Below are 135,434 nucleotides of genomic sequence, written 5' to 3' on the forward strand. Positions count from 1 at the left end.
CATAAATGAGAATATCAGTTTTTCAAAAAAAAAAAAAAAAAAAAAGAAAAAGAGAACATCAAGAGGATGACCTTCTTTATCAGCTATTCTAAGTCGTAAAAAGATGCTGCCATCTTCCCTTCTCTTTCCTTTAATGGTGATGTCGACATCTGCAGAATGGTCATCCTCATGGTGTTCAAATAAGTCAATACCAGAACTTTCAATCTCACTTGGATGATACCCCCACTCATAGAATTCCAAATCAATGCCATTGGAGTACCCATTAAGGTAGGAGCTGTCACTGTTGTAATGTTCAAGGAAAGAAGGCTGTCTCATTAAAGAACCGAGATCATCAAATTCACTTTGGCACTCAGTTGGCCTTGAATCATCATCATAATCATCAATTTGGAGAAATGGGTCATTCAAAAGTTCTCTTGCCGAGAGCCTTGATGAGACAGTTGCCAGACATTTATCAATGAATTGCCGCACCTCTGGATCTTTCACTTTGTACAAAGCATTAGGCTTCTTACCCTAAAAATTAGTAGTGTACGAAATATGGGTAAGAATATGGTAGTGTCCTTCCAAAAGAAATAAATGAAAGTACAGATAAAAAGTGACATGTACTCAAGAAATTCCATGGTGGGTTTTTGTTGGAGGAACAGATTTCTTACAGAGATAACTTTTTTGTAGATTTGAGCCGGATTAGAGCATTCACTATATGGATACTCAAAAGTGACCATTTCCAGTATGCACATCCCAAATGAATAAATATCAACCAATTCATTGTATTCTTCTTCATAGACTTCCGGGGCCATAAATTCTGGTGTTCCTGAAGATTAAAAAAAATTCCGCACATTCATCGTAAAGCTTCTAAACCCATTTGCCAACAATGCCAGTAAATCTTCTACTCCCTATAGTCCTAATCACACCAATAACTTCTAAACTCCATAAACCTTGTAAGTTTATAATGACCTAATCAGCTCACATTCAGCTAAATGTCACAGCTTAATGACAGGACATCGAAACCTCATTTAAAATAGTAAAGTTTACAAGAACTGCATCAAAAACCACACCAAATATAGAGCAAGCCAAATGACAACAATTAGGGATGTTAATGAGCTTGAATACTCCAATTCAAAGTAGCCAAAGCACAATCAAAAGTGAGATCTTTGAAGCTGAGCACTCTAAGCAATGGCTCGAAAGCTCAGAAGTAGTTTAGCTTTTTCTAGCATGTTTATTATACCTTGAGTCCTTGACATAACCTAGCAAAGATTGTAAATTGAAATAAAGTCGCAACAGAATTATTGCAACTTTTAAAGCTAAAGTTGCCTCATTGCAACTTATTGCTCAAGCACAGAACAAGATTAACCTAGGCAAGTAGAGCCAAAGAATAGATTCTCGAAGCTCGACTAACCCAAGTTTGAACTATATCAAGCAGAGCCCAAAAAAAAAACGCACGCTCGAGCTCAGCTCATTATTGCCCCTTATTACCAACACCTAAGTCGTCGGTGGGGTCTAGGCAGTCCATATACATAACCAAATCAGACATCATACATGCATAATTACATTATTAGAACAATGACAACTTAGTGTCACGGTATGCCTATTGGGGCATTGAAGATGTCACAGGTCTGCAACTTTACACCATACAAATGTCAACCTTCCAAGAGCAGACACAAAACCCATAAATAAAGCTAAGTTAAGGAGATGATTGAAGAAGCATACCGACACAATGAGCAGCATGAGATTTCCTGAGTATTGCTGCCAAACCAAGGTCACCAATCTTAACTTCTCCTTGATTACCATTAACAAATATATTATCACACTTAAGATCTCTGTGAATCACTGGTGGGTCATGGCTATGAAGATAAAGTAACCCTTTTAAGATCTGCCTACACCAGTGCTTCACTGCCCTGATGTTTACTCTCCTATGCTTTAGCCTATACCTAACCAAATTAAAGATTAACAAATAATAAGTAAAAAAGTATCAATAACATTATAAAATAAATCCAATTGGCCAAAGAAAAAGAAAAGTTGGCAGATGTTAATATCCGAGATTGATCAATGTCACACACACGAGGAACAATATATATATATACAGCTAATAGAAAATCACTCACTAATCCAGGAAGCGGATTTACAGTTAATTCATGTGCGTAAGATTGATCAATCTCAAATATTAACACAGACTTCCTAGAGAAATGTTGACTTACTGTCTTAAAGTGCCAGAAGTGAACATTTCAGTAACAAAGTTGATATTCCTCTTAGCTGTATCAACCCAGGAAGTGTAGAACTTCATAATATTCTTGTGTTTCAATGTTTTTAGTAGGTGAATCTCACAGTATAGCCTTTCCAGATCTTCTGGACTTTGAAGAAAATCATAAAGTTTTACTTGATTCCAAGCAACTTCAATCCCTTCATATTCATCAAATGCTCTATATCTGTCAACACAAATCACCCAAAAAAAAAATCAATTATTTTACAAATCTAGCAAATACCCATCTCATAAAATTACCCCCAAAATATTTCCCATTAACAAAATAATTTATCTTATTGAGATAAATCAATGAAATCAGTTCTACTCATATTCACCAAAAAAAAAATAAAAAAAAAAAGAAAAAAAAAAAAAAGACTGATTAAATCATGAATTAAAGAGTAGAAGTTCAGATTTCATACACTATCTTGGAAGCTCCTTTCCCAAGAATTTCATTATACTGCAACCAAAAAAAATCAATTTTTTTTTTGAAAAAATTAGCAATAAAACCCAGAAAAATCAAACTAAAAGTGGTAATCATAAATCAAAAAAATTAAGAAAAAATAATTAATTTCTACTTACTCTGCCATATCTACCAGTTGGATCAACTTCAACGAACTCAGAGCACTCATCTTCAAGATTTGAAAAACCATTCATTTCCTTCACCAATCACTAATTTCAGTAAACCCCTTTATTAATTTATTTTTCCCCCAATTTTTTTCTTCAATAAATATATATATCTATAATGTAACAGCTAATTTTATATATAATTGATTTAATCTTTAAGCTCTGACACCACAAAAAAAAAAATACCCACTTCTTTTTGATAAAAAGTTTGATCAATTATTCATGTGATGAGAAAAAAGGAAGGAAAAAAAATGTTATGCAAGACATTTACAGAGCTACCCACTTCTAAGCAGGGAACATGACAAACAAGAGAGAGAAAGAAAGAAGAGTTGTTTCGATTTTTATTTGTGTGTTTGGTTATAATAATAGTGATTATCCCTTTTTTTTCTCTCTCTAAATTCCGTGAAAGTTTTATGTATACTTTCTGTACCTTTTGTTGCAAATTATGAATTGAAATGAAATGAAATTTTTGAGGGGATTATATATTTTTATATGGTGAGGAGATTGTGGCACATTGGATCCAAGCTATAGTCTTTGAGAGAGTGAGGTATAGTTATTCTCTCTCGTTTTGTTAGATCTTGGGATTAATTTTATCACCCGTTTTTATAGAGTTATAGCTTTCTAAACACCAAAAAACTTGTAATACTCTTTTCATGTCTTATTCTCTTCGCCTTATTTTTGCTGAATTAAAATTATTTTTCTTATTGAACTAAAATTAATTAAATTAAACTTAAATTATTTTGTACAGTCTTAGGGATGCATATAGCATTATCTTTTTTTTAGGAAAAAGATATATGCAACCCTTAAACATTAATTACACCGATTTACTCGTGAATTTATCCCAACTTAATACTAAAAAGGAAGTATATTAAATGCTTGCATATAGCATTACCCTTTTTTTTTAGGAAAAAGATATATAAGAAGCTAAAAATGAAAAGAATAGACCATAAATAAACATTAATTACACTAATTTACTCGTGAATTGTCGATAATTTCCCAGCTTAATACTAAAAAATGAAGTATATTAAATGCTTATTTGCAGCCCTTAAGGCTGCATTGCATATAAATTACCCTTTTTTTAAAGTTATTGTCTTTACTGATTTCAAACAGAAATTATTTTTACTGAATTGAAATTATTTCAACTTAACTAAACTATTTTTACTGAACTGAAATTAATTTTATTGAAAATTAGTTTTTTAATGTGAAGAGAACAAGGCCTTATTTGGCTTTCTACACAACAATTTTTATATTTGAAAAAACAACAAGGCTTCAAGTTAAGTTATACTGATTCGACCGTATATGAATTTACGTGAAATTTTTTAATACTCACTTTGTTCCTTATAAGCACGCTTTTAAATGTAATATTGTAATTAAAAGATCTTAAACTACGTATTGTATAAAATTATATATTTGGAAATTAAAAATTGAGACAAATCTAAAAAAATCTCATATGAATATATTTTTTAATATATATATCTTATTCTTTAATATTAGATTCAATTTTTATTTGAGTCTCCTAAGATTTTAAATAGGACAAATAATACATTAATATTGGGTTGATTTTGAATATATAACACTATATAATGGGGGTTTATATAAGGGAATAAAAATGAAAATAGTAGGGTTTGGTTATGTTAATATTGAATGAAAATAGATCAATTTGAGATGCGTATAATATTTTGGATGGATTTTTTTTTTTTTTTTGTGGGGGGGACACGGGATAGTAATATGTTAGACTTCGTTTAGTTTAACTTTTTTACTTATTTTAGAAATATACTAGTTTTAAACCCGTGCAATGCACGACTGTATAATGTAATATAATAATTATTTTTGTATTTGTATTTTTGCTTAGTATTTTAATTTCATATAAGAATAGTAATCTGTAAAAAATATTTTAATAGTAGTGTTAAATAAGAACTCCGTATTTTAAAAGCACTAATAAAAAAAAAGTATTTTAAAAGTAAAACATAGTTAAAAGTCTATCAAAATTTTTACAAAAAAATAAAAATAAAAATAAAATAAAAGTAAAAAAAATAAACGTATGTCATAAATAGGCTCACTTAAACATAATTTGCATCCCGCTTTAATTTTCACTTTCACTGTTAACCCGCAATCACCTTTATGCAAATTAAAAATAACAATTTTATTAGATTTGAAAAACAAATTGATCATACATAATAACATAAATGAAACTTAAAATATGAATACTTATATAGTGGAATGAAAAGTAGAACGGAACTTACTATTTTCAATAGGGTGATGGTCTATGAACAATTAACTTCCCTTTATAAAAACACTAACCTTTCATAAAAAAATAAAAAAATAAAAAATATATTAAAAAAAAAAACACTAATTTTGGGTTTAGCATCCTGTATTTACATTTTTAAAACATGTTGAAGTGAGTCCTTTGTAAGTTAGAGAACACTTTTTTCACAATTTTTTTTTAAATAATAGTTATTATTATTATTATTACTATTATTACTATTATTATTATTATTGTCGCATTATTATTATTATTATTATTATTATTATTTTATTATTAATTATTATTATTACTATTATTATTATTACTATTGTTATTATTATTATCGCATTATTTTATTATTATTATTATCGCATTATTTTATTATTATTATTATTATTGTTGTTATTATTTTATTATTATTATTTTCATTATCATTAATATTATTAATATTATTATTAGTATTATTACTATTAATATCGCATTATTATCATTAATTATTATTTTTAATTTTATTATTATTATTATTATCACATTATTATTATTATTATTATTATTTTTATTATTTTTATTATTAATAATATAATAATTATTATTATTTTATTATTATTATTATTATTATTATTTGATTTTAAAAGATTTTTTCACTCTTTTTATAACATTAGAAAATGTGTTAAAAATATTATCAAATATTAATTATTATCATTAAATATTAGTTATTATCATCAATTAATATTATATATTAATTATTATTATTATTATTATTAAATATTAATAATAATTATTTTTTTTATCAAATATTAATTATTATTTTTAAGTAGAGCAGAGTAGAACAGCTCAAAAGAACAGGGCTTTAGTTTGAAAAAGGTTAGTTTTTTTTTTTTTTTTTTTTTTTTTGTAAGGGCATGATCAATTTTCATGTATAAAGTTAGTTTCAAAATTAAGGTATTTGTAAAGGCATGATCAATTTTTATGTATAAAATTAGTTCGAATTTTAAGGTGTAAATGCATGATTTTTTTGTTTTTTTTTTGTTGTTGTATAGTTTTTAATCAGAAAAAACAGGAAGTGGACACGTGTCCTTCCAACTTCCTATTTTTAAATTATAATATAGATTAGATAAAATATGTTTTAAATAAGTTTCGATATCGTATTGCAATTTAGTTTTGACACACTCATAAATAATTTTCTATGGGTGGCATTCGAGGTAGCAGTTGGCCAGGTCAATGCATTAGTTAATTGGATAAATTGTACTTTCTCTGTTCCACAAATATTGCAACAAGGATGTAATTACGCATCCAAAAGCACATTTTATATGTTAAATATCTATAATTATATAAGAAAAAAATTTAAAAAAAAGTTGATATGTGAAAGTATTTTACGAGACGAATCTAACAAGATCGGGCCCTCATGACTATATTTTATTTTACGTACAAATCATAATTTGTGGTCAAACAAGCATGATGAATAGTACAAAAGTCCTGCAATATTAATAAAACGAAGGAAGTAAGTGTTTGACAAGGTAGTGGTTCATGTAATAATTAATGGTAAAGATAACAATTATTATCAAACTTTAAATATTACCACTTCAAATATAGCAGGTAGCATTTGATCAAATTATAGTTAAGTTAAACAATATATATGACCTTTCTTTAATTTACAATTCCAAAAACTATTTTTATGGAACAGACATATTGTCAACAATCACTATAATTTTAAGCCTTTATTAATATAAGTTGTAAATTATTTGTTGCTTCGTTGACTACCTGTTTTTGCCAATTAAATAAACAAACTGGTGATCAAATAGTGAAAGTAATTTAAGATATACATCAACTTACTCTCTTTGTCCCTTTTTAATTTACCATGCATTTTTCTTCTAAGATTATCTAAATAATTTACTTGCTTTGATTCATTTTAGGTTTATATACGTTTTAATTTCCCTTTCTATTTTGAATTAGGTCTCACAATCACTCATTTATCTATTGGATCTCTCTCTACCATTTGAATTACATATGAGTAGAATATTGCACTACGCTAATCACTGGAGTATAAAACTAATACTATTAGGCTAGTTTTCAATTTTTAGACGGATATACCTAAAGAGATTGGTTATTTTGTGCTCATTTACTCATCTTATACTCATTCCGTCAATTGTAGACTTTCAAATTAGGGACATTGAACGATCGCTTATTAAAAAAACCTTGTATATACACCTAACTTTAAATATATCCGATTATAAGAAGGGTGTTGGGCCACAAATTTGTTTGTAACATTATTTATGTAATTTTTATGCTAAAAATATTGCTTGTATAATGTTATTGCTCCTAGATCCGTGAGGTTTTGGGACCACAATGTATACAATTTCTTGATATTTTTTAATATTTCACTGTATACACTAGTTCTTGATATTTTTCCTTCTAATTTTTATTTTTTTGTTTGGATTTGGAATTTTGGATTAACATGAAAACAACTTCGTATAAGTTAATTTTTTGCTGTTGAATTTTGGCTATTTGATGCAATTCAGTGGATTCAGCTAACTTATTCAAGATTATACCACGGGCGCCGACGGATGTATACGAGGAAGCCAGGAAAAATGTAAGTTATTATTTGTGTCATTTTAAGTAGTTGACATTATATATATTCACTTATTTATGTTATTATTCTGCATATTGATTTTAGTCAATAATTTATCGTACGGAGTAAAGAAAATTTTAATGAATTTGTCATCTACTTAAATATATTTTCAAATAAAATATCAAATTTTTGTAATAGGTTAATGGTCAACACCATGCATTAAACAAATGTATCAATTCAAAATAAAATAGTTACTGTATGTAGTAAAAATATTAGAGGAAGGAAAACAGAATAACATAAATTTGGATGATGAAAAAAGAATTGAGAGATCGAAAATAATAACTCACTTTGACAATCACCCAATTAAACGTACAATGACGAAAAAGAAAACGTAGAATGCCTAATAAAAAAACTAACGACATTGTAAATCAAGCAAAATCCCCTTCTTTATTTTTCGTACATGCTAGGATATTGAAGGGGAAGATATATTCGATTTGAACATGTTTGTCAAGAAGCTAACAAAGTTGTGGACTTTTAAATAGTTTTTACACATCCATTGCACACCAAAGTCAAGATTATAAGCACACAGTTAATTGACTATACTATAATATAAATCTTATTAGTAATTGAATTAAACTAGAAAGTTGCCTTGAGAGAAGACAAAATTAGGGGGTAAGTTTATTAAATTAATTTCTTCTTTTGAATAAGGCTGCTCAAGCGTTTCTTGCATTGTGTGAGATATTAGCGGTGGTAATGAGTTTGTTTAGATAAAGGGCACAAAGAATAACACCTTCAAATTGTGGTTGCATGTTAGGATACATTTTTGTTGGGAAATCTAAGACTCAACTTGCATGATTATTATATTTTGGCATTATCACTTAAGAAACCAATATAATCGATCATTGAACTTAGCCATGCTTAGTCGTGGAAGAATTATGGTACTTGATGCTCTTATTGCTCTACATTTTTGCATTATAGTGTCAATTATGTGTTTTGAACTCTAATTTTTGAGCTTTAAAATAAAATAAGTTATAATTTACGAGTAATAATTGTTATTATTAGAAAAGTAAACGGTCTTTAGAATTATGAAACAAAATAAGTGAAAGCTACGGTTTTGTCGTTGCATCAACAAATGTGTATTGCAGTGGAGTATGACTATATGGTTTTAAATTACAATAACTTGAAGTATTATTTTACCACACAAATAAAACATTGCCAATGTTCAAACTACCACGACCTAAATGATATTTTACAGAGAAATAACTTCTCAGCCTCATACTCTCTCGTGTCTTTTTAACAATGTGGGACACTCACATATGTTGTTAGAAATCGTTATGCTTCATCACAGGAGCAAGAAATATTTATCAAATAAATTACTCATCGTTAACTGACCTCACATCACTAGCGTATATTAGAAGAGAAGGTCTTGCATGAACTCATGATTAAATACATGAAAGCTAAAAAGCACGAGTTATGCAAAGAATAACTACCTTTTATCTAATACTAGTATCGTTTTGTATTCATTTTTCTTCAAATAAAGTCATTGAATAGCTAGCTAAATTAGAGTTACGGTAACATTTGGTGATCAAGTTTTCACCAATTTCACCTTTTGGTGATCAAGTTTTTTTTGTTGGCAATTTGGTGATTGAGTCAAATTTTCAGGCAACTTAACTCACCTGAATTTTATTTAACTCACCTTAATTTTATTTAACTCACCTTTAACCACACCAAAACTTAATCACCCCCAACATAAACTTAATCACCTGTTATAAATAATTTTGGACAAAATTATTTGTCAAATCTATTTTTCTTTTTTTTTTCCTTCCAAAAACTAGTCGTTTGGAATTAATTTACAAAATAAGTTTTTTAACTTCCTAACCGAAACAAAAGTTCATCAAAAAAACAACTCGTTTAAACACACAGCAGCACCTGCTACACACCCCTTAATTACCCACACCAAGTCACAGCAGCCCATCCACCCAAATGCAACTAGCAGCTTGCCGCCACTCACCAACTCTGCTCACCATCGCTGCCCAATTCCGCCATCTCCAGCGTCCCTCAACCACCAATTCATACAACCGCATCCACCAACAGCCTCTGCGGCGACCTGCACCTTTCCAAACGCCAGCAACGGCCAACGATCAAAGTAGCAGCACCACAAGTCACCCGCAGCAATATGAGAACCCCCAATTCGCCAATTTGGCTCACAATCAGTGGCAATTAGCTATTAATGCTCCAATTGAGGCCAAATAAGTTAGAACCTTTAGAGCGGTCGCTCTGTATTTTGAAGTGGACACTCTCAAGTTGTTCAATTTTAGAATCGAGGCATGAAGCTCAGAGCGGACGCTTCAATGGGTTGCGCGACCGCTCCATCGTGGGCTTGTCTTTCTTAATTCTCACGTGATTTGCGCGTGAATGGAGGTGCTCATTAATATCGGGCGGTCAAGATTGTTTGCTAATGATTGTTGATGACGATTAACGATGATTGATGATGCTGATGAATGGTGATAAAGATGGATGATTGTGATGATGAAAAGCAGAGCAACCACGAACGAGAAAGCAGGGGAATTGGGCGTCATTGACTCATTTCAATAACCGACATTATTTGATTAAAGCAAAAAATTTAATTAAATCAGCTAATTTCCTATTGGTTAACCTTAGGTGATTATGTTTTTAACCCTCAGTGACTAAGTTTTTGTCCCCCATTTAATTTTCCTCACCGGAAAAGTGTCTTCAATCACCAAATTGCAAGCAAAAAAAACTTGATCACCAAAAGGTGAAATTGGTGAAAACTTGATCACCAAATGTTACCTTAACTCAGCTAAATTATATAGTTTGTAATGCGTATTACTATTCAAATAATTGACTTGCTGATCAAAGTGCTTGTGAAACTATTTGTATTTTTAAAGTGGCTCTACGTGAAAGATTTTTATTTATAAATGTCAATATATTTTCTACGCTTAAATCCTTAGGTAGATACAAAACAATGGCTACTTTCTTTAATCAATAAAGTGATAAATTCTTCATGTACTTCAATTTTTTTTTAAAAGTATTGTGATTATATATGCCAAGATTTAATGTGAGGTTTCACTCTAAAACTAATTGATTAAAAACTTATGAAAATACATTTTGCATCAAATTCAATCAATTATTAAGTACTCTCTAATTCTCTATATGTTAATTATCTCCAATCATTTTTATTTTTTTTAATAATGTGGGACAACTCACAATATACAAGTAAAATTTATCTCTTAACACGGAAATTTCAATTTCAATAAAAATCAAAGAAACACCAAAAAATTTATCAAGATAACTAACTACGAGTACAAGATTTTTTAATTTAAGCAAGTGGATTAGAACAAACATACATGTACATATTTGTCACCTAAAAAAAAGAAGGAAAAAAAAAAGGAAAGGTACAAATAATAATCAATAAGTACTAGTACGGGTAAAACTGTAGGTGGGACCCACACAGAAATAGCTAAGATTGGCAGCCGCATTGAAGTAAAGGCAGATTTTGATAACTTTTCGGATGATCGGATCATTGCCAACTCATCACTTCACCCTTCACACTTTCAAAGAGAATATTATTCTTCAATCTTCATATCAATCTTATTAAATTTTCAATTCTATATTTGAACTAGCATATCATTTCTTAAGGCATCTGAATCTATTTTACATGTCTAAAAAAATTATTATGACAAGAATAAGTCCAAGATTTTGTAAATTTGTGTGTGATGAAGTGTATAGGTTATATCAACTTCTCTGTCTTATAAAAATATGTGGTTTCCTACCTTCCAAGTTCTTTATTTTCATTAATGCTTGTAGGTAAGTTGGAGTTAGAGTTCCCAGGCGAGTGATGAGCTATAGCTCTTGGAGGACGTATGTGCTAGTGGGCCGAGCGAGAGCTTGCCGACAACCAAGAGCTCTATTGCGTGCAACATGGAGTTGAGCTCGCCAGGCAGTGCAACTTTCAGAGTTGTGCTCGTCATTATGTTTCTCTCTTTGCCAACGGACCCGCGCAATCAGTCTTGTTTATTATGGAGTATTATATATACTTGTCTAGGGTTTTATGTAGTACGATTCAAGCATTCAAAAATCAGAAATATGAAAAGTTTTATGTGTATTTCTCATTTGTTTTTTGCAAATCAAAAAAAGAAAATCAATTTGTTTTATGTGATTGGTGACGCGGGAGCATTTCATTCATATGGGTTTACTTGAAGTTTCTTGGAATATTCAATTGCTTGTGAAGAATTTTGCATTTTTCTTGCAAATCTTGAAGATTCATGTAGCTTCTTATGAACCTACACTATCCTTTAGCTATTATTAATTATTAAGATTTTTGCCTATGGGTTATTATTACCTTTCACATAGGGTTATTCCTATTTTAAGGTGTCAAGGGTTTCGGTTCTTAGGATAATTATTTGTTTGATTCAATTATGTTAGAATATACTTAGTTGTTAATTACAAATATGATTGAGAAATAAATTAGGATTAGGATAAGGATTCATAGTTTTGTATCTTCTCTTAGGATTATGATTATTAGTTTCCTATCATCTTTGTACGGTTCTTCAACCTATAAAAAAGGGTACAAACCAATAAGGTTTTTAAAAGTGTGATTTGTTTAGGGAATTAATCTTCTTCTTCTTATTCTTTTTTTTTAATGACTGGGAATAATTAATCCTTTGATTGTTGCTTGTTTGATTGCTAATAAAAAACACCACTTGTTGCGACTTGTGAAAATTAGAGTACTATATCCCTTTAATTTTGTGTAAATTCTTTAATTCTTGCCAAAATTTAAAGATCCAATACTATTATAATTTGTGAGCCTTGTGAGTCCTAGCTTATGGAATCCACACCATAATGGTAATAGATTTTCAGATCTTGTTAGTAATTTTGGCACTTACATGTACGATCTTGGCGTGTTGGTTTCTTTCTTCATGTCAAGATTTGAATGGAAAGAATTTTCATCATTCGAAAAGCATCATCTTTGTAATTTTTATAATAAAGTAAATAATAATTTGATTATTTGAATGGTCGAGAAACATATAAAATAATGCTTGGGTGTTTAATGAATATTACAATATACTGTATTTCATATCTACTTGTTCCATATAATTATTTGAAATCTATACTTATTTCAAACCAAAATTTGACATAACCACTTATATACATTGCTTAGCTCTACATAATAAACAATTTAACACTTTGTTTAATAAGTTATGTTGATTTAAGGTTAATTATTGTCGTCAAATCATTTTCATTTTACAAGTCTCCAAATCAACCCACTTTGAAATTGAAATAGCCGTTTTATCTTTGATGTCATTATAAATTATAACAAGTTTATACAATGGTGTATCTAGAAATTTGAATTTGGAATCGTTAAAATTAAAATAAAATATACTTCTATAATGCACATTTTAAAACATAAATATCTTAAATTATATTTTTGTAAAAATTATAAAAATTTGATAATATGAAAGTATTTTCAGCACGAATCTAACAAGATCTCACAAGATTGAAGTTCATGTAAACACCAAAGTAACCACTGAGCTTTTTTTCCCGCACGCTAATTGTATTTAAGCTTGATTTTTCGGTTATTTTAATAAAAAAAATTCAAAAATCACTAGTAAGTTCAATAAACCCAGTCGAACACGCCGTAAATTACCCTACCTGGGTTTAAATACATGAATTGGTGATTTTTGTAAATGACATGATTGGTACAGTGTTTAATTTGACTCATATTTGGAATGATTAAGATTCGAACTATGAGGAGTATTTAACTAAATATAATCAGTATTTTGACCAACTAAATATTTAAGGAATAATTTAGTTAATATAACACTTCTACCTTAATAATACATACGTATATATTATATACAGGTTGTGTTGAATGAAAGTCAAATGATAACTAGATCTGGCCTCCTCTTTAACAATAAGAGATTTGAATATCTTGGATAAATAAAATATTTTTAGATAACATTCCCCACTATAGTTCATTGCATAAGGAAACTATTGGGACGATGGCAAATCAATTGTCACAACTATGCTAATTTAACAATTTTGTCACATGATGATAGTTTAATATATATCATTAAGCAAAGTTATACCTAAGACGCTATTGAACAGGTCTCGCCATTGGTGCTAGCTAGAGTGCGATGCTCTACAAGCTTCTAAATTACGTCTTTTTGTTATTGTACAAATAAATATAAATAAATGTTCCATAGTGCATATTTATAAGCCACCTTACCCCTAATTTAGAAGTTTTCTATTATGGACTATTCCCACCATCTAATAGTAATTAGTTTCTACACATGTAGAATTTTTATTCAACATTCCCTATCTAGAACATTCAACTAATAAAACAAAAGCATTTACTAGACCTCTCTAGAACCTTCTACATCTTTTATCGAGTAACTAATCTATCTTTTCTTAGAGGTTTCTCAGCTCTCTAGAATTCTTTCTATAGGTTTCTATCGTGCATCATGAATTCATGATCTTTCATGCCTAAGGCTATCTAAGCCCATTTTATTTAAATTGAGGTTACCTTTTGTGTTAGTGCAATTTGGGTGTTTCATTGAGAACATATTCCTATTCCTTTTTTCTAAATTAAGTTCTTAGGGGGAGTGCATGCTACTCTTGACAACCTATAGGCACCCCGTAGGTAACGATGTTACCTTCTTGCATGTCCAACAACTCGGCCATTTGTCGCATGTACGTAATTGATGATCTATGGGCTATGGCATATTGTTCCTAGTAAGGGCTTTTGTATACAAGATGTACTAAATAATGATGTCATCTAATAAAAAAATTATACAGTAATAAATAATATGACGTTATATAATTTTTATTTATTTATTTTTTTTTTTTTTTTTTTGTGGAATATGTATCCAAAAAATCATTACCTTTAAAAAACTTTAATAATTTATGATTTATTCAAGTACAAAATGAAGTACCCACCCACTTAAATGTATGTAATGGTGGAGAGAAGATACAGATAATGAGAAGCATCTTTAAATAGACCAATCAGACCATATAAAATATATTAAACATACATAAAAAATCATGGTGATTTAGACATAAGTAGTATACAACATCACTAAGGATTAAAATTATTTGTAGGTTTTTTTTTTTTTTTTTTTTTAACTTCTTTCACTTCATTACATACAAAATTATTTTAGTGGCAAAGATAATATTAACCATATTAGTGCCATAAACTTTTAGTATTATTCTAATTTTTCATATAATGATGGCCTTAATCATCATCATCCACTTACTTCAATTGAAGACCAATGTAATATTGCTTAGGAAACTTTGATGGCTTTTCAAAATGTAATGATATAAATATAGATTATGCATGCAATATTATGTATGCATGGTGGTCAAAAAATCTTGGCAAAGAATTATTTTTGAATTACGTATAGTATTGCATCATTTGCATGGTACACTTAATTATAATCTGTAAAGTTGCATTTTTCTCGCCTTTTTCAGAGGCTGATTTTTTTTTTTTTTATTAACCTAGGCATCATGCACCTAATATATGTCGCAGGTCTATTGCACATTTGCACGTACATGCTTCAACATTAAAATAATATTATTGGTCTCTTTAATTCTTTGCATATCATGCATGTTTATGATATTATATTATACTGTATTATTTGCAATTTTATACACGATGAATAATGGACAATTTTGACTTTAGATGCCTAGGTTAGAAAAGAAACTTAGAATATTGGATTTGTTCCTAGTTTTCTTTTGCAAACTGATTATTATTTTTGAATTGGCTTAGCTAGATATTCTATGTTATTGGTTTTATTCGATAACAAGTAAAATATCTTTGTTGCTGCTAAGACCACCATATACTTTAATAAAAGATTTTATTGATCCATAAAATAATGAAGCGTGTAATATGCAAAAAAATCAAAACAATTACCAACTCCTAGCCAAGAAATAAAACTAGAAAAATAAGACACCTATTTTTATAAAACATCTATAATTTGAGTGGAAGGGAGCAGTAGAAAAAAGTGAATACGATCTCACGGTCACATCAAATTAGACATAAATTTGGTGTGCTTGTGTGACTAGCTAGCGAAGTCACTAGCTAGATTAAAGATACTAAACGTTCAACGACTTTGCATGAGCTTGAAATTATGAATTTTCTTTTCGAAATTATGATTAAAAAAAAAAGAATCTTGAAATGATAACCTAGTAAAGCTATATTTGAATATAATAACAAGCTATGGTATGTGACAAATAAAGAATAAAATTGTAAGGTGCCCAACAAATTTGGCCCCTTTGTGTCTGGTGGTCTATTTGGTAAGCCACAGAATTTTTAGGCAGAAAATTGGTTACGATGTTGATGAGAGCTTTTTATTCGATTGATTAGGGCTTTCTTGGTGGGACAAAACTATAAATCATATTTTTTCGTAATTAATAATGATTTTGTAGCTAGTTAGCTAGGTATACGATACCTATTATTTGTAAGATTCCAAAATTATGGTCTCGTGGATTAAGGCCCTGTTCTACGTAGTAGTAGTAGTAATAATAATAATAATAATAATGCTGAAAGCTGTCTGCTCTGCCTTGCCAAAAAGCTTAAAAAAATAGGGCCTAAATTAAATGTACCATATTATCCATACAAAATAGTACAATACTATTACTCCGTAAAAGAGGTTGTTTAGGATTTTTTTTTTTTTTTTTTTTTTTTTTTTTTTTTTTTTTTTTTGGAATAGCCACATTTCCCTACTATTTTCTCCTTTTTTTTTATAATTTTTTTTTTTTATATTATTATAAATCAACTTTTTCATGATCAAGTTTGTTTTTAATTAGGATCAATGAGTGAGGTAGGAGCAAATCAGTAAAACTGGTTTGTAGGATAATACTATATAACTAAAAAAAAAAATCCCTACAATTCAATATAAACCACATATAATGTTATCGTTGCTTTTCGGGTCGGAGCATTATTGGATTGTAAGATTGTTTAGATCGTACCAGGATCTTATCACTCTTAATTTGTACTTAGATTAGATCATACAACCTTTAGAAACTTAAAAGCGTTTTTTGACTTCGCATGATTTTCATTCTTATTGTATGTAGAATTGTAGGATTGTAGATCTAGATCGCAATTAAACATCCATGGTTATAACTTATAACATATATGTTTATGAATAAAATTTATATTTTTTCCTCCTAATTCGTCTGGAATTATTGACATAGGGCAGGGTTATTTTTTTATTTTTTTTTTAACAATAGCGGGCAGGGTTATTATAACTAAAAATTATTATCCTTATTACATGAATTAAATCATTATTGATGATTAAATAAGTTATCAAATTGTATTATAGATTTAGAAGTGGCTTGTTGATTTGGCTTCTTCATCTATGCCCTCAATAGTCAAGCTAACAATGCAAAGTCATGCACTTACATTTTAGTTTTGAATATCATGCAAGCAAATTTAGTTTAAAGATTCTAATTAAGCTAGTTCAAGCACACTGCGCAAACTCTCAAGATATTGATCGACATGCCATCATCTACAATTGTACGATCATGTTAGATTAGTTTATTATATAATATAGTACTTCAATTTTTAGCAATTTTGGAAAATTTAAAAATTGCACAACTACCCATTATATACGATTGTCGGTTGCAATACATTATTTACCTTAAGTGCTATTTAAGGCATAATGCAATGTACTCTCTTCGTGTCATTTTACATATCCAACTGCCTGACTAGTTGTGCAGCTAATTTATAATTACTAGTTTTCCCACTGTTTTTAAGTGATGATACTCTAAATTTCGTGTGAAGTTTTAAGGGAATTATAATGGATGATTAACATATGGTAGTGTAATTAGTTGGAAAATAAAATAGTGTGAGAAAATGATGATGGGTTTACTATATTGTATTAAACATTAAATAATAGAACGGAAAAATAAATAATTTAAAATGTAATACTTCGCATTATTATGGTAATGTAAATATTGTGAGAAAGTGATAAGTATTAGATTTAATAGTTTATATTACATGCATTAAACGTGTAAAGAACTGAGAGAAAATAAATACTACTCGTAGTAATTGTAGAAGTAAGGATCATGCACAAAAAAGAAATAATTAAATTTGTAATACTCGTAGTGATGAAGAGAGATATAATTAAAAATAATTGAAAGTTTCTAAATCTAGAAAGTGTATTATAAAAAAAAAAAAAAAAAAGGTTCTCTTCAGGATCCGTCTGGAATTATTGTGGTGTTCTGTTTTTTGATTTTTTGTTTTTCAAAATAATTTGATATATGTCACATAATGAATCAAAAACTGGTCAAACTTAATAAATCATGATAATTTTAAAAATTGACAATAGAAAAGTGGATACACCCTTTTTAATCTGAAAACTGAAAACAAACAATAATGTCAACAAGCCCTAAAAAAGTCTATTAGTTTTTTTAAAAAAAATAAATAAATCAAAGGGAGTATATGTTATCGATATATGATCAATGTTTTAGTCTAATCAACGACTATAATCAAGTAATTTGGCAACCTGTATCTCGCTATTTGTTATTTGCTAATTGCCAAACGATACAAAGTGATGTTAGCTCGTTAAAGATACATACGAAATTTAAAATAATTGTCCAAAGAAGGGTTAGCTATTGCTCATCTTTGGAATAGTATCTTAATTAGTTGATGTGGAAATGCAATTACCTAAATTTTGCTAACTAACATAATATAAAAATTTTAATCTTTTACAGGCTGTTAATCAATATTTCTGGCTCCTTTTCTCTAATTTGTCCATTAGTTGTGATACCAATTGCACTAGTTGCATGGTCCAGGTTGGCAGATTAAATATAAATATTATTTATTTAGTGATAGCTTATAGAGAATGAGCATGAACCCACTTATATTAATTTTGATAAGTCATGCTAAGCTAATTTGTCATGATCTTTGTTAATGCACTATATAGATTTATATACAAGTGATATATAGCATGCTAATACGTACGTTAGTAGTTTGAGATGAGTTTAATGTTTCAACGTTATTGATAGGTACATATATAACATCATATTAACGCAATTATGATAAACTGTATACAAAATTTCAATCGTATTATCCCTTAAATATTGTCTCATTAATTTATTTCGGGTCAAACTTTAAGAAATTATATATTCATGTAGACTTTTGATAGATTCATTTCATTATATGTTATTAGTATATCATATCATTTTTTTTTTAATAAACTTTATGCATATACGTAGTAATTGGTGATGTTTATGTTTCAAAACATATCTGCCTGTCTTTGAAACTGTGAAAAATTGATTGGAGGACTTATTAAGGATTGAAGTGAAATATATGTAGATTGTAGAATACTAGTACTAAATATTATTATATGCATAATTCCCACAAGTTGTGGGAAAGTGAAATATCAAGAATGTGGATATCCGTATAAATACATATAGTACAGGATTTTCTGATCTTATTGAAAGCAATGGAATCGTAGTTTATACACATGCTGTTATGCAAATTCCACGGCTTCACGCACCTATTAAAAATTTCCACCTATTTAATAAATTATAACTTTGAATTATATATTATAGGGTAAGACCATTCCAATACTATTTGAGTTAGTTCCATGCATATCTAGGAGGATGACTTTTGAGTGGGTACAATAAATTGTAGTCATTATATTAGATTAAATCTCAATCGTTCATTAATTTTGACTAATCTAGGCCGTTAAATAGGATGACTTTGTAGTTAAAAAAACTATTTTGACAAAAAAAGAAAAAGGATTAAAAATAACCCACGTTCTATTATTTTCTTCTCCTTCGTTCAATCAAATACTCTGGCTTTCTATGTAGCTTTCTTCTCCGATCCTTTGCAATCCCTCCTGTTGAATCTATGGTTCTTGTTTTCATAAAAAAAAAAAAAAAAAAAAAAAAAACAAAAAAAAAAAACTAGGGCTACGATTTTGGTGGATTCATCAATTCCGATTACTTGCATCGCCTCTTGGAATTAATTCGGTAGCTTTTCTTTTCTATGAGCCCTAATTTTTTTAGGAACAAGAACCCTAGATTCAATAGATTGGCTTGCAAAGGATAATAAAAGGTACATGAGAAAGCAAAATATAGAGTATTAGATGAAGAAACTGAAAGGTTATTTTTTTTCTATCTTTTTCTTTTTTTTTTATCAATTTAATTAATTTTAAAGTACAAAGTCATCCCATTTAACGACCTAAGTTAGTCAAAATTAATGAACGATTAAGATTTAATCTAGTATAATGACTACAATTTTATTGTAGCCATTTGAAAACTATCCTATAAAGGAGGTGGTGCCAAACTGGCAAACTGCCAACTGCCAAAGGGCAAAGGGGTGATGCTAGGTTCGAATCCTCATGGCATCATGCATTGCAACAAAGAGTTGGATCATATATACAGTATAAGAGAGGGCGTCTCATTAATCTAAGGTTGGTTTAATGGGAAAGATTGCACCTTCCAACCTTGAGGTTGGAATCTCTTACCCTTCCCCCCCACTTTCAAAATGGACAAAAAAATTGTGAGGGTTGAGGTTTGATTAGGGTACTTTTCCTTACCTAAAAAAAGTTTGTATATAAATCTGGCAAATTTAAATTTCATTAAAAATTTATTGAAACAACCAAATTAAATTGCAAAGAATTAATCCAAAACGTATATTGAAATCAATCTAAGGGAAATTATCACTTATCATAGAGTACTACGTATGAAATGTATTGAGAATCAATAATATTAATATAAATTTTCATCCCCCAATAAAGAGTTAAGGTTCTTTTCAAACCCTGGCCTAATTAATTACTTCATGCATACTCAGTTAATTTTTGCAGTACTTTCCTTCGAGATAGTTATTTGTGTGTTATTTGGTGGCTATTAATTAAGGTTCTTTCCAAACCCTAACTTCATGCATACTAAGTTAATTTATAGTAATTTCCTTCTAGATAGTTATTTGTGTGTTATTTGGTGGCTAGGTTGGTATATATCCTATCTTTCTCCTTACTACCTTGTCGTTGTGTTCTTTAGACCATCTCCAATGGTGAGACTTTAAGGAGTTTTTTTAGGAGAGAAAGGGTATTTTTTGCAAAGAATACCAATAAGTTGGTATCTAAACTTAGCAACTCTAAAAGAAAGTTGCTAAGTTTAGATACTCAACTTTGAGTCTCATTTGACAAAAAGTGTGGGCCCTTTATTAATATTATAATATATTTGTAATTTATTTATTTATTTATTTATTTATTTTTTTTGAAAAACTTATAATATGATTTGGTGGGCCATAAATTGAAAGTGACATTAGTATACTTTAGAGAGTCTCACTATTGGGAAATTAGACTTCACATGAGTTGCTAATTTGAGAAGTGGATTGAGTATCACCATTGGAGGTAAAAACAACTCATTTTGTATTTCAATACTCAAAATTGAGTCTCACCAAAGGAGATGGTCTAATGCCTAAGCTTGTAAAAAAAGGAAGTATCGAAAAAATTGTATTGATTTTCTTCTAGTCCAAAGTTTCCATATCAAAAGCTATGTTGAAATTTGTGTTGTTGGATCTGTAAAATTGTCAAGTTTGTTTAAATTTCTTGAAACGACGACAGTTCCGTCGCAATGAATTTTCTTAAAATTAATGTCATTGTAAATTTTCCAATTAATTTAAGAATAATACCAATATCGTTAGCAACATATTAGAGTAAGCAAAAAGGCTTTATTCAATGTGTCCTTACAAAGATTAAAATTGAACTATACTATTTTAAGAAGCTAAATTTTTTAATTCGAAAAATTTTCAAATTAAATTAGCTAGATTCAATAATAGATTTCAAACAATCCAAATCAGAACAAATTTTTTTATTTTAATTTTCTCACTCTTTACTTTTTTAGGGGTGACAAAAAACATCCTATTATTCATTCTAGAAGCCAAAAAGAATTTTAAATAAGGAGGAATATAGTAAAAGACTCTCACCGATTATTTCAGGAAAAAAAAAAGTAAAAGACTCACTAGTCAAAATAAGTGTGTCATTTTACATTCTAAGCTGTTTTTCTGTCCATCTTCATATTTTAGGTAGCATATTCTTTTGATAATTGGAGTAATAAAATAAAATACAAGTAGTAATGTTTAGTCATTAGTCAAACATTTAAACATCACTTTAAGACTGAAAATTATATTCTTGCACACGTATGTCTCTTTAATATTGGTTTGGAGGAAAAAGTCAATTTCATTTTTGCCCAAGTCCTTTAACATCAAATTATTTTTGGCTATGAATAATATACCTCCACATATATGATGTTGATGTAAAACCATAATATTATTAGATTTTCTCTACTTTTTTTTTTTTTTGAAAGAAAGACTTTCTCTACTTTTTAATTCTATGTAATTGAATGATTTTTCTAATATTATAAAATAATTGTCCTTTTACTCAATATCTTTGGTCATTGCGACAAGGAGATCTAACTCGATACGATGAAGTTTGAAATCATACATCTTTGTTATAATTTGTTGTAAAAAAAAGAAGTTAAATTCCAATGTTTGTTAATGGATCAAGACTACGAGGTTTTTTTTTTTTTTTTTTATAATTTACATTATACTGAAATATAATCGCATGTCGATAATCATTTAAATTAGAACTAATTTTATGAATTAAAGATAATATTTAGAATAACATAATTTTAAGAAGTTGAAAAGAACATCACCTAGTAATTAGATTTAAATAGTTTTTTTCTCAAAAAAAAATAATAAAAAAAATCAATAAATAAAATTAAAATAGTTATTTATTTATTTATTTTATTTAAAAATATGTATAATTAGTGTTGTGAGCTAGCTGGAAAATAGGCTTTTCCACACATCACAATCATGGTGCTTGCGTGCGGGTTGTACATTAGAGGACCTGATCATAATTAATTATGTACTTAAAGATGTTATTAGTAATATTCAATGCTTGCGTACGGCCCCGTACATTACACAATATCTCACCAAATTCATGAAATTTCTTTTCTAACTAAACTTTCACGATTTTATTTATTTAACCAACCATCTTTTTTCTTTTTTTTCCTTTTCTTTTGACAAGTTTAAGCAACATTATATGGTAGTCATTTAATTGGAAATATCATGGAACATGTATATTGTCTTCTTATATTCTTTTTTCAATTTACTAACTACACGTAACATGCCAACATTTTAAGGTTCTTTTCATGGAAGGGAAAAAGAAAAGTAACTAATTAAGGTTTTTGCTAATGCTTTGGATAGTTTAAAGTCACGTAAAATGTTTGGAGCCCAAAAAGACGCCTTTATTATCTACTAATCTCATCAAATTTTCGACTTTATCACTTATTTTTTTCGCCTTGAGTAATGGTTGTCTTTGTGAAATTCAGCTCATATTTTGAAATTTTAAGTGCAACTTGTTACTTTCTTTCTTTGGGGGATAACTTCTATTTCCTTATACTAATAATAATCATTAATTTTTCATACTCGGCTATATATATTTACTTGGTAAGTTTGAATCTTTGAGATTCTATTTCTGTTAAACTCTTTTGTTGGCATTTTGCCAACTATAACCAAAAATTAATCCCAAAAGATTAAATACGTGGAAGTGTAAATGAATAAGCCTTCATAATCTAAAATTTTGCATTTAAATTAAATCCAATTTGCATTTACAAATTTGCAGTTCAAAAATCATATGTACTTAAAATGAGAAAATGAGAAAAGAAAAGTATAGGTAAATGAAGACTAATCCTTCTTTCAAAAAAAAAATAAAAAAATAAATAAAATGAAGACTAATCCAAATTCCAAACCCAAACACCAAACATGTCTCGTTTGGTACGGTCTACATAAGAATTCAATATTCCGTACTTCAGTCCAACTTTGGAACAACAAAGAACCTAACTTGGACTATTAAATTTGATAATTACTCCTGAAGATTTTAAGAAATTTTCTAATTTAGCCAACAATTTTGTCAAAAATCTATGTCTATACCTATACGAATTTTTTCTCCTAAACTCACATTTTTATTATTAATTTTAATTCATCATAAAAATATACATCTATTTTATATTTCAAAAAAAATATATATATTTATGACAACATTATAGTCTCCGTCAATTTAAAGTAATTATTTCCTCTGTTTCAAATTAGATGACACGGTTTGACTTTGTGCATTATTCACATAATTTGCTTTGACTTCGTTTTGTGATTTGGTAATGAGAAAAAATATAGTCATATGGGGTCTTGTTAGATTTTTCTCAACACCTATTTTTTAAATATCAAATTTTATAATTTTTGCCAATATATAATCAAGAATATTTGAATTATAAAGTATTAATTGGTAAACGTGTCATCTAATATGAAACAGAGTAAGTATATCTTAAAAAGGCTTTTTTTTTATTTTTTTATTTTTTATTTAACAAATTGATAACTAATCAATGTTAGACTTATTTACAAATATAATATAATTAAGTAATAATTTAAAAATTTAAGCATTGATCGGACACTAACAAAAACTCCATAAATATATACAAGTATCTCGGACTACAAAGTAGCTGCTTTTTGTATGTGGGCTAGACTAATAAACATTGTTTGATGTTGGGCTATTTATCATATTGGGCAATAAAAGGATTTTGTACGGGCTCGACTAAATATAACACCACATTTTGGGCCTAAGATGGATTTTGTTAAAAACGAGTAATATTTGTGTCGGTTTAGTTTAGAAAATCTTATCATATGTTAAAACTATACATCATTCTCCCTCCGTTTCTGAAAGTTCGATTCAGCTATTTATAAGTGAAAATTATAAAAAGTTGATATTTGAAAAATTTATAATAAGAGGAGTCTAAAATGATCCCTCATGTTAATTTATTTCTATTGTATAAATCATAACATGTGGTCAAAGTTATTTTATTTAGGAATGGAGGTAGTATTTTTTTCCCTTCCTTTGGCATCAAGAAATCCAATATTTGTTTCTTGCAAATAAGAATTATAATTAGATACAAAATCTTATGTCTTAATTATAAAATTAGGAAACTATCTAATTAACAAAAGCCTATATATACACACCTAATACTCTAAGGGGCCGTTTGGTTCGCGCGGGGGAATCGGAATGGAATGAACAAAGGGAATGTAGGAGAATGGAATGAAACCCTTTCCAAGTACTGTGTTGTTTGGTTTTCAATAAACAAAGGGAATCACCATCACCACCACACATCCCCTTTCTTCACTTTTCCAGCCACCAGGAGCCACCCCATCGCCCAGCCACAACGTCGACGGAAATCGGCAGCCCTGGGCGCACCTCCCCCACCCCTCGCAGCCCCTAACCTCCCCGGAAAAAACTTCCACCACCACGCAAAAACCCTAGAAAACACCATCCCTCCCCTTAAAAACGCCGGCCGACCTTCCCTCCACCCTCGAAACCCTAGCGGCTAAGGTTTCGAGGGTGGGGGGAAGGTCGACCGGCGTTTTTAAGGGGAGGGATGGTGTTTTCTAGGGTTTTTGCTTGGTGGTGGAAGTTTTTCCGGGGAGGGGAGGTGTTTTCGAGGGGAGAGGTGGGGGAGGTGCGCGGGCTCCGGCGAGTTGTGGGGGAAGTGCGGCGAGTCCGGCGGTGGGGACTAGGTCCGTGGCGAGGTGGTTGGGCTAGTTCCGGCAAGTACAATGGTGGTGGGTATGGTGGCTAGGGAAAGGGAATGGGAAAGTCTGGGGGGTGGGGAATCAATGTAGACTAAAAATGGGTGAACTCAAAAATAAAAATGGGTAAAGGGAATCAAAAAAGTGTCAAACAAACAACAACAAAGGGAATGATATCAGTTCATTCCGATTCCCTTTGATTATTAACCCCAACCAAACGGCCCCTAATAGTGCTCGTATGTTTCATTGTTTCAATACACATCTACTCTTTCAAAAATCAGCTAATTTAATTCTCTTGCTCATCTCTTGACTGCGATAATTTTGTTTTAGAGGTAATCGATTCGACAATATTTTGCTACATATATTTTCTTATTCAAATAATTCTTACATTATACTATGGTGTACATGAAATTGCTAAATATTGTCTTATGAATTTATGCGTAAAATCTTGTACTTCTTATATGATCATTGATTCTTATGAAGTATTTTTCAAAAACAATTCGTTCATATTTATTTGAGCTTGTTTTCTTTCTTTTCAATAAACCAATGCCGGGTCCTTTAATTAAATATTGTGCTGTTTCTAATTTATTTTTTGTTTTCATATATGGAGTATGCAATCATTGGCGGATGTATGTTAGAGCATGGTGGGTCACATGACCCAGGCCACCATTATTTAAAAAAAAATAATAATAATTAAAGTTATAATTTATTTATGAAAAAACATGATGAAAATCTAAGATTAAGTATTATCAATAAACATATAGTTTAATTATAAACTAGATTATTTAATTATGAATTAATAATTAGTTTGACAAAATTAGATAATTTAATCAATTTTTTTGCACTATGTTTTCCTCAATTCCTTATTATTTTTTCGTTGTGTACTGTGTATTATTAGGCGTTACCCTTTATTTATTTATTTTCTTTTTTTATAAAAAACCGTATATAATAATTCCAACTTCAAATCTAATTTTTCATAATATCACATTGAAAAGTTTGATTCTTATATACATCTGAATGCAAAGTACACTCAAATGGTCCAAAAATATCTTTCATAAAAAAAAAGGTACATAATAATTCCAACTTTATCTCCAAGTTTAGAGCCGGATTCGAAGTGCACCCAATAATTTTATTTTATTTTGCTCATTTTTGATAAATTGTTTAATTAAAAAGGAATGAAAGTGGTAATATTTATTACTTTTAGAGAATGAGACTTTGTGAAGTATTGGATTTTATTTTTGTAAACAATGCATTTTTATTGATTGATACTTCGTATGTCATTGATGGACGATGCTTGGTGAACTGGTGACCTACTATCTATAAAATCCTGAATCCGCCACTGTATGCAATGTTCGCAAGATAGAGAGCTTTTAATTCTTTCAAAATTACTCTATTTTTAATCATTACGAATCAATATCTTCTTGTCTCAATAGCATTGCAATGACCTTGAATGACATGAATGTACTAATGTGTAAGCAATTTGCAGTTAATAATATGAAGTTGTATTAATTGCTTTAAACTACTTTTTTATCTTTATGATTATATAAGAACAATTTCTTTATTTTCGGTTTATTGATTTTTGAAGGGTGTTCTTTATTAAACCAAATTTTGTTATCTTTGGTTCTTTATTTATTAATAAAATTCTAAAGATAATGTATTGAAGGTAATAATAGGCAAAAGTTTCTTTTTAAAAAAAAAATTATTATTATTGTTGTTTAATTATTGTTCCTTGGTTCATATGATTTTATTTATACTCCATAAAAAATTAAAATGTCAAGGCTTTACAAATTTAATATAGTCCCTATTTTCCCTATATGCTTATCAACAATTTGATTGACTAGTACTTATTTAATAGTTTATTTGGTGCAACGAAATAGTAGATCTAGTATTTAAACCTTGTTTTACTTTTTTCAGGTATATTATTCGACAATTTGGTACAAAGATGATGATGATTATAGATGGTTCAATGATCAACAAATTTGTCGAAGACACTGAGGCTTTTTACAAATGCACCGATGAAAAATTCAAGGAACTCGATGTCGATAGTGATGGACTTATTTCCCGCAATGATCTTCCCAAGGGAGGGCTTGGACAATGGGTTTTAGCAATAGATGACGAAGCTTATTCGGACGAAGACATTAAAGAAGCTTACGATTTGATCTTCGATGGAAGTACTTCGATTGGTCTCGAGACCTTTCGTTTGATGGCAAAAGAAATCATGCTAGCATTGGTTCGAGGTATTGGTGACATGCCTATTGGTATGCTCCTTAATGAAGATAGCTTGATCTTCAAGGCTTGTCTTCATAGTAATTAGAATAGAAATAGCTTTTTTTTTTTTTTTTTGAAAAGAATAGAAATAGTTTTTACAAACAATTAGAGATGATTATGTAATTTCTAAATACTTTCATTTGTTAATTCATGTTTTATTATTATTATTATTATTATTATTATTATTATAATTATTATTATTATTATTATTATTATTATTATTATTATTATTATTATTATTATTATTATTATTATTATTATTATTATTATTATTATTATTAGATGGAAGCCCGTGCGATGCACGATTTTTTCATCTATTTTTTAATTATTTGATTTATTGTATTTAATAATTTCAGAAAACAAAAGTTTAATATTTTTTTTTACTATAATTTATAATGAATTTATTAAATATAAATAAATTGTAAATATGATATTTTTTCCATTATATAAAATCTTTAATGTGAAATGATAAATTTTTAATAATTTAAATTTTAAATCATTATTCATTGTTTTACCATATCTTTTATTTCGATAGAATCACCAACCTCGTCCACAACCAACCTACTACATCAATGGATAAAAATGTTAGCCAAACTGAAATTGATATAAAATAAATCAATATATTTACCAATAAATGAAAAATTGTTGTGATATAAAATCAAATCTATGCATTAGAATTTTTTCATCATCTCTAAAAATAACCAAAGCCATCCATTTATTAAGTATATAACATCTAATCGTATGTCATTACATAAACAAATAATTGTTAAGTATCCTAAATAAATACAATGTAACTAATAATAACAAATATAAATTTAAACATAAATTTTAAAAATTACCCGGACATTGGTGACCTAAAACTAACACAAAATTCGCTTGATGGGGTATTGTATTGATATGAAACTTTATTTGTGTCGTATGATGTGTTAGATCTGCATGTAAAAAAACATTTAATAAATAAAACATAAACATATAATCGTTGAGTATCCCAAATTAATATAATGTAAGTAATAATTAGAAATACTAATTTAAACATAGGATATTAAAAATTAAGCTAAAAATTACCCGACCATTAATGACCAAAAATTAACACAAAATTACTAACCCAAAATTCGGTTGATGGGGTTTTTTTTATTGATACAAAATTTTGTTTGTGTCGTATGATCTGTCAATTTATAATGGTAAGTATCACAAATTTTAATTTAATTATAATTAACGAAAAATTTGTATTTCTTATCATAAATACTATCAAAATTTATCTTATATGATAGGTTTCAAACTTTATTATAAGCGTTTATCATTTAAATATTTTTTAGTATATATTTTTTGGAATTCTTATACTCGTAGTATTGCATTAATAAATTTATCTTTTCCTATATTTTTACTTTATTTTTTTTCATTAAAATAATTTAATTCGTGGATTATAATCTTCGTGACATTAAAATTTCAGATATATCAAATCTAATTCGTTACTTTTATCTAGGTGGAAATGCACGGTTTTTTTTCATACATAAATCTCAACAAAAGATATCTTCCTATAGACTCTAAATTTATATATATATATATAATTATTTGATTTATTTTACTATGTAATAATTTTAGACGAAAAAACACATAATAATTTAATTAAAGTTTTATTGCCTATTACAAAAGTATAATTTTTTTTAATGTAATTTATTATGCGACTTTATTTATTGTTGTTTTGTATTTTATTCGTTGTTGTTAGTTATATGACAACTGAATTTAATAATATGAATAAATTGTAAATATAATATCTAAAAAAAAAATTGTAAATATGATATTTTATCGATTACATATTAGGTTAAAATCTTTAATGTGAAAAGATAATTTTTTTTTCATTTTTTGAATAATTTAAATCCTAAATCATTATTAGTTGTTTTTTAAAAAATAGAAATAATAAAAAAATAATAAAAACATGTATACTATTTATCTTCTATTTCAATAGAATCACCTACTTCTTTCACACCCATATCTCTTCCATCTAATAAAAGTGGATAAATAAAACATGTTAGCAAAAAAAAATTTATATAAAATTAACCGTTATAGTCTTATAAAATAAATCAATATATTTACCGCGAAGTGAAAAATTGTTGTGAAATTGATCTAAAAATTGTAATTGTACAAAATCAAATCTATGCATTGGAATTTTTTCATCGTCCCTAATCGCCCGAACAATAGTATTTTGGAAAATTGAATCATTATTTTGTTGTCACTGACAATGCGTGCAATATTGCTTCTTATTTGTAATGAATGAAAAGTATTTAATTGAGTAAACTTTTCTTTCAATTAATTTTGGACGAATTGTACAAAGTTGGCTAATTGAGGTATGAACTTAATCAAAATTAAGTTAATTTGATGACTTGATTAAGCTACCTAAATCACAAAAATTTGTTCTAATCATAAAATTAATTAATATAAACTACAAAGGTTTATAACAAAATTTAATAAATGTAAACAATTTATAAAGATATAATACCTTCTCATCCAATAGGACCATCAGGCGAGAAACTTGTACTTCGATTTTCCAATCATTTTTGCTCCAATCTAATTCTCTGATTAAATCAGATGTGCGTGTAAAAACAAAATTTAGTAAACAAAACATAAACATATAATCGTTAAGTATTCCAATTAAACACAATGTAAGCAATAATCACAAATATACATGTAAACATGGATTTTAAAAATTAAGCTAAAAATTACTCAGCCATTGATGACTAAAACTGACACAAAATTCGCTTGATTTGGTTTTGTATTGATACGAAATTTTGTCGGTGTTGTAGGATGCGTCAATTTATAGTGGTATGCATCACAAATTTTAATTTATTTTTTTATTAAGGAATAACACTATCAAGATTTATCTTAGATATATAAATCCTATATCTAAAGATGATTTTTTAAAAATAATTTTTAGTTTTTTAAATAAATTAAATCCTAATAAATCACTATTCGTTGTTTTAACTACGTGGCAAAATTCTTAAATCTCATTCGTCACTTTTTCTTAGGTGGCGAGTGAATTTATTATTTCTAAAATAAAATACAAATCTAACTTTTGATTGGTCGAAATAATACCTTTGCTTATGTGGCTAGCTGAATGCTCTCGAAAAATTACGTGGCAAAATTCTTAAATTTCATTTGTCACTTTTTCTTAGGTGGCGAGTGAATTTATTAATTCTAAAATAAAATACAAATCTAACTTTTGATTGGTCAAAATAATACCTTTGCTTATGTGGCGCGACAAATGCTCTCGAAAAATGCCTACTTTATTTATATATATTAGATTATTATTATTATTATTATAACAAAAACCTACAAAGTCAATCGATTTACAAGAAATTAGTGGGGAGACGAGATACAATCTGGGACCCCACCCCTCTAGCTATAGCGAACTCGATCCTGTTGAAGATGTGAACAATTGCACGAGCACCAATATCTTGAGTCCTAGCGAACGCCTAAACCCGCTTCAGCAACACAACAACATCCTTCTCTAATTCCCCCAATGAAGAAAAGGAGAAAGGAAGAAAACCATAGCTAATAGCCCTGCAACGCGCCCCATACTTGTCTCGCTTCCGCTGAGCCGCAGTCGACACAACACGACCAGTAACGAAGTCAGACAACCCAGATTGTGTCAAAGGAGAAGACCCCGTCAAGTCAACACATACATCAAGGCTTCTATCCCAGGAATAAAGCAACACATCTGCTGGTCGAAGAGCCCCGTCGTTCCCTCCGGTTAACCTAACCTCCTTTCTTGCAGAAATCCCAGATCGAAAACAAATATCAACAAGGGTATCACGAACAACGTTGTGCCGATGTTTAATACCCACCATCCCAACACAAGACACAACATGATCCCCATAAATATCCCTATCAAAAACCCTTGAGCAAGTAGAACACAGTGTCGAAACGGAGAACAAGGGAACATCCAACCGGTAGCAAAGAACACAACGGTAAGTCTTACCATTCATAGTCTGACCCAAACCTGATATTGGGACTGCTCGCAACCAGGTAGAAGTGTGATCCCCCTGCTTGGACTTCCATAAGGCAACCTGATGCGGAGATAAGGAGAAAGTGCATTCTACAAATGCAGTGACCTTCATGAAATATATATCTGCCAATTTGTTCATGAGTTTGGGGGCAGTGATCTCACTAGGGTTACGCATAAGGTCAGTCTCCACTGTCCTATTAAAAAGACTAAGAGCACCATCGAAGGTCGGTCCTGGATCAACAATACCAGAATTGCGAAGAAGAGTAGCCTGAAGACCAGAAGACTGCAAACGCGACGTAAGGAAAGAATAGTGCCGAACATCACCCGCTGAATAAACACCCAATCCACCATACGAAAAAGGTAAGTTGGCAAGTAACCATTGCAATCACCAAAACCTGGCCCCGAAGCAGTTACAATGCGCTCCAAAGAAGCTCGAAGGGCCACATCAAAAGAAATCTGGGCCGCTTCAAAAAGATGAGGAGGACAAGTGCGTATAGAAAAGTAGAGTTTTGAAATCCCATTACACGCACGAAGTAGTAACAACTCATATTGGGGATTATAATTATTATTATTATTATTATTATTATTATTATTATTAGGAAATTTGAATAAATATTCTTTCCGTCATTTATATATTATTTGTAACATTGTGATGAAAATGATATTCAATTAAAATTGAAATACCTTTATATTGTAAGACGATAAAAGAGGCTACTGTTTTGTTTTTTGTTTTTCCGAAAACAAATTGGCAAAAGTTGATAGTACTATTGTAGTATTTATCTTGTAGCTTTGACTTACTTTGATTGACGAGTAATTAATAATTGCTCAAATTTATTAAATTGGTGAGATTTTTATCATAATTAGGTAATTTGCTTGTCAATTACTAATTCACTATGGAATACGTACGTAACAAACAAAGTGACTTGAAGTTTTATTATTTATTTATTTATTTATTTTAGTCAATAAAACCTTTTATGCGGCAAATGTAGACCAACAAATATAAGGCAAAAAATATTTTAGTTAAATTCTCATGTCTACACATATTGTTTCTTAATCTTCTGGTAAGAAAGTGTAGACACCTGATTGTGCCTCCCCAAAAACCAAATCTAGTGATGAGTACTTTTTCATGTATTTGATTATCGAGTTAGGTAAAGGGTTGAAGAGTCTCGTGAATTTCCTTTAGCCTTAATCATTTCTAACCTTTCTTTAAATGTTTTTAAACCAAATCATCCATTGCGTGCCTTTTAAAATTATTCATTTTGTGTCAACTTTATAAAAACGTCCAAACCAATCTATTTTGGTCCATGATCTCGGTCCAATTATTGTATATTTAGAAGGGGCTTGAAAAGGGCTTAGCAACGATATATTATAAGCCCAAATTTGACTTATAACGAAGAAGTTATGGTCAAAATACTAAACCAAGCCCGAACCGAGTCTTGCCTGCGACCCAATGATCATGAGGAGGGTCCATTTACCTTAATCCCATTCCTAAACCAAGGATTTATTACAAGCTTCTAGAATCCTCTAGAAGGTTCTGATTTATCTCGTTTTCGAAAAGATAAAGGTTTAAGAATTTTACATCGGATAAAACATCTAATTTTCAATGATCCTAATCCCGATCAAAATAGAATACATACGGATATTTGGTTGACCCAATCCGATTGGGAATCAAACTCCGTACGGATTCTATCTTTTCAAAACCATCGCTGAGCGACAGCACCATCGCGCCGCGATAAAGCTGTCGCGCCGTAATGAGACCTGTTTTACTTTAATTTGAATTATGACTCTTTTATGATCCTTCGACTCTCTTTTTTCCCTATAAATAGAGGTTGTATTACCCCGTTTTCATTCACCAACAATCATCATCAACCCTTTCTAATATTCCCTCTCTCTCCCTCTCTCTTAATTCTAAATGTTCTTAGCCTAGCCTAAACAAATCCCAAACATACATCCTTGGTACTCTCTTCGATCAAACACCATACTTCCTTCACGAGATTTGAATACACTAACCATCATCGATGTTGCCTTCGACCTCGACGTGAAAGATTAATAGTTCTGAGGGTTTGGTCTCAAATCTATGTTTCATTCATTATTTGATTTATTTACTTTGTTGATTTAATCTTTCTTGAAGTTACTTATGTGTTTATTGTTTTAATAGCAAGAAGGGAGGAACATCAACGTAAGTAATTCAAATACTTAATCCTTGATTTTGGAGTAGAAATCATGTTTAGAATATTATTTTAATTCCTAGTATCATATTAGGATGCCTTTATGATTTTTAATGTCATGTTAGGATGTTGATTTCGATTGATAGTATCATATTTAGGTTAAAGCTTTGATTTTGATTATTAGTGACATGCTAGGATTTGTTATTAATCCGTTTAGTATCATGCTTAGGATCTTACTAATGATGTTTTGATGGTATTATTATGATGATGATGATTGTTGTGTCAATTAATTATATGTTGCTTAATTATTCATGATTGATTGTTATTGCTTGATCATGCCCTTTCTTGCAGGTTTAAAGGGAATTTGTACTTAAAATCACGCCTAATAACATAATTCATAATTTGATATAGGTTAATATGATTTTAATTCAAGTGATCACCAATAATAAATTTGATTGTGCATTAATAATTAACCAACGTAGATTAAACAAGTTTATGGCTAACTTGATGTATGTATGTCGATCGAAAAGCGCACATGAATATTATAAGAATTAAGTAAAGGTCGATTTAGGGCGGGTTCAATCTCTTTGAGGTTGGATTCATACCATCATCCCCGAATATCCAGTCACGGTTCCAGACTACTATGGAGTTAGCGATCTTCGTGATCGTTAATAGGGTGTAACCTTCGCACCTGTGAACGGTTTACAAGTTCCTAAAACTTGTTGGCAACTCTGCTATTTCTAGCTTTCTTCCCTTGGAGCGCCGCCATGCCTAAAAGCATGAATACAGTGGGGCTCAAAAGGTTGAGTTTGAAAAATTCCCTATAGTTTTTGGCGACTCCACTGGGAAGGATTTCTAATCTTGATTCCTAAAATTTATTTTGGTATTCGATTTAGAATGCGTGGATGAAACTTGAAAGGTTCTATATATTCATTGTGCGTAATTTTGATTAACATTGTGGCATAAGCATAAAAATCTTTGCATTGGAAAGACCATCCGTAATGCGTCAAAAACCTAGGATATTACATGTAGGAAAAGCCAGAAATATCTTTCACAACTAAAATCGAATAAGCACTACGAAAAATTGGAAAAAACTTTGAAAAGCAGAATTGCCGCGACGCGTTGGAACTGTCGCGAGACGACAGAGACCTTCGCCAAACGACAACTCTATCATGGCGCGATAGAGCTGTCGTTGCGCGATAGACTCTGTTTTCTCGCGTCGAGTTCTCGCGACATTGCGCCAATTTTCTGCTTTCGTGTTTTAACTGATTCTAGTACTGTTTTGCCGATTTTACTTCTTGAATGAGTTTTTTCGACTTTTCTGAAGCCATATGTGTCATACATATGGTCTTAGCCCTTGGGAATTCACGCTCCATCCACCCTGATAAACGCTCCGTGCAAACAATGGGTGCATCCGATATTGTGAATTCACCAAACCATGGAAGCGAGTTTAACCTGTGGGGTCCCATCCATCGTGCCAACCCTACTAAGGTAAGGCTTTTGCGCAATGCATCCAGACTCATAACTATGGACCCTTTTGACACCATAATCCTTGACCTTAGAGAACTAGACTCATGGTTAGGTTGCAAACTCATTGCATTATGTTGTGACTACTTGATTACTTGTGCATCTCTTATTTGTGCATATCCTTACCTATGATTAAACTAACCCTTTGTGTTGACTTGTTTATAGTAAATAAAGTCTAACAAACTAACCAAGGACTAAAAAGGACTTTGCTTAATTTAATTGGTTAATTAATTTGAACCTATAAAGTCTAAACATACCCGACCTAGAAGTCTATAGGTTTACACCTTCGAAAGAACCACCAAAACAGATTAGATTAACGTTCCATTAGTGGCGCGAAAATCTGGTATGTGCCGCGAAACGCCAGTTTCATCGCGCCGCGATGGAACCAGCGTTCCGCGACAGTTCCATCGCCACGCGATGGTTCAGTTTGTTCTTTCCAAGTCTTCGTGTCGAGTCTAATTTCCATAATTAACTAGTTTAATGAATACACGAGGTCTTAACTTGGTCTTTGTTTGAGTTTAATCATATGTTTAGTCCCATGGTCATCACACGAGTCTTGAACATATCACTTTCATTCACGAGTCATTGCACACACTTTGTACATGTATTTTCACCATGACCATGTCTAGAGTCTTGTGTGCGTTTTCCGTCATTTTTTTAGGGGGGTAAGTCGGATATTATCCCCCCAACATTAACCATGTCGCTTGAAAACCTGATTTGATCCCCATACTTGATTCCCAAATATGCACCCATTTTTTGTTTTTTCAACCCAATGAAAGTACGAGTCAACTCGAGTCAAGTCATTAAAAGAGTCAATAGTTTAATTTTACAGCGTTTGGTCAAGGAGAGAAGGACGTTTAATCAAAGATAAAACCTTTATACAAGTACTCCTTTTTGGTAGTCCAGTTCGAAAAAGAAGAAAGATAAGAATGGCAGCTAGTCAAGAAGATTTTGATAAACTCCAAAAAACCGTGAATGGTTTGGCTGAAATGCTCGAAGGATTTATCACTCGAATGGAAAAGGCTGAGGATCCTAACAAGCAAGTATCAACAGAGACGATCAAGCGTATTAAAGATAGTCTAAGTCAAATCTCCAATGACTATAAGTACCTTGGTATAAGCTCTAAAGGGGTTTCAGTGGACAAAGATCTTCTTCCGCAGAAGTTCTCTGCCAATGACATCCCTAAGTTCAAAGCTACTAACAACCCTTACTTTCATTTGAGGGCTTTTGAGACGATAATGGAGATCAAGGGGATTGATAAGAAGGTTTTCCCCTCGCTCTTCGCCCTCTCCCTGGAACCAGTATGCCAACAGTGGTTCTTCTCTATAGGTGCTGAGAAAATTGCTACTTGGGATACTATTACGCATGTTTTCATTGATAGATACAAATGTAATATTCAAGTAGAAACCGATCATAGGGAGCTTGACCAGTTAAAAATTTTCGTTGTTTGATGCTTGTTGTGTTTTATCATATTGGGCCATAAGAGGACTTTGTACTTGAGCTCGACTAAATAAAACACCACATTTTGGGCCTAAGATGGATTTTGTCAAAAACGAGTCATATTTCTGTCGGTTTAGTTTAGAAAATCTTATCACATGTTAAAACTATCCATCATTTTTTTTCCTTTCTTTGGCATCAAGAAATCCAATACTTCGTATTTGTTTATTGCAAATAAGAATTATAATTTGATACAAACTTTTATTTCTTCATTATTAAATAAGGAAACTATCTAATTAACAAAAGCCTATATATACAAAACCTAATAGTGCTCGTATGTTTCATTGTTTCAATACACATCTACTCTTTCAAACATTAGCTACTTCAATTCTCTTGCTCATCTCTTGACTGCGATAATTTTGATTTAGAGGTAATTGACTCGAAAAACATTTTGCAGCATTCTTACATAATAAACATTATATTATGGAGTATATGAGATCGCTAAATATTTTCAATAATTTTCTTTTGAATTTATGCGTAGAATTTTATACTTCTTTATATATATGATCTTTGATTCTTATGAAGTATTTTTCAAAAACAATTCGTTCATGTTTATTTGAGCTCTATAGCTATTTTGTAAAATAGTTATTTGTTTTTTAGTTTTCAATAAACCAATGTTAGGTATATACTTTAATTAAATATTGTGTTGTTTCTAAAAATTTTGTTATTTTCATATGGACTATGCAATATTCCTAAGGAAAATATAGAGCTTTTAATTCTTTCAAGATAACTCTATTTTCTATCATTATGAATCGATATATATCTTCTTGTCTCAATAATAGCATTGCAATGATCTTGATGAATGACGACATGAATGTACTAATCTGTAAGCAATTTGCCACCAATATGAAGTAGCATTAATTTTTTAACTTTGATAACAAAGTTAAACAATCTCTTTATTTCCGGTTTATTGACTTATTGAAGGGTGTTTAGATTATTAAACCAAATTTTGTTATTTTTGATTCTTTATTTATTATTATAATTAGAAAGTTAATGGATTGAAGGTAATAACTCAAAAAAATAATATGACTGTTGTTCAATTGTTCGTTGGTTCATATGATTAATTTTATAAAAATTAAGATATCAAGGCTTTACAAATTTATTAAAGTTCTTCTTTCCTCCAAGGTGTAATTTTTTAAATATTTGTTATTAATGGGTAACACTTGTATTTATTTATTTGTTTGTTTTATTAAAACACATGATAAATGGATTTAATTGGGTTGATTTGAATTTTGTTCATCGACCAAGTGTTTGTAGACTAGCTTAGTACTCCATATAGTCCCTATTTTCCCTATATGCTTATCAACAATTTGATTGACTAGTACTTATTTAATAGTTTATTTGGTGCAACGAAATAGTAGATCTAGTATTTAAACCTTGTTTTACTTTTTTCAGGTATATTATTCGACAATTTGGTACAAAGATGATGATGATTATAGATGGTTCAATGATCAACAAATTTGTCGAAGACACTGAGGCTTTTTACAAATGCACCGATGAAAAATTCAAGGAACTCGATGTCGATAGTGATGGACTTATTTCCCGCAATGATCTTCCCAAGGGAGGGCTTGGACAATGGGTTTTAGCAATAGATGACGAAGCTTATTCGGACGAAGACATTAAAGAAGCTTACGATTTGATCTTCGATGGAAGTACTTCGATTGGTCTCGAGACCTTTCGTTTGATGGCAAAAGAAATCATGCTAGCATTGGTTCGAGGTATTGGTGACATGCCTATTGGTATGCTCCTTAATGAAGATAGCTTGATCTTCAAGGCTTGTCTTCATAATACTCCGTAATTAGAATTGGAAATGGTTTTACAAATCAAACAATTAGAGAATAGTATGTAATATCTAAATACTTTGTTGATTACTTAGTTGATTCATGTTTCATATTTTGATTAATAAGAAATTTTGAAACAAATTTCTTTTCATGGTTATTATTATATTTGTAGTGATGAAAATGATATTCATCGTCATTAGAATCTTCGGACTTCTAATATTACAACTTTTGTTGGCATTTTACTAACTATGCAAGAAATCAAAAATTAATTCCCATAATCCTTCACGCAGTACAAACTTATATCTAAGATCCAATTTGCATACTCGATCGATTTTATTGTTCAATCTCCAAAATTGAACAAAAAAAATGTATGGTAGATGATGACCAGTCCAAACTATAAACATGTTTCGCCCGGTACAGTTAGATAAATTATAACAAGTTCAATGTACATGTCTTAAAATTCAGTATTCTATACTCTAGTCCAATTTTGGAACGATAAACAACCATAACTTGGACTACTAAATTTGATAATTACTCTTGAAGACTGAGTATATTTGTCTAATTTTTTGCATAGCTATCAAACACATCAATATATGACTTTACTGCAAAGTGGCTGCTTTTAGTCTTTGGGCTTTAGAAGGATTTTATTTGTGGGCTGGACTAAGTATAGCACCACGTTTTGGGCCTATGAAGGTTCAACATTTTGCAATTGAGAAGCAAATATTTATTTGGCAATTGAGAAGCAAAGCCCAAAAACAACTCAAACTTAAGCAGTAGAGATTTTTACAAAGAACAAGCCCAGCCCAATTAAATTTACTGACTTTATCAAACCCTAAACTTAGATTAACTCCTCACCTACTTATAAAGCCATACACGTCCATACTTCATACCTAACATTTTAACCCTAACTAAACCATTTATTTAAACACCATTTTTATAATACACTTTTAAAAATAACATTCTCTGTTTTTATAGTCAAACAGGTTCAAAAATAAACCAAAAATTCCTCTGTTTATATATTTCAAAAGGTCAATAAAAATGTTGTTGATGATAGATGGACCGATGATAAATAAATTCATCGAAAACTTGGAAGAGTTCGATAAATTTGCAAGTGAAAGTTTTATATTGATCAATGAGAAAAAAGAGGGAAAAGCCACTGAATCAATTGCATTTGATGGAGAGGATGGTCAAGAAAACCGATACGGAGTTGTCAAAGATTTGGCGGGATATAAAGCGGAGTTGAAGGAGGCAATGAAGGCGGTGGCTCGTGGTATTGGGACTACGCCGGTGAGTGTATTGGTCGAAGAAGGTAGCTTTTTGATGAAGGTATTCGAACACGAGGTTGCTTGGATTAAGAAGCAAAAAGAAGATGAAGAAAAGGCTAAAGAAAAAGAAAGAGAAATTAGTTTTGCTAAGAAAGTTGAAGTTATGGTTCCTAATAAGAAGATTAAGAAGAAGAATAGTTTTGGTTTTTTGAATTTTTGTGCTTGTTCTGGTAAACAATTTGTTGAAAATAATTAATTAGGATTGAATATATTTTTTATGCAAATCAAATGTTTATTTATTTTTCTTTCATTGTTTTATTTTATGAATTATGATTTACTATCTTTTCTCTGATATTCGTGTTTATTTAATTAGATATAGGAAGTAGGGTTAATTGTTTTTACTTATTTTGCATATAAGCTCGATTCGAATATGTTAAAGTAGAAATTCTATTATTATAATTGAATTGTGAAGAACATGATTTGAATTTTAAATTTAGTGTGAATAGTGGTGACGTATAGGGTTTAATTGCAATTTTGACGCCAAAAATATAGGGCCAAAAAATATATTTGAGCCGCATTAAACTTGATAGAAAAGAAGTAGAGGACTTGGTCAATGGACTAGCCATGGTACTTCAATATTCATATAAAATATTGTGAGAGAAAGTCATCTTCTATTTTATTTTAAGGATGAGAATATGTAAAATATCTTAAGTGTTGATTAATTTTTATGTTAAGTTTCAAAAGATAAATATGGAGTATATTATCTCTCATTCTGGTAATATATATCTTTTTTCACTAAGAATTTACAAAAACATTGTTCCTATGCCCTATAAAATAATGCCAACGAATATTTTTTGGTGTTCTGTCCTACCCGATTCACCTTTTAGGCATTGCTTGTGTACACATTACGAGTAAAAGAAGTGTAGTGAAAAAGGAATTGGAAAGGAATTTCTTTTATGGTGGTATTATCAATTTTTTTGTCCTCATTGTGCATTGGAGACTGGACTAGCCTATAAAAAATGCAAGCTTATAAGATGAGGGTTTGTCATTGTTTTCCCTTAAATAAGGCACCTTTAATCTAATCTTGAACTACCCGATATCTTTCATGGAAGGTATATGATAGCTAAGTATAGTCCATGTATTTTTCTGATGACGATAATGACTCTTTGTATTTTTCTGATGACAATAATGACTCTTTATAATCACCAAGTTATAATGAATTGAGATTTATTAGTGTATACGTCAATTAGCTCAATTGAATAAAGTATTGGAATTGGTATCTAAAGCTTGAAATCAAATTTTGATTATATAATTTATTACTTGTATAAGTTGTATGTGGCTCTCTTTACACCAAAATAAAAATAATAGTAAGTTTTAAAATGTTACAATAAATGATGAATACTATGTACTAATTAGTCGTTAACTTGTTACTAATGAGAACATGGTATTCAACCTTAACAATGGTTGTGGAAAGGTCCTTGCTTGTAATTTTTTAATAGTTAAAGCTAGTAGCTCACCATTGTCGAACTACAAGGGTTGTAGTTTTGGTGAAATTACAGAGCTCTACAAAGCTAATCTGTACGACTTTATACATCTATAACTAATACTAAAGTAATTACCGCTGACATCACCACTGTCTATGTGTCAACTTGTTAGAGAAATGAGATGTCGGAAAATATATGTGTGATATATTTTCCGTAGATATCATTAAGAGAATAATATATTTAGGTTTATTTATATTAAAGATTTTAGTTAGAGAATATATCTGTAGGTTTATGGTTATGTTAATATATCTTTTAGGAAGATTGTTTCCTATTTTATGAGCGTAGGTTTTGTATAAATACTCTAGCTATGAATAATAAACTTGTCATTCTATTATCTCTTTCACCCTAAATTTGTTATGATATCAGAGCGGGTTAGATCTTGGGAGTATTTACAAAAATTTTCCCCCTACCAATGGGTTAGAAAACTAAACCCACTGGTGGGATGAACCTTCAATCAAAAATTTTCCGCACTTTTTTTTAAAAGATCTTTGATATTGTTTACTGTTGATAAATTGATGAACGTGAGTGGGTATTGAATGGTAGCTAGTGGTTTATGGTGTCTTGAGGCAAAGATGAAAACAAAGGCATTGATTTGAGTTTTTTTATTAATAAATAAAAAAAAAAGATATTTTGGCTCTCTTGTGTTGTGAGACAGATATATCGGCTCTCCTTGTGTCGTGAGACAGGAAATATATTGGTTCTCCTTGTACCGTGAGACAAGGTCAATAAGATGGTTCTCTTTGTGTCGTGAGACAGGATTTAATTCTCCTTGTACCTTGATACGACAGGGCAAGCATATGAAGATAAGAATGGACGTCGTTGCAGAAAACCACGGACAGTAGCGAAGGCTATGCGGAAGACCACGGGCACCAGCAAGGGACGTGGAGGAAGACCAGCAAAGGGACGTGGCGGAAGACCAAGGACACAAGCTAAGGGATGTGGCGGAAGACCACGGACACCGGCAAAGGGACGTGGTAGAAGACCACGGACACCAGCAAAGGGACGTGGCTGCAAAAGTTTTTTTTTTTAAAATAAAAATTGAAGGCGACATCAAAAGAGTAGTGCATATCGATCGACTTTAACAAAGTGAAGGATTTCCAATCGCAATGTTCGTGTTACTACCGTTACGATTGCGGGAGGGTGTTAGAGATATGAAATATCGGAAAATATATGTGTGATATATTTTTCGTAGATATCATTAAGAGAATAATATATTTAGGTTTATTTATATATAAGATATTAGTTAGAGAATATATCTTTAGGTTTATGGTTATGTTAATATATCTTTTAGGAAGATTGTTTCCTATCTTATAAGCATAGATTTTGTATAAATACTCTACCTATTGATGAATAATAAACAGTTCATTCATATTTTCTAATATCTCATACCTCTAACACAACTTCTTATTAAAAAAATTCCCGCCAAAATTATAAGTGACATCATCTTTTTTTTTCAACATAAAGCTAATGTTTGGAAAATAAAGGTAAATTAATTGCACATTTTCATAAAAACTTAATTTTTTTTTACTACATTGACTAACAACACAATTTCATATAGAGGTAAAAAAAAATAAAAAAAAAATGATATACATAGCCCTTAGGGCAACATATAAGCATTAAATACACACTATAAAATCGTATAAATTTAAGAAATCAGAAAAATATTAACACTAATTACACTGATTCACGCGTATTTTTATCATGAATTCCTAATTTTATACAATTTTCAAGAGTGTATTTAATGCTTATATATAACCCTTAGGGCCACATATAGCATTATAAAAAATAAAATAAAAAATTAGTGGTAGGCTCTTTCATTTTTCTTTCTTTCCTCCTATATTCTAACATTTTATTAGTGATGGTATGAGTTTGAATTTTCTACTCCTTATTGTTTCTTCATTTTTTTTATAATGATTTGAAGCAAAAACCATTAAACACTAATGCTAGCATTTTTTAAATTTTTTTTATTATAATTATGAATTTCATTAGAATGTTTAACATCATCTCTTTTAATATATATGATCAAATATTTTATTGCTAAAACCGTGCATCGCACGGAACTAACCTAGTTAGTATAATAAGAACATCCACTATGGATAGCTACATCCATTGTAGCTTTGGGTTGCCACATCAACCTACATCATTTAAGCTACAATCTCCACAAAGGCAAGCTATTACTTTTTGCATGCAAAATAAAAAATAAAGAAATAAAAAGCAAAAATAAATGCAAAAAAAAAAAAATTACAAACAATTTATTCATTCAAAGTGGACAACACATGTTTTGAGTGAAAGCCATGTAGTTTCATCAAAGCTACAACCCTTGTAAGAGCAACTCCAACGGTTGCTTTTAGGAATAATTTTTAAGCTAATAGCCAAACCATTGGAGGATAATCCAATAGTTAACTTGGCCAAGCAAATTAGCTAGGCTAAGCTAATAACTCCACAATGATGAGCTACTAGCTCCAACTATATAAAAATTACAAGCAAGGACCTATTTACATCCATTGTGGATCCTCAAATAACTTCTAATGTGTTGACATGCTGGAGTATTTTTGTAACAGCTTCCTTGAGCTCTTCTCTTGAATAATCCCCTTTATCAAGGCAAGACATGATAATATCATCATCATCATGCAATTTGATTTTAGCATCATCACCACCTTTGTCATAGTAGTAAAACCAAAGCCAAGCATCTTTGATGGTAACACCAGAGCTCAACTCCAAATCACTATACAAATAACATAACTTGCATCGATATTCAAACTGTTATATAATTCATCATCTTCTACATATTGATCAGTTCTATATAAAGTTAGCCTCCCATCATTTATGTAATTCGTGTCGTTGTCTTTGGTAACAATCGTTGTCAACATTGGGTGGCGATAACATGCCTTTCCAGTAGGATTGATTTTCATGGATGGAAATCGTGTAAGGACCGTATTAGCATGGAGCTTTAAATGCCTCCATGTCACGTACGCTCTTTGTCTTGTCTCCTTATACCTCACTAGCCATATAGTTCGAGCATTTTGATTAGGGAAATTACCTGTTTCTCTTAGTGAGAAACGAAATTTGTTTCTCATGGGGCAATTTTCGTGAATAAATCAACAACATTATTGTGGGCTCCATAATTGAATAAAGTTGTTGGTTTATTTACTAAAATGATACGTGAGAAACAAAATCTATGAAAAACTGGGGCTCCCTCGTTATTATTGACAATGATAGCATCAACCGAAACAAAGTAATAACTCGAATGATGCGAGGTAACATTGATCTGAGAATCCCACCTAAACCAGGATTTAGCTGCACGTGCAGCCAAGGGTACGGGTGGAGGCGGGAGTTGAGCAACCACAGACTCAATAAGCGAAAACCTTGAAAAAAATCACATGATTTCTTCGTCTGATTCACCGATAATATCCAACGATCAACCTGATGCTCCATCAATCCTGGAGGGAACGGCAAGTTGGAGATAAAGAATGATGGCGGTGGCGATTTATTTGGGTTTGGGCACACAATTACCGACGTTGGCATGGTGAAGTTGAGCACGCTCATTCTTGTAACAATGTCATACAATTCCCGAGAGACAATCGAGGCTTACAATGTCATCGACTTTGCTTAAGATCAATCCATCAACTCCCGAGGGATACCATTCATGTAATTAATTCTTGGCTGAACCTGCAAAACATCATCCTCTTCTCGATCGGGTTGTGTCAATGACAATAATGGCTTCTTATTACTAGTAAACCAACATTTTGTTACTTTCATGTACGCTGCTATTGATACCGCGCTCATACATACTACCCTCATTATATTAATAATTCCCATCTCTTCTTTAGTTTGTTAAATTCAATAATTTCTGATATTGATTTCAGCATTATAAATGACTCGTAGTTTTATTGTATGATATATTTAGAAGGTAATATTTTATGAAAGATATGTTTTACGGAATTAGTTGGGCTTATATGATAGTAATATTTAGAAGATAATATTTTATGAAAGATATTAAAAGTTGGGCTAATGAGTTGGGCTAGGCTCATGATCCATTGCTACGAATTGTCATTCTCCATCCATGTTACTCTTTCAACTGTTCGAATGTTTTCTTTCAAATCAAATGAAAGTATGAAACAAAGGAAATTATAGAGAACAATAAAACGTCCTCTCATGTACGAACATGTTAAAATAATGTTAAGCCCTAGGATACATGGACACTTCATCCAATTGTCGTATTCATGTCGGACATCGTGTCAGACACCGACGCTCATGGGACACATGAGAATACGTCTCAGACCGTATCCTACTATGATATAGGCTGTTCAACTTTATTTTAATGAGAAAATTTAAGTAAAGTAAGATAAATAAGGTAATTCTTAAATTATATGGGTGCCTTCATATATAGCTCATTGTTAATATGATACATTATGATCTAATGAGAGGACGGATGACAAATATATGGTCAAATTCTTTTTTAAAAATATATTATATGATTTTAACATCTTGTATCCGTGTCCCTTATTTTGATATAGCCGTTTTCTCGTATTCGTTTCATACCCGTATCCGTGTCAGTATCCGTTCTTGTGCAACCTAGGTTAAGCCTAATATTGTATAGCTAATGGGCCAATGTTACCAACCCTAATATCTTGTCAGGTTGTGTATATATTCTTGTTTATACAGTAATACAACTAAGGAAAATCAATTCCTGACATGGTATCAGAACCTCTAAATTTCTAAATCCTAAAAAAAAAAAATTGATTTTTTCTAGTGGTTGAACTGGCTTATTGACATTTTTTATTATTATTATTATTCTTTTTTTTTTATTGAGAAAGAGTTGGCTTTTTGATAATAGTTATTCTCTTATTATATATTTTTTCAAAATAAATAACTTGTCTTAACTTACACGTAAGATTTATTTAAATTATACGTACATGGTATATGAGTTTTTAGACATGGAACCCAAAAGGATTAGATTATTTCGAGCACATTAATATCATTTGTGATGCATATAGGGCATTATAGCATAGATGATAATCAATTAATCGTATGCTTACTACTCCGTAGCATACTAGTGCAACTCCATAGGGAATCAACTTAATACAATTGCGATTATTAGAATTGCAAGATGATCTATGTTTCACCTTATATATATGATCTTAAAAGTTTTGTATTTATATGTGATAAATCCTTCTAGTAATTTTAGAATTTTACTACTACTAAACCAACTTACATTTTAAAACTCACTTTATGGTTCCACCCCCATTCCTTCCCTCAACCACCACGACAATCTAGCCTCAACAACTCTATAAGCATCTCAAGCCAATAAATCTAACTTCGTCCCAATGACTCATTAACATCTATTCAGCATTACCCGACCAAGACCAACGAACCATAACAAGTAACAACAAATAAACTCATAAGATCTATTTTGTTCACCTTATTTTCACTTATGTCATTTAATGAACTTAGATAATTTTAGTAAGCTTAGATAAGTTTAAAACTATGAAGTTTTGATAAGAATTATCGAAGTTCAAATTACAACTAATATAAGTTTTAATAAGGTTTAATAAATTCAGATAAGTTCAAATAAATGAAAATCAGGTGAATAGAATACAAATACTCCCTCCGTTTTTAAATACTTGTTTCATTTCTACTTTTTGCACTATTCATTTGTCCTACTTTGTTTAATGTTGTGATTTATACATACGAAAAAAAAATAGTTTTGTGGGTACTTGTTGGAATCGTCTCAATGAATAAATTATTAATTTTCAATTGTTAGAATGTATACTTATTGATAATTAAAGATATTATTGATCAAAATTAACATCGGCATACGTGCCCAGGAGAAATAGAACAAGTATATAAAAACAAAGGGAGTATTTCGTAATTCTTATGAACATACACCTATCGAATAATTATAAAAGTATTAGGTCAAGCTCAAATCTTGGTCAATGTATCAAGACTAGCTACGTGCCTATTACTGCTAAAAGCTCTCTTTCCTTTCTTCCTAAAACTTTATGATTTCAATCCACACTTATAACTAGCTATGTAGTGTTGCTCTCACTTAGGCCTCATTTAGTTCAACTTATTTTTACTTATTCAGATCAGATCAGAAAAAATAAGTTCAGATCAGAACATCGTTTTATATGCGGTTTTTTATCGCTAAATATTCTTAATTTCGTAATGAAAAAAATTGTGAAAATTACATATTAATAAACTACACATTACTACGAATCTAACAAGATCCCACTTGATATATTTTTTCCTTATAAATTATCGTACACTTAAGGTCAAAGTTTGGTCAAATCAGACAATCAGATCAGATCAGACTAGACCAGATCAGATCAGACCAGACCAGTTCAGTAAAAATAAGGTGAACCAAACAAGGCCTTATACAGTTATATTAATATGGAGTAAGTAATATATTATTAATATTTGATACTTGTATAGTTCTATTGAACAACAAGGTTACTAGAAGTTCACGAGATTTGCTCAACTCATAATGAAGCATACAGTTATGGTTGAATAAATGTACATAAAACGACAACTAATTGTATGTGCAAGCTTATTTTAATTTATATACTAATCCCTGCTTAACTATAAGGGCGCCGAAAGGTGGGACCTTTACACCGTTTTTCTCTTGTTATTTATGTATGGTAGTCTGTTAGACCCCTCAAATAAAAAATCTGTTGACTTATTACTTGTATTCATGTTGGTTTTTTATTTTTACTTGTATTCACCGTTTTTTTTTTTTTTTTAAATATACTTGTATTCATGTAATTAAAAAATATTATAAATTATACATGCAAAATAGATGCTAGATTATTGATGCTATGTATGATAATAGTACATAATACATTGTCAAATACTCAAATCGTATTTAAATTTTCAATAATATATATACCTCCATTTCTGAAAGTTCGACTCACTTACTATTTATGTGGTAAAACTAAAATAACTTTGACCGTATTTTATGTGTGAGATCTTGTTAGATTCCCCTTATTATAAATTTTCTAAATATTATAAATAACAGGAGATATTCATGATCAAAGATGTTCATTGAAGACCGCGCAAATGCCAAGTGAGTCGAAGAAACGAAGGGAGTATTAACTAACAATATAACTCTTCAGCCTAATTCAATTAACAATTTACATATTACAGTCACAAACACGACAATACAAGTGGGGATCAATTGGTAACTAAATACTTCATATATAGTAAGGAAATTTTTTTATTATCTTAATTAAAGGTAGGTGTTGGATCAAAATGTGAAAATGTATTATAGTAATATTTGTTGGAAGAACTTATCCCATCTAAATTTAGGTGTGACTTGAATCTGGGCTAATCAAAGTCTAATAGTAGGACTGTAGGATGGTAAAATAAAAAAGGTTACCTTCATACGGTAGAGTGTCGTTTAGTTAAGGCTCAGGAGTCGGTCTACATTCTGTAGCATGAACTAACCTCAAACAAACAACACATAATTTAAACTAGACGATAAAACTTTAGCTTCTTTAATAACAATTTTAATAACAATTAACCAATAGTTTTCTCTACCTAATGTAGGGAAAGATGAAGAAAAACAAAGACAAAATTAACTTTGATTTGCCAGAATACAAATCATTAATAAAAAATAACAGAGGAAAACATGGACATAAACACATGCACTGAATTTGAAACCAACTAACTCAAGCAAATAGGAAAAAGAATACAAATTAAACCAAACCATGCTTTCTTAAGATATTAAAACTATATAATAGTATAAAATACAAAAGGAAGTGATTTTTATATTAATATTCATACAGAAAGTAAGTAAAAAATATAGAGGTGATAAAAGTATGTACTAAATTGTACAAAAAGAGGACATACGTTGTACAAAGACAACAGCTGGGAGACAGAATCAAAGATGGGGTTAATAATTGTACAACGTGCATCATAGGCCTCCATTTGGATTTGTTGGTAGTAATTACTAATTAAACCACACTTAGCTTCTCTTTTCATAATTTAAACTCCCATGTTTTGTATACTAGTCATCAAACAAGATATCTGTGAAGCACTTCTAAGTTCTAATTATAGTTTTAGTACACAAATTATTGTTAGTAGTAGTATACTCGTATTATTTATTACTAACTTTGATTATTTGTCTAAAAATACCTTATTTATTTAAATTTTTTGTTAAAAAACGCCTTGTATATGTACAATTGTGTTAAAAAATACGTTAAAGAACTATATGTTTTAACTTATGCTTGTATCCTCTTTGGTATTATAAATTAGCTTAATTAGCATCTACTAAACATTGGAAAATCTCGAAAATGTAGCAAAAAGGACTCATACCCTTGGCCTTACACTATGTTGCTTAAATAATAGTAAAGTTCATGTGTTACGACATACTGATTGAAAATAGCTCCATTCTTTTATTGATTTGTATAATGATACTTCGTATTATATTACTTGTTCCATTTGATTTAAAAAAAACTCTCATATAAAATAATCAAGTGTGACAAATGAATTAAGACGGAGTAAACAACAAGATTTTGTTATTTTGTACTCGTACATGGGGTGATATTATATAGAGTAGTTGTAGATTCGTATTTGTACTAAAACACAAAAGGACAAACTAGTGAAACAGCTTTCATGAATCTTGTTACAAAATGATGAACGTAAACACTACGGAGTAAGGAGATGAGACTAGACTAGCTAGTGTACTATGCAATAAACTTGTCATTCATGCATGCATGCATGTTAAATTTGTTATGCATCTTAACAACACAACAAGAAAACATGGTCATTTTCCAGAATTTCAGAATATTGGTACCCCACTTCTATTCTATTCTTTGAGTGCTCTACTTTAACGTTATAACTTCAAACCACTCAACATTGTTTGTTAGTCACTCCCTTTCCCAAGGTTCTGCTTTCAAAACAGTAGCTCAGTGTCATAGTTGGTGATGTAGAGCAATTCAAACAAACGTTACAACTAAGTTGAGTATTTTGTCTAGAGGAAATGAACAGTATCATAGTTTGGTTGGCTACTAGTCTCGTAGAATCTTTGTATGTGTAATATTCTTGCTATGTTGTATGTACAACGGAATCGGATTCACAATCTTTGTAGGGATATGACGGTGGTCATTGTCTAGCGAACACGATGAGACTAACAATGTTTTCGGATAACAATAATGGCCAAAGGGATGAAATGGGAGGGCGAAACAGGAGTTAATCGAATTAGCACATTTGTTTTTAAGTGTTTCTAAATACTATCCTTTCTCGCTCTTACCCTTCAAGTCCTCTTTTCCAAAAATAATATATCCATCGCTTACCTGAAAGCCTATATTAGTAATGATCATTTATCTCAAGTCCGAAGATTATTAATATCTCTAGCTCATGTATGAGATAAGAGTGTATCTTATTTTTCTTTAAAATGGAAGTGAGGACAAGAGATAGTCTACTTGAATTCTCACACTTTCACTATGTGATAAACAAGTTCCTACATGCTCTTAATTAAGCCACCTCTTTTGAGTTAATTTGTTTAAAATTTATTATTTGATTTGACAGAATAATAAATAGAATCATCAAAATGAAAGTCCCTGCCTAGGGTAAAAGTTCCTCTCGTCCCTGCCTAGGGTTTTTGCGTTCGTTCGTTTGGTTCATCCCTGATTTTCCATCGATTCACAACTTGTTGACCGGATTTTCCTCCTCTTTCAATCCCACGATGGCTGATAACCTGATTGAGGAGTGGGAGAAGCTCCGTTTGACAGAAGAAGAAAACTCTGTTCTTGGTGCCCTGGTTGCCGAAGAAGATGATGATACCACCAGGACTCGAATTTCTCTCACTCTCGTGGGGAAATTGTTAACAGTAAGGCCTTTTAATATAGAAGCAATGAAAAGAACTCTTTTGAATGTGTGGAATTGTAAGAACAATGTTGCTATTCGAATGGTTGAAACAAATTTATTTGTTTTTCAATTTTTCGATGGGGAAGACAAAACTAGGGTTATGGAGGGTGCACCTTGGTTTTTTGATAAAAAATTATTATTGTTGAATGAAATTGCTAGTGATGAACAACCCTCTAAAGTCAGATTTTCCCACACACCCTTTTGGATTCGCATCAAAGATGTCCCCTTTAACAGGAGAAATGCTGAATTTTCCTTCGACATTGGTGAACATTTGGGTGGATTTATTGAATATGATGATTTTGACCCTCTTGGTTGGAATGAATACCTGCATGTCAAGATTGAAATTGACATCAATAAACCCCTGCATAGAGGAGTTAAGATTGCTATAGGTTCAAGCTTGAAATGGTGTGGCATACAGTATGAGCGTCTGACAGAATTTTGCTATTATTGTGGGAAGATGGACCACACTGATAATGAATGTCAATTCTTTGAAGCTTCAGATCTGGGTAAGGAAGTGATTTATGAGTACGGACCTTGTCTTGGAGCATCACCGAAGAAACAAAACCATCTCACCGTTCTTGACTGTGAAAAAGAGAGAACTTGGCTTGCCAAACTTCAGCAACCTGGTGCCCCTAAGCTACCTGGTTATCACAGCCCTAGTGTGATAAGGAAAGGCCCTCCTGGAGTGGCCAGAAAATTGTCTTTTGTTGGTATGGAAAGGGAGAATAAGACTCAAGACAATCGTACCACTTTTGCGAAAGTTATTGAGTCTCAATCAGGAAAGCAGTGTTCTGATGGTTCTTCACTCAAAGTATCATCAAAATCAGACTCCCCTTCACTTAATCTTCTGCCTCTTAATCCTATTTCTGAATCAATCCCCAAGAAAATGACAACTTGCAGCCACACTCATGACCAGCTACAACATACATCCTCTACTACTCCCATATTGACGCATGAAAGAAAAGGTCATGCTATGAAAACCTGGAAGAGATATGACAGGGATGTTGACACTTCTATGGAAGAATTTCCTATTGCTACTGGTAAAAGAAAGACTCTTGACTCTCTTATAGTGGAAACCGAGAGGGACTCATCTAGGAAGAGGTACAAATCCCACCCTGGTTTCACTCTTGACTCTACTAGTCCGGCGGAGGTTGGTGAGACCCAACCTCGCCCTTCCCAATGAGTACTCTATGCTGGAACTGTCGAGGGGTTGGAAGCCCTCGAGCAGTTAGAACACTTCGAAAGTGGTGTTCGTCTCTTGCCCCTGATTTATTGTTTTTGTCTAAAACTAAAGTCAATAAATCCATTGTTGAGAATAATAAATTTCTTTTTAGTTACTCGAATGCTTTTGGTGTTAGTAGTATTGGTAGATCAGGTGGACTTTGTTTGTTTTGGAAAAATGAAATTGATTTTAATTTGATTTCCTTTTCTCAAAACCATATTTGTGGTGATGTTTCACTAACTTCTGGAATTTCTTGGAGATTTGTGGGAATTTATGGGTGGCCCGAAATTGGAAATAAATGCAAAACTTGGTCTTTAATTCGTAATCATTGTGAGGATATGAATGGCCCTATTCTCATTGGTGGAGACTTTAATGAAATTCTTAGCTATGATGAGAAGCTTGGAGGGGTGGATTCGGAGAGACATGTTATGCCCGAGTTTCGAGAGACTCTGCAAGATCGCAATCTTCGTGACTTGGGTTTTATTGGGCAGTGGTTACTTGGGAAAAAGGGTTGACTGTACAAACTCACATTCGAGAAAGGCTTAATCGATTTGTTGCGAATGACCAGTGGCATAATCTTGACTTGCATCCGGTAGTTGAGAATCTTGTGAGATACAAATCGGACCATTCTCTTATCTTCCTCAAATTTGGTGAGCATCGCAAGAAAAAAAAAAAGAAAAAAGAAAAAAAGAGTTCTGTTTCGAAACATGCTAGCTTTTAGATGAAGATTGTGAAAAGGTAGTTCGTGGTGCTTGGGACGAACTTGGTGGAGGGGTTGTTGATTGAATTAAGAGAGTGGCGGGCAATCTAAAAATTTGGAGTAACCTCAAATTTCATAAATTAGGGAAGCAGGTCGATGATGCTGAAAAGGCTATTAAAAGTGCACAAGAAGAAGATGTTTCGGCTGTTTCTTTAGCTAAGTGTGCAGAGTTAGAAAAGCGACTTGACGGCCTCCTTGACAAGCAAGAAGCGTACTGGTATCTCCATTCTCGTGTGTCAGAAATCAAAGATGGAGATAGAAACACAAAATATTTCCATCATAAGGCTTCACAACGCAAGAAGAAAAATGATAGTGGGGCTCTTGGACAATGATGGGGTTTGGCGTGAAGAGGTGGCGGATCTAGAGAACATTGTTCAAAACTTCTATAAATATCTCTTTACTGCAGGTGCTCTATCCGAAGAGGCTATTGATTCGGTTCTTGATACAATTGACAGAGTTGTTACTCCAGAAATCAATTCTGAGCTCCTCCGCCCGTACTCAAAGGAAGAGCCTATGCCGCTCTTAAGAAAATGCACCCTTGCAAAGCCCCGGGACCTAATGGTATGCATGCAATATTTTACCAAAAATTTTGGCATATTGTCGGGAATGATTTTTTGTGCTTGTTAGTAATATTCTGCAGGGTAATGAGTCTTTTGCCTCTGTTAACAACTAACGTCGCTCTTATTTCGAAAGTGAAGACACCATCTCATATGTCTGAATTTAGACTGATTGCCCTCTGTAATGTTTTATATAAAATAGCTTCCAAAGATTTTATGATGAGATTGAAGTCTATTTAGCCGGGGATTGTTTCGGAGAACTTTCGTGCCGGGGCGTCTGATTACAGACAATGCTCTCATTGCTCTTGAATTGTTCCACTCTATGAAATCTAGAAGCAAGGGGAGAAAGGGGATGGTGTCTATGAAACTGGATATAAGCAAAGCATACGACAGAGTAGAGTGGAATTTTCTAGAGAAACTTCTCTTGAAAATGGGATTTGCAGATAGATGGGTTGAGATCATTATGGACTGTGTCTCTTTAGTCAAATACTCATTTATTGTTAACGGGAATGTCTGTGGTTCGGTTACCCCCTCTAGGGGTCTCCAACAAGGGGATCCTCTTTCCCCTTATTTGTTTATCCTTGTTGATGCTTTTTCTGGTCTTATGTGGAAAGCTATGGAAAATGGTGCTATTCATGGGGCCAAAGCTTGTTGTAGGGGGCTGAAAATCTCTCATCTTCTCTTTGCGGATGACAGTTTACTCTTTGCAAGAGCCAACCGAAGCGAATGCTAAAAAATAGTTAAAATTCTCAACATATATTAGGCAGCTTCCGGACAGAAAATTAATTATGATAAATCGGAGGTTTCTTTTAGCAAAGGGGTTCTTGACACAATGCAAGAGGAATTGTTGAGTGTTCTTGCTATGCGGAGGGTTGACAGACATTCTAAATATTTGGGTATTCCTACAATTGTGGGACGGTTTAAAAAGATGATTTTCGCGGCTCTCAAAGATCGTATTTGGAAGAAGCTAATGGGGTGGAAAAAAAAACTCCTTTCTCGTGCAGGAAAAGAAATTCTTCTCAAGTCTGTGATCCAAGCTATCCCAACTTACCTTATGGGAGTTTATAAGATTTCAAAGGGGGTTATTGATGACATCCATGATGGCCCAGTTTTGGTGGGGCCAATGTGATGATAAAAAAAACTAGTTCATTGGAAGAATTGGCGAGATCTTTGTTCCCCTAAATGCTTAGGGGGGATGGGGTTTAGGGACCTAAGTGTCTTCTATGATGCTTTATTAAGTCTCCAAGCATGGAGACTCGTTTCCAAGCCGGACTCCCTCTTAAATAAGGTGCTTTTGGCTAAGTATTATGCGCAAAAAAGCTTCCTAAACTCTAATTTGGGTGTAGGCGGCGGCTATTCATGGCGTAGTATTTGTTCATCCAAGGCGCTTTTTAAAGAGGGTCTTCTTTGGATGATTGGTAATGGATGCTCGGTGAATGTGTGGGATGATCCAAGGGTGGATAATGGCGACAGTCGATTCATCATTACACCTAGAGATGATTCGGTGACATATGTTAGTGAACTCATTGATCATGAAAGCGGAGAGTAGGATGTGGATCGCATCAACAACCTTTTCAACGACAGAGATGCAAGGAGTATTCTGGCTATTCCTCTTAGCTTGAGGGACGTATCGGATAGTATTTCATGGGCATTCTCAATGGACGGCAACTACTCTTGTAAAACGTCATATATGTTGCGAAAATCATGTGATCTTGACAAATTTCACAAGACTTGGGTTGACATTTGGAGCCTTAAGGTAACTCCGAAAGGTACGACACTTTCTATGGCGCATATGCACAGGTACCCTCCCTGTTAAAGCTTATCTCAAGTTCCGCCACATGACCGAGATTGATGACTGGCCGTGGTGTCCAGGCTCCCCCGAGACTGCTAGATATGCCCTCTTTGATTGTCATATGGTACGCAATTTATGGATTGATTGTGATTATTGTGAAATGTCTCTTTGGCCCTAAGATATAAACTTCTTGGAATTATTTGACTCTTGGCGCAATCTGGAAAACAAGAAGAAATGTAGGGGAGCTATTTGTTGTGGAATATTTGGGGAAGGAGGAATGAAATGATTTTTATAAATAATGACACGCACCACCCAATTATCATTGAGCGAGTATTTCGTCTTGCGGATGACTGCATTATTTGTGCTAAGAAGATCTATGGTGTGGCAAAGAGCTCGGTCAGAAAAAGTCCAAAGAAGTGGCTTCCCCCTCCTTCAGGTATCGTTAAATTGAATTGCGATGCCTCGTTGCGAGAAGAAGGCTGGGTGGGACTTGGTGTATTTGCTCATGATTGCAAGGGAGATGTCTTATTTGCAGCTACAAAGAAGACTCCGAGCATACTGGCCTACTGTCGTGGCTGAAGGGAAGGCAGTCTTTATGGTTGTTCGACTTGCTCGCAAATATGGGCTACTTAATGTTATTATTGAGTCGGACTCCCAGGTGCTTGTCAACAGATTATGCAAGGCTTCCATCTTCCTCACTGGTCTTGATACAATCTTGGATGACATTCTCTTCTCTAGCTCTGTCTTTAATTCGATTGTTTGGAGTCATGTAAAACAGGATGGTAACATTGTAGCTCACAATCTAGCCCATTTAGTGCCTTTTGGTTTTGAACAAATTTGGGAGAATCATAATCCTTGTGAGGTTTCTCCTTATATAACGATGGACAAATTATCAATATAAGAGACCTATAACTTTTCCAAAAAAAAAATAAAAAATAAAAAATAGTACGGTGCTTACCTGACATGTTGACAAAAGACAATTAACGTCCTAAAGTACTAAATTACCAATTTGTCAATGATTTTGCTCTAAGGATAAATATTGGAGTAAAAATAATACTCGAACTCTTTAAATTCAAAACTTCCCTCTCGTTTCAAATACTTGTCTTTTTTAATTTTCCTTCATTTCTTAATTTTGTCATGAAAGGTATCAACTGTTTTTCACATTTACCATCAAATCTAGATTTATCACTAGTCTCACTAGGGAATACCTTTATAAAACTTCTTTCAATTTTACCGCCTTTTGTTTTGTAAATACGTAAGTTACACAACCAGATAACAACATTCGTTCAAGTGGGACCCACTATTAGGTTTCTTTTGTTTTCCTTACTCCCTCAATTCAATTTTGATAAACGGGTCTGGGCCACATCCGTCACAAGTGTCCACTTTATACGACCAAAGAGGTTTCATCCCAAAACCATATGACAATGAGAAGAGTAGTTTCTTAGCGTTATAAAGTGAACACAACTTTCTCTTTTCTTCAATGTGGGATACACATTCCAATATTTCTCTTTACTTTTATACTTTTTCAATGTGGGACAACACTTTCACTCACATGTGGGTTTGCTCATGGGCTCAACACTCCCCCTCACATGTGAGTTGTTTATAATACTTGCCCAAATCACACCACAACCCAACCTGGGCTCTGATACCATGTCAAATACGGGTTAAGGTCCATTACAAGTGTCCATTATACAAGTCCAAGAAGGTTTCACCTTAAAACCATATGGCAATAGGAGGTTTGGCCCTTTAGCCATATAAAGTGTTTGACTCTCTCAACTTTAATCAATATGGGACACTTACATGTGTTATTTGGTAGGATATACTTCCACAAATTTTATAAAAATGCGACTAATAATTGTTCAAATAAGTTGAAGAATTAAAAAAAGTAAAGCAAAGTAAAATTTAAATAAATCAAGGATTCAAGGTCATATTTTTTCTAATTAATTTGGATAAGATACGTTCAAGCGAGATTGTCGAATAAAACATACCCTTATTACTCTAATTAAGTCCATCAAGTTATAAGTCTAGCTATTTAATATTGCAGGGAAAGATGGATGAGTAAAAAGACCTAAGCCATTTTGCAATTTTAACCTAGATAAAACGATATTTTCTTCGTTTCAAAGATGATACATTTCTTTTATCATGTTTGCCAATGTAAAAGTTCAATCGAAAATAACGAAGATTATTTTATCATAAAAAGTACTAAAAATTGAATTTTAATTAAGTACACGTTGAAATTAATTTAATAAGAATCCACATGACTATATGTTTTTTTATACCTATAAATCACAAATGTTAATCAAAGCAAAGTTAATGAATAGTGTCAAAAGTCAAAATGGGTCATCTAATTTGGAACGGAGAAAGTACTTCGTATATAAAGTATAGGTTGGTGTTAGTGACGTATACAGGATGAGTTCAAATGGGTTCGTTGAACCCACTGATTTTCTGAAAAAAAAGTTAAAAGTAATATTTATGTATTATTCGACAAGTAGTAGAAGCGCAGCTCATTTGTATTTTTTACTAACTATTAGTCTTGGAGATCAAAGGTTCGATCCCTAACGTCAACCTTAATTTTTTTGGGACAACAATCTACTACTCTAACTTTCTACTTTCTCATTTTTTCCCCCCAAATTCCCAAATTCTACAGCACTGCTCACGAGACCGGTGACCAGATTGTAGTCCGCCTCCCGACTTCCCGAGTCCGAGCCCAACAGCACACACCGCTAATTTGATTTTCATATACTTCGTATAGTTGATTATGGAGTTGGAATCTTACCTGTTTGAGTTTTTAATTGATAATTAACACATAATTGATAGTTTTTAATTCATGTGTCAAATTTGTGTATATTGGGATTTTTGTTTTAAAATCCCTTCCAATCCTTGTTAGAATTAAAGCCTATCATAATCCCTTATGCTTGGATCTCATAGCACATTGGCTAATAAATGGAGATTGTTATTCAGTATTTGTTTGTGTATATTAATAGCTTTTGTTGAAAAGTCCTATTGATCTGGAAACTTGGGTAACCTGATATGTCTTTTTTTTTTTTTTTTTTTTTTTTTTTTTTTTTTTTTTTTTTGTCATTTTGGAGATAGAACTTAGAATCGAGAATATTAGATTATTTAGAGATTTTAATAAATACTTTATTGATTTTTGTGTACTAGTATTATCGATTTACAATTTTTCATTTACTCTATAAAAAAACTAGAATGTTACAATGAATTTTACTTGATGTTAACATAGATTGTGAGGTTTTTACCATGAGTTTAGAGTCTTTTTGGAAATGTGTCCTAAAGTCTCAAAAGTCCTCCACTTGTTTTTTTTTTTTACCTAGTCCAAGGGATCCTCTAATAGAAGAATATATAATCCATTTGTAATCCTAAATTTGAACTTTCATGCTCGTATTGAATTCTTATTTAAAATTTTCATTTTTTTTTTACAATTTCGAATCCACTCTTCGAAATTCCTGGATACGCTACTAGTTGGTGTATGTATGCGACCGTGTGATACATAAGCAATTCAAGAAAATCCAAATTATTGAGTATAGTACAACAATTAAAAACACATAATTGAAGGAACATGCATGTAAATTTTTTTTTTTTTCTAAATAAACATGCATGCATATAACTTAGGTCCTATCATGATCAACCTTATATATATCTACTTATTTCATGAAAAATGAGTTCAATTACGAGTTAATTCAAGAAAAACATTCAAATACAGAGTACATAATAGGGTGACTATAAATATGTTTTGAATTGCTATTTAAATTTATTTTACAACTAAAATAATTCATATAAATTCAAATATGTGAAAAGCAAATGAATAAAAACGCATACATATAGAGTGACTATGGATTTTTTTCCTGACTTAATATGCCTTAATTTAGAACTTATATAAACATATTAGGATATATTTTTTAAAGTTAATTTTCACTTATTTGAAGTTTTGAACAATAATATCGCCTGAACGTATCTTGTACTTATTTTAGGTATAATCTGAAGATAATTAAACTTATTTTTCACCAAACTTATTCTTCATAAAACAAGTGAAAATAAGATGAATTAAACATGGACTAAAACTTACTGCGTATTAAAATAAGTTGAATATAACACACCGAATGCAAAAACGTAATGTATAAACTATAAATACACTCTTTGGATGTAAAACCATTTGAAACGCAAAGCAAGGGTCCTACATAAAATAATGTAGACAAATCACAAAGGTTTGGCAATTTGGCAATTAAGGTAGCAAGCTAGAAATTCAAAAGTCTAACAGTATTAGTTATTTATATATTTAGATATTGTCCCTAAAGTGCACCCCAGCTCACCTCGTAGAGTATAAGGGACTGTGAGCCCTCAATTTGCCGCTAATCAAGCCCAACTTGGAACCCAACTCATCACACCTCACCCCTTTTTCTTTCCTTTTTCCAACTGCTTCTTATCCATCATTATATTTACACCCTTTCAATCATTTTTATTGTTGCACTACATTTGCTCTACTAAATATTGCCCATTTCTTCCTTAGATATAAAACCCAACACTCCCACATACATTTTAAATTGGGTAGTCGGAACTCGGAAATATCAGTCGCTAAAAACCCAAGTTTTTTAAAAAATGATACAAGGGTGTTTTAGTAACCCCGGGAGTCCGGTGTCAAACAGAAGCAAAAATGTACAGGCAGCAACAACGTCATCGTCATCAAAAGAGTCTCTTATTACTTGTATATATCAAACTCGGTTGATTGACTCACCGATTTATCTTACACTCACTTGGTCAAGAACGCCTTACTCACATTCCCTTACTATCCATGCTCCTGATTTGTTTTCCATTACAATTTCTCTCCAACCATCTACCTTCTCTATTTTCCGGACCCGGCCCGGGTCCAAATCCATTCAGCTCAACCAAACCCATGACCATCAGAACCAAAATGAGAGTCAACCTAAGATTAAGTTATACTATGACTTTACTCGAGCCGAGTTCGCTCAGCCAAACTCGGCCGAGCCAGAGTCAAGATTTTACTTGGCATTTATACGAAATGGCCGGCTTGAGTTCCTCCTGGGTGATCTCCGGGAGGACTTATCCCGGAGAGTTGGACTCGACCGAGTTGACAACAACTCGGCCGAGTCCACTCTCCTGTCGAGGAGGGAGCACGTATTTGGGCGTAGAATCTACGCAACACGGTCTGAGTTCCTGGGTTCGACTCGTTCGATCGAGATCGAGTGCTCGGGAGGAACACTAAAGGTGAAGTTCGATGGAGAGTTGAAAGTGAACGTAAAAAGATTAGCATGGAAGTTTAGAGGAAATGAGAGAATGATGGTTGATGGAATTGCGGTGGAATTTTATTGGGATGTGTTAAATTGGGTTAATAATAACAATAATAATCATAATAATGGAGGGAATTTAATGGGTGCTCAGAAAAATGGGGTGTTTGTTTTTCAAGTGGGTGAAGGTGGGGTTTGGCCGGAAATGGTGGGGCCAGAGAAGAGGTTGATGAGGAAGAATTCACCCGCGCCGGGGACAGCGTTGTCCCCAGCCGGGTCGTGTTCTAGTGTATTGCAATGGGCGGAGGAGAGTAGTGATTGTGGGAGGAGTTCTTCGGGTTCGTCTTCGACGACGCGGTCGAGTGGTAGTTTCGGTGGTGGTGGTGGTAATGGTGGTTATTCTTTAATTTTGTATGCATGGAGGAGAGAATAGTTTTTATTTTTTCATTTTATTTAAATTTTTCTGAAGAATAATTTTTTTTTTTTATATTTTTGGGAGGGAATTCTCAAATTTTACTGAATTGGTAGTAAGATTTGTGTTTAAAAATTCTCAGAGAGTACTGTGTACAGTTTCTTGTTGTTTAGGGTTTAATTTAGACTTTATTTTGAAGAATTTGCATAATGTTTTCTTGGCATTCTTCTAATTGTTCAACACAAAAGTTGAAATGTGGTAGTAAAATTCCTTGTACAAATAAAGAAGGATTAATGATTTTACTACATATGTTGAATTCAATAAGTTGTTTTCCATTGTTTGATTGAACTTGTTACATTGCTTTAATTTAAGTTTCGATTTCGGATTTTCGATCAATGCAACGCCATAGTTATATACTTCTACAATGGCTTTAATCAAATTTGATAAACAAAGATGGGTTCATTAAACCAGTTGCTTGCTTGCTTAACAGAGAATTTTGCAACTTTTTGTTCAAGGTATTGCGTTGCCTTCAAGAAGAAGATACAATGAAGTTGCTACAACATAACAATTAAATTAAGTACTCTTTGATTTCCAAAAAAAAAAAAAAAAAAAAAAAAAAAAAAAATTTAAGTACTCTGTAAATACAGTCATACAGGACAGTACTGCGTAGTACGTTAGTGATGGACCATATTTACCGTACAGTAAATGCTACTGTATGAAATACTACACTCATTTTCAAATTTGTTTAGAGGAAATACTTGGTTTTCTACAAGACAAAATCATACTACATGGATCACTTTTGTCTTGTCTTTTGATTGTAATCCACTCAATTTTTTTCCAAAGTAGTTTGAATAGGAAAAAAAAGGTTATTTGATGATTAACCTTACAAACATTCATGATTTTGATTTCCCTCTTTACCAATAACAAATTAACGTCTTAAATAGGTTTACATAAGACCAATATAGCCTATATTTTCTACCGGTAATTTACAATAATGTAAGTATCGACAATAGCATTTTCGAACGATATAACTGAAGAAAGGGGTAAACGACATAGTCCGTATATGAACAAGCTTGACTAGCTAACTAGTTCTCCATTTAACACCAGGGGTGCTTATGATGCGAGTCGAGTTCGAATTTGGGGTATCTCGACTCGACTCGTTAACAAATCGAGTCGAGTTTTAACCGAGTTTTGACTGAGTCAATCTCAAGTAGCTTGCTAATTGATTCGGTCGTAGTAGAACATTTGTTACTACTCTTTATTTTTATATTATAAAAGATATACATATGATGATATGAGTATATATATATATATATATATATAATTAAGTTTTTGAATAATTTTTATTTTATTTTTATTAAATATAATAATAAATAAAGAAATTTGAGTTTCTCACAAGTTTTTGAGTCGAATATTGAGCTACTCGACTCGACTTATTAACATTTCGAGTCAATCTTGATCTCGAGTCGAGTTTTAACTGAGTCGAATTCGAATAGTCCGCAAGTTGTCTCGTCTCATAAGCACCCCTATTTAACACCACATGAAGTGATAATGTCACTCATACTATGTTCGTTTCACCAAATCTAATGTAGTTTGCAAAATTCAAGTAGACAATAGAAGAATTGAATTATATTCAAATACATCCAAAAATGTGTTCATATGAATACAGGGAAAAAGGGACCCACCGAATATAGAAAACACAAGAGCCACATAATGATTAGTAGTTGAATGCTCCATAACAGAGCTGCAGCCGCGCATGGACGATGCAACTTTTTTCCTGCCTTGGATTCTCAAGCAACTACCATCAACTTTTATTCCCATCCAAAAAAATTAAAAATATATTAGAAAAATAATATTTTTATACTCTCATATTCAAAGACTTTCTTTAATTTGTCATTTTATTCTATTTTATTTTTATTAATTAAATTTTGGGAGGGTGAGCTTGTAGTCTTTTTCAAATAGACAGTTGGATGAGGAAAAAGATCCAAATAGTAAAAGCTACAAACAGCCTTTTGTTTTTGTTTGCATAATAATCCGGATTTTATGGGACCATAAAGCAACTAATTATCTCACTAATGCTTCGTTGTTAGCCTATGATTAATAGGCTACTAAACAAGTTATAATGTTGCTTTCATGATAAATTTTCTACTCATTACTTGGACTTGGAAATTTTTGTTAGGAATGTCTAATCGGGTGACTTGGTGGGTATTGTTTCACATCGATTCAATCATGGCCGTAATAGACATTTACGGAGCATTTAGTAGGTAATGGGGCGAATATGATTCTAAAACAAAAGTATTCCTTGTAGATTCCATTCCTCCTAAATGTTTGCCTCATACACCAAAAATGGTCGTCCCTAAAAGATTGCTTATTTGCTATTTATTTTATTATAAAAACCCCACTTTTGATCCCACTACTTTTGTCTCTTAAATTCCATTTAACCAAAGAGTATGATTTTGAATTGTATTCATCTTATACACACCTGCCTTGGGCTTTCTATGATGTACATGTATTTGAGAGGAGTAAAGTTGTGTCTGGATTATTTCAAACATCATTCTCTGAACTGTTTGAATTGCATGTTAATAACTTTATTTTTTATTTACTTACCAAGTAGCACACTGCAGTACTGCGTAGAGATTGCTTAAGCAGAGTTTCACATCTCTCGCCATGCGCAGTGACTAAGGTATTACAGTGGCTAACATAGAGCACGTAACAGTCGAACACAAACAATACGCTGCATCTCAACTTTCCAGGCCCCAGTAAAATTAAATTACATTATGATTCAAAACATCAAAACAGCATATCCATGGATATTATATGTATTATAAAGCTACAACGTTCAATATCAGTTCTAACTGGCTACACATTAGTACATCATCTGCAGCAACTTTATGAAACAAAAGCCACAAGTTTCCAGCCTTAACTTAGCCATCGTCTTATACACAAACTAGAGCTAGGATAGAAAAATAATGCAGAGCACTGACTTTAGACGGTGCCTTTTATACAGGTTTTCCTACATATGAAGCAAAACAAATGCAGCATCATTGATGCTTGTTCTATGGAAAAGTATATGCTTAAGGAAGCTTCACACAGTAATAATATTTCGAACAGTTTATCAGAGGGAAGAATTGCTCAGCTTCATAACTGATATTGCCATATGCCAATATAAACATATCTGACAGTGAGACTAGTCCCTGCAATGGCAATATGTAAAAATTAAGGGGGTGTTTGGTAAAGAGTTGATGATTGAAGTAAATAAGAGTAGATTTGGAATGTCTCTCTACTATTTGAAAGTGCTTGGTAAAGAGTAAATTGGAATATGAGATTGTGGTGATTCTGGTGAATCTACTCGTTTAAAACATGCTAATAATTGGAGCATATTATATTGTAGAAAATATATTAAAGGTATGCTTTAAAAATTAAACAACCCCTAAGAACAATAGTTGGGGTAATAGGACCTAAAAGGTGTAATCGTATTATGAGATAGCTACCTATTATTTCCAAAAGTGGCACCCAAACAAATAGGAGAAGTATAGGATGAAAACAGCTAGCTCAATTCCAGGGTATTACTCTATCCATTTAAGCTTAAAATTACGTCACAGACTTGTGAGCTAGTGGTCAATCTATTCAAAAACATAATAGCTTCATCACTGATCACAGGATTGGTGTAACAAACTTAACAGGCCACAACACATCAAGATGCTTTGGCTACTATGGGTTCTGGCATAACAGACATCAGTAAACAATCGTAAGAAAGTTGTCAGTTTCTTAAAATGGTATGCAGCTTCCCAAGATGACCCTTTCCCGAAGACTTTTCATCCAACATGAATTCCTCATATGAATCCCTAAGCCAAGGCTTTTTAGTCACATCCTGTTTCATGTTTTATGGTATTCATAACTCCATTATTGCACAGTTATTGTTATATCTTGAAAAAACAAAGCAGAACGCTATGTAAATTTGTAGATGAACAGTCCGTCAAGAAAATCACCTACATGACTTACCTCATAAGAATCTGATAGGATATCTCCCATGTAAGTTTATACTATTGCTTAAACATGGCTGTCACTTGAGAATTAGTGAATTACTTGATCAATCCTATGGTCTTCTGAAACTAGGAGTGAATATCTGCCCGACTGCTTCAACTGCAGAAACATTCCACCTTTCCACATGTTTGACAATCTGTTCGATTAAAAGAAATGTTTAAGCTATCTGAATTCTGAATACATCGCTTCTGAGATGTATAAGAGAGATCTATATACTCACTTTATATTCATCATTTAGATCATAGGTTGTGCTTCCTTCAATGGCAATCAGAGGCTTCCATGGAAGCTTTAAGTAGGTCCTTTCAGAAACACAAAGTGAAACTTTTACAATAGGACTAAAGTCTTTTCACTATAATTAAAACAAGAAACAAAATAGCTTCCATAATGTTAAGGACTCCTCCAATCTCTGACATAAATCCAGTGGAAAATACTTAGTCGAACACAAAAGCTCAAAACACATGGAACAACTAAATGCTTCTGCAGAATAGATGCTAAAATCGTCATCAGATTCTACTCATTCATCTATAACTCAAGATACATTAGATATACAAAGTTTTAGACGAATGACTGATCAATTGTCAGGCTAACTTGCAGATTTTCATGGTTGATCATGAAAACCAGAATACATCAATTTTAATACAAATGTACATAGTTATTTCCACATCTGCAAAAGTGCACAATACATCTTTCAAAAAAGTGACCATCAATAAGCTACATGGAGATCATTATTACTCTAATGCCTCTAATGAGTCTACCGACCTTGGCAGGGTAAGGGAAATGAAAATGTAAACATTTGCCCCACAACAACACAGTATGGTTTCAATTAACCCTAACTAATATTCAGATATTGCACTTACTCTTTGAAGATCTAACTCAGGCTACTCAGCCTATGTAAATTTCACACATTTTCCAAGCAACCGTCCCTAGAACAATTCATGTTTAGAAACCGTCTGATAGGACCGTAAATGCATAAACAGAAGTACTGACCAAACTGGAGTATATGACATAATGAACATACCAACAATGCTGATATCATTTACAGGACAAGTATATACTGCTATCAGAGGGAAATGAAACTTTATGGAAAAAGAATAGGCCCCTAAGGAAATGGAGCATCTAGTGTTGTTATATTGATGGCATGTAATAAATAGAAGAGTAACAAAGGCAGCATAAAGAAACACATTGCTAAATCAAGATAACTTGGAAAATCTTAAAAGGATTCCAAACTGAACAAAAAGAACTAAGCACCTTAAGCTCCAAGTTGCCAAAACAAAATCTCTCTCAGCATCAACGCCCTGTGTTAAAGAATTACCAGAATCATTAGCAAATCCGCAATGGGGAACAGGGTTCTACTCGTAACATAAAAGCCAGTTAAAAAAATAGTATGAATGAAATCCCAATAAAAGAAAAGGCATCATGTCAAAGCAATGATTATTCATTCACAAGGCAATTAGTTATGGTTATATCGGGTGACATTGAAACCTCAAGTTGGTGAAACTAATTTCCCAACAGGACATATAAATCACATAACAGGTTTTAGGGTAATCCCATTGAGGAAAGAACATGAAAAGGGGTAAAATTAACCAAATAGATACCAAGCAGCAGAATACTTTAATACCCTTCCCTATCCTAAATGCCCTAAACCCAACAGCCCCTATGTGGCGATTAAATTCAGCTACTGGTGACTTTGCGAGTTCATGAGTGAAGATGGAACATCAGATATTCGATCAAATAGGAACAAAATGATATGTGGTTTGACTTAACAAGTAGACTTATTTCTTTTATGAACTAGGGGCCACCAAGCTATCTTAAGAGCTGCATCTTAAGCATCGGGGTATAGAATATTTAAAGTACATTTATGTGTGTGCATGATATATATAATCTCTTGAAGAGAACCAACTATGCGAGATTCATTGTTGAAGGTGAGAGTGGAGTGACAAAGGAAATCAGTCAAGAGAATGAGCAGTGGAAAATGAAATACAGTACCCTGCTGATTGACATTTGACATGAGGCAGAAAGGCTTCATTGGAACGTACATAGAAAAAAGTTTGTCTACAATTTATAAAGTCGGAGTGCCAGGTCAGGGATTTATTTATTTTTCTCCAAGTACAAGACCAGTTTGTTCAAGAAAGGGTGCAACCGAAAAAGAGAAGACTATCAATGATTCAATACCACACAATTTAAAACTTTACAGAACCAAAAAGGAAGTAAATACCTTCTCAATGCTTTTGAGTACAATAGAGGGTTGCTCAAAGAAAGGTACAAGCAATTGCAAGTTCCGTGAATACAACTCTCTACCTGTTTAACCGAAACAAGTAACCAATTTATTCTAGTAACTTGGTGGTGCAATATGCTCGCATTAAAACATATGATTCATGCAAAACCTTGAAGCCCCTGACCAGGAAAAAAAGAGAGAAAAGACAACATGTAAACAATCAAAACCCCCAAGATAGAACCTTCAGCTAGAGGCATTAACTGAAGCCCTTTCAATAAAACCTCCAGCTACAAGAAGGAAAAAAATAAATAGCTCATAGCAAAGTCAAACACAACTGCAAAATAATATCAAGCATTCATCCATCTGTTACCAGAGGCTGTAAAGTCCATTACCATGAAATTTAATAGTTGGATCCTCAAAAAGACAATCCTCGATATACATTGAAGAGGTAAAAATCCCTGCATCCAACAAACAATGTTATCAGCTCTCAAATAGTCAAGTGTGCTTGTCGGTGTGTGTCTTAAGAAATCAAACCATATTATCAATCAAAAGTCCAAGAACAAAACCAATCAGTTGCAGGCAGCCAGGCATTCAAAAGGAGGATCAAATTATTGGCACATGAGTCATCAATATGAACAAATACACCAAGTATCACTTACAAGCATATGAATGATCACATATACGAAGATTATAGGAGTTTCCACGATAACCACAGGCCTCATCCTGAGCATGGACAATATCAAGATGCATACAATCTGCTCAACAAATATAGCACAAGAATTTCTACCTTGTAAAACAGCACACTATTAATCATGGTTTCAAGAGTCAAATAACATCATCCATAACTACTAGCAAAACTTCTGTATCCCACATTATGTTTACAATGAAATAGTTGAGTTTATGTGTTCAGTATAATTCAGCATATACAAAATAAAAAGTTTCACTGAATTAAAATCAGAGAGAAAGCATTATAAATGCACAAAGCAAGGGAAAATTCACCTGTAACAAAATATGCATTATCATAATCTGACTTGAGAATACCCAAAACATCATCCACCCCAGAAATTAATAAATCCTCTTCCCCTTTAGCAACCACCACATCCATTCTACAAACATAAAATGCTCAATTAACTTATCATTAGAGAAACGAAAAATTGACACCATCCACTTTTAAAAGGTCCCGACTTTAGATTAGCTTAAAATTGCACACTATAGGGGTCTAAACACACTAAATTGTAACAATAGTTGGGACGGGCGGTGAAAATTTTTCAACAGGGAAAAAAAAAAAAAATCAAAACCCTTAATTCTCAAAGTAATTGAAATTATAAAAAAGGGAAAATTTGGGCAACCTGTTACTATTGAAGGAAGAGAAAAGCCTGAGAAATTCAGTGACCCCATTAACGGCAAATTTAAGAAGCTGGGGAGTTTGTTTCTTTGAATTGCGGTCAGTTGATAGGTTTGAATTGCAGAAAATTCTGGTATTGGTGATCTGCAAAAATGGAAAATTAAAGAGCAGAAAGATGATTATTGAAAAAGAGAAAGATTAGAAAATTTAATTTGGAAACAAAGGGCTTGAATTAGGCTGAAATGAAATTACTTTGGACAGTCTGGAGTTGTAGGATGTTGAAATAACGCCGGTGGAGCAACAAATTCCCGCCATGTATTTCTATTGATTGGGTTAAATAGCTTCCCAACTTAGATTTAGTTTTGGCTAGATTTGGTCATTTGGTCCAATTATTTCTGGCTACATACACCCTCTACAAAATGAGTTTTTTTTTCGTTTTTTTTTTTTACGGAAATATAATTTGACTAATTAATATTTTCCGTTAATCTTTTATCTTAAAGTTACTCTCACATCTACATTTAGTTGAATAGAGACATTCGTTAATCGTTCATCTTAAAGTTACTCTCACAACTATATTTAGTCGAACTGAGCCATATAATAGTTTATTTATCACATCATAACACACATCTTCTTATTAGAGATATCAACATATAGTTGGTACCATTGTAATGATCATATCTTGTTATCTTTATTTTGGTACATAGTACATTACATTGGGATATATTGTTATACAAAAATCATTGATATTATCTTTTACAATCTTCAATATCATCATCTTCTCATTAAAGACCAAGTGAGTTGATCATTGTATATCCTAGTGTTTGTGTGTTGTATACATAATCCTTATATCCTTAATATAATTAGTTAGATAAATCTCTATCTTTTAGCTAGTTACCTTGTATTATCACGTACTTCTTGTGTGGATTATTATTCTCACTTCTTATGTAGATTAATTAGAGTTTGAATCCTATCATATCAGAAATACCTCCTGTATTACAAAACGAGGGTCACCATTTTCATCGACTTCATGACTCTAGCCAACTTTAATTTTTAGAGATGAAGGGAGTATAACTAATTAACCATGGCCGATCACCCCACCACTACCACCCAACCTCTTAAGTTCATTACGGGCTCCGACTCATACGGTTGCACCCTCAAAGATGCTCTCGTTTCCCACCTCCGCTTCCTCAACATAGAAGTCGAAGACCTCGGAGTGGCCCCATACTACTCCATGAGTGAAAATATAGGCCAGCGAGTGGCCGCAGGAGGTGACACAACCCGTGGCCTTCTCGCTTGTGGAACAGGCGTCGGCGTCCAAATATTCGCCAACAAAGTCCCCGGAGTTTACGCCGCTACGAGGCCAAGAACACCCGGTCCATCAACAACGCCAACGTCCTAGCTGTATCCGGCATGTCAACTCCACTCGAAACCGGCATCGAAATCCTTAACACCTTCATCAACACCCCCTTCAAGGCCCCCTGCCTTGCCTCCAACAACAAGGAATGGGACCATGAATCAGAAGGACAGAGAGTTTGTTCCTGTGGAGAGGGAAAATGAAGATAGTAAGGCAAAGTCCAACATCAGCTATTATTTGATTCGAGGCCGGGAGTGTGGAGCTTCGGGCATGACTTGTTTGTGACAAAAGGGAAGAAAATAGTGTGGAATTTGAGTAAAAATGAGAAGTATGATCGGAGTGATGGAGATTATTTGTATACACCTGCTGGAGATATTCATAGGGTTAAGTATTTGGAAGATACCGAGTTTTTTCTTTAGTGGGATGAAGATCTTGAATCTGCTAAGGCTGCTATTGCTAATCAAGATTTCTGAAGGCGAAATCGGAGAAATTATTTATTTTTTTTTGGAGAATTTGACATTGCATTCACATCTTCTGATTCTAATTATATATCATCTTATGGGTTTTGTAGATAATTAAAAATGTATTATTAATAAAATTATTGTTATGTGTCTACATTCTCGGTGTTTCTATGTGGCTGTCTTAATATCTTTCAACAAAAAAAATGTGGCAGTGTTAATATTGTGGGAAAATTCTACCATAGTCAGTCTTAAAATGACTACTTCCATTCTTAATTCTCATTGGTCGATTTTTGATTTATTTTTATGTTTGGTCAAATTTCTTTTTTTTAATTTTTTTCTTTTTTTTTAATCATTTTTTTATTTTCGAAAATTATTTTCTGATTTTTGGATAATATTTTTTTATTTATTTTCATAATAGTTATTAAAATAAGTTTTTAATAAAATAAAAAAAATAAAGATTAAATTAAGGAAATCAAAATCAAAATATTGTTCTTCATTCTTTTTTTTAATGTTCTTCATTCATGGATGAAATTAACCACCATTATTGTAACCTTTGTCCTGTAAAAACACTCACACATCAATGAAAATTGAAAATATGCATCGATCTACATATTATAGGTGAATTCTTTCAAAATTGGGATTCACGTGCAAATCTAGATTTGTTTTTAATCCTAAAACAATAAATGTTAATTGGACAATCGCAATCAAGGGATGCAAAGTCGGCCATTATATGTATGCGAAAATAAAAATTATCAAAATTTCAAAATTTGGGTTCGTGAGGCAAATCGGAGAAGACAATCGCGATTTTTGTTTTGGAATACCTGTTTGATCTAAAAAAAATGTAATTTTAATTTCTGTTTGTTTATAAGACATTAACCCAAATGCTAATAGGAGATTACCTATAAAACGCAGTATTATTGTTTATTTTGTCTACGACCATACATTATTTGAACATTGTTAATTATTAGTTTATAATGCATTAATATCTTAATATTTTTCTTAATTGATAGCAAATAGGGTTGTGGTCATCACTAACCAAGTCACAATGTATGTTTACCAGGTTTGATTTCAATGATTACTTATGTATCTACTATTGTAGTTTGATTTCTGTATGCATGCATATGCCTCAAAATTAAATTACCTCTCAATCAAACCACCTTTAGAGCAATCTAATGACAACCTAATCGTCAAATTAGATGATTATCTTCGTATCTATCGTGTGACCCAATGGTTGGATATTACGGAGTTTGTTACTCGTATTAATTAAAATAATGAACCTTCTTTTGTTTATTATTATGACTTTACAATTTAAGGAGATTGAGACCAGTTCTAAATATATAAGTAATGTCATATCCTAATATTGGATGAATTCTTTATACTAACCAAATGAAAAAAAAAAGTGGAATTAAAGCAATTACAAAGGAAAACATTTAAAAAAAAAGGATATTTTAGATTTTAACACCTGACAAAAACCCGAAAATGGTTTTTAACACCCCAAAAAAAAAACTTTTATTTTAACACCAGACAAAAACTATAAAAATAGTTTTACCACCACTTAACGGTTTCCGTCCAAAAATTCCATTAAGTGGGGTACACAGTGATACGTGTCACCATTTTACTTGTTTTCAAAAAAAAAAAAAAAATGTTATATAATATATGTATTTAGTGGATGTCCATATGATAATTCTAGAATATTTTAGATGTACTATGTTTATTATGCTACAAGGAAACCCTAATTGTATCACATGTATATATACATATGTACTCCCACATCATTCAGAAATAAGAATATAGATCTATTCTCTCCCCTATTTTCTTCCCTTTTTCATAACACGTTATTACCACCAAAGCTCGAAATAATTAATAACTCTTTTGATTTCTATACATATACATAATTGCTAACTTCCCTCAATCAGCCGTTTTCCATAATGTTTCTCTCCTCAATCTTTTCTCCTTCTAAACTAAAACTCTGCAACTCTAAATTTTCTAGATCGTCGTTTTGAGATTTGAATAATGAGTTTCTGTCAAAATAATCGGACTCATAATTCAAAGACTACATTTTCAGTATGATTTGTTTTGTATTCGTTAATGGCTAATCTTCAAATTGGATTCGTTTTGCCAACTAGATTACGTGGCGCTCGGCGAAACGGAGACGACCGATTAATACGGGAAAACATATTCAACTGCTCTTGATTTGCATTGCAATGATTTAACCCAACCAGCCGCCATTAATTGAAAAAAAAAAAAAAAAAAAAAAAAAACGACGAAGCTTTTTTGAATTTTGGGGGGGTTATAGGAAGGTGAATTGGATTTCTGGAATCATCTGATGGTGAATGTGGGGTTTGAATTTGTGTCTCCTAAAAGTATTTTGAAAATTGAGGAGAAGAAGAAGAAGGTGTGAGGTTTGAGGAATGAGTGGAGTTTTAAGTCTGTATTTGGAAGGAAAAGGAAGAGACAAACTGAAATACAGACGGCTAATTTTATTAATGAGGATTGCGCGACGAAAAGCTATTCGTAGTGGTGGTGTTATCACACAGTTCATTATATGCAAGAAAGTTATTTGGGTCCAGCGATATATTATACTTCCGTCACTTTACTGGTATCCCTATATTCTTTTCTCCATATTTTACTGAATTTATCAATTATTGCCCTTCTTGAAATAATATAATTATAGGTTATTAGACTAGTTATTTGATTGATTTAATTTATATGCGCCATTTTTTATTGAAAGGAAATACGAAATTTATTAAATTTGGGATATGGCTATTGATTTGTTTCAGCTAAGTTGTCGTATTTGAATATGGCTAACTATTGATTTGTTTCGACTAATTTGTCTTATTTGAATAGCTATAATTTTGGAGAATGAAATCGGTGGTTTCATCATCAATCTCTGTTGAATTATGTGATGATCGTAGTATATTGATTTTATTTATTTTCAGGTTTAAATTCTCGGACATGATGATCTAATATACACAACCTGCTGCTTCCAATTGTGTGTGGTTTACCATCACCATAGAGTGTTCAAGCATATTAATTATGAACTATTTTAATAGCTGTAGATTATTTATAAGATGTTAACTAAATCCTTCTTGAATTAGGCACCAAAGCTTGATTGTTAGATATGTGTCATAGGATTTAATGAAAACCCAAGTACTTTTATTCTATGATAAAGCTGAGAGTTTTTCATTCATCACTTCTTTAGTACCCACTAGCTCATACAGAGTATTGAATTGAAGATAGCAATTTTTGTGGTGTCCCTTGTTTCTTTTGATGTTGAGTGAGTCTGTGAATATCAGGAAGGTGTGATTTAGAGAAAATGGTTGTTAAGCGTGTGATAAACTATGTTACAAAGTATTAGAATCGCATTTGGTTGGATTAGTTATTTCATTGGTTTTGGTCGATATAAAGAATAATCTTAGTTTTAACTTGGACAAGTTTGGTTGCTTCTTATTGTTTACTTTGTATTTGGTTTTATAAAGGTATTATAAACGAATTATGCTATTATAATAATTGTGTTTATATCATGATTATGCCTATTGATTACTACCAGACTTGATTAGCTTTATCGCATGATATTTTTTTGTGAATGTGATATGTTACTATTAATAATCTAAGGTTATTAATTACTCATGATAGTTTATAAATTATGAATATATTTATCTAAGCTAATTTCTAATTCATCGTTTATAATATTATAAATTTCCCAAGGTATGTTTATTTTATAGATATAGATGGCATGTGTTTGGTATATTACTATATTGGTGTATTAAGTTCAATGATAAAGAAATTCAAAGTAATTTTGAATTTAAAGACAATTCATTTATTTTATTACACTAGGCGAAAAACCCCAATCCCCACCGGTTCAAACCACACATTCCCCACCGGTTTTGAACCGTTCTTGATTTGGGGGGTGCTAAATCCTCAAAGATTTCCCACCGGTGGCAAAAACCACTTTTCCCACCGGTTTTGGAGTGAACCGGTGGCAAAAACATGTGATTTATGTTATAGATGGAAGACTTTTCCCACCGGTTTTGGGGTGAACCGGTGGCAAAACCATGACATTTCCCACCGGTTTACACATTGAACTGGTGGCAAAAGTTAGCCCGCCAGTTTTGGAAATTGTTTTGGGCACCGGTTCAATGTGTAAACCGGTGGGAAAAACCTGTTTTTTTTTTTTAAAAAAAAAAATTTATAATTAAAAATAATTAAATACTTGCACATCCTGTATTAATTCTGCCATTAATATATATTATAATAACAGTAATAATAATAATAATTATTACCCGTATTATTATTATTATTATTATTATTATTATTATTATTATTAAAAATACTAATAATATAATAATTTTTACATTGGAATAATAACAACAATATATAAATATTAATCAATAACTGTAAATGCGATACAATGAAATGTCATATAGCTTTTACAACTCATTAATTAAAAGGTGTTATATTTACAAACTATACTAATAATTAATGTATAAGTTAACAAGTTCAAATTAAATTATATGTGATGAAAGACGCTAACATGTCTCGAACTTCATTCAGCTCTTTGCTTGTCAATAGACCTCCTTTCTGTACCTTGCAAAACTTGGTTAAACAAAAATGATGTTATCTATAATTAATTACTTAGGTTATGTATGTAAAAATACATTTACAATTTAAGTTAGGCAAAAATTTAATACATAGGCCTATATGACTACTACTTCACCTATTTTCTACATTTATTGCCAAATCAACTCATTCTTCCTCATAACATGTCAATATTACCTAGTTAGAGGCAGCTAAAGCTTGAAATCACATTAAAAGAACAAGTCAAGTGTTTTAAGACGCATTTTCAACCTAAATGGCCCGAATAAGGCCTATATCACTACTTGTATGCTTATTTTCTACACTTCTTATCAAATCAACTCATTCATTCTTTTAACATGTCATTATTACATAGTGAGAGGTAGCTAAGGATTGAAATCACATTAAAAGAGCGTTTGAATGGTTTTTGGACGCAATTTCATTAAAAATGGCCGAAATAAGGCCTATATCACTACTTGTATGCCTATTTTCTATATTTTTAATCAAATTAGCTCATTCTTCCTCTTAACATGTCATTATTACCTAGTTAGAGGCAGCTAAGGCTTGAAATCACATTAAAAGAGCATTTGAATGGTTTTTGGACGCAATTTCATTCAAAATGGCCGAAATAAGGCCTATATCACTACTTGTATGCTTATTTTCTATATTTTTAATCAAATTAGCTCATTCTTCCTCTTAACATGTCATTATTACCTAGTTAGAGGCAGCTAAGGCTTGAAATCACATTAAAAGAGCATTTGAATGGTTTTTGGACGCAAGTTCATTCAAAATGGCCGAAATAAGGCCTATATCACTACTTGTATGCCTATTTTCTATATTTTTAATCAAATTAGCTCATTCTTCCTCTTAACATGTCATTATTACCTAGTTAGAGGCAGCTAAGGCTTGAAATCACATTAAAAGAGCATTTGAATGGTTTTTGGACGCAATTTCATTCAAAATGGCCGAAATAAGGCCTATATCACTACTTGTATGCCTATTTTCTATATTTTTAATCAAATTAGCTCATTCTTCCTCTTAACATGCCAATATTTTCAAGTTATGAATAATCACCAACCCTGTTTACCCAATATTAGCATAGAATAATCAACCATTAATTAGCTTAACATTCACAATTATATATAACAGAGATACAAAAGTCAAACATTAAAAAAATACAAAGGAATGGTGGAATGGTCAAGGATGAGAAAGAAGGAATAAGCTTAAATTACTAAGGCCTGACTACTAAGATGAGTCATGATTTACCTAATAATGCAATAAGCCTGGACCATGACACCACAACCAATAAAGTAAAACAAATGTACAATAATATAAACTTGAATCTATAAGAGAAATGTAAGCATGTTGATGTATACAAGAAGCTACTCAAACAATGACATCTTTGACAGAATCTATATATGAACTACTATCTAAAGGATTTTCTCAACTATAATCTATCAATCATTTACTACTTACCTACGGTAGCCAAAACCTATCATCACAAATATATATATCAGGCAACATATATATATATATATATACTTGTATTACCCAATAGAAATTTACAAAAAAATACTAATTTCAGGTGATGAAAAACACAAGTCTCGACTGTCTCGTAATATTTTTAATCACACTTAATTTAAATGAAAGATATATCATTGCTCTAAGATTCAAAATGAAAAATGTTAGTAATTGATGCACATACACTGACAATTGAATATGCAGATTAGTTTAGAGTCTTATTGATAGAAATAAAAATGTTGTGTGACCCTTAGAAAGTTAGAATCCTTTTAGAACTCCCACTTTCACTCACAAATAATAGCAAGAATTCTTTTTAAAACTCTCACAGTTTCCCTATAACCAACCTTCCTAACACCAGTCTTAGAAATCAAACTACTCTACATGGAACCACCACAACTGAACACATATCAAAGACCTGCATTTCCTAAGGACTGCATTAAGCGACATTTTACAACTGAACACATATCAAAGACAGCAGCTTTACCTGAATACAACAGCAAGCTCAAAAGTCACAACAACAAGCTCGAAATTCACAAGAACAACAGACTAAGACCAACCGCCCTTCAGCCTCATTCTAGTTCAAACCCCATTTTCTCGAACTCACAACAGCAGGCAAATTAACCCTAGAATTATGTAATTGCAAAGAAAATCAACGACTAACCCTATATTGCGAAAGAATTCAATAGAATAAGAAGACCCAAAATACATCTTACCTCGAAGCTGCTACAATGGAGGTGAGAAAACCCTTGAATTCGCTTCAATATATCGGGATGAGAAAGCTCTGAATGCGTTTCAATATAGGAGGGCTATGGAGAGAAAAAAGAAATTGACCTTGGCGGCAATGGAGGTGAGAAAGCTCAGAGTGCGCTTCAATGAAGGACAACAATGGTGATGCTAGGCGAGAACGAGAGAAGGAACGAAGAGCTCAATGTGGAAAAGCAGGGGAATGAATTGAAGGAAGAAGAAAGGTTTCACAAAGTAATTAAAATTAGGCGGGTTTCTGGGTTAAATTGCGCACCGGTTCGAACCGGTCCTAAATAATCTTTTCCCACCGGTTTATGCTGAACCGCTGCGAAATCTCTTCCTTCCCCCCCCCCTTTTTTTTTTTTACAAAACATTTTGGCACCGGTTCAAACCGGTGGGAAAACAAACATTTGGCACCGGTTTATAAGGAACCGGTGGGAAAAGTAATTTTCAGAATCCCGCCCATTTCTTTTCCCACCGGTTTTCAATAACCGGTGCGAAAAAGGGGGTGCGGTTTTCATTTTTTCTACTAGTGTTAATTAGATGGGAAAGCAGTTGATTGATGAATTAGTATTGTTTGTGATGACAATAATGTCTATTACATGAGATAAATATAATTTCTACGAAATGGTCAAGACAAGTATTGTACTACTAGTAACTAACACTCTATAATTGTATACCCCCTCCATTTTTGGGACTAAGTTTCAATTTTTGTTTAATACTGACACGATTTCATTGTTGAAATATTAAATAATGTGTGATAGGATTCGATTATATATATGATACTCTATGCCCGCATTAAGTTGAACTATATGAATGATGATGAGTAGATTGAACATGAAATACTTATACATATGGACCTGAAGTTCCTTTTGAATGAGAGTTCATGTGATTGAAAGAAAGCAAGTTTGTATGATGTTTTCATGATTACAATTCATTGAAAAATTCAATTAGAATTGCAAAAAATATTTACTTGTACATATCTACTATTAGCCAAGAAATAATGTTTATGAGTTTATAATATGCAACATGACATTGTGAGAAACTTTACATGATCAACGTTTTATTATGCCCATAAATATAAGAGTTTTTTTTTTTAAGATGAATGTAATTGGGCAAGAGGACATGATTAAGTGTTCTATAATTAAGTATAATATTATCTAAGCATGTTTTTGCTAAAAGGAAAACGTTACTTGATACATGACATTGCCAAAAGAATTTATAGCTTAAAAGGGCAAAGATTTTAAAGGTTGTTGGATTGATTCCATACCCCCATATGCAAGGATTAGGGGGAGATTGTATGTATAAATAATAAATATATTAATGGTCAGTTTGATACATACATATCAACGATTTATTTTATAGAAGTGGCCACATGTTAATTAAATATTTTGAAATGATACCGTCCTGAAGATGGATATAAATAAATGTCATTGATCATATACTAGTTGTAAATACTCCAATTAAAATTGATGTCCCGAATGACAACATCAATTATTGATGAACTTATAGCACGCCTGAAGCGTGATAAATCAATAGGTTCTAAAGATAATTACATATCTTTGAAAAGGAAGGGAGCTACTATTGACAATGACAAATTTGAGGAAGTAATAAATCTCATTACATTTCTAGAAGAAATCACTTTTTGTAAAATTCAAATGTTTTATGATAATATAAGAGACTCCTGAAGAGTATGAAATATTCAACAAGATTAACATGTATCAAGATTATAGTCAAAACTCCAGCAGAGTATGATTAATTATTGGATAATATATTAGTTGATTGTCTTGCCAAGTATAAAGAAACACATGTTGGTGTTCAAATATCACATCATATTCATGGTCATGCATAAAGTAAGTTTAATAAAGTGAACACTAGTGTTGGAAAACTGACCAAAGTTCAAATTCAGAGAAGTGATTGGATGTGATAATTAAATTAGGCCATCTGGGTTTAATAATTACCCGTTATGAAACCTGAAGTTTCATTTGATAATGTGCTGACACTATCTCAATGTTAGATATATGAAATGAATTGAATGGCAATACATAACATTGAGATTGAGCTATAATAATTTGTGTTGATGAAAATTTTAAGAGTTAATAGGTTTTGATTTTCATATATACGAAAGAGCAATATGTGACCAGAAGTTCACCAAAATAACTTATATATTATTGTCAAGTATTAGATGATCAGTAGCTCACCAAATACACTATTTAAGTCTTCAAAGATCCAGGAGATCGCTATATAGTGGCTTTACACACAAGTGATTTCATTATTCTTGATTGGGGTTATTTTATGTCAGCATATAAGAAATAGAATAAGAAAATAGACAACTGCATAATAAATGTCTCTCCATTGACATTAATCTCCAGAAGAGAACATATTATGGAAAATATTAATAAAGAAATGATTCTTCTCTAGAAGAGATAAATGTTGTTTAATACAAATCTTCTGAGAGATAAATTTTGATTGTGATCTTCGCATGAGATGAATTTTAATGCAATACTAAGTTGGTATAGAATTAGACGCCCCTATAAATGAGATATTTTACCAACTTAAGGGGAGAAAAATTAGCAAAAGTTGGAAAAATCGGAAAATATATAATTGGTGATCCCTATAAAGGTAGTTTGAAAAGTTATATGCCAACTTTTGTCTATGTATTATCAAGATATGTTGCACATTTATGATTTGATTTGTATTCAGTTATGACTCATGTTGCATAGCGTTGAAGATACATTTTGGTCATATTATGTGTATACATTGAGATAAAATCTTGCCAATTATACTTGAATCACTACACTTGAAGTGTGGGTTGTATGACCGGATCCAAAATAAAGATATGATATGTGGCAAGATAGTGCGGTTAACACTTTTAATATTGTAATAATATATAAATATCATAGTGTATGAAATACCCAAAAGTGATATAGATTTCTGAATTATTACAATAGATGGCCTATGATGTAAGAAAAGTTATGATGGTACCAAATGAGAAACATATTCAGATATCATTGTCAAAATAGCATGCAAATTAAAATTGTATCTTTGAGGAATTAGATGATACCGGTAAATGATGGAACCGATATATAATATGCATATGCAGAAGGAATGGACTTGTGCATAAGAGATCAGAAATATATGTCCATTTTGATGTCAACATGAAACTAAGATAATAAATCAAAAGCTTATCATGGACAAGAAGTCCAATGAAATATGAATGCTAATGATCAAAAGTTTATCGTGGACTAGTAGTCCAAATAGAAAATGGACTGAAATCCACACTGTACATTGTTTGTATTTTTAAGTCTTTTATTTATATCCATGTTTGAGTTTTAAATTTATGACTTACTCATTGTATGTATAGGATGTAGTTTGATGCATTACTATTACATATATATTTTGTTTAATGTTTTATCATGAATTCTACATTTCATATTGCATGCATTAGTCCTATACAACATTTGTGTTATATGTGAATGTTTATGGTATGACGAGTTTATAATTATGATGAAGGCTTATAAGAAGAAGTTTATACTCCAATGGGCTTATAATTGTGATTAAAGTTTATATGATGACGAATAGCATGTTAAGAATCATGCATGAAAAGTTCCCGCAGAACTTATATTCAACGTATTCAAATATCTAGCCCTTCAAATTCTATATTCTGGAAAAATGACAATGTTAATATTGTTATCAAACTCATGGAGAGTATTGGTGAATAAGTTATTCAGACATCAACCTGAAGTTGAACCAAGTGAGAGTTAATCGATTTTGTACACATTGGAGAACTCTCGTATAAAAGGCAAAATGTCTAAAGAAATAGTAATGAGATATATTATAGTAAGAATCATCTTCTTATGGTCCAGAAGAACCATGATTAAAGTATATAATAAGACTTATGTTATATTAATACTAATTCATATAAACTTAGAAAATGATATCAAGATATCACGGGTTGCCATAAATTATTATCAATATTTGATTATCAATAGCTACTTTTATGACCTTCAAAAGTAGACATAATTTTGATGGTAGGGCTACTTGAAACAAAGATGTCATATAAAATAGTGGTAAACGCAACATAGGTATTGTTCTCACAAGTATGGATAAATGAAGATGCTTTACAGTGAAGATTCAAGTTTGATCAGGGAGGATGAACTATCAAGGAATGTTATTCAGCTACAAGTATGAAGTTACTAAGGCATTGGATCATTACATCGGAAGATCTCAAGTTATGCATTCATTAGGGGGAGAAAATACGTGCTGCACTCTTTTTCCCTTAACCATGGTTTTGTCCCACATTGGGTTTTCCTGGTAAGGTTTTTAAAGAGGCAGCATGTCAAGGCGTATTACGATAGTGTTGTACTCTTTTTCCTTCACTAGGTTTTTATCCCTTCGAGTTTTTCCTAGTAAGGTTTTAACGAGGCATACTATTCGATAATGGTCATCCAAGGGGGGAGTGTTATATAATATATGTATTTAGTGGATGCCCATATGATAATTCTAGAATATTTTAGATATACTATGTTTATTATGCTACAAGGAAACCCTAATTGTATCACATGTATATATACATATGTACTCCCACATCATTCAGAAATAAGAATATAGATCTATTCTCTCCCCTATTTTCTTCCTTTCTCTTTAATTTCATAACAAAATTAGATTTTTTTTTTAAAACTCAAACAACCAGAAGGCAGCCACCAACGGTGGCCCTTGCCCTTCTCCTAGGCCAACTACCGAACCACCCTCTCCTAGCCCCCCGTCACCGGGTTTCGCCACCGAACCTTCCTTATCACCGGAAATCGACGTACCCTCGCTTCCCGCAGCCAAAATTCGAGAACCCCCACCGAAAATCGTGCCCAGAAAATGGCGACGAATTTCAAGGGTGGTGGTTTTGCGGCTGAGCAATCTTCCTTCCCCAAAGACGCCGGCGAATTTGGCCATTAATGGCTGAAATCGACCGGTTTTGGGGCTGAGTGGCTTTATCCGGCCGATTTCGGCCATCAATGGCCGAATTCATGGCTGAATCAACGGCCAAAAATTCGTGGCCGGTGATGGCGGTGGTCAGGCTAGGGTGGTTAGGGCTGCGGGAAAAGGGTGGGGATGGGTTTAGGTCGGCCGGTGAGGTAAGGGGAGGTAGTGCGCCGGTCGTTGCGCCGCCGGCTGTGGGTCAAGCTGAAGAAGAAGGTGGCAGTGGGGCTAGGGTGGCTGGGTAGTTTAAGGTTTTAATTTATTTTTTTTTTGCCAATAATAAAGCGACACGTGGCTCATGAACCCACTTAACGGATTCCTAAACGGAATCAGTTAAATGGTGGTAAAAACCATTTTTTTTTTCAGGTGTTAAAATAAAAGTTTTTTTTTTTGGGGCGTGTTAAAAACCATTTTCGGGTTTTTGTCAGGTATTAAAATCAAAAATATCCAAAAAAAAACATACAATGACAAACGGTCAAATATATATGTAAATATATTTTTGTATTTATGTAAATTAGGAAAGCTAATATTCAGCCCCTTATATTTAGGCTAAATGCATGCTACTGTTGCTAGTAGTACCCCTTAGAATAATTAGCTAGGCACATATCAATATATCATGCTTCTGTTTTGTATATACATGTCTATCTTAATGAGAATAATATTCTTTTTTCTAATTATCAAAATAGCATTACATGTTAAATGTGATTTCTGTATGTGTATCTAGTTTGTTACCCAATGCTTAGCAGCTTAGGTACTACGAGTATATATTTTTTGATTAGTTTAGTTTTTATTTTTAATTTATAATCTATATTTTATGTACGGAGGTAGGACAAAATACACTATTATATACTGTTAAGATATATTTGTAAATAATACTTATATATTCTTTGTATTTTGTGTGTAATTGGTTACCGTAATTGTAGCCTAGGATAGCTTTAGTCTAGCAATTGACATTGTTACCTTATTTGTAGCTAAATTAGGGGCTTTTAATAAGTCTAATCTAACACTTTCCATTGTTAATCTAAATTTCAATTTTGATTAGTTGCTTTAAATATATTTTTACCTTATACAAAGCTGGTTTGAATTTCAAATTACACAAACCAAAGAACTAAAATTATTGTCCAAACCTATCTTCTATATTTTGGTTAAAATTTATTTTAACTATATATTATATCTTAAATTAGCTATATTAAAATATGAATTTACCAAAAAGAGGTTCGCCTTAACTAAATCGATTTACCAATTAACATTTAACAAAGAAGATATTTGGTAATGTTTCAAAAAAAAAAAAAAAAAAAAAAAAAAGATATTTGGTAATTATAAAAGGATCGGAGTCAAATATGCTACTCACGATGCTCGGATGCTATCCCCTATCAATACATTTCCTTTTTTTATTGGAAGAAAATTAAAGGTTTTATCAATTATTACTGACACAGGTTCCTATTTAAACATTCTTTCTCACATTAATAGATATTGTGTTCATAATTTTTTCTTAAAATAATTATATAAGATTTGTATAAATCTTTGTCCGTACATTCTAATAATTGACAACGTTCAAAATAATAGAACTGTGTGTTACAGGTAATGTCTTAATAAAAGTTAGGTTAATGCCTTATACACAAACAAGATTTGTAATTCCATCTTTGTTTTTTTGGATCACAAAGGTTATCAAAACAAAATTTATTGTTTCTTCTCCAATTTGTCTCACGAACCCAGATTTTCGAAAAATTGGTAAATTATTTTAGTTTTTTCATATAATGGCCGATTTTTCATCCCTTGATTATCATTGTCCAATTAACATATATTGTTTTATGATTTAATATGAACCCATATTAGCACAAACGAAACGCTGATAACTCATTGTGTGCGAGTGTATTATAGGACAAAGGATTATGATGATTTCTATTGTCAAATTAGATGATTATTTTTGTATCTATTGTGTGACCCAATGGTTAGATTGATGCATACTTTCAATCTTCATTGATGTACGAGTGTATTATAGGACAATAAAGATTATGATGACGGTGGTTATTTTCATCAATTAATGAAGAATATTGAAGAGCATTGAAGGATAATGAAGAACAATATATTGATTTTAATTATCTTAATATAAACGTTGTATTTGATTTTATTAGAAACGGATTTTAATAACATAATATGAAAATAAAATAAAAAAAGTTTTTCAAAAAATAGAAAATAATTTTCGAAAATAAAAAAAAGAATTAAAAAAGAAAAAAAAATTAAAAACTGAAGTTTGACCAAGCATAAAAATAAATAAAAAATCGACCAATCAGAATTAAGAATAGTGGTAGTCATATTAAGGATGACCATTGTAGAATCATCCTATTGTGTAAGTGATGGTGTTTGTGCTACATACAATATGGTCTTTATCTCTCTGATAATGATTCAAAAAATCTATCCATGAACTTCGAGCAGTCAATTTAATTTCTGAAAATTCTTGAACATTATCTGTACATGTAAAATCAATGACATAAAATGATGTAACTGTATCTACTGTAAGTACAATATGTATGTATACTAGTATGCTAAGACAGACTTAGCTAGCAGCAAATGTGCTACATTCATCTGTAACATTATATTCTGTAACAAGCAGAAGCTATTGTCTGTTCAGGATTGTAAACGTTTACTCCAAATATTTTCAAGTTCTGAACTCGGAATATCACATTGGTCTGAAATCAAAGCTAAAAGGCTGGATGTAAAAGTGTCATAGTCTGAAGGAGTGATGTCGAAATCAATATATCCTGCTTTGCTGATAAATACCAAGTCTCCTAGCTCCCGGAGGTTGAATCGCAGCATGATCTGTTTGGGTGGGTCAGTAACAAGGCATAGAAGAAGCCCTTTTGCTATGAACAATGCCTTTTTTAAAGACTCAAAATGATGCATTTGGAACCAAGCACAATGCATCGTATTTGGTAACATTCCCCTAATTCCATCAGCCTGCAATCAAAAACCCCCAACAAATAAGTACTGAAATACTTTTCTTGGCTTATGTAGATATAATTGGAATCGACTATTAGCTGTTTGAGTGTACCTCTTCGTACTTCCAAGTTGACTCTCCAATAGTGGCGATAAACAACCTGTCCGATATATTCATTGAAACTGGTACATGTGAATAAAAGAAAGAAAGAAACAAGTTAAGAGATCCGGCATATACTTAACTACTGAGTACATACTGAAGTAGTGATGACAAAAGATAGAAGATGAGAAACTAGCTCGGACCTATTCTAGTAGTTGACACGTATTCTTCAATCATCTCCCTGAAGTGATCACTTAGTATGACAGCCTCACAAGCGAAAGTAATGTTGGGAAATTTCTCGAAGCTACCATCCATTTCGAGTAATTCCACAGCAAACTCTCTAGGAGAAGCATTTCCTGAAATAAATCATCAAAAGTTTGACACACTTAATTTCCTTCTGTCATGAAACCAGGCTGCAAATGTAAAATATCGAACTTGCAGATAGAAAACCAAATTGTTATTTATAACAAGTACTTAACATTTGATTTCTCTAATACGAAACATGAACAAATGTCAGGAAAACCTGTACGGAAAATGATTAACCAAACTTCGTTGAGCTAATGAATTATCAATATCCGCGTTATTCTGATTTTTTTTTTCATATGTCAATCAAGTGTTCGACTTCAGGCAACTTTGTATAACTTTGATTCCATCACAAACTTCAATCGAAATTTAAGGAAAAATTGTAGGGAAACACCTTTCATAATACGCATTTGCAAATAAATGCCTTGTACAAACACTACAAACTAGGTTTTTGGTTGCATTATACCTTATAAAATGGATTTCGTCAACATTTCTGTTTGTAGGCCCGCGTCCAACGATTTACACCCAATTAAAACTCATTTTATGCACTTTGAACCTTAAACTTATTATTGTTTGTTAATTAATTTCCAAATATACCCTAATTTGAAATTGATGAGTAATTGAATTGCAAGATTAGTTTGGGGAAATTTTCTTGCAAATAAGGCGCAATCTTCTAACTCGAAACCATAAATAATTCATAAAACATTACAATGTTGTTAATTTACACCCAAATTGAGAGCCCTAATATCAAATTGAAAAGTGAAAGGTTTTGCAGTACATTACATGTAATTAAGGTTTAAACTAGGCATATTAAAACTGCAAATTATCATATTCTTCATTACTTGAGTAACGAAAAGAAAATTAAAATATGTGAACAACCTTCACAACAAATAATGTAATTTCCACTGATAATTTCTACTATATAATATATTTTAAAATCAATTTGAGAACCCTTTCTTTCTCATAATAATCCGACTTTAAACCAATGAACAATAGCATTAATATCAAACATTTCCCACCAAAAAAACATGCATTAAAATGTTACAGAAATTTTTAAAAAAATAATAAATAAAAAAGGACAATCAAATTAACAAGAAATACGTACCAAACACGAAATTGAGTTGAGAAGAGCCAAGAAAATGAAAAAGGGTGACAGTATCTTTATTAGAAGCGTCAGCAAGATTGTCGAGAATACATTTCATGTTAATCATCTTGTTGATCATAGCATATTTGAGCTCAAAGTTGACCAAACCAGAGGACTTCAACCAAAGATGTCCTACAACCTCGATTTCCGTGTTGCGAACCATGATCTCCAAACCATTCTCTTTAACTTCGATCAACCCCAAACCATTTGGATTAAAACTGGCATCGGTTAGAGATTCTAATGCCTGCTTCAGTTTACTTGCTGGGTTTACTTGGAAGCGAAAACTTGAAACTGGCGTTTCTTGGAAAGTGTCAATTTGATCATTTTCTGTAGGTTCTTGAATTGGGGTTTCGGGTTGTTTAGAAGATTGAATTGGGTTTTTGACATTGGCGGTTTCGAGATCTTCGAGAGATTGAATGATGGTGGAGAGTGAAAGCAGAGGACTTGAAGATTGAATTGGGTTTTGGAGATCATTTTTTTCTGATTTCATGGCGGGAAGAGTGAAGACAGAGGAAACAGATCAACAGAATTTCAAAGGTTTGTGATTTTAGTTGTTACTGTAACTTTAGTTAAATTATCTGGTATATTGATGATTCTGCAAAAATGGGAATTTAAAGATTTGAATTTTTTTTGAAAATTAGAAATTTTTTTTGTATTTAATTAAGGGTTTGAATTAGGATGAATAGAGATTTGTGAATAGTCTTGAGTAGTAGGATGTTGAGATAACAAATTCCCGCCATGTGTTGCTATAGATTGTGTTTAAATGACTTTCCAACTTTTGATTACTAATAGAGTTGTGTTTCGAGTTTCGACCCATTTTTAATTTTCTTTGACTTTAGGGGTTCAAGCCCAATTCACGTTAGACTTTAGAGTAAACGAAGCCCAATATGAGAATTGCGCATCCCAAACTAAAGAATACCATGGAAGAGATGAAGCCGAGCCAGAAAGACTAGTATTCAATAAGAGCCAGAAAAAAGCAAGCGGTAGCCGTCACTAGAGAGTAGAAAATAAGTTAAATGCCTAATCGCCGTCTATAATTTTTATAAAGCAGCTTGAGGTATCAAATTCAAGTACATCGAATAAATAAATCAACATCGCACTTTTACATTTTCATTAGGCCTTACAATTCTTAATTCTTTAGCATCCTAAGCTTAGCAACCTAGATTAGTTTAGCGATAGAGATAGCATTAGTACGATATTGATCATCAAATTTTGAAAGAATTTTGTCCGACTCGGATAATTCAAAACTGGTTTATAATATAAAATGAATATGTATTACATATAAAATGAACATGTGATAATAAGAATGAATATATAAAATTGAATTTTCATGCTCATTTTTATAATTGAATAGTTGTATGACAATCATATTCATTTTTTAAGTGTTCATTTTTATTACTAAATGTTCATTTTTTTATATGTTCAATCTTTATTACTAAAAAAGGTTTACGTAGCCAATTAAGGCTTTGATTGATTGATTTCATAATTTTTTTTTATTAAATGTTAATTTTATAGGGCATTGACGCGTTGTCTATCTATTCTAGCTACCAGGGTGCAGCATAGACTAATTGTCATATAATTGCTAGGCTTTGAGCAATATGATATAGGACGAATAAATTTTTTTAATTGTTTGAAATTTACCCTCATTTATAATTTGAAGTACCAGCAATATCCTCACTTAATATTTTTGGATTGTAGTGTATCATTTATTCTAGTCCAATTTTTTTTTTTTTTTTTTATATATATATATATATATTTTTTTTTTGGTTAAGACAACTAGTCAAAACTTAAATTTCTACATATAACCGGTTTTTTCACCTCATTATTCCATAATTCCATCCACCTACCTGGCAACCTCCAGTCCTCCACTTTGTTTTCCAGAATTATCTCCTTCCTTTCTTCATCCTCTTCCTTTCCAGAATACATGTACATAATTATAACTGAACAACACATCTTTCAGAAAAGTGACCAGCACATCTTTGTTATGTACTTCGTACAATATAGTGTCTAATGATCACTAAGATGGGGGCGGGTATTAAACAATTGATCACTTCAATTTCGATTTTTTTTTTTAATGCAGATGATTCGAAATACCTATTCATAGACTTCAATAAATAAAATCAACGACATAAAACAACTAAAAACTGTATCTGTACGTACAATATGCTAGTATATAATATAGTCTCTGCCTGTCTGATAATGATTCAGAATATCGACCCATGAACTTCAATCAATTTAATTTCTGTAAATTCTTGAACATTATCTGTACATGTAAAATCAATGACATAAAATGATGTAACTGTATCTACTGTAAGTACAATATGTATGCCACCAGTATGCTAAGATAGACCTAGCAGCAAATGTGCTACATTGTTCATCTGTAACATTATATTCTGTAACAAGCAGAAGCTATTTTCTGATCAGCATTATAAAAGTATATTCAAAACTGTTACGAGTGTATATATGATAGTTGTGTATCTTATGTTTTGTAATTATTATCTAGCTATTTATATAAGATACACAACTATCATATATACACTCTAACACAAACAATTTCAGGTTCTGAACTCAAAATATCACCACGAGCGAGGAAACGAAGCTAAAAGGCTAGATCTTAAAGTGTCATAGTCTGAAACAGTGGCGTTGAAAGCAAGATATCCTGCTTTGCTGATAAATGTCAAGTCTCCTAGCTCTCGGAGGTTGAATCGCAGCATGATATGTTTAGGCGGGTCAGTAACAAGGCATAGAACAAGCCCTGTTGCTAGGAACGATGCCTTCTTTAAAGACTTATGATGCGGCATTTGGAACCAACCACAATGCATCATATTTGGTGGCATTCCCCTAATTCCATCAGCCTGCAATCAAAAACCCCCAACAAATAAGTACTGAAATTCTTTTCTTGGCTTATGTAGATATAATTGGAATCGACTATTAGCTGTTTGAGTGTACCTCTTCGTACAACTCCCAACTTGACTCTCCTATACAGACTATCAAACTCTTGTCCGATATATTCATTGAAACTGGTGCATGTGGATAAAAGAAAGAAAGAAAGAAACAAGCTAAGAAATCCGGCATATACTTAACTACTGAGTACATACTGAAGTAGTGATAACAAAAGATAGAAGATGAGAAACTAGCTCGGACCTACCTCTAGTAGTTGACTTATATGCTTTAATCATCTCCCTCAAGTGATCACTTGCTATGACAGCCTCACAGGTGTAATAGATGTTGGGAAATTTCTCGAAGCTAGCATCCATTTTGAGTAATTCCACAGCAAACTCTCTAGGAGAAGCATTTCCTGATTTAAATCATCAAAAGTTTGACACACTTAATTTCCTTATGTCATGAAATCAGGCTGCAAATGTGAGATATCGAACTTGCTGATAGAAAACCAAATTTTTATTTATAACAAGTACTTAAAATCAAAGTTAACATTTGATTTCTGATACAGAACATGAACAAATGTCACGAAAACCTGTACGGAAAATGATTATTGATTGTTGAGGGGCAATCTCCTAAACTCCGTTGAGCTAATGAACTAAATACCAAAATCCTGTTTCAATAATTTTGCATTGCATGATTCTGGTTTCTTCATATATATTTCAATCAAATGTTTACATCAGGCAACCTTGTGTAAATTTGAGTCAATCACAAACTTCAATTGGAATTTAAGGAAAATTTGTTGGAAAAAACCTTTCATAATACACATTTTGCAAATAAATGCCAATGATTTCAAACCTAATCTAGTTACACCCAATCGACCCCAATTACAACGCATTTTTATGCACTTTAGAACCTTAATGTTTGTTAATTAATCCCCAAAATATTTATTAGTAATTGCAAGATTAGTTTGGGAAATTTTTCATACAGTCAGGTGAAATTTTCTAAATCTAAATTATAAATGATTCATACAACATTCCAATTTTGTTAATTTACAACCAAATTGAGAACCCTAATATCAAAGCTTGATATATTATCCCAAAATTAAAATCCTATCTTCAAATTAAAGAATAACTGAAAAGTTTTGCAGTAAATTACGTGTAACTAGGGTTTAAACTATACAAATTAAAACTACAAATAATTATATTCTTTATTACAGAGAAAAAAAAATTCTTCAGAACAACCTTCACAATCAATTTAAGAAACCCTTCTTTCTCATAATAATCAGACTTTAAATCAATGAACAATAACATTAATATCATACGTTTCCCACCAAAAAAACATGCATTAAAATGTTAAAGAAATTATAAGAAAAACAGGACAATCAAATTAACAAGAAATACTTACCAAACATGAAATTGAGTTGAGAAGAGCCAAGAAAATGAAAAAGAGTGACAGTATCATTATCAGAAGCATCAACAAGATTATCGAGAATACAATTCAAGTTAATCATCTTGTTGATCATAGCATTTTTTAGCTCAAAGTTGATCAAACCAGAGGGCTTCAACCAAAGAACTCCTACAACCTCGATTTGCGTGTTCCGAACCGTGATCGTCAAACCATTCTCTTTAACTTCGATCAACCCCAAACCATTTGGATTAAAAGTGGCATCGGTTAGAGATACTAATGCCTGCTTCAGTTTACTTGCTGGGACTTGGAAGCGAAAACTCGAAGTTGGCGTTTCTTGAATTGAGTTTTCAACATTTGCATTCATGGCGGGAAGAGTGAAGACAGAGGAAAGAGATGAAGACAGAGTTAAATTTTCTGGTTTTGGTGATCTGCAAAAATGGGTAATTAAAGAGCAGAAATATTTTGTATTAATTTGATAAAGGGTTTGAATGAGGATGTAATGAAATTACTGTGGATAGTCTTGAGTAGTAGGATGTTGAAATAACGACATTGGTTCGCGCCATGTAATGTAACTTTAAATGACTAAAATGGAGTTAGACCCATTTTAAATTTTCGTTGACTTAAGGGGTACAACCGTAAAAGCTCAATCCACTATGGACTTTAGAGTCAATGAAGCCCAATATGATAATTGCGCAACCCAAACCAAAAAACAAGTACTAGTATACAAGTTCGATCTTTAAAACCCTTTCATCGCCATAAGAAAAAGCAAGTAGTAGCCGTCATTTGAGAGTGGGAAATAACTGCAATGTATAACCACCATCTAAAATTTCTATTATGGACATTAAACCAAACAATCAACATCATACTTTATATTTTCTTTAGGTTTTATAGTTCTAATTAAGTTCTTTAGCATTCTACGTTTAGTTTAGCAATAGCGATTAAATAATAAGAATGAAAATGAGCATTAAATTAATAAAAAGGGACTTTGTCCTACTCGAGATAATTTAAAAAGGGGTTGTAGTCTTATACTTATTCTTAATAAACCTGAATTTATTATGGACCAAGTTTCTCACGTGCCTACCAAGCTTCTTACAAGGAACACAGCCGCCCTCTTCCAGTCTTCCTCCTCTTACTCATTCTCTCTCCTCATTTCCGTCCAAACAAAAAGGGCACTCACCCAAGTAAGAGAGAGAAACTCATCAATATTTCCCCAAATCACAATTTCCAGATCAATTGATCGATATATTCATCTTCTTCAACATCAGGGCGTGACCTAAGATCCAGAACACAATTCAATCAATCATGTGGAGAAGGCTTGTTTTCTCTAATCTCAAAATTCTTTCTTCTTCTTCCTCTTCCGCCATTGTTAGACCTTCATTTTCTTCTCTCGCTCATCGTCTTCTTGCTGCTTCCTCCGTTGTTCGCTCTTCGTCTTTTCTTCTCTCTCGCCGCCATTTCTCCGTCGATGCCGGTAATTCTCCCCCATTTTCTAGTGTTTTGATTTAGATCTGTTGTTGTTGTTTTTTTGAATTTTTTTATTTGATTGGATTGTTTTTGGGTTGTGTTGAAGTTTCAAAGGCTCAGAGTAAGGTTGAAGATGCAATGCCCATTGTTACTGGTCATGAGCGTGAAGAGCTTGAAGCTGAGACGAATGTTATTTTAAACTTATCTTTATAAAGGTCTTTATGTGATAATAAAGGTAATTATGTTAATATTAGAGGTTAAATATATGTTGAAAAGGTTTACGATGAAATGTCACTATATATCATAGGTCACTATATGTTAAAATAAAGTCACTATATTATTTATAAGGTCTTTGTTTGGTTAAAAGAGGTCACTTCGTTTTCAATATTGTATATTGTCAAAATTAAGGACTATATTAAATTAATGGTAATTATTGAAACTACTGCTTGGGTGCTGATTGATTTCGATGGTTGGCTGCGATGGTGTTAATTTGGAGGTTGTTGGCCGCGGTGGTGTGAGTTTAGAGGTGGTTGGCTGCAGTGATGTGAGTCGTTCGAGTTAGTGTGAGTTTGGAGGTGGTTGGTGGGTTCGTTGGGTTGGTGGTTGGCTGCGGTGGTGTGAGTTTGGAGGTGGTTCGATGGGTTGGTGGTTGGCTGCTACGAATTGCAATGGTATGAGTTTGGGGGTGGTGAAGAGTGAGGGAGTGCGTGAGTTGTTGCAGGCTTGGCACATGTAGGCTTTTGGTTCACATTAATAATTAATGTGGACCAGCTCCACACAAGATTTTTTGGTAATCTTAAATAAACATGTATTACATATAAAATAAACATGTAATAATAACAAAGTTGTATAAAATTGAATTTTCAGTTCATTATTATAATTGTATAATTGTATGATAATTATGTTCATTATTAATATACTAAATGTTTATTTATTTATTTTGATATGTTTATTTTTTAGGAAAAATAAACTTTAATAATCCCAATATTGCCCAATTTACTTTAAATAATCTCTATTTTTGATTGTTCTGTAATAATCCCAACTTTCACCTACGTGATCTTTCTTCAATCCCAATACCGAAATCTTGGCGAAAAGGTTGAATTTTTTTTTTTTAAAATTGCCACGTGTCACTTGTTTATTGGGTCAAAAAAATATAATAAAATTTTAAAATAAAAAGATAAAAAAAAAATAGCATTTCCAAAGCCTACCATGACCACTGCTGGTGGCCACGGCCTCCCTGACCCAGTTTTTCGGCGCCCACCACCAATTTTCGACCCTTTCCTTCCCCCCACCCCGGAAACCTACCCTCATCCCAACCTAGCCTTGAAACCGTATTCATTGGGACCGAGTTCGAAGGTGAAGGAAGGGAGCGATGGGGTCAGTCTCTAGGGTGGGGGAAGGGAGGAGGGGTCTATTTTAGTGGTGTGGGAAGGAAGGGGGCACCGATTTCGGCTGTTTGGGAAGGGATGAGGTCCATTTAGGGGGTTGGGATGGGAAGGGAATGATTTTGTGGCGATTTCTAGTGTTATGGGTGGTTTGGTGGCGATTTTTGGTGCTACGGGTGGTTTGGGGGTGATTTTTGGTGTTATGGGTGGTTTGGTGGCTGAAATCGGTGGCGGGGGGCTGGGAGGGGGTGGTTCGAAGAAGGACCACCGTTTAGGTAGCAGGTGGTTTGGATATTTTAATTTTTTTTTTTATTATTTATTTATTTTTTGGACCAATCACGTGTTGACACGTGTTAGGTAACCTAGAGTTAAGGTTGTTGACTTGTTTGGGATTGTTAGAAGAAAACGCACATCAAAGTTGGGATTGGGATTATTTAAAGTAAATTGGACAAGGTTTGAATTATTAAAGTGTATTTTTCCTAACTTTTATTATTTATTGCTCATTTTTTAACGCGTTCAATTTTTATTACTAAATATTCAATTTTTTTTTTTTACGTATTCATATATTTTTTTTTTTTTTACTAAATGTTCATTCTAGCTACAAGGGTGCATCATAAGTTATTTGTCATGTACTTGGGAGACTTTGAGCAATATGATGGGAAATTTTGATGATTTTGCAAATAAGGGGTGGTAAAATTAAAATAAATTTTAAAAATGGTATAACCTACAACGAACTATTTGTTAATTTTATTTTATTTTTTCTTCTTTTTTTTTTTTTTTTTTTTTTTTTGTTTATAAACATTAATTACTTTAATTGACATGTAAAATACTTCACCAATAACAGGAGTGATGAACTTGAAAATAATTAAATGCATGACATGACATCAATAAGACAATAACATTTAAAAAATAGTATAGTACCTACAAGTATTATTTATACTTCTTCAGTTACACAATTAGAGGCGGAGCTACAAATGCTAACACTGAAAATGGCTCGGTGCAATTTTGTTAAATTGGGCCCTAAAATCATTTCTTTAAGGAAAAATATTTTACTAAATTATAAATTTTGTGATAAAATTGAAAAATGAATTATTGATTAAAAAGTTATCTCTTTACTTTGTATAAGTAAATTTTAAATATTGGGGCCCTTTATAGTAATTTTACTTAGGGTCCTGTGCGATCGACCACCCTGCACATACTCAGAACCATCAATGTACACAATTTATATTATGTGTACCTTCTCGGTGTTTTTATGTGGCTGTCATTATTTTATGTATCAGCAGTGTATGTGATGGTGTTTGTGTAATACGATAGTCTCTGATAATGATTTGAAATATCGAGCGATACATGAACTTCAATCAACTTCAATTTTAAGCTTTTATGAATATTGAACATTATCTGTACAAGTAAAATCAATGAAATGAAACGATGTAACTGTATTACAATATGCTAAGTTAGACCTAGCAGCAAATATGCCACATTCATCTGTAACATTGTATTCTGTAACAAGAAGCTAATTTCTGCTTAGGATTATACACGTAGTATATGCCAAACAATTTCAGGTTATGAACTCGTAATATCACCCATAGCTTGGGAAGGAAACAAAATCTAAAACACTTTGTAGAGCAGCGCAATACTCTGATTCAGTGGCGTTGAAACCGATATATGTCCTGCTTTGCTGATAAATGCCAAGTCTCCTAGCTCCCCGAGATTAATTGAATCGCAGCATGATCTCTTCGGTGTATGAAGGCATTAAAGGTGGTAATATCATCGGCACATTTCATCGAATTGGGAATCCTACGATCGATCTTTTTCCAAAGGAGATTTAATTTGCCAAAATAGACTTCGATTGTGTCTTGGTCTTGCTTGAGAGATGCGGCTCTTGAACTTAGATCAAAGATTTGAAGTTTGTCCCGGCCGCTGCTTAAAAGGGTTTCAATCCCTTTTCATAGCTCTCGAGCAGTAGTGTAATCTAAAAATTTGATTAACCAAATTAGGATCGATTTTTGCTATGATCCAAGAGATGACCATTGAGTCACGTTGTGCCTATTGTGTATATGTGGGGTCTGTGGTGGCAGGAGGAGCGGCAGTGATGTGGTTGAGCCGCCCTCGACCACCGATTGCGATTTGCATCAATTTACACCACGTGGTGTAATTATGGTAAGTGAGTTTCTTGGTTGTTTTAACCTCGGGAGCCAAGGGTTCGATATGGTTTATTTGGTGAATTTATTGGAACATGTGTTCCATTTAGGCCATTGATATCAGTGGCTAGTTAGTTGTTTGTTGGTTTATGTTTTGATCAGTTCCGGGTTCTACCATGATCGGTAAGTATGGTGGTAAATGATGAAAGCCAAATAAAAGATGTTACCGGTTCCGGAAATCACCGTATGGCTCTGATACCATGAAGAGAATAAAAGCTGAGTTTGTGATTAAATGAATACAGTTTTCGTATTAATTTTCTCATTAAAAAGTACACATATATACATGAGGCATAACAAACTCTAAGCTATTATTTAGGAGAGAACGATGATAACCAACTCAAGTTGTTACACTGCTTTGACATTTTCTCCTTTGGCACTTTCTATTCTACATCCTCTCCATTACCTAGCAAATAGTAATTACCATCCTCATTTGATTATATTTCGTTAGGGGCCATGCTCAAAATGATCTTCCTAACTTAAATCTTTCCTATACCAAGTTTTTGTTTTTTTCTTTTTCTTTTTTTTGAAAGTTACCCTCATTTATATTTCATCAATCAGTTATAATCCTTTCGTTCTTCATCCTCTATCTCGAAGGACAAGAGGTGAGAATCGATCCTAGGATCTCCTACAATCGGGAAGGAAGCTTTAACCACTTGAGCTATCTCTCACTCTCATCAATTTTAATATAAATATACATAATTATAACTGATTCGCAAGAATGAACAACACATCTTTCAGAAAAAGTGACCAACAGTAAGGTATTCATAATTACATTAGTGAGGCAGCAGAAGCTAAAAGGTGAAGTCCAGGTGAATCATTGGCGTCAAAAATGATACATTCAGCTCTGCTGATGAAAACCAAATCTCCTAGCTCTCGGAGGTTGAATCGCAGCATGATCTGGTCGGATGGGTCAGTAACAAGGCACAGAAGAAGCCCTGCTGCTATGAACGATGCCTTCTTTAAAGACTCACGATGATGCAATCGTAACCAAGCCTGATGCACCATATTTGGTGGCATTCCCCTAATTCCATTGACCTGCAATCAAAAGCCCCCCAACAAATTAGTGCTGAAATTCTTTTCTTGGCTTCTGCAGACATAATCGGAATCCAACTTTTAGCTGTTTGAGTGTACCTTTTCATACATCATCCGCCAATCTCTTTTTCCTACTGAGACGGTCAAAACCTTGTCCGATATTTCCAGTGAACCTAGTACATGTGTTAAGAAAGAAAGAAACAAACAAGTTAAGAGTTCCGGCCAGTACTTAACTACTGAAGTAGTGATTGATGACAAAAGAAAGAAAATGAGAAGCTAGCTCGAACCTATTCTAGGTTTTTCGAGTTCCTGATATGCTTGAATTATCTCCCTGAAGTGATCACTTAGTATGACAGCCTCACAGGCGAAAGTAATGTTGGGAAATTTCTCGAAGCTACCATCCATTTCGAGTAAATCCACAGCAAACAGTCTAGGAGAAGCATTCCCTGAAATAAATCGTCAAAAGTTTGACATACATATCTGAACTTGGAAAAACTAACATTTGATTAGGAATGAAGAGCATGAACAAATGAACAAAGGATTAGTGGTTTTTTATGGACAATCTGCTACTAACCAAACTCCGTTGAGCCAATGAACTATCAATATTCGCTTACAATAAATTTCACAGCATAATTCTGTTTTAGTATATTCTTCATATTTCAATCAAATGTTTGACATAGGCAACCTTGTAAAAATTTGAGTCCGTCACAAACTTCAATCGAATTTTTAAGGAAGATTTGTAGGGAAAACACCTTTTATAATACACATTTTGCAAATAGATGCCTTATACGAACTATTTTTATTTTTATTTTTTTTTGTTTTGGGTTTGCATTACCATATAAAATGGATTTCATCAACATTTTTTTTTAGGGCCACGTCCAACGATTTCAAGCTTGTTACACGGTTACACCCGATCTAACACCTTTCCTAAAAAAATAAAAATAAATCTACACCAATTAAAATTTAAAACTTAGTTTAAGAACCCTAATTTTTAATGTTTGTTAATTTATCCCTAAAATAAACCCTAATTAGAATTAGAAGAGTAATTGCAAAATTAATTAGGGAAAATTTTCATACAAAACAGGTGAAATTTTTAAAATTGAAACCAATCCAATTTTGTTAATTTACCCCCAAATTGAAAACCCTAATATCAAGCTTCATTAATTATCCCCAAATTAAAACCCTAATTTCACATTGTAGAGTAACTGAATTTTTGCAGTAAATTAAATGTAATTAGGTTTAAACTAGGCATATTAAAACTGCAAATAATTTATATTCTTCATTAAAACTAAAGAATCGTTTTTTGCTTTTTTTTCAAAAGGAAAACTAAAAGATCGTTGATAAACATTCAGTTTTTGATACAGAGTATAGAAATTCAATAATGTAATTTTTACTGTATAATCTATTTTCACCACCATTTAAAACCCTTTTTTTCTCCTAATAATCAGACTTCAAATCAATGACCAAAAACATTAATTTCATACAATACCCACCAATAAACTTGCATTAAAATCTTACAGAAATATAAAAAAAACAGGACATCTCAATTAACAATAAATACATACCAAACATGAAATTGAGATGAGAAAAGCCATGAAGATAAAGAAGGGTGACAGTATCATTAGCAGAAGCATCAACAAGATTATCGAGAATACAATTCAAGTCAATCATCTTGTTGATCATAGCCTTTTTGAACTCAAAGTTGATCAAACCAGAGGACTTGAACCAAAGATGTCCTGCAACCCCGGTTTTCGTGTTTCGAACCGTGATCTCCAAACCATTCTCCACAACTTCAATCAATCCCAAACCGTTTGGATTAAAATTGGCGTCACTTAGAGATTGTAATGCTTGCTTCAGTTTATTTGCTGGCCGAACCCCGAAGCGAAAACTCGTAATTATTGGTGTTGGATCATGTATTGCAGGTTCTTGAATTGGGGTTGTGGGTTCTTTAGATGATTGAATTGGGTTTTCGACGTTGACGGTTTCAAGATCATTGAGAGATTTAATGGTGGTGGAGAGGGAAAGGTTTTCGATTGAGGTTTGGTTTTTATCTAAAGTTACGGTCATGGCGGGAAGAGTGTAGAGAGAGGAAAGAGATCAACAGAATTTCAAAGCTTTCTGCTTTCTGTATTTACTGTCACTGTAGTTTAAGTTTTGGTTGTAGTTTTACAGAGGATTTTAGGCTTTTATAAGAAAGGTTCTTTAGCATAGAACAGCGGCAAATGAGTCGTAAAAGCCCCTATAATAATATTAGAATATTAGGGATACATTAGGGACACCCATCATAGTTGAGTCGTAAAATTGTGGTATTAATCTTCATTAAATAATACGGAGTATAAATTAATGTATTTTTAGAATAGTAATTGTTTCTATCAGAACATATAGCATGAGAATATGAGATGAATTTGTCAAAATCTGTTCAAAGCCTTAAAAAAAGAAGAAATTAAGACGAATGCTAAGATAAAATGAAAATAAGGACAGTTACGTTTAGTTTTGTTTTCACTTATTTAGAGAATAGTAAGTTTTGATAAATTTAGATAAAATATATTAGAAAAAAAATAAGGTTTGATATGAGGTTACTTAGGTCTATTTAAACTTAATTTACATCTATAATAAGATACTCCGTAAGTATTTGATGATATTTTTTATCTTTGACAAATCACACAAAGATATAGCTCATCATCATAAAATTGTATTCCATATCTATCTCCAAATATACTTGATCGTGAATTGTGTTTGTGACATGCATGATGATTTTATGTAGCGCTTATTAAGATAATCATGTATAACTCTCAATACTCTTCCTAAAAAAAAACTCCTTCAAATGTACTTATACAATCATACTCCTCTAATCTGTTAACTGCTACACTTTTAATTAACCATTAATTTCTCTAACCCATAATAAGGGAGTATTAATCATACTTTTATACATACTATATAATATAATACTTCCTTCAGCTTTAAATTGTAATTACAAGAGCTCACTTAATTCGTTTTGACTCGAAAAAAAAAAAAAAAAAAAAACTCAATTTACATTTTGACTTACATGAAGACAATAATTTAACATGATTTAGTTTTGAAATAAACCTAATCTGTCCCAACCTTAATACAAGAAGGAATCGGATAAATATACCAAATTAAAAAAATTTATTTAATTTTTTCTCACGTCATTCCTAAATCTCAACTCCAAACTCTCCTCTCCCACAAATTTCCAGTCTTCCACTCATAGTCTCACACTCTCACTCCCACCATGGCCGATCAACCCACCACCACCCAACCTCTCAAATTCATCACCGGCGCCGACCCCAACGGCTGCACCCTCAAAGACGCCCTCGTCTCCCACCTCCGATCCCTCAACTACCAAGTCGAAGACCTCGGCGTTGGCCCTTACTACTCAATCGGCGAGCAAATCGGCCGGAAAGTCGCCGCCGGCGGAGACACCACCCGCGGCCTCGTCGCTTGCGGCACCGGCGTCGGTGTCCAGATCTTCGCCAACAAAATCCCGGGAGTTTACGCCGCCGCTTGTCTGACAGCCGATGAAGCCAAGAACACCCGGTCCATCAACAACGCCAATGTCCTCGCTGTATCCGGCATGTCAACTCCACCCGACACCGCCATCGAAATCGTTGACACCTTCATTAACACCCCTTTTAAGTCCCCCTGCCCTGCTTCCGGCAACAAGGAATGGGACCCTGAAGTGGAGGACTTCCTGAATAAATCTGTTCCAGAGATGGCGAAGATTGGAAAGTCGGAACCCGAATCAGAAGGGGAGTGTCCCATTTGCTGCCTGGCGAAGAACAGGGAGTTTGTGCCAGTGGAGATAATGCCTGGTGGGATGATGAAGATAGTGAGGGAAAGTCCGACGGCCGCGATCATTCGGTTCGAGGCCGGGAGTGTGGAGCCTGCTCATCATCATAGCTTTGGGCATGACTTGTTTGTGATAAAAGGGAAGAAAACTGTGTGGAATTTGAGTAAGAAGGAGAAGTATGATCTGAGTGATGGAGATTATTTGTATACACCAGCTGGGGATATTCATAGGGTCAAGTATTTGGAAGATACTGAGTTTTTTCTCAAGTGGGATGGTCCTTGGGATATTGTTTTGGATGAGGATCTTGAATCTGCTAAGGCTGCTATTGCTAAGGAGGATTCCTGATGTCGTAAATACTGTACTTTTTCGGCCTGTGAGTTTGTGACATTGCATTTTCATTTGCCGTGGAGTTGCTGATGTTGTGGTTCTGATTCTGTATTATCTTCAACTTTGTTGAATAAGAATACCTGCTTGTTATATTATTGTTATGTGTTACATTCTCCATGTTTTATGTGTCATAATGTTGTGCTTGGGAAAGTATCTTATGATCTCCGGGATGGGAGTATCAATGCTCTACACAATCTACTCCGATGATTTAAAAATTAACAAGTACTAGTAGATTTGCTTGAAGAATATGCAGATTATATTACACATTTTGACCATACATGTTCATCGTATAAATAAATATACATTTAAGTGAGGGACTACCGCCAGAATATTACAATGCATGAAGGTGGTAAAAAGTTAGGGAGCTAAGAATTATGTGCAATAATCATACGAGACTTAACTGAGAGGGGGAAGTTATAGTAAATTCTAGAGATTCTATGGCAGGGAGTTTCTCCCTTAATGCAAAAAGATCTTCTCCAGCGTCACATATGTAAGCAGCTGCCTGCCTGCCTGACAGAGTTGCGCCCTCCATACTATCTATGTAATCCTGTCAAAAGGGCCAGTTTTGAAGTTAAGTATTCTATCGTTTCAGGAATTTTTTAAACAGGTAATTCATTGTAGGATTTTTTGAAACAGGTAATTCCAAAGTAAAGTTTATATCCTATCAAAATTGTTGCAACAAGTAGAAAACAGTACTCTATTAGGCATAAAATCAGAAAATCAACATCAATTACCTGCTTTGTGTATGACCCGGCAAGGAAGAAGTTGTTAACAGGAGTCTTTTGATCAGGTCTAAAGGGATCTTTTCCAGGACCCTCGCGGTATAAAGACTGCCCAATTTTGACAACAGATGACCAAGTGACATCCAAGCCTCGGGAAGATGGAAATAATTTCAAAACCTGGCATGGCAAGCAAACAGAATACTCTTAGATCATGTGTTGCCATGCATAACAAATATCAATCACTATGTAAGCAAAAAGGTCAAGTTAGCAGCTTAATATTTACACTGATAGCCTCTAAAGAGTAATAACAGGCTTGTAGCTAAATAAAACAAACTTTTAAATAAACTGGGTGTACAATAAATATTGTAAATAAGTTGTGAAGTTACCCTAAAATGATTAAAAGTTACCCAGATGTAAATATAAGTTACCTATTTTTTTTTACGATAAAGTTATCTTTAAAAGATTTAAAATCACATCCGTGATCATATTATCCTTGTAAAACTTATCTTATAACTTATTTAGATTAAAATAATATCAGGTATAAAGTTACCCTCAAAGCAGGTTAATGGTTACCCAAAATTGTTTAGAAGTTTCCCTAAAACTTTTCAATGTACATTAATATTATTGTGCATCCGGTGTACACAAAGGTTACCCACATCATAAGAACTTGCAAATGACAACCATCATGCAACTGATAGTACACTGAATTTAGTTTCCCACAGCAGTCGTGATAAAGCTTATGACAAGGCAGAGATAACAGTATATGCTGGAGTTTACTCACCTGCTCTGAAACTCTTTTTATAATTTCTTCATTTAGTAATGGCATGTAAGGATCTCCTGGTGTAAGAACACACCTGCCCCCAAAACATAATTTGTGAGTATAAAGGTGCAGATCAGTTTGTATTTCCACAACTATAGATACTGTATAGCATTATTTTAAAAGAGAAGTTTCCTTACTGGAGGAGTGACCCTTGCCCTGCAATATAGTAATCTTCTGGTGAAGTCAGAGCCAGGTCTGCAAAACAAGAAAAATCTGCATCCGGTGTGTACAGGAGATTGTCCAGTCCTGTTGCTTGCTTCAGTTGCCTGAAATGTCCATTATAGAAATTTTGATGATGAAATGAATCACCAACGTATCACACAGTCACTTTATATTAAACAAGTTCAGAGTCTGAATCTGATGCTTATTTTTCTATTATATATAAGGGAAGATTCTAGCGTGAGAGTTTCATTCCACAAGACAAAATACATTACTTCATTTCAAAATAATAGCCGCCCATAATTCTAACATTATCAAAAAGGTCCCTTGTGTCTTACCGTACATATCCATTTCATACAAAAACCACTCATATGTAATATGTGTCGCAAACTTGCAAATCACATGTGATTGTTGTTGAGGTGAGGGAAAGTACTTGTTCAGTCCAGAAAAGTTCAATTATGACTTTATGAGATTCTGTATTATTTATATTCTAAATCATCAGAGCCTAGTTAGACCATCACCTAGATTGTTGTAGATCCTGCAATTCTGTGACCCATCCATTGTATCTAAGTTGCACAGTGACAACAGGCACTCCAACAAGCTCATAGATATTGTTGAATAATTCCATATCTCTCCACTCCGCTGGCAACAATTTTTTTATTCCAGGAACGTCACAAGCTGCCATGCAAATACAATATTTGCATCAACATTTAAGTCAACGTAAAGCAAAATGCACATTGAAAGGGTGCAAGTTTTTTATATTCCAGGAACGTCACAAGTTGCCATGCAAATACAGGATTTGCATCAAATGTTAAGTCAAAGTAAAGCAAAATGCACATTTGAAAGGGTGCAAGGGATTACCTGCAACATAAGCGTCAGCCCTCACAGTTTTCTTATTTGTGGCCTGAGATTGATGAACATGACAATTACACCTAATATTAAGCAAAGGTGCAAGCAACTCTTCAAAAAGAAACAGTAATGAATTACTAGAAACAAGAATCGCTTGATTTTAAGAAGCATAATATATTTTGATGTTCCCCAACAGGCCAACAGCTAACAACAACGTATGATGCAATATACAGTGAGACCCACTATCCCATCCACACCTTTCCCTTTCTCTCTCCATCCTAATACCTCCCTCTCCCCCTCCCCATTCTCCAGGCCACAATTGAGATCTTAATAATGACAAATCTTGGTTCTAGCTAGCCTCATGTACATAGCAGATGATTGGTATATGGTGGTCAAGTAGCCAAAAATTATATGATCATGACAGTATGACACATGTACCAAAACTTGCAGAGAGGACAGCATCATATGCATAATCCAGGGCACGAGGCCGCGACTAATTGGATGCAGGAAAGCAGAGTCGCAGACCCAACCTAAAATGAGAATCAAAACCTGATGACTTAATTATCTTATTATTATACGGGGAAACTAACCTTGGAGATGGCCATTCCTGTTACATATGTCTCTCCATTTGGGAATCGGTCATAAAGAATTTTTCTGCATCCCCACCTTAAATGAAACCTGTCATGGTGGCGATAGTAATTCAAATATGTAATTGTTAGCAAATTCATCAAAGGACCAGAAATTCAACCAATGAAATGAAACTTTATAGATAAACACCTTCCTCCTTTCTCTTCGATATACTTTCTGATCGGTCTGCTCAGGTAAACATCAGGGGAACCCTTGAGCATGCGTAGCAATGAAGCCTCTGTCTTTGTGGCAAACAATGAGAATATAGTGAGCATACAACGCGCACTGATATTATCACAATCAATAAACCCAAGAGCATAGGCAACAGGATCCCACATTCTTTGAATGCTTGCACGTGTTCCACCTTTTGATAAAAACCAATCTGAGAAGCTTATCTGCATATTGGAACATTGATTATAGATGTTTAGATACAGCTACAAGAACTTGCAGTTGAGCACGGAACAATAGCCAAAAGAATTTGCAGTTGACCGAGGGAGGGACAACAGCAAAAAAGAGGAGAAAGCTAGAATAGACCACATCCGAATAATCTGGTATGAAAAGCTGATCAGGGTCTGTGATGAAAAAAATGTGTAGCAGAAGATAATACTACATGCTTACAGAATCCAAATTCCGTATATCCTGCATAGCTCCATCTGGATCAACAAGGGCACGTACAACTGGACTCAGTGCAAGAGCCAATGCATTTCTGGCTTTGTCATAAGGCTGTAAATAATTCAAGTGCATGATTAAGTCATACTCAAAACTTAGAAAGGAATACACTCAGGGCGAATCGAAATATTGACCCCATCCAATAATGTTTACCATTAACAGAATAAGGATCTTGTAGAAAGTGAAATAGGATTAGAATTATAATTATTGCAGTAGTTACCTGAAGTTGATTTGTTGCCAAAAATGCCCGAATTCCATGTATTGGAGCTCCAACAGGAAACCGGAAGTCAAGCTCTGTCAAATTAATCAAGTCAAATATCAATTCTTATAGTTGTTTGCATCTTGTTACATCATTCTACTATCATCTGAACCATAGGATAAATCGTGGTTGCAATCCAACAATAGTTGCAATATGTTACGGAAGCAGCATCTCAGGGGGTATTATGTCACATTTCATTGGCATCACTACGAGAATAGATAAATTGGAAGAATTTCCACATTGTCATTGTAATATTGAGTAAAACTTAGAACATATACGAAGTACACTTGTAGATCTAAATACCATATATAAATAAAGGTTTGGCTTTTTACAAGTACTCACCATGTAACCCCAATTGACATTTGTAGTATGGTCTCCCTTTATATTCTTCAAAAAGTTAGTGGTTAGTAAAACAGTGAGTCTTAAACTTGAGACGTCTCACCTAAGATTTAATTATTTTATCACTAAGAAAGTTGAGAGTTAGTTATCACAAAGAATGTTACAGTATCATTTTAAAGCATGTAATTGCACGAATTTTTTATTATCTGCATGTTGAAAAAGCTATAAATAAAGGCCTCTACGTAAAGGAACGGTCTTGATTTAATTTCATTAAACCTGAGCAAACAAATCCTATGATATACATATTGAATATGAACGGATAGGGAACAAAGTATAAAGAACACATACCTCCAATTTCACCTCCTTTGTTCACAAAGGTATGAGTATGATCCTTGACCAGTAGATTATTTTCAGCGCCTACCTAGTAGAAAGAGAAAGTAAAAAAAAAAAAAATGTCAATGCTAGCAAAAGCAGCAAGGTTACAGATACCTATTAGATTGGTTTCTTAGTTTTAAAGGGTGCGAGAAGGCAAAGGTCTGCCATTTGTAGGTGAGGCACACTTTATTTATATAATAAAAATAAATAATTTTTATTAAATAAGTCTATAAAATGATTCTATGAAAAAGGTGAAAGGGCCATGTGATCAATTGCTAGGGTTCTTCAAATATAATTGGGGGATATGGGGTTTCTCTATCTAGTATTAAAGTAAATCTGACTGATGCAAAGTCAGGTGGTGTTTTTTTTAGAAAAAATGGTCTTACACATCGGCCATTGACACCTTAAAACATAAGGCGCAAGAAGCAGCCGAGAACAAAGCACAGGGGCGGCCCTTTGTAGGTCTTTGTGCCGTGCGGAGCTAAGGTGCTAGCTCTTGCGACTGACTGAGCACCTTTAAAACTAAGATTGATTTTCGATTTCTCTTGGGGTTTTCGTCTCAGACAAGATAAAAATCAATTTCATAACATAACAATAACTAAATGAACCCCAACAAAGACCAAATTGTAGAAAGTCATTAACACAAATAGATTTTCGTCCTGAAGGAGAGCATTATCCACAAAATCAGAGAGCATCTCATGTTTATTCTCATATAAGAGGATATTATGATTTTGAAAGGAAGACATGTACAAACAACTGACCAGATATGTCAGCTCAGCAACAAGTACTCCTTAAAAAAAGAATAAAGAACAGACAAATGAAGTAAGAATATATTATAACATCAAAACTAGATGTTCACCTTTTTCAGCAATCTGAACAGATTGTTATAGCACCCAAAGAAGACATGCAGTCCCATTTCGATGTGGTTTCCCTTTTTGTCAACAAAAGAGCCCACCTTTCCACCTATAAAAGGCCTTGATTCATATATATCCACCTATAAAGAACAAATGTACTTTAAATAAAATAGAAATATTGAAGAGTACACAAAATTTCACTCCCTTTAGAACCATGTGATGACAACTGATAAGAACCCTCATATAAAAGGCGCTGCTCAAGTTAGACATTGTTTCCTACAAATAGCCCAATATTTTCCTCATAAAATAGAAGGATATGCAGATGAGAGGTACGAATAGAGATATGAGAAGATGAGCTTAAGCTCCCAATTATTAAATGATCTTAGGCTCCCAATTATTAAATGATCTTAGGCTCCCAATTATATAAAGGGCAATGTTAAATGATGCATTAAGCACCATATTCATTTAGGAGGAGGATCTTCAAACTTTTTGTCCCCCAGACCTGGTTGGGAACTCTAGCATACAAGAAAATAGTTGGTGCTGAATACCTCATGCCCTTGATCCAAAAGCTCAACTGCAGTGGACATGCCAGCAAGTCCTGATCCAATAATTGCCACCTTTAGCTTTGGGCCCTTGTAACGTTCAGGTTCTGGGGGAAACAATCCCTTTGGAGCTGCCAATAAGATCATTCCAATGTAGTTTTTAGAAACAGCCAACTATCACTACCTCAAAAAAGTAAAAAACTTCCCAATTAGCTAATCAATTCTCAATTCCTAGTAAACACCGATGTTTCATTAGAGTGACATGGAGGAGTTAATAGTTAAAGTACGTATAAACAATAAGAATACTGGAAGGGAGTTAAAATGACACGCCTAAATTATAGACGTGGATTTAGCTTAGAATCTAAGTATCACTCCCAAAATTGCTCTATGTCTAAACTGCACCAATCATCTAAAGAATTCTACATCTTTGAAGCTCCATGACATTCAGATTCACATTAAAACTTGATCTTTAATGAAATTGAACCCACATCTTTCGATTCATTGCATTACTGAATTGAGAGCATTTATTGATCTCATTTATGTGCTCAAACTTATACATGTATAGATTATTCAGATGTTTCACACAAAACTCAGGAAAAACACATCAACTTTGATCCCAAGTACAATACACCTTACTCCTAGTTGAGTTTTTGAGACATTATATCTGGATGACCTAAATCTGTAAAGCATACGATATGCTTCATTGATTAAGACAGTCTCATGTATATTCCGGATCTCAATAACATAATTCCCAAATCGTGTGTCTATGTGTGCACGCGCATTACTAATTACTTGAGTAGTTGAATTTAACATCACTTGATCAACTTAGCAAAAGATTAACGTTTAAATTAAAATTTTATTTCTAGAAAACAACATAACCTGCTTCGACCATCTTTCAGCCTAAAATAATCTTCTTTTTTGTCTTTTTATTTTTTTTATGGGGAAGAACAATATCATTAACCAATAGCCTAAAATAATCTAGGAAGTAACAAAAATTCTGATACAAAGGATAACTTTCAGCAAGCACAATATACACTTTTTTTCCATTATTGTTTTTTTCCAAATGCATGCTACTTTCTCTGAATATATCAGCACCAAACATTATATTACAGAATTTCTATAACAAATCCAGGGAAATTCACTCAATCTACTTCAAAATTAAACGAAATGTGAAGCTATAATCAATGAATTGTAAATATATCAATCATGCAGAAGGTTTAACCAAATAAATCAAACAATTCGCACCAAATAAATACGCAATTACTCATTCCAATCATTTTAAAAATAAAAAAAAATAAAAAAATTTAAAGGCGCAAAAAATTGAGATGAAAGTATGAAAATCAAATCAGACCATTAGTACTCATATCGGAGATATCGGAGTCCAATGAGCAGCGAATGCGCCAACACCGGCGAAGATTGAGCTGAGGAACCGACTTCCGGTTGCGAATTCCGGCGGAAGTCGCCGGAAAACAGAGAGTAGACGCCATGAGAGAAGACAGAGGAGAGAGAAAGTAGTGTAAAATGGAGGTTTTTTTTTTTGTTAGGCGGAGAAATGAGCCATGGAAGAGAGTGTATTGGGGAGGAGAGAGAAAATTGGAGTTTGGGTGTAATGGGTTTGGTTATCTGTTGAGTGCGGAGGGGAAGTGGAAAGGAGGAATTACCGGAAATGGAAGTTTTGTCACGGCGTATCTAAAATCAATGTCATTAGCACCACCTATACAATGTTTTTTTTTATATGTGGTTGGTCACATCGTGTGGTTGGGGTTATTTATTTAGGAGGCCATCAGTCAGTTAGGGGTTATTTTTCAGGGGTTATTCAATCGGTCAGAGATTACTAATTCAAGAGTTATTCAATCGGTTATGGATTACTAATAGAGGTTACTCAATCAGTCAAGGTTACTTATAGGGATTACTTATTTGGTCACACCGTGTGGCCAGCCACATATAAAAAATTGTGACCTGTATAATTAATACGAGTAGTTTATTGTAGGCAATTTTTTTAAAAAGGTAGAGAGTGAGAAATTGGGAAAATATTAGGAAATCCTCTTTATGATGGGAATTTTTTAATGTATCTGAAGAAAGAATGGGAAGTAAATTAAAGTTATTACAAGGTATAATATTCCTAATTTCCTACTAACGCTAATTAATGACCTCCAACTTTAAAAGTTGATTTTCGGCAAGTTAATTGAGTATGTATTTTATGTAATACGGTATACTAAGACATGAGATAATGAAAATCACTCAAATAAACTCCATGAGATTTAATCCTTAAACGGCTAAACCACAAGAATCTAGGTAGAGAGTAATGTTACTATTTTACTCATCAACCGCATAGATGCAATACTAATTGTCAAATACTTGTAGGTTAGGCGAGGCATTTTAAAGGGAGGAAAGTTATGTACCTATTGGTACATAGTAGGGGCATAATGGTAACTTAGTACAATAAAAAGGTGATGGGACCACATATTATAACTTTAATTTTCAGGTTTTAATTGTACTACTATAGTCATTTTAATACCATTACAACTACTATTATATCATTACACTCCAATGGCATATTTCACAACCTAGTGGTACATATATTAGTTTCAAAAGTATATCATTGTAACAATCTTTAGTGTAATTTTAACTATTTACAGTACTATTGTAATAACAATGATACATTTCGCATCTCAGTGATACTAATGTTAATTTTTTAAATATTTATAAATTGTCATGTTATGTACCGATAAATACATAACATTCTTCCATTACTACTTCCTCTAGGTTAGGCACTTAGAAGAATAAAAAAAAATGGTAAAATTACTATCGTTGGGAGGGTTTAGCCTTATTACCTCAAGGTTACAAGGTAATTTCTCACTAAAGTAAGGCCTATTAATTAAAGTATCATTATTATAGAGATGTGTATTATTGTTTCCTCAAAAATTAATGGAGGATTACGTGGTGGGTATAAACACAACCAACGTATGGTGCATTGGTGCGACGGTGCGAGTGGTTATCCCACTAACAACAAGGCCAATAACTCACTAACTTTAAGCTGATAAACTGGACTGCTCTTGTAATCACACGTTTCATTTCTTTACCAATAATGCTGAGATCATTCTAAAACTTTTCCCAACTTTGTTTATTGTTTCTGATTTCTGACACGTTTGGGCCTGAGCCCATCTTATTCCTTCAACCCAAACCTTATATAGGCCCAATGTTTGTAGTCACTAAGGATTCTTTGGAGTTTGGGCTGGTCCAATAAAACTAGAACCGAGACCTTTTTTTTTAATGGTAGAGGATCCATAACCAACTATAAACGATAGGTTCAGGAAAATATAATTATTACTCAAATTCATTTTTCCTCAAAAAAAATAAAAAAAAAATAAATAAATATATATATATATATATATATATATATATATATATATATATATATATATATATATATATATATATATATATATATATATATTCATCGGATTTTTCTAGTTTAAAGTCAAATTTAGGTCAGAAACTTCTGATGTCTTAATCTTTGCATTTTATGATGTATACATGATTTGATTTCATGTTTTGAGTTATCACCACCAAGGCTCCAAACATTAACTAGGTCAATTGTTGACGTTCACTTTATCAAAATCTTTTTGATGTTGGATGCATTCCACAAAAGCATTTGTAGGTTGTTAATTGTTGTACAAGTTATGTACTTGAATTCTAAAGTTATCTAGAATGTACTTGTGTTAATACGTGAGATATATCAAAAGTACTTATGAAAGTTATTGGAAAGGGTTTAGACTTTAGAGGGTTATGGTGAAAACTGAAAAGCATGATCATTGACTTCTTTATTATTGTATTTATGTTCAATAAAACTAGTACATTTTAGATATCTTAAAAATTCAAGTAAATAACTAGTACATCAAACCATTAGATTAGAACAACTCCTTTTTATCCCCAAAAGCCACATTCACATATACCTCCAAAGTTACTTAATTTTTCCAAACACTACAACCATTAAAAGTTACTTTCACAAACAATACTACTTTTAAAAAAAAATTAAAAAAAAAATTAAAAAAATAAAAAATAAAAATTAAAAATTACCTTTTGAGTTGTTGTTTAACATAGTCATTGCATTGCAAAATTAAGCAAGAAGCATATTGCATATTGCATATTGCATATTTCCTTTCGTAATATCTGTTTCAATTTTGTTTACCACAAGGAAAATGTCGATGTCAAAGTTATACACCTTTATTTCTCAATGAATTATGATTTATACGTAAAACACAACCAAATTTAGGCCCTATTCACTTCACCTTACAAAAATAAATATAATTTCAGTTTAGTAAAATGAATTTCAGTTCAATAAAAATAAGTTCAGTTCAGCAAAAATAATTCCAATTCAGTAAAAATAATTTCAGTTCAGTAAAAATCAATAAACTTAAAGAAGAAATATAATAGAAAATCAGTTAAAATAATTTCAGTTCAGAAAAAATAATTTCAGTTCAGTAAAATTAATTTCAGTTCAGTAAAAGTAATTTTTAAGTTCAGCAAAAATAATTTCAGTTCAGTAAAAATAATTTCAGTTCAGTAAAAATAATTTCAGTTCAGCAAAAATAAGGTGAAGTGAACGGGGCCTTAGAAATCCTTAAACCCCATTACATAGCTTCCAAATATAAAATTCAAGAATATGGCTGAATTTAGGTCTGAAAACAATTAGACATTTATCTAGACTAGACACAATTCGTAAACATCAGATCTAAATTTGCTCTAGATGCTGGATACGTCCCAAAGCTCACTACGCTAGGAAAAAACTAGTACATCGATTCAAATATTTGGTACCCAAGCAAGACCATCCATTCAAAGTTTCAAACCAATTCATCTTAGAACATAATTCACTACAAAAATTGAACTGTGTCTTTAAATACTCCATCTTAATCAATTTCTATTTTCTTCTAAGAATCTCAGCAGCCAATCAAACGTGAGTCTGAAACTATTTTGTACACTCCACTTGCTAAATTAGCCAATAAATGTATAAACTACCTAAACAACAAGGAGTGTAATTTATGAGACCAAGGGACAAGATTTGAAGTTCATAATCTAGAAAAAGCGTGACAAATTCATCATCAATAATAGTAAATCGTCCTAACATACTTGGACACAAATTTTGGCATGGGCCTAAAAGAGAAGGAATATTGGACCGACCCTATAATTCTATGATCTTGACCTTAACCCTAAATGATAGCTTTATGCTTGTATGTTGGAAATTCTGATTATAAAGCTGAACAAGTTCTTGACTTTTTTAGGTCCAACTTTTTGTCATAAAAAGATGACTGCAAGTTTATGAAGTTATGAATTTATGATATACGGGTAAACAAAGTTAACTAAGCAAGCTTAGCGGAATTAATGGGAAATTTATCTAATGATTTGTGACTTTGAGGTCACAAGTTTGAGTCCTACCAATTACATTTGCTTGGAAGTATGAAAATTCCTTACCTCTCCCTTTATCCTCAAGTGTTGGCTTGTGTAGTTGGGCTGGCTTAACCTTAGTGCTAGTTCAGTAAGCTATTTCATCTTACCGAAAAAAATGTATATACTTCATACTGATACTCGTATATATATGTCAAAAGTTTAAATCCAAATTTCAAAACCCGAGACATTCAAAAACACATATGAAATATCCAATAACTTATATGAGTTGTATCCATCTCATCTTGAGTCCAAATTCACACATAATTTTCTCATTTATAATCTTATCCATTCTATTTGACACTATTTTTACTTTTTACACTTTCTTTTAGCTTATCTCCATTTGAATTACACTCATCCACCTTTCACCTCATCTCTTTTATTTATTGTTGAGTCCATGATCAAACCCACATGTGAATTCAAATGTTGGCCCACATTAAAAGAGGATAATAATGTTGGGATGTGTATCCTACATTGAAGAATCAAGAAAGTTGTATCCACTTTATAAGCTTAAGGGGCTACTCCCCTTATTGCCTTATAATTATGAGGTGGAACGAACCTCTTTGAACTTATAAAATGGACATTCATGACGGTGTGGCGCAGGTATGTTTAACATTTATTTTCTTTTTTTATACACCCACTCACAATTCAATTGATTTCCATGCATCTCTAGAAACAAGAGTTCATAGTCTGTGAGTTGAACTTTCTAAAACGGAAGAAATTTTTTTCATTTAATTTAATTTAAATTTTATTTTTTTTCAAAAAAGGAGAATATCTAAGAAATTATAGACAATCATGAAAGCTAAAACCTAATAACTAACAGGACAAAAAGTTCACTAATTAAAGCTGGAAAAATTATAAAATTTCCACTATGTCATCATGGTCGTATTGTCCATCTTTCATCATGTTTCTTTGCCGCGTGAATCCCTTGATAATTATGCTCCAATGTTGCAATTTGCTCTTTTTAGAGTTTAATCACCAAATCTTGTAAATTTTGATCAATATCTAAAGTCACTTTATAAGTATATGAGTTATCCATTAAATGCTAATTTTTGGATTGGTTTCCATAACAAATATCGATAATTTAAGATAGTGGATGTTGATATTTAAAACCTAGTTGACTGGTTTGTATACTTCGTTTTGTTTTTATTTTACACCATATTTATTTTGTGTACATATAGAAAAACATAATTATGTTTTTCAAAAAAAAAAAAAGAAAAAGAAAAACTTAATTATGTTATTAATTGTTTAATTTGACTAGCTAGTTAGTAGTTACTCGCTATATTCATATTTCTTCGTAATTGTATTAACTTTTTATACAGAAATGTTGTGCTATTTAGCTTGATTAGCCAATATTATAAGTAACTCTATGAAAAATTGAAAAGAGAATCCTAAAAAAAATCGGTTAAATAGTAAGGGTTGAAGTTTCTCACGAACTAGTTGGAAATTACATGCGAATTATCTTATATAGTTAGCACTCTATTCTACTGATAATTATTGTTGAAAGAAGAAAACTTATTTATTAGCTAATTTACCAAATGAAATGAAATTTACATGTCAAATTACCTCATACCTACAACCTACTCTGTTGTACATAATTTGAGCTAATTACCATCAAACAAATGTAAACCATCTTGTCGAAGGCACTACATTCTAAATGCACACACTATTTTTGTATAATAAAACACATAAAAAAATAAGACAATATTTTGATAATATTTCAAACGTTAACGATAGCTGCTAGCACCGATATGGAGGTAATTCAGGTAAATATTATGGAGTATCAATATTAGTGTGTTGGTATTATATCTAGATACTCTTAATAATGGTACCCAAGTGATACATACGGACATACGGTATATATATTTATTCGTTGCTTTCGTGTTAATTTTTGGGCTCATACTACTCTTTCTATCTATGTACTCGGTATTCCTTTTTCTTCCACTCACACGAGTAAGATTGTATGCTCAATATTTTGCAGTAAGTTATTAGGAAATAGGAACACGTTTAAAATTCATCCATGTTATATATACATATATTATCGGGTATGTTCCGTATGTATTACGGAGTACTCCGTAATACTTCCCTCACCTTAAGTAGCTAATGCCTCTTCCCTAGTTCCCTTGCTAATTATCTGTCACTTTACTCAGCTTGCTCCTTCAATTCTAGTACTTCATGGCTAGAGGTGGGCAGCGTGCAGTGCCTCGCCATGCCTGGTGGTGGCTCGTGCCGGGCCTGCAACTTGGCGGGCCGTGCCGGGTCGGGCCACCATTTGGCACACCCCAGCCCACGGCACGGCACGACCGACGTGCTTGGCTTGCCGGGCCAGGCAGCGGGTCATCCAAAATTTTTATTTTTTATTTTTTTAAAAAAAAAAATCGATATATATTTTTTTTGAACAACTTTTAAAATGAGTATATTTAAATAATTTTATTAATTTATGTTTATGTTTTTGTATTATTATATTATTATTGTTCTTTTTACTATTCTTATTTTTATTATTATAGTTTTTTACTCTTTATTATTATTTATGTTAATTTTATTATTAATTTATTATTATAGCCGTTTTATGGCTGTTGGAAGCAGCGAAATATAGTCATTTTGCACGGGTTGTGCCTGGCGTGCCACGTGCCGTGCAAGCGGGCCGTCCTGCGGGCCGAATTACCGTGCCGCCCACCGTGCCCGTGCCAATTTTTCAAAATTGTGTTCACGGCACGGCCCACTCCTCAGTCACCGTGTCGTTCCGGGCCATGCCACCACCGTGCCGTGCTCGTACTGCCCGCGGGCCAGCACGGCCCATATCCACCTCTATTCATGGCTATATTAATGCGTGACATAATATGTTTGATTTATATTGTAACAATAAATGTGAAACGCTAAACATCGCCCACAAATTACCACATAAAGCCCACAAATATGTTATGATTAGACCATTATGCCCTTTTGCTAAAATTGAGATAATCTCGGTGTAAAAAATGTGGAGCCGTATTGGCTCGTCGGGGGAGACCGGATGGCAGGCCGGAGATGCGGGGGACGCCGGAGGTACGTCGTCGTCGACGGAAAACGAGGTAAGTGACCGCTAAAATTCACGGTTTACCGTCGTAGTGGCTACGACGCCTAGGATGGACGCCCAAACCGTAGCCTGGACGTCCAAGCCGGACGCCAGAACCACCAGAGTGGCGTCCAGGCTAGACGCCCAGACCACCTGAGTGGCGTCCAGCCCAGACGCCCAGACCACCAGACTGGCGTCCTGGGCAGACGCCACTCCACTGGGTGAGGCGGCCCTGCCAGGCGCCAGTCCAGTGGCTGTGGCAGCCCTGGCAGACGCCACCTTTAATAATTAATTTTTTTTTTTCTTTTTTGATTTTGTTGTTGTTTTTTATTTAATTTTTTTGTAAAAAAAAAATCGAAAATGATTTTTTAAAAAAATTCGAAATGGGTTTTTTGTAAATTAAATTTGAAAATTTGAAATAGGTTTTTTTAAAATTAAATTTGAAAATTCGAAATGGTATATTTTGAAATTTAGTTTGAAAATTCGAATTGGGTTTTTATAAAAATTAAGTTTGATTATATATAATTATGTTTTTTTTTGTGTTAATTCTGTGGAAATATAGAAATTAAATGTATTATCCGTTAAATGTATTTATTGTAATATATAATTGATGCAGGAATATGGTGGAGACGGAAATGATTACAGTGGGATATTTGGACATGATGGTCCATTCGAAGAAGCTCAACAGGCGATTGATTGGGCAAAACAGGTTGCAATTGCAGCTGGATTTTGCTTGGTAGTAGCAACTCATAAATCTCAACGGGATGGTAGAATGGATCGCATTTTGAGATGTGACCGTTATCGCAAAAGAGAAGAAAGAGATTTTCGTACAGCCACTCGGTTTGACACAAAGCGGAAAGGTTGTGGGTGTGAGTTCAGAGTAAAGGTTCGACAACTACGGAGTCGTGACGGTTGGGAAGTGATAGGTTACTCTAAATGGGGGTATCACAACCATGAGATGATAGTATATGAAGAGGGTCATCGACAACTGAGCGGCTTAAGTCCTGCTGCGAAACTAGTTGTGAAAGAAATGAGTGATGCTCAAGTGAAGCCTGCTAAAATATTAGCATCTGTGTTAGAGAAATTTCCAGAAGACCATCCAAACCGAAGACACATCTACAACGTCAGACAGCAACTCAGGTTTGAACGGTCAGAGGGAAGGAACCCTATACAGCAGCTGCTACACCAGGCACAATCACGTGGTTACCTGTTCTGGTTTGATTCTGATGAAGATACAGCGGAGGTGACTCATCTTTTCCTTGTGCATCCTGATTGTGCTGATATGATCAAGTCTTGGCCATTTGTGATTTTGATCGACTCAACGTACAAGACAAACAAGTACAAGTTCCCTCTGGTTGAGATGGTTGGGATGGCTCCAACGAACCAGAACTTTCTGATTGGTCATGCAATCATCAGGGATGAGACGGCTCCAAGTTATTATTGGGTGTTGGAGAAGCTGAGAAACTACATCGGGCCTAATGTTCATCCAGCAGCCATCGTCAGCGACTGTGAGGGAGGTATCTTTGCCCCCATAGCAGAGCTGTTTCCCGAATCGAACCACTTATTGTGCACATGGCACATCAACAACTGCGTGAAAGTGAAAGCCTACAACCTTTTCAGGAAGAATTTGGAAATGGCAGAGAGATTGGTGAATGGTAAGTGGCGGAAGATCCTACAGGCTACCACAGAGGAAGCGTATGAGCGAGCATTGGCTAACTTCAGGGATTCGTACCAGTGGTGTCCGGCACTGGTGGACTATGTGATGCATCAATGGGTCCCTCATAGGGAAAAGTTTGTCAAATTTTGGACAAACCAGGTACTTCATTTTGGGAACACTACAACATGTAGAGTTGAGAGCGCTCATAGAGCTACCAAGGACTGGATTGATTCATCGACCGCTGCTTTGGATACACTGTTCGCTAGACTGAACAAGTCAATTGAAACTCAGAAGAACGACATCAGGAACTCTCTAGAGGACTCCAGACGACGACATGGTACGATGTATAGCCATTTTATATTTAAGATTCTCCATGGTCGTGTGTCGCACTACTGCTTGGGGTTGATTCTCACTGAGCTGAACAGGGTGAGGGACTTGGCTGACGAAGTGTATACTCGGTGTGGGTGTACTATTTCAGTAACTCATGGATTACCTTGCGCATGCACCATTCATCGCGTTATTACAGAAGAAAGGGCGTCGTTACATGTTGATCAGGTCCATTCATTCTGGAGGACGCTTGTTATTGGTGAGCATGCAGACAATCAAACGGCCGACCGTGAACAGGAAGAGTTGGAGCAGTTCCGTTCGATGTACGACCGAGTGTCCTCCAGCCATCCTTCTATTATTCGTGACGCTACTCATGTGCTTCATGACATGTTCCACCCGTCTAACTTAGATTATGAGGAACCCGAAGGAGTTGACCGTCCTCGAGGTCGACAGCGGCGGAACAGGAGTGCGTTTGAGTATATCCGTGGTCATGGTCGTGGTCGTTCTCGTGGTCGGACATCGTCATCTAGTCGTAGTCAATCTTCATCGTCTGTGAATATGCCCCTGAGAACTGGTACGTTTTGGTTGTTTTTATTGCACATAGTTTTAAAGTGTTACTCCTGTCTTCTTAACTGTCTATAATTAATTATTTGGTGAATAGGAAGAAACGATGTTGATCAGTTTCCGTACAAGGAAAGGATACCTGCGATCATCATGTCGTACGTGGAAGGGTGGAATGATGTAATCGGAGATGGTAACTGCGGATTCCGGGTCGTGGCTGATGTTTTTCAAATGGGCGAAGACAACTACGGTTTGGTGCGTGAGTTGATGTACAACGAAATTGCCTCTAACCGAAATGTTTATCGTCATGTGTACGAGGATGACTTGGATGGCGCTCTCCGACGTATCCGGTGGGGAGGTGGACCTTGCGGCGAAAATCATTATTTTGACGCGCCCCTAGATCTGTTTGCCGTTGCAAACATTTACAAATGCGCAGTCATGCATTTCGGCCTGGGAGTGCATAGTCAAGCTTATTATCCTTGTACCACGGTTCTCCCTTGGCGGTCGCGTGAGACTGTCACCACACCGGTCAGAGAGCTAGCTATTGCGTTTCTTGGGTCGTCATACAGACATTTCATCCGACTAGACATGTCAACCGATTTTCCGGTGCCACCGATTATACCTCGGTGGTACAACATTCGCACAGCGAGCGTAGAGGGTTAGGATGCGCTATATAATGACCGGATCCACGAATGGAACACCCTAGCTGCATTTTAGTTTTTCTTGTGTACATTCTTTATTTGTAATCTTATTTGTACGTTGCTCTTTTAATGAGAACATTAATATTTTATATTGTATTGCTTACTGCATTCTATATGTTGCATGGGTAAGTTGCGCGGATCCACGAACGGTTATATCAAAATTTAAAAACAGCAGTGATAATATGTTTAAGTTGGAAGCTAAAAGAACAATCTAAAATGTTACAATTTCACAACATAATGTCCAAAATAATGTTCTATAAATAAAATACAATAACCATCAGTAATCCCTCCTCGACGACGACTCCCACTGCGCAATGGTATATTCCAGACTATCAACAACAGCTCTCCCTGTTGCACTCATGCTGTCCTTCTCAAGAGAGAGTTTTTGAACGTCTTGCATTATCTTTCCCATCCACTGCATACAACAAAAAACAGAAGATGAAATACAATAACAACAAATAAAACTTAATTAAAAGACAACGATAAATATAATAAAAGACATACCGCTTCCGTGGCAGTAGGCGGTGGCACATAATCATCATCGCTGTGGTCGAGATCAGCGATCAACCTCGGGTGCGAATACCGGTTGAACCATTCCATGTAGTAATGGTCACACATGGGAGTAACCCCAGAGGGCGGCCGCTGCAACTCCGCTGTCCATAATCGAGCCACCATCGGAAACTGGTCCCACGTCCCGGTCATGATATCCGGCCATTCCACGACGTACTCCCTCGACGATGCAGGTCGGACCGCCTTCATCGGGCACGCCGGGGGAGGAGGGACAACTTGGACAAATCCAAGTTGGCGAAGACATCGCTGGGGCATGTACGCTTCGACGATGTCACGATACTGAATGAGTCCCGTGTACAGGGTCCTGGGTACCCTAACACTAGGGTTCGGGCCGAAAGGCATCCAGTTCACCTGTACAATTACAACATATAAAATATAATAACATGAATATAATATGTGCAAATAATAAAATGTAGACTCTATAAATAAACGTTACCTCTAAGGGGGACAGCCTGTCCAGCAATAACCGTATCGATCGGAGGCGGTCAACGGACTTCTTCTCCGAGCGGGGACTCCACGCACAAGCACGCGGCATCCCCTCATCAATAGGAACTGGGTCACGATGTGGTCGCAATGCAGGAAAATACTCGTATATCCAAGTCTGCAATAGAGTCAGACACCCAGTGATACCTGCCGCGTCAGCCCGACTCGCAAATCCTAGTTGGCGATACAAATACGCCAACGTAGCCGATCCCCAGGAAAACTGGCCTACACTGTCGGGGTCACACGCCTCTACGATGTCGCGTGGCCTGAGCTTGTTTCCGCCGCTCTTATCCGGAAACAAAGTACATCCGAGGAGTAGAAAAACATAAGCACTCAGCTGTGCGTCGGGCGTCCTACGTGCACTCGGGTACAAACACCGCTGCAACACAGATGCGATCTTCACACCTCCGTGTTCCCAAACACCTAGCGCCTCGGTGTACAGTGCAGCCCTGTCCACCGCCAACAACTCCGCCAGCGAATCTGCCTGATCCGCATCAGCCACAGCACAAAGTCGTTTACCCTCAACACGAATCCCCAGAATGGCCTCGACGTCATGTAACATGATCGTCATCTCACCGAACGGAAGGTGAAAAGAGTTTGTATCTGGCTGCCATCGCTCAATGAAAGCCGTGATCAGCGTACTGTCAATCTTATCGTGCATGGTGGCAGGAACGTGCTTCACCCCAGTGCCCTCCAGTCGCTCGAACATCTCGCTCTCCGCCGGCCAGGCCTCAGCCCATGTACGCAAAAAACTACAAGTCTTTTCCCGGGTATGACATTTCAACAACCCCGTAACTGAAGGCCTCTCCTGGTCCTCCCAAATACGGGCAGCTATGTGTCCTAGAAAGCTAGGAATCACACTCCCGTCAACAGGCCCACCGGGCACCTCACTCCTAACAACCCAAGAATCATTACCCGCCCTCGACCGTTTCCTGCTTGCCCCAGAGACAGTGGACGCAGATGATGTGCCAGATCTACTAACAAATCTACCACCCCTACCCTTACGCACCTCCACCATATGCGTCTCGTACATGTCATCAACCCTCTGACTGAATGGACCGTAATCATCATACGGTCCACTGCCATCGTCCACATCCTCATCCTCATCTGCGCCCTCCTCCTGCTCCTCCTCCTGGTCACCCTCCTCAGCATCATCATCGTCATCGTCATCCTCATCCCGACGGTGGATCCGTTCTCTACGAACTGAGGCCTAAATACCACGGGATCTGACATGTCTATGCCCCGACCTCTCCACTGAATAACTTCTACTAAGAAGCTCTATATTCTTCCCCCCACCATGACGACCCTACACAAAATTTTAAAATATATAAACATACAAAAATTTATACGATAAATAATCATCATCGCAAATCAAATACACTAAAAACAAACAAATAATAGTAAACAAAATATAAACGTAGAAAAAATACAACGTAATTGAAAAAATATATAAAAATAAACAACAAAATATAAAAACAATTCAAAATTATATTACAAAAAAAAAAAAAAATTAAAAACAATTTTTTAGAAAAATTTAAAAAAAAAAAAAAAAAAGGGGGGGGCGCCCTGGCTGGACGCCCAGCCGGCGGTGGTGGCGCCAGATGCAGACGCCGCCACCAGTTGGCTGGCGTCTGGGCTGGACGCCACCGCCACGGTTATGGCGTTTAGTGTAAGCGCCGCAACCGTGGCGGTGGCGTCCAGCCCAGGCGCCAGCCAACTGGTGGCGGCGTCTGCATCTGGCGCCACCACCGCCGGCTGGGCGTCCAGCCAGGGCGCCCCACCGCTTTCACGGCGGTTTTCCCCCTTTTTTTTTTTTTTAACAAAATATACCTTTCCACCTTGGGACATCCTTCCCTCCGCCGCCGCCGCCACTTCCTTGCCTTGCCGCCTCGACATTGCCGTTATTTTGAATTTTTTTTTTTTTAGAGAGGTTGAAAGAAGATGAGCAATGAGAGTGTGAGTGATGAGAGTGTGAGTGATGAGAGTGTGAGTGTTTTTTTTTTAAGGTCAAGGGCAATTTAGGGAAACCAAGTGAATTTTATGGGCTTTATGTAGTAATTTGTGGGCGATGTTTAACAAATCCCCAATAAATTTGTCAATACTACACCTTTTTGTACATTTAAGGTTAAATTGAATGAATCGAAGGACAATAATGTTGTGATTCTCACTCCAAATTATACTTTTGTTTAATTCGATCTTCAATTCTCAGTGGGTTTTAGTGATAGGTTTCTCATTGATGGGTGGACAATGAGTTGGATCTTCATCTATATATTTTGACTTTATACTAAACTTTTCATTGATATGAATGTCAGGAGATCATATATATGGGTCTGCGGGCTTTAGCTCATCAAAAGTACACTTGAATTTTTATTTATTTATTTTTATTTAAAGCGAGCCTTATTTTTTATTTTATTTTTTTTATTTATTTGCTATTGTTGTCGTCGTAAGTAAGCCGTTACATTTGGTAGTTTTTTATACGAAGTATATGATTTTTAAAAGTAAACCTTACTTAAATTGGAGATTTTTGTGAACCTCGGCTCATTATAACTTCCTTTAGTAAGTTATAGGAGTAACTAGTTATTGTCCCAACAACACCTTGAATCGTTGCAAGTAATTGAAACATAAAAATTCGAGTTACAAAGATTTTTAAAATAAACTTAATCTTATATAGGCAGAGGTGGCAAAAATCGATCCGACCTAGACACCACGACTTGACTGTTTATAGGTACTACGTACTACTAGTAATATAATAATTGGACGATAATATAAACAGTAAATGGATCTCTCCCCATTGCATGTACCACACCACATGATAAATAAATGGATCTCTCATTCTCTCCCCATCCATGTACCACACCACATGATAAATTGGGTAAAATTGTGATTGGTAATTTGGTATGGTTAATCCCATGGTTTGAGGTCGAATGTTTAAATAGTTTCCACGCTTAAAATAGCGGGCCGAGTAAGTGGGCCCAAAGCATGCATGGGAATGGAAAGAGCAAATTAAAGCGTGAGAAATAATTCAAGATTGATCACGGTACGTAGACGACACATACTATCTCGTTAATCTCACTCATCTTCCTATCTTCTATTTGACCAAACTACCCCTAAGGTCCCCATTCATAGAAAGATGCACATCATTCATACATACATCATCATCATCCTTGTCATCACTATAAATATATTATAATTAATATTATCATTATAGATTATAATTATTATTTTTGAGAAATAATAAAGTTGAGATATATCACTATCACTTTTATTGATTATGTTTGTTTATAATTGAAAGAATTATGACAAAATTCAAATCCTTAGAGATTTGCTAGCTTGTATTATGGTATGAGTTTTTTCCTTTTGGTTCTATTGAATATGTATTTTTTTTGGGCAAAATTAATAATTATTAGCCTTTTGATAGGACCATGTGGATGTGATTGTTGTTTTAATAAAACTTGATTTGTACAAAAGTTTGTATTTTCTTAAAGTTAAAGATTATAGTAATTTGTTAAAGATTGTAGCGTAAATTAATTTTAAAGGAATTAATATGATGAATATTTTCGAGAGATTTTGTCTACTTTCTAGTAGAATATACATACATTCACTTTTCTTCCATTGCCCTATCATTGTCGTCAATGTCGGTGTTGATGACATGCATGGTCGTTCGTTATACTATTGAGTATTATCAATTGTGGTGATATTTTGGGAAATAAGTGGTGAAAGACAGAATGTGATAAGTGGTAATGTTTTTTTTTTAGTTAAGTGCAACTTAATATTTTACTTACAATATTAATGCCCAATATATATGACACAAAATCAATTTTGCTTTACTAGTACTGAACTTGTAAAGTGGACACTTGTGAAGGGTGCACTCCAGACCCGTTTATCATGTTGTCAAAGTGCATGTTGAGTTGAGTTGTGATCTGTGTTGGCCCCGTATCCTCAAGAAGCCCAAAAGGCGTAGGGCTGCAATCAGAAGATCAAGCACAAGCCAAATAAAGAAGGAATCAAACCAATGACTTGAGTAGCAAGTGAATCAATCAACTGGTCAGCAAGGCAATTATGTCAAATATACAAGAAGGCATGAAGGCAGGGAGAATAAATCACGAAGATTCCCCTTCTTTGAATAGATTATGTAATATCTGTACAAACCCTAAGGATCCCTAGGTATAAATAGCTAGAAATACATGTAAGCCTCATTCATACATTAGTACTCGAACTATTTCACTAAACATTCAATAACAATTGTAGCTATTCTGATCAAGGAAGCTATCATTACTTAGTATTGTCGTTCTTTTCTCTTGATTTATTGTTTCTTAGTCATATTATTGCTCTTTGTTATTTTGGTTGTTTCTTGCAGGATTATTTATTAATACCCCTAAATCCTTAAGCAAATTCCTAGAGCCATTCTTCTAAGATTTGTCCTAAACAATCTGGGTCAGTATTATGGACAATTTCTGTGAGGTGGAGTATTGAACCCATAAACAAACTCACATGTAAGTGAAAATATTGTCCCACATTGAAAGAGTATAAAAAATTTGGGATGTGTATTCCACATTAAAGAAAAGAGAAAGTTATGTCCACTTTATTTATATGGCCACTACTGCCCTCATTGCCATATGGTTTTGAGGTGGAACCTCCTTGGATTTGTTAAGTGGACACTTGTGGCACGTGCAGCTCAAAAGATTCAAGAAAATACAAGTTTATCAAAGAGATACACAAAAGTTGTTGTATATGGAGTAATAAGTGGCAATTTGCCTATTTTGACATATTGTGAAATATATCAACAACTTTTTATTGAATGCAAGCCTCATATTTATTGGTTTTATTACTAAGATGTCAAACCGACTAGACAAATTGTTGATTTATGCACGAAAATCCTCCTTGATTACTGAATACTCCGTAACATTTTTATTTTTGTTTACCAATGTGAATGTGTGACAAACTGGGCTGGGGGGTTCTTCCTCAGAATACATAGCTTGTGTGGGAGTCCATGCTGAAATGCCTTGGTCTTAGGTTCTAGTCTTTTTTTTTTTTTTGGCAGATAGGTTCTAGTCTTAATACAAGCAACTTCATCTCATTATTAATTACAAAGTATTAATTATGAGCAAAGCACAGAGCAAAAAAATACATCACAAAAGAATAGAGCCTAAGATGTACCATATTTCAAAGGTACCTCATAAATTTTGAAAACCACAAGGCTATCATGTGTATTTTGCAATACCTTAAGGGTACCTAATGAAATTACCGATTATATAATTACTCATTATTGTCAACATCATATTTCCATTCTTTTTTTTTTTTTTTTTTTTTTTTTTTGTATACATGCAAAAATTAGGTACTTTTCATAACACAATCCACCGCTGATCTTTGTCATGGTTGTCTAGTCGTCAACGATCGTAGATGTGGTGTTTCAGTTTCCCCCTTTTGGTTGTGTTTTAGCTTCCTTGAGAAGCCTTTTTTTTTTTTAAATAGTAGTTTGTATTTTTTTTCTTCTAATCTATCCGTCTTTCCTATGATAGGAAGACTTTTAGATTATAATGATCCTTCTATGTGATAGGGGGATTATTAGGCCCGTGTGCCTTACCTTGTAAAAAAAAAAAAAAAAAAAAAATCAATTTCAAAAACAAATACGTAATAGGTACGAAAATTTGTAAGGGAGGTTAGATTATTGTTATTTAATTTTGTAAGAGATTATACACGTATTACGTAACAAAAAAGTAGTAGATTGTTGTTTCTAAAAAAAGAAAAGAAAAAAAAAGAGTACTCTGTAGTAGATTGTTACAGTATTTAATTTCTGACAAAAATTGATGGTGAATATGCTAAAAATATGTTACGAGTAGTTCGCTAAATGGGTTGTGTATCATGACATCATGAGTACTTTCAAAACATCTACTGTGATAAATTAGTTAGGTTAGAAGTTATCCTTAGGTTCTTCTAACCTTAAAATTCATGAAATGGTATGAGACATAAACCCCAAAAGGCCAAAAGCAACACACACACACAAAACATGAACTTAAAACACTAATAACATGTCTAATTTCCACATCCAAACCCCAAATAACATGTAATATAACCCAAAACACTTATTCATTTTTATTCAAAAAATAAAGAAGAACATGTATTGTATTGAAATACATAGTATATATATATAAATAAATTAAAAGAACATACTACGTACATGTCAAATCAAAGAACATATAGTTCAAAATCAAAGAATATATGTTGTTATTTTGACCAGGCGCACTATAAACATTATACACTCAGGTGCACTAAATAATTTGGCGGTAGTAGAACTTTTTAGTTGTAAATTAAACTTATTTAGGTGTAAACTTATCAACTTTTATCCTCAAAAATGTTAATGACGAGTAGGTAAGATTTTAAGATGGATTTGATTGAATTTAACCTCTACCCATTTATGGTAACTTAAGCATAAAATTGACTCAAAATGTAAAAACCAACCAAAGCAAAAAAATAAGTGGGTGCAAAGCTTACAAATGTGGAGGAATAGATTAAAAATGGCAAACTTGGAAGGAGAAAGCGCATGGCATTTGCCAGATGAAGACAGACAATTACACGTGAAGGCCACGTCTTAACGCCATAAAGCAAGCATTTGCATTAGCAAGCAGTCAAGCACCAGATCCTAATTTCATGATTATTGATTATATCCCTTCCATCCTCTAGTATTTTTTTTTGTGGTCCCACTCGTCCCACGCGCTACTTCCTACGTATAAATACAAGTATAGTTGCTGGTAAAACAGTGTCAAGTCATCCACTCAATTAAAGACATTTGGGCAGTTGGTTGGAGGCTCTCCTTCCTCTCCTATGAGAGAGGTTCGATTCTCACCCCAAGCAAATAGGTTCCCCAATTTACCCCCTACTTGCAAGGGATTTCTCCTTACCTTAAAAAAATAAAAAATAAAAAAATAAAAAAAATTAAAGACATTTGGGCAGTCGCTTGGTATATCGAGAATATATATAGTAAAAAATTACTCATTTTCTCCTCACTCGGTTTTAAAATTAGAACATCTAACCCATCTACCAAGATGCAAATCGTGTAGCAAATTAAATTGTCAATGTTAGACCATTTAGTATATGATAATATGGATAATTGATGTTTGAAATATCTAGCTTTAGCCTGATTACTATTCTTTGTACCGATCCATTAGAAATTTCACTTAGGTTGAGATCCTTCTAATGATTATACTTCGCACCTTTTTCAAAAATGAGAAAGAAAAATCTTACATTTGTCGATACCAAATTGTGCTTGGTGTAGTTGCCAATTAGTTAGTTTTTCATCCGACTGTTAAGATCACAAAGTCAAATCCTTCAAATTACATAAAAGTGTTTGAGGTGAGGTTCTCTTATTCTTTCCCCTCATTTTAGAAGTATCTTATCCGCAAATAGTGAGGGATTTTATTAGAGATCAAATTTTATTGTATGTTATGCATCGCATTATAAAATAATATAGAGTATTGTTCAGTTAAATAATAAAGGTTTTGCGTTTGTCAAAAAAAAAATAAAAAAAAATAAATAATAAAGGTCAAATGAATAGATAATACGCATTTTACCTTGCGTATTCATTTTCATGTATAAATCTTTAATGAAAATTTATTAGAATTTGGAACAAAACATGCTAGTACTGACACAACATTACCCACTCTTCACCCTTGCCAACTTTTTCGTACAATGTTGTAATTGTAACAAATCATCCAAAATTGGTCAAAAGTATGATTTGGAAAATTTTCCAAATGCTATGAATTAATTGGACTTTACTACACTATTAGGCCTTTAGTCACTACTAATATAGTACGTGTACCTTACGTTTGATTGTCTTGATCTACTTTAATCTAACTTGAAGAAGAAGTATCATATTAGAAACGTTAATTATTTGGCAACAAATATTTTTGCTAAAAAGCTAATTTAATGAACAATCTTTTTATTTGAAGCCAAATTTGTACATCTTGTACAACAACTTTAAGTATCCAAGTCGTACCCCATTTCTTTGGCCTACCAAAAACATAATTAAATACAACAATAAATTATATGTACGTCGTACCATATATATGCAATAAACTATGAAGTATTTAATTAATTTTGTAGTTGCTATTATATGGGATCTTATATGATGGGATGGCATATTAGATGACATATGATTCGCAATACAATACAAAATTCACCATGAAGCCATACACTCACGTTATTCATTAATAATCTAGAGGTTTGGTAACGTAAATTAATCAATGTTCTAGTACGAGGAACCTAATTATGACTTGAATATAGCCGTCGCCAACAAGATTTGAATCTCTATTGTCCGTGGATGATGTAAACAATAAACATTGCTCAATCTCTTGGTTTTTGGCATAATTTGATGACGGGGTTTGAATAAACATTTACGTAAGAGTACAAGACCGTATTATCTTGACAAAAATAATATTTAAAATATAGATATGAATATATTAGAAGAAAACTACTAAAGTTTATGTCATTACAAAATCACGCTCTATACTTCGAATCAAAATTTATGAATTATACAATTTGAAAATCAAACCTTTGATAATAGATCAAAGGTTAATAATATCATATTCAAACCTCTTATTTGAGGTTAAAAGAACAATTTCATAAATTATTGTAGAATTGTAATTTAAGAATCGTCATGACTAATATTATAAGAAGTACTTCGCATTTTTTATATATTAAAACTTTATGATATATTGGGCAAGCAACCCATTACTACCCCTATAATTTGTGCGCCATTTGTGTAATTGTGCTTGCTTTAGGCAAACAAAAGGCCAAAAGAGTTGAAGATAGGTAACTTCGATTGGTCAAGTAAATTTCCTCACCATAATTGATAATGCATGTCAATTATGGCAATCAAGAGTTTTGACTCAACAAGATTAACAGTTAGTCTTTTCAAAACTATAGACACACAAACACCACTAAGTGAAAAGATATATGGAATAATCTATCCTTATTTACCCAAAAATAAAATATAAATATTTGACTAATTACATTAATTTGGAATTACTTTCTACTCCGTAACTTACTTCATAGTATATGTTATTCACACAACTATCCTTGCCAAATTCATACTCTTTAGATTTTTATTAAAAAAAATTGAACTAGAAACAACCTGCATAACACATGACAATCTATTCAAAAACCAAACTTTAAGGAATAATTAAATATATTTATTGTATAAATATGAGATATAGTCAGGTAGTGTATTTAGATTGAACATTTTTGGACGTCGGTATACAAAAACATAAAATTAAATCAAATTGAATTAATTTAGGAAAATCTCATTGTTATACCTCAAAAGTAGCACTGTCAAACGGTTTGACAGTTCGGGTTTGGTTCGGTTTGAAATCGGTTCGGTATTAAATCGGGTCGGTATTAAATCGGTTTAAGTGTCTCGCGGGTCGGTTTTAGTTCGGTTTAAATATTTATCGGTTCGATTCGGTTTCGGTTTAATCTTGATCGGTTTTAATTCGGTTCGGGTTGTAAACAGTCCGGGTAGTAAACGGTTCGATGCAAACGGGTTGCGGTTTGTTAATGGTTTGGTGTAAACAGTTTTTATCCCGGTTCAAACAGTTTCGGGTTGGAAGCGGTTTCGGGTTGGAAACAGTTCGGTTCTTTTATGGTTCGGTTTATAACTGGTTCGGTTTTTTTCGGTTCAGTTTATAATTGATCCGGTTCTTTTTTGGTTCAATTTATAACTAGTTCGGTTCTTCTGCGGTTTAACGTTATTCGGATCGGTTCCATTCCGAGTTTACTAAATTACGATTCGGGTCGGTTTTCGGTTTCAAAAAATCAATTGTTTATCGAGTCGTTTGGATTTGGGCAGTTAAATGGTTTTGGTTTGAAATTTGATAGTATTTGCTGGTTAACAAGTTTTATATAAAGTAAAGACTTCATCATTTCATATTTAGGCATCATATTATAAACAAATTCACATTGATTTTATAAATATATATCATGTTCTGTTTCAAGTTTAGTCATATTGATCTTACTAGTGTATTACGAAGTAGATTATAAAAGTTAGTGAATTAATGTATTATTGTTTTACAACTAGGTTGTTATATGTTTCTTATTTAATCATTTAAATACTAGTGTCAAAGTCATGATTTGATGAGTTCTTATTAAATGGAAATTTGCAATTTGGTAATTCGATACTTGATTAATCAACAAGACTGGTAATTATGGCTCGTTTATCTTTATATATTTTCATGAAATTATGAAGATATTACAAAGTAGTTTGATTTGTGTAATGAAAGAAAACATTAATGATTTATTAACAAGGTAATATTGATTAGTTCAATCGATCGTATGTACACATTAACGCATAGCATCTAACCATCTCATAGTTAAATACTTCGTATGTATTAGTACAAAGTTATAAATTAGTGAACATTATTTTGATTGGATCAATAACTTGAGCTGTTGTTTTAAATTAAATTAGGATCATTGTTCGTGTAGTTTAAGTATAATGATCTACACCATCTCTAACTATTATTTTAATACTCCACCCGTCCCTTTATTTTGTCCCTTTGTCATTTTTGGGGTCAAACTTTGAAAATATTGACCATAAATTACCACTAATCTATAAAACAGTAAAACTTAATTTTGTCACGAGACTCATGAGTCATGACTCATGACTTCATGAGTGATCTTTTTAAATTTGTATCATTATATATTTTATTAATATAACGTTTTTATAATTTTTACTTGTATGAAAATAAAGATATACTACGTAGATGTTTTAATACGCGTCTTGGAGACTGATCCCGATCAAATGAATACACAACACACAAAACATCATCTAATCAGTCTCAACCATAGATCAAAAACAATCTACGGTTAATTTTTTTCTCCCACAACACACACGGATCACCACTCTCAACCATAGATTAAAAACAATCTACGGTTAGATTTTTTTCCCCACAACACACACGGAAAACCATTCTCAACCATAGATTAAAAAATCAATGGTTAGATTTACATCTCAACCATTTTGATACCCTAATTCCACTTTCACTTTCACGCCTCCTAGTTCTTTCTCTCCTCATCTCCTCTCAGATCTCACTCATTCATTCACGGCGCCTCTTCGTTTGTCGTCTCTCTCATTCATTTTCAATTCTCCCTAATTCATTCACGGCGCCTTTCGTTCGTTGTTGCTGCTCATCGGTGTTGTTGCTGCTCTAATCCTCGCTTATCAGTGTTGTTGCTGCTCTAAACCTCTCTTTTTTTGTCCAGGTATGATATCTCTCTTCCTCGTACTTCTTGCAACTGATTTAATCTGATTTATGAAGTAGAAGAATTAAAGTTGTAGTTATAATTCCCCTTAATGAGTATATAATTGTATAATTGTATAATTCCTTCACTGGTAATCAATCTTACTCTATTTCAGTGTTGTTTGATTCAAAGTTCCTTGCTTTCTGTGTACTTGTTATTGTGATTTCATTTTAACTGAAATTAGTTTTTTTGAGGGAAAATTGATCAATGAATTGCTTTTTCATTGATGTGCTAATTTTTTGTAACAAAAATCATGATAATCTGTGATTTTTTATTTATATCATGTATAGATAGTATCATTCATGGCATTGATTAATTTAATTTCAAAATAGTATGGATTCATAATTTCGCTATGATTTCCTTCTGTTCAATTCTGAGTTAAAATTTTATCTGGTTTTCATTTTATCATGCCAAATATGAAAACCCTTTTGAATATTGGTTTAATTGAGTTAATTTTGTGTTAAAAATTGGAATTGCATGTATATGTTTTTTTGGGCTAGAAATAGTAAATTAGGTTAAGCTTATACTATAATGTAGGTTTTAATAGAAAGGGGTTTTTTCTAATTTGTGAAATTAATTGTTTTTTTCTCACTTAAATCAGGAAAAATGAGAATGAAAAGAAAATCTCTAATTGAGGAAAGGTATTATGGGATCAAAAAGAGGCAGATGAATTTTATAAAGATGGTACAAGAAAGAGCTGTTAAAATGAAAACTTCTTGGGTGCCTTTTTTACCTAATGAGTATATAATTGTATAATTGTAAGTTAGGTTAAGCTTAATGAGTATTTAATTTTCTAGTAGTTAAAAATTAATGGGTTGCTACTGAAATTTGATTATATGAGTTTATTAGCGTTTATAGAAAAATAATATGGGATTAATGACTTTTCACTCTCTATTCTATTTGTTGGTTTCACTATTAAGTGTACATCTCAATGTAATGGGTTTTCGACTCTTAACTAGAGTGTAAAAAGTACCTAAATGTGTTAGCATTGATAGGGACAATTATTTGTTATAAGGCTGAAATGTGTTGTTTTGATCCTGTTTTTTCAGCAATGGATCAAGGGTATGAAAATTATGATGAGGACAGACAAGATTATTTAGAAACTTCAGATTCTCAAAACACTATTCAGAATCAAGATTCTTCTCAGCAACAAGTCACTACCACTAGTGGTAGTAAGCGTGGACGAACATCAGATGTGTGGAGGCATTACACCTTTTTTGATAAGATTGTTGGTCTTGCTCCGATAAGATATGCGCGATGCAATGTTTGCGGTAATGAATATAAAGCACCAGGTAAGGCTGGTACTTCCACTTGTAAAGCTCATACTAAGGCATGCATGGGTAAAAATATACATCATCCTGCAAATCTTGAAAGTGTTGTTGATCCTACGTTTAATCAAACTCGTCATTTACAATTGCTTGCTAGAGCTATAATTTTGCATTCCTATCCTTTAAATATTGTGGAGCATCATGGCCTTAGGGAAGTTTTTACGAATCTGAATCCTAATGTGAAGCATGTGTGTAGAAACACTATGTTGAAATATTGTATTGCTAGAGCTATAATTTTGCATTCCTATCCTAAATCGACCATCGATGGAGATTGATAATTATTTGAATACTCCTCGTCAACCATCAATTGAAGGGCAGAATTATGATGTTCTCAAGTATTGGGAATCTCAAATTAATGTGTACCCCATATTAGCTATTATGGCTAGGGATGTTTTGGCCATTCCTATTACATCGGTAGCCTCTGAGTCTTCTTTTAGCATGGGTGGTCGTATTTTAAACAAGTATAGGAGTGCACTTTTGCCTAAGAATGTTGAGGCGTTGGTTACCACACAAAATTGGTTACGTGGTTATGATTGTGATATTGAAGAAGACGTCCTTGAAATTGGTAAAGAGGTGATAGATGAAAGTTTTGCATCTAATTAGAAAGGTATGGATGTTGCTATTTTACTGATGCTTAATTTATATTGTGTTGCTTAATTCAAGCTTTCTTGTTTTTTTTTTTTTGTGAGAAAAGTGTAGCTTCATTTCTTACACTAATGATAAGTATAGGGTGCTGCTACTGCTGACTGCTTCTTCTCCTTACTGTTGTTCTGCTGACTTGCTGTGCTGCTGACTTGCTGTTCTGCTGTTGTTCTTCCATTCTGCTGCTGCTCTTCTTCCATTTTGATGTTCTGCTGCTCTTCTTCCATCGCTGCAGTTCTGCCATTCTGCTGCTGCAGTCTGCAGTGCTGCTGATCTGCCATTCTGCTGTAGACTGTGGTGCTGGTGTTAATCTTGTTATGCTAAAAACTTGTACAATTCTGTTGTTAAAACTTGTTTGTATGGATTGGTTGGTTTGATTTTGTTACTTTGTTGTTAAAAATTGTTTAATTATGTGTATGGATTGGATTAGTTTGTTTTGGTTTTGAAAAGTTGAAACTTGTTGAATTAGAAGTTTTATAACTTGTTAATGCTATTAATCCTATTATGCTACTGGAATACTGCTATGTTGATGAATAAGGCCCAAAAGGCCAAAAAATTGTAGGTTATTGCCCAAAAAACCAAAATTGCAGATTATTCCCCAAAAACCAAATTAAAGTCAATACTCACGGATTAGCTAACGAAGTGCTATTTCTAAGGGAATTTAGTATTAACTAAGTTACTAAGATATATACAATTAATATGATAAGTATATGGTCTCAAGAAAAACTGATAAGTATGGAATATATGCTAAATATATATTCTAAGATTTCTAATACTTAATCCAAATAATTACATAAAAAAGTGCACCAAAAAAAATATTATTATTACATACAAAAAAAGCTTGTAAACGGTTCGATTTATAAGCGGTTTGGTTCATAAACGGTTCGGTTTATAAGCAGTTCGGTTCATAAACGGTTCGGTTTATAAGTAGTTCGGTTTACAATCAGTTCGGTTTTTAAATGGTTCGGTGCAAACGAGTAGCAGTTTGCTAACAGTTCGGTGTAAGCGGTTTTTATGCCAGTTTAAATGGTTTCGGGTTAGAAACGGTTCGGTTCATTTTCGGTTCGGTTTCCTTTTCAGTTCGGTTTAGATTTGGTTCGGTTCTTAATCGGTTTAACGTTTTCTCGGATCGGTTCGGTGTCGGTTTTACTAACATGCGGTTCGGGTTGGTTTTCGGTTTCAAAAAAATCGGTTTTTAATCGGTTCGGTTCTCATTCGGATCGGTTGAAACAGTTCGGTTTCACCGGTTCGGTTCGGTTTTTGACAGTGCTACTCAAAAGTGATAGGACAAAACATGCAAAACCAAAAATATCAAAATCTAAATTGGGTACGATGACAAACCAAAAAATGAAAACAAAAAAAATAAAATTTTCCATAAACTCTCTCTATAAATTTATTTTATCATTTTTTTTGAGAATTTATAAGTAAAAGGTAATTTTGATTAAATTTCTTATTAAAGTGAGTCATATTGGCAAATTCTCAACTGGATTCTTGGCTCTATTACATGTGGTTGTGTCCAATAGGAGAGAGAATCTAGGTAAGAAATGGAATATCAAGCACACCTTACATTTCTTCTTTCACTTTCTCTTTCACAATAGTATTCATTAGCCAGCCTTTACAGCCATACCCAGCTAACTACTCTTTTCCCTACTATACTAGTATTCC

At 33.0% G+C, this 135,434-nt stretch overlaps 9 protein-coding genes and 1 pseudogene across 12 annotated transcripts in view; 5 read left to right on the plus strand and 5 right to left on the minus strand.

Annotated features, from left to right (window-relative positions):
• Positions 1-3,426, minus strand: part of LOC110737054 (probable serine/threonine-protein kinase WNK9) — a 4,806-nt gene extending 1,380 nt beyond the window's left edge. The window contains exons 1-6 of one of the 2 annotated variants that reach the window (XM_021917417.1): positions 2,816-3,425; positions 2,656-2,693; positions 2,193-2,420; positions 1,705-1,925; positions 651-808; positions 72-510 (exon numbers count right to left, since the gene is read on the minus strand). In XM_021917417.1, coding sequence (XP_021773109.1) covers positions 72-510; positions 651-808; positions 1,705-1,925; positions 2,193-2,420; positions 2,656-2,693; positions 2,816-2,890 — 1,159 coding nt within the window. In that variant the 5' untranslated portion in view covers positions 2,891-3,425. Of the gene's footprint in view, positions 1-71; positions 511-650; positions 809-1,704; positions 1,926-2,192; positions 2,421-2,655; positions 2,694-2,815 lie in introns of both variants that reach the window. The other variant, XM_021917418.1, reaches the window with a different exon arrangement.
• Positions 3,427-25,385: 21,959 nt separating this feature from the next.
• Positions 25,386-27,684, plus strand: LOC110735963. The gene is made up of 2 exons (XM_021916133.1): positions 25,386-25,411; positions 27,200-27,684. The coding sequence occupies exons 1-2, from the start codon at positions 25,386-25,388 to the stop codon at positions 27,597-27,599; spliced, it is 426 nt and encodes a 141-aa protein (XP_021771825.1). The 3' UTR covers positions 27,600-27,684.
• Positions 27,685-60,153: 32,469 nt separating this feature from the next.
• Positions 60,154-61,233, plus strand: LOC110735964. Its single transcript, XM_021916134.1, has one exon. The coding sequence runs from the start codon at positions 60,154-60,156 to the stop codon at positions 61,231-61,233; it is 1,080 nt and encodes a 359-aa protein (XP_021771826.1).
• Positions 61,234-63,970: 2,737 nt separating this feature from the next.
• LOC110737055 lies at positions 63,971-69,411 on the minus strand. Of its 3 annotated transcripts, none has more exons than XR_002514325.1 (10): positions 69,069-69,411; positions 68,821-68,960; positions 68,471-68,577; positions 68,131-68,226; positions 67,864-67,929; positions 67,472-67,554; positions 66,505-66,551; positions 65,477-65,555; positions 65,215-65,392; positions 63,971-64,406 (listed from the first exon to the last, which is right to left on the minus strand). XR_002514325.1 is itself a non-coding variant. In XM_021917419.1 (10 exons), the coding sequence occupies exons 1-9, from the start codon at positions 69,129-69,131 to the stop codon at positions 65,309-65,311; spliced, it is 765 nt and encodes a 254-aa protein (XP_021773111.1). In that variant the 5' UTR covers positions 69,132-69,411; the 3' UTR covers positions 63,971-64,406; positions 65,299-65,308. The 3 variants fall into 3 exon arrangements, 1 of the variants encoding a protein (XP_021773111.1); XM_021917419.1 differs by having other exon boundaries at positions 65,299-65,392; XR_002514326.1 differs by lacking the exon at positions 68,131-68,226.
• A 482-nt stretch (positions 69,412-69,893) lies between these two features.
• Positions 69,894-70,983, plus strand: LOC110736076 (annotated as a pseudogene).
• Positions 70,984-88,962: 17,979 nt separating this feature from the next.
• Positions 88,963-92,106, minus strand: LOC110737056. Its single transcript, XM_021917420.1, has 3 exons — positions 90,078-92,106; positions 89,879-89,949; positions 88,963-89,784 (listed from the first exon to the last, which is right to left on the minus strand). Exons 1-3 carry the CDS (start codon positions 90,184-90,186, stop codon positions 89,506-89,508), a joined length of 459 nt encoding a protein of 152 aa, XP_021773112.1. The 5' UTR covers positions 90,187-92,106; the 3' UTR covers positions 88,963-89,505.
• A 141-nt stretch (positions 92,107-92,247) lies between these two features.
• On the plus strand, positions 92,248-93,118 carry LOC110737057 (cytochrome c oxidase subunit 5b-1, mitochondrial-like). The gene is made up of 2 exons (XM_021917421.1): positions 92,248-92,690; positions 92,790-93,118. Exons 1-2 carry the CDS (start codon positions 92,522-92,524, stop codon positions 92,894-92,896), a joined length of 276 nt encoding a protein of 91 aa, XP_021773113.1. The 5' UTR covers positions 92,248-92,521; the 3' UTR covers positions 92,897-93,118.
• A 3,140-nt stretch (positions 93,119-96,258) lies between these two features.
• Positions 96,259-99,506, minus strand: LOC110737058. The gene is made up of 4 exons (XM_021917422.1): positions 98,867-99,506; positions 97,589-97,747; positions 97,401-97,474; positions 96,259-97,304 (listed from the first exon to the last, which is right to left on the minus strand). Exons 1-4 carry the CDS (start codon positions 99,366-99,368, stop codon positions 97,038-97,040), a joined length of 1,002 nt encoding a protein of 333 aa, XP_021773114.1. The 5' UTR covers positions 99,369-99,506; the 3' UTR covers positions 96,259-97,037.
• A 972-nt stretch (positions 99,507-100,478) lies between these two features.
• LOC110737060 (DNA damage-repair/toleration protein DRT102-like) lies at positions 100,479-101,604 on the plus strand. The gene is made up of 2 exons (XM_021917424.1): positions 100,479-101,466; positions 101,498-101,604. The coding sequence occupies exon 1, from the start codon at positions 100,552-100,554 to the stop codon at positions 101,452-101,454; it is 903 nt and encodes a 300-aa protein (XP_021773116.1). The 5' UTR covers positions 100,479-100,551; the 3' UTR covers positions 101,455-101,466; positions 101,498-101,604.
• Positions 101,605-101,703: 99 nt separating this feature from the next.
• LOC110737059 (zeta-carotene desaturase, chloroplastic/chromoplastic-like) lies at positions 101,704-109,630 on the minus strand. The gene is made up of 14 exons (XM_021917423.1): positions 109,063-109,630; positions 107,718-107,842; positions 107,175-107,309; positions 106,289-106,361; positions 105,563-105,636; positions 105,292-105,396; positions 104,824-105,068; positions 104,637-104,724; positions 104,059-104,101; positions 103,719-103,875; positions 103,176-103,304; positions 103,000-103,072; positions 102,231-102,395; positions 101,704-102,043 (listed from the first exon to the last, which is right to left on the minus strand). Exons 1-14 carry the CDS (start codon positions 109,196-109,198, stop codon positions 101,882-101,884), a joined length of 1,710 nt encoding a protein of 569 aa, XP_021773115.1. The 5' UTR covers positions 109,199-109,630; the 3' UTR covers positions 101,704-101,881.
• Positions 109,631-135,434: the final 25,804 nt, after the last annotated feature.

The sequence above is a fragment of the Chenopodium quinoa genome, unplaced genomic scaffold (genome assembly GCF_001683475.1).
Source record: "Chenopodium quinoa cultivar QQ74 unplaced genomic scaffold, ASM168347v1, whole genome shotgun sequence".
In the NCBI taxonomy this organism is placed as follows: domain Eukaryota; kingdom Viridiplantae; phylum Streptophyta; class Magnoliopsida; order Caryophyllales; family Amaranthaceae; genus Chenopodium; species Chenopodium quinoa.

Excerpts from the sequence above, each read along its gene's own strand:
- LOC110737056 (XM_021917420.1), bottom strand. The coding sequence starts at position 90,186 with ATGGATGCTAGCTTCGAGAAATTTCCCAACATCTATTACACCTGTGAG. Across the intron at positions 89,950-90,077 it reads ATATAAGTCAACTACTAGAG|TTTCAATGAATATATCGGAC; the intron begins GTAGGTCCGAGC and ends CACATGCACCAG. Across the intron at positions 89,785-89,878 it reads GTTGGGAGTTGTACGAAGAG|GCTGATGGAATTAGGGGAAT; the intron begins GTACACTCAAAC and ends TTTTGATTGCAG.
- LOC110735963 (XM_021916133.1), top strand. The coding sequence starts at position 25,386 with ATGGGTGAACTCAAAAATAAAAATGG. Across the intron at positions 25,412-27,199 it reads GAACTCAAAAATAAAAATGG|GTATATTATTCGACAATTTG; the intron begins GTAAAGGGAATC and ends TACTTTTTTCAG.
- LOC110737060 (XM_021917424.1), top strand. The coding sequence starts at position 100,552 with ATGGCCGATCAACCCACCACCACCCAACCTCTCAAATTCATCACCGGC.
- LOC110737055 (XM_021917419.1), bottom strand. The coding sequence starts at position 69,131 with ATGGCGGGAATTTGTTGCTCCACCGGCGTTATTTCAACATCCTACAAC. Across the intron at positions 68,961-69,068 it reads ACAACTCCAGACTGTCCAAA|ATCACCAATACCAGAATTTT; the intron begins GTAATTTCATTT and ends CCATTTTTGCAG. Across the intron at positions 67,930-68,130 it reads ATGTGATCATTCATATGCTT|GGATTTTTACCTCTTCAATG; the intron begins GTAAGTGATACT and ends TGTTGGATGCAG.
- LOC110737059 (XM_021917423.1), bottom strand. The coding sequence starts at position 109,198 with ATGGCGTCTACTCTCTGTTTTCCGGCGACTTCCGCCGGAATTCGCAAC. Across the intron at positions 104,725-104,823 it reads ATCGAAGAGAAAGGAGGAAG|GTTTCATTTAAGGTGGGGAT; the intron begins GTGTTTATCTAT and ends CCACCATGACAG. Across the intron at positions 103,305-103,718 it reads CAGGATCTACAACAATCTAG|GCAACTGAAGCAAGCAACAG; the intron begins GTGATGGTCTAA and ends TGGACATTTCAG.
- LOC110737058 (XM_021917422.1), bottom strand. The coding sequence starts at position 99,368 with ATGACCGTAACTTTAGATAAAAACCAAACCTCAATCGAAAACCTTTCC. Across the intron at positions 97,475-97,588 it reads ACTCGAAAAACCTAGAATAG|GTTCACTGGAAATATCGGAC; the intron begins GTTCGAGCTAGC and ends CACATGTACTAG. Across the intron at positions 97,305-97,400 it reads GGCGGATGATGTATGAAAAG|GTCAATGGAATTAGGGGAAT; the intron begins GTACACTCAAAC and ends TTTTGATTGCAG.
- LOC110735964 (XM_021916134.1), top strand. The coding sequence starts at position 60,154 with ATGATACAAGGGTGTTTTAGTAACCCCGGGAGTCCGGTGTCAAACAGA.
- LOC110737057 (XM_021917421.1), top strand. The coding sequence starts at position 92,522 with ATGTGGAGAAGGCTTGTTTTCTCTAATCTCAAAATTCTTTCTTCTTCT. Across the intron at positions 92,691-92,789 it reads CCATTTCTCCGTCGATGCCG|TTTCAAAGGCTCAGAGTAAG; the intron begins GTAATTCTCCCC and ends GTTGTGTTGAAG.